This window comes from Cavia porcellus, unplaced genomic scaffold, assembly GCF_034190915.1.
Source record: "Cavia porcellus strain 051 isolate PalLab524CR breed Dunkin Hartley unplaced genomic scaffold, mCavPor4.1 scaffold_35, whole genome shotgun sequence".
Classification (NCBI taxonomy): Eukaryota; Metazoa; Chordata; class Mammalia; order Rodentia; family Caviidae; genus Cavia; species Cavia porcellus.
In genome coordinates this window covers 10,334,439-10,478,617 of record NW_026947518.1, presented here as the reverse complement: position 1 = coordinate 10,478,617, position 144,179 = coordinate 10,334,439, and positions in this window count along the sequence as shown.

Sequence of the window (144,179 nt, the reverse complement as noted above, 5' to 3'; positions counted from 1 at the left end):
TCGTGATGTTTTTCTCACTCCTACTAGTGAATGGCCTCTTAGAAACCCTAACAATGCTCACCACCCTGAGATGTTTTTCAGAAATATATCCTACATGGCCAACGGATGTTTCCTGACCTCCCCATGCTGACCACCCCGTGGTGCTTTTCTCCATCGTACATTGCCACTCACTGCCTATCGTTATTCAGGTCCTCCAATTCACACCACCCCATTCTGTTTTTCTCACTCCTACTAGTGAATGGCCTGTTAGAAACCCTTACAATGCGCACCACCCCTCGATGTTTTTCAGAACCCTATCCTACATTGTCACTGCATGTTTCCGGACCTCCCCATGCTCACCATGGCTTCTTGCTTTTCTCCATCCTACATTACCACACACTGCCTAATCTAATTGAGGCCCTCCTATTCACACCACCCCATGATGTTTTTCTAACTCCTACTAGTGAATGGCCTGTAACAAACCTTTACAGTGCTAGCCACCCCGCGATGTATTTCAGAAACGTATCCTACATTGCCACCGCATGTTTCCTGACCTCCCCATGCTGACTAACCCGTCGTGATTTTCTCCATCCTATATTACCACACACTGCCTATCCTAATTCAGGTCCTCCTTTTCACACCACCCCATTCTGTTTTTCTCACTCCCACTAGTGAATGGCCTGTTAGAAACCCTTACAATGCGCACCACCCCGCGATGTTTTCCAGAAACCTATCCTACATTGCCACTTCATGTATCCTGACCTCCCCATGCTCACTGCCACGTCTTGATTTGCTCGATCTTACATTGCCACTTACTGCCTAATCTAATTGAGGCACTGCGATTCACACAACCCCATGATGTTTTTCTCACTCCTATGAGTGAATGGCCTGTTAGAAACCCTTACAATGCGCAACACCTCTTGATGTTTATCAGAAACCTATCCTACATTGCCACCGCATGTTTCCTTACCTCTTCCTTCTGAATAACCCGTGGTGCTTTTCTCCATCCTACATTGGCACTCAATGCCTATTCTAATTCAGGCCCTCTGATTCACACAACCCGTGATGTTTTTCTCACTCCTACTAGTGAATGGCCTGTTACAAACACTTACAATGCACACCACACTGAAATGTTTTTCAGAAACCTATCCTACATTGAAACTGCATGTTTCCTGACCTCCCCATGCTAACCACCGCGTCTCGCTTTTCTCGATCATACATTGCCACTCAATGCCTATTCTAATTCAGGCACTCCGATTCACACCACCATGTGATGTTTTTCTCACTCCTACTAGTGAATCGCCCGTTAGAAACACTTACAATGCGCACCAGCCCGATATGTTTTTCAGAAACCTATGAAACATTGCGACCGCATATTTCCTAACCTCCCCATTCTGACCAACCCGTGGTGATTTTCTGTATCGTACATTGTCACGCACTGCCTATTGTAATTCAGGCCATCCGATTCACACCACCCTGTGATGTTTTTCTCACTCCTACTAGTGAATGGCCGGTTAGAAACCCTTACAATGCGCACCACCCAGAGATGTTTTTCAGAATCCTATCCTACATTGCCACTTCATGTTTCCTGACCTCCCCATGCTGACCATCCCATGGTGCTTTTCTCCATCCTACATTGCCACTCAATGCCTATTCTAATTAAGGCCCTCCGATTCACACCACCCCGTGATGTTTTTCTCCCTCCTACTAATGAATGGCCTGTAGGAAAACCTTACAATGTGCACCACCCCGCAATGTTTTTCACAAACCAATGCTACATTGCCACTGCATGTTGCCTGACCTCCCCATGCTAACCACCCCGTCTTGCTTTTCTCCATCCTACATTGCCACTCAATGCCTATTCTAATTCAGGCCCTCCGAATCACACCACCCCGTGATGTTTTTCTCACTCCTACTAGTGAATCGCCTGTTAAAAACCCTTACAATGCTCACCACCCTGAAATGTTTTTCAGAAATCTATCCTACATGTCCAACCGATGTTTCCTGACCTCCCCATGCTGAGCACCCCGTGGTGCTTTTCCCCATCCTACATTGCCACTCACTGCCTATCCAAATACAGGCCCCTAGATGCACATCACCCCGTGATATTTTTCTCACTCCTATTAGTGAATGGCCTCTTTGAAACCTTTACAATGCGCACCAGCCCGCTATGTTTTTCAGAAACCTATGCTACATTGCCACCGCATGTTTCCTAACCTCCACACGCTGACCAACTGGTGGTGATTTTCTGTATCCTACATTGTGACTCACTGCCTATCGTAATTCATGCCCTCCGATTCACGCCACCCCATGATGTTTTTCTCACTCCTACTAGTGAATGGCCTGTTAGAAGCCATTACAATGCGCAGCACCACGCGATGTTTTTCAGAAACCTATCCTACCTTGCCACTTCGTGTTTCCGGACCTCAACATGCTCACCGCCCCGTCTTGCTTTGCTAGATCCTACACTGCCATTCAATGATTAATCAAATTCAGGCCCTCTGATTCACACCACCCCATGATGTATTTCTCAGACCTACTAGTGAATGGCCTGTTAGAAAACCTTACAATGCGCACCACACCGGGATGGTTTTCAGAAACCTATCCTACATTGCCACTGTATGTTTCCTGACCTCCCCATGCTGACCATCCCGTGGTGCTTTTCTCCATCCTACATTGTCACTCACTGCCTATCCGAATTCAGGCCCTCTGATTCACACCGCCCCGTGATGTTTTTATCACTGCTACAAGAGAATGGCCTGTTATAAACCATTACAATGAGCACCAACCCGCGATGTTTTCCTGAAAGCTATCCTACATTGCCACCGCATGTTTCCTGACCTCCCCATGCTGACCATCCCGTGGTGCTTTTCTCCATTCTACATAGCCATTCACTGCCTAACCTAATTCAGGCCTTCATATTCACCTCACTCCGTGATGACTGTCTCACTGCTACTAGTGAATGGCCTGTTAGAAACCCTTACAACGCGCACCACCTCTTGATGTTTTTCAGAAACCTATCCTACATTGCCACCGCATGTTTCCTGACCTGCCCATGCTGACCATCCCGTGGTGGTTTTCTCCATCCTACATTGCCACTCAATGCCTGTTTTAATTCAGCCTTCCGATTCACCCCACCCCGTGATGTTTTTCTCACTCCTACTACAGAATGGCCTGTTAGAAACCCTTACAATGTGCACCACCCCGCTATGTTTTTCACAAACCTATGCTACATTGCCACTGCATGTTGCCTGACCTCCACATGCTAACCGCCCCGTCTTGCTTTTCTCCATCCTACAATGCCACTCAATGCCTATTATAATTCAGGCCCTCTGATTCACACCACCCCGTGATGTTTTTCTCACTCTTACTAGTGAATCGCCTGTTAAAAACTCTTACAATGCGCACCATCCCGCGATGTTTTTCAGAAACGTATCCTACTTTACCACCGCATGTTTCCTGAACTCAACATGCTGATCACCCCGTGGTGCTTTTCTCCATCCTACATTGCCACTCACTCCTATTCTATATCAGGCCCTCGGATTCACACCACCTCGTGATGTTTTTCTCACTCCTACTAGTGAATGGCCTCTTAGAAACCCTAACAATGCTCACCACCCTGAGATGTTTTTCAGAAATATATCCTACATGGCCAACGGATGTTTCCTGACCTCCCCATGCTGACCACACTGTGGTGCTTTTCTCCATCGTACATTGCCACTCACCTCCTATCGTAATTCAGGTCCTCCGATTCACACCACCCCATTCTGTTTTTCTCACTCCTACTAGTGAATGGCCTGTTTGAAACCCTTACATTGTGCACCACCCCATCATGTTTTTCAGAAACCTATTCAACATTGCCACTTCCTATTTCCTGACATCCGCATGCTCACCGCGCCGTCTTGCTTTGCTAGATCTTACATTGCCACTCACTGCCATATCTAAATCAGGCTCTCCAATTCACACCACCCCATGATGTTTTTCTCACTCCTAATAGTGAATGGCCTGTTAGAAACCCTTAAAATGGGCACCACCCCTCGATGTTTTTCAGAAACCTATCATACAATGCCACTGCCTGTTTCCTGTCCACCCCATGCTGACCACCCCGTAGTAGTTTTCTCCATCCTACATTGCCACTCACTGCCTATCCTAATACAGGCACCCAATTCACACCAACCCGATATGTTTTTCTCACTCCTACTAGTGAATAGCCTGTTAGAAACCCTTACAATGCGCACCACCCCGCAATGTTTTTCTGAAACATATTCTACATTGCCACCGCATGTTTCCTGACCTCCCCATGCTGACCATCCCGTGGTGCTTTTCTCCATCCTCCATGGCCACACACTACCTATGCTAATTCATGTCCTCCGATTCACACCACCCCGTGATGTTTTTCTCACTCCTACTAGTGAATGGCCTGTTAGAAACCTTTACAATGTGCACCAACCAGAGATGTTTTTCAGAAACCTATCCAACATTGCCACTGCATGTTTCCTGACCTCCACATGCTCACCGCCCCGTCTTGCTTTGCTAGATCCTACACTGCCACTCACTGCCTAATCAAATTTAGGCCCTCCGATTCACACCACCCCATGATGTTTTTCTCACTCCTACTAGTGAATGGCCTGTTAGATCCCCTTACAATGTGCACCACCCCGCAATGTTTTTCAGAAACCTATCCTACATTGGCACCACATGTTTCCTTACCTCGACTTGCTAACTACGGGGTAATGCCGTTCTCCGTCCTACATTGCCACTCACTGCCTATGCTAATTCAGGCCCTTTGATTCAAACCCCCCTGTGATGTTTTTCTCACTCCTACTTGTGAATGGACTGTTAGAAAACAATACAATGCGCACCACCCCGCGATGTTTTTCAGAAACCTATCCTACATTGCCATGGCATATTTCCTGACCTCCCAGTGCTGACCACCCTTGGTGCTTTACTCCATCCTACGTTGCCACTCAGTGGCTATTCTAACTTAGGCCCTCTGACTCACACCCCCCCCTGTGATGTTTTTCTCACTCCTACTTGTGAATGGCCTGTTAGAAACCCTTACGATGCACACCAGCCCTCGATGTTTTCAGAAACCTATCCTACATTGCCACTGCATGTTTCCTGAACTCCCCATGCTAACCACGCCGTCTTGCATTACTCCATTATACATTACCACTCACTGCCTTATCTAATTCAGGCCCTCCATTTCACACCACCTCATGATGTTTTTCTCACTCCTACTAGTGAATGGCCTGTTAGAAACCGTTACAATGCGCACCACCACGCGATGTTTTATAGAAACCTATTCTACATTCCAACGCATGTTTCATGACCACCCCTTGCTGAATACCCTGTGATGCTTTTCTAAATCCTACATTGCCACTCACTGCCTATCCTAATTCAGACCCTGCGATTCACACCACCCGGTGATGCTTTTCTCACTCCTACTAGTGAATGGCCTATTAGAAACCCTTACAATGCGCACCACTCCTCCATGCTTTTCAGAAACCTATCCTACATTGCCACCGCATGTTTCCTGACCTCCCCAGGCTGACCACGCCGTGGTGCTTTTCCCCATCCTGCATTGCCAATCAATGCCTATGCTAATTCAGGCCCACCTATTCACACCACCCCGTGATGTTTTTCTCACTCCTACTAGTGAATGGCCTGTTAGAAACCCTTACAATGCGCACCACCCCGAGATGTTTTTCAGAAACCTATCCTTCATCGCCACCGCATGTTTTCTGACCTTCCCATGCTGACCAACCCGAGGTGCTTTTCTCCATCCTTCATTGCCACTCACTGCCTATCCTATTTCAGGCCCTCCGAAGCAAACCACCCCGTGACGTTTTTAACACTCCTACTAGTGAAAGGCCTGTTAGAAACCCTTACAATGCGCACCACCCCGCGATGTTTTTCAGAAACCTATCCTACATTGCCACTGCATGTTTGCTGAGCTCCCCATACTGAATAGCCTGTGGTGCTTTTCTCCATCCTACATTGCCACTCACTGCCTATCCTAATTCAGACACTCCGATTCACACCACCCCATGATGTTTTTCTCACTCCTACTAGTGAATGGCCTGTTAGAAACTCTTACAATGTGCCTCACCCCGCGATGTTTTTCAGAAACCTATCCTACATTGCCACCACATGTTTAATGACCTCCCCATTCTGACCACCCCGTGGTGCTTTTCCCCATCCTACATTGCCAATCACTGCCTATGCTTTTTCAGGACCTCTGATTCACACCACCCCGTGATGTTTTCCTTACTCTTACTAGTGAATGGCCTGTTAGCAAACCTTACAATGCGCACCACCCCCTATGTTGTACAGAAACCTATCCTACATTGCCACCGCATGTTTCCTGACCTCCCAGTGCTGACCATCACTTGTTGTTTTCTCCATCCTACATTGCCACTCACTGCCTATCCGAATTCAGGCCCTCCAGTTCACACCCTCCTGTGATGCTTTTCACACTCCTACTAGTGAAGGGTCTGTTAGAAACCCTTGCATTGCGCACCACCCCGAGATATTTTTCAGAAACCTGTCCTACATTGCGACCTCATGTTTCCCGATCTCCACATGCTGACCACCCGTGGTGCTTTTCTCCATCCTACATTGCCACACACTGCCTATCCTAATTCAGGCCCTCCGATTCATACCACCCCGTGATGTTTTTCTCACTCCTACTAGTGAATTGTCTGTTCCAAACCCTCACAATTCGCACCACCCCGCGATGTTTTTCAGAAAGCTATCCTACATTTTCACTGCATGTTTCCTGACTTCCCAATGCTCACCGCCCCCTCTTGCTTTGCTAGATCTTACATTGCCACTCACTGCCTAATCTAACTCAGGCCCTCTGATTCACACCACCCAGTCATGTTTTTCTCACTCCTACTAGTGAATGACCTATAAGAAAACCTCACAATGCGCAACACTGCGCGATTTTTTACAGGAACATATCCTATATTGCCACCGCATATTTCCTGACCTACCCATGCTGACCACCCCGTGGTGCTTTTCTGTATCCTACATTGTCACTCACTGCCTATCCTAATTTAGGCCCAAGGTTACACACCACTCCGCGATGATTTTCTCACTCCTAATAGTGAATGGCCTGTTTGAAACCCTTACAATGCGCACCACCACGCAATGTTTTTCAGAAACCCATGCTACATTGCTACCGCATATTTCCTGACCTCCCCATGCGGACCACCCCGTGGTGCTTTATTCCAAACTACATTGCTACTCACTGCCTATCCTAATACAGGCCCTCCGATTGACACCACCCCGGGAACTTTTTCTCTATCCTACCAGTGAATAGCCTTTTAGCAACCCTTACAATGCGCACCACTCCACGATGTGTTTCAGAAACCTATCCTACATTGCCACCACATGTTTCCTGACCTTCCCATGCTGACCACCCCGTGGTGCTCTTCTCCACCCTCCATTGAAACTCACTGCCTATGCTAATTGAGGCCCTCTGGTTCACACCACTCCGTTTGTTTTTCTCACTCCTACTAGTGAATGGCCTGTTAGAAACACTTACAATGCGCACCATCCCGCGATGTTTTTCAGAAACCTATCCTACATTGCCACCGCATGTTTCCTGACCTCCCCATGCTGACCAACCCGGGGTGCTTTTCTCCATCCTACATTGCCACACACTGCCTATCCTATTTCAGGCCCTCCGAAGCAAACCACTCCGTGACGTTTTTATCACTCCTACTAGTGAAAGGCCTGATAGAAACCCTTACAATGCACAGGACCACGCGATGTTTTTCAGAAACCTATCCTACATTGCCACTGCATGTTTCCTGAACTCCCCATGCTCACCACGCCATCTTGCATTACTCCATTATACATTACCACTCACTGCCTAATCTAATTCAGGCCCTCCATTTCACACCACCTCATGATATTTTTCTCACTCCTACTAGTGAATGGCCTGTTAGAAAACCTTACAATGCGCACCACCCCGCGATGTTTTTCAGTAACCTATCCTACTTTGCCATTGCATGTTTCTGAACTCCCCATGCTCACCACGCCATCTTGCTTTTCTCCATTCTACATTACCACTCACTGCCTAATCTAATTCACACACTCCGTTTCACACCACCCTGTGATGTTTTTCTCACTCCTACTAGTGAATGGCCTCTTAGAAACCCTAACAATGCTCACCACCCTGAGATGTTTTTCAGAAATATATCCTACATGGCCAACGGATGTTTCCTGACCTCCCCATGCTGACCACTCTGTGGTACTTTTCTCCATCGTACATTACCACTCACTGCCTATCGTAATTCAGGTCCTCCGATTCCCACCACCCCATTCTGTTTTTCTCACTCCTACTAGTGAATGGCCTGTTAGAATCCCTTACAATGTGCACCACCCCACAATGTTTTTCAGAAACCTTTCCAACATTGCCACTTCATGTTTCCTGACCTCCGCATGCTCACCGCCCCGTCTTGCTTTGCTAGATCCTACATTGCCACTCACTGCCATATCTAATTCAGGCCCTCCAATTAACACGACCCCATGATGTTTTTCTCACTCCTAATAGTGAATGGCCTGTTATAAACCCTTACAATGCGCACAACCCCTCGATGTTTTTCAGAAACCTATCCTACAATGCCACTGCATGTTTCCTGACCTTCCTATGCTGACCACCCCTTGGTAGTTTTCTCCATCCTACCTTGCCACTCACTTTCTATCTTAATACAGGCCCCCCCGACTCACACCTCCCCATGATGTTTTTCTCACTCCTACTAGTGAATGGCCGTTAGAAAACTTTACAAGGCGCACCAACCCGCTATGATTTTCAGAAACCTATGGAACATTGCTACCGCATGTTTCCTAACATCCCCATGCTGACTACCCCGTGGTGATTTTCTCCATCCTACATTGCCACACCCTGCCTAATCAAATTCAGGCCCTCCGATTCACACCACCCCATGATCTTTTTCTCACTCCTACTAGTGAATGGCCTGTTAGAAACCCTTACAATGCGCACCACACCGCGATGATTTTCAGAAACCTATCCTACATTGCTACCGCATGTTTCCTGACCTCCCCATGCTGACCGTCCCGTGGCCTTTCTCCATCCAACATTGCCACTCACTGCCTATCGTAATTCAGACCCTCTGATTCACAACACCCCGTGATGTTTTTATCACTCCTACTAGTGAATGGCCTATTAGAAACCCTTACAATGTGCACCTCCTCTTGATGTTTTTCAGAAACCTATCCTACATTGCCACCGCATGTTTCCTGACCTGCCCTTGCTGACCATCCCGTGGTGCTTTTCTCCATACTACATAGCCATTCACTGCCAAACCTAATTCAGGCCTTCATATTCACCTCAATCCGTGATGACTGTCTCAATGCTACTAGTGAATGGCCTGTTAGAAACCTTTACAAAGCGCACCACCACTTTATGTTTTGCAGAAACCTCTCCTACATTGCCACCGCATGTTTCATGACCTGCCCATGCTGACCATCCCGTGGTGCTTTTCTACATCCTACATTGCCACTCAATGCCTATTCTAATTCAGGCCCTCTGATTCACACCACCCCGTGATGTTTTTCTCACTCCTACTAGTGAATGGCCTATTAGAAACCCTTACAATGTGCACCACCTCTTGATGTTTTTCAGAAACCTCTCCTACATTGCCACCGCATGTTTCTTGACCTCCCCATGCTGACCATCCCGTGGTGCTTTTCTCCATCCTACATTGCCACTGACTGCCTATCCTAATTCAGGCCTTCATATTCACATCTCTCCATGATGATTGTCTCACTGCTAGTAGTGAATGGCCTTTTAGAAACCCTTAAAATGCGCACCACCCCGCGATGTTTTTCAGAAACGTATCCTACTTTACCACCGCATGTTTCCAGAGCTCACCATGCTGATCACCCCGTGGTGGTTTTCTCCATCCTACATTGCCACTCACTCCTATCCTATATCCGGCCCTCCGATTGAAACCACCCCGTGATGTTTTTCTCACTCCTACTAGTGAATCGCCTGTTAGAAAACCTTACAATGCGCACTACCCTGAGATGTTTTTCAGAAACCTATCCTACATGGCCAATGGATGTTCCTGACCTCCCCATGCAGACCACCCTGTGGTGCTTTTCTCCATCCTACATTGCTACTCACTGCCTATCCTAATTCAGGTCCTCCGATTCACACCACCCCATTCTGATTTTCTCACTCCTACTAGTGAATTGCCTGTTAGAAACCTTTACAAGCACACCAACCCGAGATGTTTTTCAGAAACCTATCCTACATTGCCACTTCATGTTTCCTGACAACCCCATTCTCATCACCCGTCTTGCTTTGCTAGATCCTACATTGCCACTCACTGCCTATCCTAATATAGACCGCCCAATTCACACCACCCCGTGATGTTTTTCTCACTCGTACTAATGACTGGCCTGTTAGAAACCCTTACAATGCGCACCAACCAGAGATGTTTTTCAAAAACCTATCCTGCATGGCCAACGGATGTTTCCTGACCTCCCCATGCAGACCACCCCGTGGTGCTTTTCTCCATTCTTCATTGCCACTCACGGCCTATCCTAATTCAGGCACTCTGATTCACACCACCCCATGATGTTTTTCTCACTCCTACTAGTGAATGGCCTCTTAGAATCCGTTACAATGCGCACCACACCGCGATGGTTTTCAGAAATCTATCTTACATTGCCACCGAATGTTTCCTGACCTCCGCATGCTGACCACCCCGTGGTGGTTTTCCCCATTCTACATTGCCACTCACTGCCTATCCTAATTCAGGCCTTCTGATTCACATCACTCCGTGATGTTTGTCTCACTGCTACTAGTGAATGGCCTGTTAGAAAACCTTACAAAGAGTACCACCCCGCGACGTTTTTCATAAGTCTATCCTACATTGCCACTTCTTGTTTCCTGACCTCCCCATGCTCACCGCCCCATCTTGCTTTGCTAGATTCTACATTGCCACTCACTGTCTAATCTAATTCAGGCGCTCGAATTCACACCACCCCATGTTGTTTTTCTCACTCCTACTAGTGAATGGCCTGTTAGAAACCCTTACAATGCACACCACCCCACGATGTTTTACAGAAACCTATCCTACATTGCCACAGCATGTTTCCTGACCTCACCTTGCTAACTATGGGGTGATGCTTTTCTCCATCCTACATTGCCACTCACAGAATATGCTAATTCAGGCCCTCTGATTCACACCACCCCGTGATGTTTTTCTCACTCCTACTAATGAATGGCCTGTTAGAAAACCATACAATGCGCACCTCTCCTCGATGTTTTTCAGAAACCTCTCCTACATTGCCACCGCATGTTTCCTGACCTCCCAATGCTGACCACCCCTTGGTGTTTTCTCCATCCTATATTGCCACTCACTGGCTATTCTAACTCAGGCCCTCCGATTCACAACCCCTGTGATGTTTTTCTCACTCCTACTAGTGAATGTCCTCTTAGAAACCCTTTCAATGCGCACACCCCTCGAATTTTTTGACAAACCTATCCTACATTATCACTGCGTGTTTCCTGACATCCCCATGCTCACCACGGCTTCTTGCTTTTCTCCATCCTACATTACCACACACTGCGTAATCTAATTCAGGCCCTCCTATTCACACCACCCCATGATGTTTTTCTCACTCCTACTAGTGAATGGCCTGTTATAAACCCTTACATTGTGACCACCCAGTTATGTTTTTCACAAACGTATGCTACATTGCCTCTGCATGTTTCCTGACCTCCCCATGCTGACCACCCAGTTGTGCTTCTCCATCCTACATTGCCACTCAATGCCTATCCTAATTCAGGCCTTCTGATTCACATCACTACGTGATGTTTGTCTCACTGCTACTAGTGAATGGCCTGTTAGAAACCCTTACAATGCGCACCACCCAGAGATGTTTTTCAGAAACCTATCCTACATTTCCATTTCATGTTTCCTGAACTCCCTATTTTCACCGCCCCATCTTGCTTTTTTAGATCCTATTTTGTCACGCACTGCCTAATCTAATTCAGGCCCTCCGATTCACACCACCCCGTGATGTTTTTCTCACTCCTAGTAGTGAATGGCCTGTTAGAAACCCTTACAATGCACACCACCCCGCGATGTTTTTCAGAAACCTGTCCTACATTGACACCGAATGTTTCCTGACCTCCCAATGATGACCACGCTTGGTGCTTTTCTCCATCCTACATTGCCACTCACTGGCTATGCTAATTCAGGCCCTCTGATTCACACCACCCGGTGATGTTTCTCTCACTCCTACTAGTGAATGGCCTGTTAGAAAACCATACAATGCGCACAACACCACGATGTTTTTCAGAAACCTATCCTACAATGCCACTGCATGTTTCCTGACCTCCCCATGCTGACCACCCCGTGGTACTTTTCTCCATCCTACATTGGCACTCACTGCCTATCCTAATACAGGCCCCCCGACTCACACCACCCCGTGATTTTTTTCTCACTCGTACTAGTGAATGGCCTGTTAGAAACCTTTACAATGCGCACCAGCCCGCTATGTTTTTCAGAAACCTATGGAACATTGCCACCGCATGTTTCCTAACTTCCCCATGCTGACCAACCCGTGGTGATTTTCTGTATCCTGCATTGTCACTCACTGCCTATTGTAATTCAGGCCCTCCGATTCACACCACCCCGTGATGTTTTTCTCACTTCTACTAGTGAATGGCCTGTTAGAAACCCTTACAATCCTCACCACCCAGAGAAGTTTTTCAGAATCCTATCCCACATTGCCACGGCATGTTTCCTGACCTCCCGATTCTGACTACCCCTTGGTGATTTTCTCCATCCTATATTGCCACTCACTGGCTATTCTAACTCATTCCCTCCGATTCACAACCCCTGTGATGTTTTTCTCACTCCTACTAGTGAATGTCCTCTTAGAAACCCTTACAATGCGCACACCCCGCGAAGTTTTTAAGAAACATATCCTACACTGCCACTGCATGTTTCCTGACCTCCCCATGCTCACCACGGCTCCTTGTTTTCTCCATCCTACATTACCACACACTGCCTAATCTAATGCAGGCCCTCCTATTCACACCACCCCATGATGTTTTTCTCACTCCTACTAGTGAATGGCCTGTTATAAACCCTTACAATATGACCACCCCGTTATGTTTTTCACAAACGTATTCTACATTGCCTCCACATGTTTCCTGACCTCCCCATGCTGACCACCCAGTTGTGCTTCTGTATCCTACATTGCCACTCACTGCCTATCCTAATTCAGGCCTCCCGATTCACGTCACTCTGTGATGTTTGTTTCACTGCTAGTAGTGAATGGCCTGTTAGAAACCTTAAAATGCGCTCCACCCAGAGATGTTTTTCAGAAACCTATCCTACATTGCCACTTCATGTTTCTTGACCTGCCCATGCTCACCGCCCCTTCTTGCTTTGCTATATCCTACATTGCCACTCACTGCCTAATCTAATTCAGGCCCTCCGATTCACACTACCCCGTGATGTTTTTCTCACTCCTACTAGTGAATGGCCTGTTAGAACCCCTTACAATGTGTACCACCCCGCGATGTTTTTCAGAAACCTATCCTACATTGGCACTGCATGTTTCCTTACCTCGCCTTGCTAACTACAGGGTGATGCCTTTCTCCATCCTACATTGCAACTCACTGCCTATGCTAATTCAGGCCCTCTGATTCACACCACCCCGTGATTTTTTTCTCACTCCTACTAGTGAATGGCCTGTTGGAAAACCATACAATGTGCACCACACCGCGATGTTTTTCTAAAACCTATCCTACTTTGCCACCGCATATTTCCTGACCTCCCACTGCTGACCACCCTTGGTGCTTTTCTCCATCCTACATTGCCACTCACTGGCTATTCTAACTTAGGCCCTCTGACTCACACCCCCCTGTGATGTTTTTCTCACTCCTACTAGTGAATGGCCTGTAACAAACCTTTACAGTGCGCGCCACCCCGCGATGTATTTCAGAAACGTATCCTACATCGCCACCGCATGTGTCCTGACCTCCCCATGCTGACTACCCATCGTGATTTTCTCCATCCTACATTGCCACACACTGCCTATCCTAATTCAGGTCCTCCTTTTCACACCACCCCGTTCTGTTTTTCTCACTCCTACTAGAGAATGGCCTGTTAGAAACCCTTACAATGCGCACCACCCCGAGATGTTTTTCAGAAACCTATCCTACATTGCCACTTCATGTTTCTTGACCTGCCTATGCTCACCGCCCCTTCTTGCTTTGCTAGATCCTACATTGCCACTCACTGCCTATCCTAATTCAGGCCTTCGGATTCACATCACTCCGTGAAGTTTTTCTCACTCCTACTAGTGAATGGCCTGTTAGAAACCCTTACAATGTGACCACCACTCTATATTTTTAACAAACGTATGCTACATTGCCACCACATGTTTCCTGACCTCCCCATGCTGACCAACCCGTTGTGCTTCCCCATCCTACATTGCCACTCACTGCCTATCCTAATTCAGGCCTTCGGATTCACATCACTCCGTGAAGTTTTTCTCACTCCTACTAGTGAATGGCCTGTTAGAAACCCTTACAATGTGACCACCACACTATATTTTTAACAAACGTATGCTACATTGCCACCACATGTTTCCTGACCACCCCATGCTGACTGCCCCGTCGTGATTTTCTCCATCCTACATTGCCACACACTGCCTATCCTAATTCAGGTCCTCTGATTCACACCACCCCGTGATGTTTTTTACACTCCTACTAGTGAATGGCCTGCTAGAAACTCTTACAGTGTGCAAAACGACGCGATGTTTTGAAGAAACCTATCCTACATTGCCACTTCATGTTTCCTGACCTCCCCATGCTCACAGCCCCGTCTTGCTTTGCTGGATCCTACACTGCCATTCACTGCCTAATCAAATTCAGGCCCTCCGATTCACACCACCCCATGATGTTTTTCTCACTCCTACTTGTGAATGGCCTGTTAGAAACCCTTACAATGCGCACCACCCCGCGATGTTTTTCAGAAACCTATCCTAAATTGTCACTGCATGTTTCCTGACCTCCCCATGCTCACCACGCATTCTTGCTTTTCTCCATCCTACATTTCCACACACTGCCTTATCTAATTCAGGCCCTCCTATTCACACCACAGCATGATGTTTTTCTCACGCCTACTAGTGAATGGCCTGTTAGAAATCCTTACAATGCGCACCACCCCGCGATGTTTTTCAGAATCCTATCCTACATTGCCACCGCATGTTTCCTGACCTCCGCATGCTGACCACCACATGGTGCTTTTCTCCAATCTACATTGCCACTCACTGCCTATCCTAATTCAGGCTCTCCGCTTCACACCTCTCCGTGATGTTTTTCTGACTCCACTAGTCAATGGCCTTTTAGAAACCCTTACGATGTGACCACCCCGCTATGTTTTTCACATACGTATACTACATTGCCACCACATGTTTCCTGATATCCCCATGCTGACCACCCAATTGTGCTTCTCCATCCTACATTGCCACTCACTGCCTATCCTAATTGAGGCATTCCCATTCACACCACCCCATGATGTTTTTCTCACTCCTACTAGTGAATGGCCTGTTAAAAACCCTTACAATGCGCACCACACCGCGATGATTTTCACAAACGTATGCTACATTGCCCCCGCATGTTTCCTGACCTCCCCATGCTGACTACCCAGTTGTGCTTCTCCATCCTACATTGCCACTCACTGCCTATCCTAATTCAGGCCTTCTGATTCACATCACTCCGTGATGTTTGTCTCACTGCTAGTAGTTAATGGCCTGTTAGAAACCCTTACAATGCGCACCACCCAGAGATGTTTTTCAGGAACCGATCCTACATTGCCACTTCATGTTTCTTGACCTCCACATGCTCACTGCCCCTTCTTGCTTTGCTAGATCCTACATTGCCACTCAATGCCTAATCTAATTCAGGCCCTCCGATTCACACCACCCCGTGATGATTTTCTCACTCCTACTAGTGAATGGCCTGTTAGAAACCCTTACAATGCGCACCACCCCGCTATGTTTTTCAGAAACCTATCCTACATTTGCCCCGCATGTTTCCTGATCTCGCCTTGCTAACTACGGGGTGATGCTTTTCTCCATCCTACATTGCCACTCACTGCCTATGCTAATTCAGGCCATCTGATTCACACCACCCCATGATTTTTTTCTCACTCCTACTAGTGAATGGCCTGTTGGAAAACCATACAATGTGCACCACACCACGATGTTTTTCTAAAACCTATCCTACTTTGCCACCGCATATTTCCTGACCTCACAATGCTGACCACCCTTGGTGCTTTTCTCCATCCTACATTGCCACTCACTGACTATTCTAACTTAGGCCCTCCGACTCACACCCACTGTGATGTTTTTCTCACTCCTACATGTGAATGGCTTGTTAGAAACCCTTACAATGCACACCACCCCGCGATGTTTTTCAAAAACCGATCCTACATTGCCACTTCATGTTTCTTGACCTCCACATGCTCACCGCCCCTTCTTGCTTTGCTAGATCCTACATTGCCACTCAATGCCTAATCTAATTCAGGCCCTCCGATTCACAACACCCCGTGATGATTTTCTCACTCCTACTAGTGAATGGCTTGTTAGAAAACCTTACAATGCGCACCACCCAGCGATGATTTTCAGAAACCTATCCAACATTGCCACTTCATGTTTCCTGACATCCACATGCTCACCGCCCCTTCTTGCTTTGCTAGATCCTACATTGCCACTCACTGCCTATCCTAATTCAGGCCTTCGGATTCACATCACTCCGTGAAGTTTTTCTCACTCCTACTAGTGAATGGCCTGTTAGAAACCCTTACAATGTGACCACCACGCTATATTTTTAACAAACGTATGCTACATTGCCACCACATGTTTCCTGACCTCCCCATGCTGACCAACCCGTTGTGCTTCCCCATCCTACATTGCCACTCACTGCCTCTTCTAATTCAGGCCTTCGAATTCACATCACTCCGTGATGTTTGTCTCACTGCTACTAGTGAATGGCCTGTTTGAAAACCGTACAATGCGCACCACCCCGCGATGTTTTTCAGAAGTCTATCCTACATTGCCACTTCATGTTTCCTGACCTCAACATGCTCACCGCCCCGACTTTCTTTGCTAGATCCTACATTGCAACTCACTGCCTAATCTAATTCAGGGCCTCCGATTCACAGCACCCCATGTTGTTTTTCTCACTCCTACTAGTGAATGGCCGGTTAGAAACCCTTACAATGCGCACCACCCCACGATGTTTTTCAGAAACCTATCCTACATTGCCACCGCATGTTTCCAGACCTCCCAATGCTGACCACCCCTTGGTGCTTTTCTCCATCCTACAATGCCCCTCATTGGCTTTTCTAACTCAGGCCCTCCTATGCAAAAACCCTGTGATGTTTTTCTCACTCCTACTTGTGAATGTCCTGTTAGAAACCCTTACAATGCGCACCACCCCGCGATGTTTTTCAGAAACCTATCCTAAATTGTCACTGCATGTTTCCTGACCTCCCCATGCTCACCACGCATTCTTGCTTTTCTCCATCCTACATTCCCACACACTGCCTTATCTAATTCAGGCCCTCCTATTCACACCACAGCATGATGTTTTTCTCACGCCTACTAGTGAATGGCCTGTTAGAAACCCTTACAATGGGCACCACCCCGCGATGTTTTTCAGAATCCTATCCTACATTGCCATCGCATGTTTCCTGACCTCCGCATGCGGACCACCACATGGTGCTTTTCTCCATTCTACATTGCCACTCACTGCCTATCCTAATTCAGGCTCTCCGATTCACACCTCTCCGTGATGTTTTTCTCACTCCACTAGTGAATGGCCTTTTAGAAACCTTTACGATGTGACCACCCCGCTATGTTTTTCACATACGTATACTACATTGCCACCACATGTTTCCTGATATCCCCATGCTGACCACCCAATTGTGCTTCTCCATCCTACATTGCCACTCACTGCCTATCCTAATTGAGGCCTTCCCATTCACACCAGCCCATGATGTTTTTCTCACTCCTACTAGTGAATGGCCTGTTAGAAACCCTTACAATGCGCACCACCCCGCTATGTTTTTCAGAAACCTATCCAACATTTGCCCCGCATGTTTCCTGATCTCGCCTTGCTAACTACGGGGTGATGCTTTTCTCCATCCTACATTGCCACTCACTGCCTATGCTAATTCAGGCCATCTGATTCACACCACCCCGTGATTTTTTTATCACTCCTACTAGTGAATGGCCTGTTGGAAAACCATACAATGCGCACCACACCGCGATGTTTTTCTAAAACCTATCCTACTTTGCCACCGCATATTTCCTGACTTCACAATGCTGACCACCCTTGGTGCTTTTCTCCATCCTACATTGCCACTCACTGCCTATTCTAACTTAGGCCCTCCGACGCACACCCACTGTGATGTTTTTCTCACTCCTACATGTGAATGGCCTGTTAGAAACCCTTACAATGCACACCACCCCGCGATGATTTTCACATACGTATACTATATTGCCACCACATGTTTCCTGATATCCCCATGCTGACCACCCAATTGTGCTTCTCCATCCTACATTGCCACTCACTGCCTATCCTAATTGAGGCCTTCCCATTCACCACCCCATGATGTTTTTCTCACTCCTACTAGTGAATGGCCTGTTAGAAAACCTTACAATGCGCACCACACCGCGATGATTTTCACAAACGTATTCTACATTGCCCCCGCATGTTTCCTGACCTCCCCATGCTGACTACCCAGTTGTGCTTCTCCATCCTACATTGCCACTCACTGCCTATCCTAATTCAGGCCTTCTGATTCACATCACTCCACGATGTTTGTCTCACTGCTAGTAGTTAATGGCCTGTTAGAAACCCTTACAATGCGCACCTACCAGAGATGTTTTTCAGGAACCGATCCTACATTGCCACTTCATGTTTCTTGACCTCCCCATGCTCACCGCCCCTTCTTGCTTTGCTAGATCCTACATTGCCACTCAATGCCTAATCTAATTCAGGCCCTCCGATTCACACCACCGCGTGATGATTTTCTCACTCCTACTAGTGAATGGCCTGTTAGAAACCCTTACAATGCGCACCACCCCGCTATGTTTTTCAGAAACCTATCCTACATTTGCCCCGCATGTTTCCTGATCTCGGCTTGCTAACTACGGGGTGATGATTTTCTCCATCCTACATTGCCACTCACTGCCTATGCTAACTCAGGCCATCTGATTCACACCACCCCGTTATTTTTTTCTCACTCCTACTAGTGAATGGCCTGTTGGAAAACCTACAATGCGCACCACACCACGATGTTTTTCTAAAACCTATCCTACTTTGCCACCGCATATTTCCTGACCTCACAATGCTGACCACCCTTGGTGCTTTTCTCCATCCTACATTGCCACTCACTGCCTATTCTAACTTAGGCCCTCCGACTCACAACCACTGTGATGTTTTTCTCACTCCTACATGTGAATGGCCTGTTAGAAACCCTTACAATGCTCACCACCCCGCGATGTTTTTCAGAAACCTATCCTACATTGTCACTGCATGTTTTCTGACCTCTCCATGCTCACCACGGCTTCTTGCTTTTCTCCATCCTACATTACCACACACTGCCTAATCTAATTCAGGCCCTCCTATTCACACCACCCCAGAATGTTTTTCTCACTCCTACTAGTGTATGGCCTGTAAGAAACATTTACAGTGCGCGCCCCCTCGCGATGTTTTTCAGAAACCTATCCTACATTGCCATCGCATGTTTCCTGACCACCCCATGCTGACTGCCCCGTCGTGATTTTCTCCATCCTACATTGCCACACACTGCCTATCCTAATTCAGGTCCTCCGATTCACACCACCCCGAACTGTTTTTCTCACTCCTACTAGAGAATGGCCTGTTAGAAACCCTTACAATGCGCACCACACCGTGATGTTTTTCAGAAACCTATCCGAATTTGCCACTTCATCTTTCCTGACTTACCCATGCTCACCGCCCCATCTTGCTTTACTAGATCCTACTTTGCCACTCACTGCCTCTACTAATACAGGCCCCCCGATTCACAACACCCCGGGATGTTTTTCTCATTCCTACTAGAGAATGGCCTGTTAGAAACCCTTACAATGCGCACCACCCAGAGATGATTTTCAGAAACCTATCCAACATTGCCACTTCATGTTTCCTGACCTCCACATGCTCACCGCCCCGTCTTGCTTTGCTCGATCCTACATTGCCACTCACGGCCTAATCTAATTCAGGCCCTAAGATTCACACCACCCCATGATGTTTTTCTCACTCCTACTAGTGAATGGCCTGTTAGATACCGTTACAATGCGCAGCACCCCACGATGTTTTTCAGAAACCTATCCTACATTGCCACCGAATGTTTCCTGACCTCCCAATGCTGACCACTCCTTGTTGCTTTTCTCCATCATACATTGCCACTCACTGTCTATTCTAACACAGGCCCTCCAATTCACAACCCTTATGATGTTTTTCTCACTCCTACTTGTGAATGTCCTGTTAGAAACCCTTACAATGCACACCCCCCCGCGATGTTTTCCTGAAACCTATCCTACATTGCCACCGCATGTTTCCTGACCGCCCCATGCTGACCATCCCGTGGTGCTTTTCTCCATCCTACATTGCCACTCAATGCCTATTGTAATTCAGTCCTTCCGATTCACACCACCCCGTTATGTTATTCTCACTTCTACTAGTGAATGGCCTGTTAGAAACCCTTACAATGCGCACCACCCAGAGAAGTTTTTCAGAATCCTATCCTACATTGCCACGGCATATTTCCTGACCTCCCGATTCTGAATACCCCGTGGTGATGTTCTCCATCCTACATTTCCACACACTGCCTATCCTAAATCAGGTCCTCTGATTCACACCACCCCGTGATGTTTTTTACACTCCTAGTAGTGAATGGCCTGCTAGAAACTCTTACAGTGCGCAAAACGACGCGATGTTTTGAAGAAACCTATCCTACATTGCCACTTCATGTTTCCTGACCTCCCCATGCTCACAGCCCCGTCTTGCTTTGCTAGATCCTACACTGCCATTCTCTGCCTAATCAAATTCAGGCCCTCCGATTCACACCACCCCATGATGTTTTTCTCACTCCTACTTGTGAATGGCCTGTTAGAATCCCTTACAATGCGCACCACCCCGCGATGTTTTTCAGAAACCTATCCTAAATTGTCACTGCATGTTTCCTGACCTCCCCATGCCCCCCACGCATTCTTGCTTTTCTCCATCCTACATTTCCACACACTGCCTTATCTAATTCAGGCCCTCCTATTCACACCACAGCATGATGTTTTTCTCACGCCTACTAGTGAATGGCCTGTTAGAAATCCTTACAATGCGCACCACCCCGCGATGTTTTTCAGAATCCTATCCTACATTGCCACCGCATGTTTCCTGACCTCGGCATGCTGACCACCACATGGTGCTTTTCTCCATTCTACATTGCCACTCACTGCCTATCCTAATTCAGGCTCTCCGCTTCACACCTCTCCGTGATGTTTTTCTGACTCCACTAGTCAATGGCCTTTTAGAAACCCTTACGATGTGACCACCCCGCTATGTTTTTCACATACGTATACTACATTGCCACCACATGTTTCCTGATATCCCCATGCTGACCACCTAATTGTGCTTCTCCATCCTACATTGCCACTCACTGCCTATCCTAATTGAGGCCTTCCCATTCACACCACCCCATGATGTTTTTCTCACTCCTACTAGTGAATGGCCTGTTAGAAACCCTTACAATGCGCACCACACCGCGATGATTTTCACAAACGTATGCTACATTGCCCCCGCATGTTTCCTGACCTTCCCATGCTGACTACCCAGTTGTGCTTCTCCATCCTACATTGCCACTCACTGCCTATCGTAATTCAGGCCTTCTGATTCACATCACTCCGTGATGTTTGTCTCACTGCTAGTAGTTAATGGCCTGTTAGAAACCCTTACCATGTGCACCACCCAGAGATGTTTTTCAGGAACCGATCCTACATTGCCACTTCATGTTTCTTGACCTCTACATGCTCACCGCCCCTTCTTGCTTTGCTAGATGCTACATTGCCACTCAATGCCTAATCTAATTCAGGCCCTCCGATTCACACCACCCCGTGATGATTTTCTCACTCCTACTTGTGAATGGCCTGTTAGAAACCCTTACAATGCGCACCACCCCGCTATGGTTTTCAGAAACCTATCCTACATTTGCCCCGCATGTTTCCTGATCTCGCCTGCTAACTACGGGATGATGCTTTTCTCCATCCTACATTGCCACTCACTGCCTATGCTAATTCAGGCCCTCTGATTCACACCACCCCGTGATGTTTTTCTCACTCCTACTAGTGAATGGCCTGTTGGAAAACCATACAATGTGCACCACACCGCGATGTTTTTCTAAAACCTATCCTACTTTGCCACCGCATATTTCCTGACCTCACAATGCTGACCACCCTTGGTGCTTTTCTCCATCCTACATTGCCACTCACTGCCTATTCTAACTTAGGCCCTCCGACTCACACCCACTGTGATGTTTTTCTCACTCCTACATGTGAATGGCCTGTTAGAAACCCTTACAATGCACACCCCCCCCTCGCGATGTTTTCCTGAAACCTATCCTACATTGCCACCGCATGTTTCCTGACCTCCCCATGCTGACCATCCCGTGGTGCTTTTCTCCATCCTACATTGCCACTCAATGCCTATTGTAATTCATTCCTTCCGATTCACACTACCCCGTGATGTTATTCTCACTTCTACTAGTGAATGGCCTGTTAGAAACCCTTACAATGCGCACCACCCAGAGAAGTTTTTCAGAATCCTATCCTACATTGCCACGGCATGTTTCCTGACCTCCCGATTCTGACTACCCCGTGGTGATTTTCTCCATCCTACATTGCCACACACTGCCTATCCTAATTCAGGTCCTCTGATTCACACCACCCCGTCATGTTTTTACACTCCTACTAGTGAATGGCCTGCTAGAAACACTTACAGTGCGCAAAACCACGCGATGTTTTGAAGAAACCTATCCTACATTGCCACTTCATGTTTCCTGACCTCCCCATGCTCACAGCCCCGTCTTGCTTTGCTAGATCCTACACTGCCACTCACTGCCTAATCAAATTCAGGCCCTCCGATTCACACCACCCCATGATGTTTTTCTCACTCCTACTTGTGAATGGCCTATTAGAAACCCTTACAATGCGCACCACACCGCGATGGTTTTCAGAAACCTATCCTACATTTCCACTTCATTTTTCCTGACCTCCCCATGCTGACCATCCCGTGGTGCCTTTCTCCATCCTACATTGCCACTAACTGCCTATCATAATTCAGGCCCTCTGATTCACACCACGCCGTGATGTTTTTATCACTCCTACTAGTGAATGGCCTGTTAGAAAACCTTACAATGTGCACCACCCCGCTAGGTTTTTCACAAACCTATGCTACATTGCCAATACATGTTGCCTGACCTCCCCATGCTAACCACCCCGTCTTGCTTTTTGCCATCCTACATTGCCACTCACTGCCTATTCTAATTCACGCCCTCCGAATCACACCACCCCGTGATGTTTTTCTCACTCCTACTAGTGAATCGCCTGTTAAAAACCCTTACAATGCGCACCACTCCGCGATGTTTTTCAGAAACGTATCCTACTTTACCACCGCATGTTTCCTGAACTCACCATGCTGACCACCCCGTGGTGCTTTTCTCCATCCTACATTGCCACTCACTCCTATAATATATCAGGCCCTCCGATTCACACCACCCCGTGATGTTTTTCTCAGTCCTACTAGTGAATGGCCTCTTAGAAACCTTTACAATGTGCACCAGCCCGCTATGTTTTTCAGAAGCCTATGCTACATTACCACGGCATGTTTCCTAACCTCCCTATGCTGACCATCCCGTGGTGATTCTCTGTATCCTACATTGTGACTCACTGCCTATCGTAATTCAGGCCCTCCGATTCACGTCACCCCGTGATGTTTTTCTCACTCCTACTAGTGAAACGCCTATTAGAAACGTTTACAATGCGCACCACCATGCGATATTTTTCAGAAACCTATCCTACCTTGCCACTTCATGTTTCCTGACCTCCCCATGCTCTCCGCCACGTCTTGCTTTACTAGATCCTACCTTGCCACTCACTGCCTATTCTAATACAGGCCCCCCGATTCACAACACCCCGTGATGCTTTTCTCACTCCTACTAGAGAATGGCCTGTTAGAAACCCTTACAATGCGCACCACCCAGAGATGTTTTTCAGAAACCTATCCAACATTGCCACATCATGTTTCCTGACCTCCACATGCTCAACGGCCCCTCTTTTTTTGCTACATCCTTTACTGCCACTCACTGTCTAATCAAATTCAGGCCCTCCAATACACACCACCCCATGATGTTTTTCACACTCCTACTAGTGAATGGCCTGTTACAAAACCTTACAATGCGCACCACTCCGCGATGTTTTTCAGAAACCTATCCTACATTGCCAACACATATTTCCTTACCTCCCCATGCTGACCACCCCGTGGTGCTTCTCTCCATTCTACATTGCCACTCACTGCCTATCCTAATTCAGGCTCTCTGATTCACACAGCCCGTGAAGTTTTTCTCACTCCTTCTAGTGAATGGCCTGTTAGAAACCCTTACAATGTGACGACCACGCTATGTATTTCACAAACGTATGCTACATTGCCACCGCATGTTTCCTGACTTCCCCATGCTGACCAACCCGTTGTGCTTCCCCATCCTGCATTGCGACTCACTGCCTATCCTAATTCAGGCCTTCCGATTCACATCACTCCGTGATGTTTGTCTCACTGCTACTAGTGAATGGCCTGTTGAAAACCTTACAATGCGCACCACCCCACGATGTTTTTCAGAAACCTATCCTACATTGCCACCACATGTTTCCTGACCTCCCAATGCTGACCACTCATTGGTGCTTTTCTCTATCCTACATTGCCACTCACTGCCTATCCTAATTCAGGCACTCCGATTCACACCACCCCATGATTTTTTTCTCACTCCTACTAGAAAATTGTCTGTTAGAAACCCTTATAATGCGCACGACCAGATGATGTTTTTCAGAAACCTATCCTAGATTGCAAACGCAGGTTTCCTGACCTCCCCATGATCACCACGCCTTCTTTCTTTTCTCCATCTGACATTACCATTCACTGCCTAATCTAATTCAGGAAATCCGATTAACACCACCCCGTGATGTTTTTCTCACTCCTACTAGTGAATGGCCTGTTAGAAACCCTTACAATGCGCACCACCCCGCCATGTTTTTTAGAAACCAATCCTACATTGCCACTTCATGTATCCTGATCTCCCCATGCTCACCGCATTGTCTTGATTTGCTGGATCCTACATTGCCACTCACTGCCTAATCTTATTCAGGCCCTGCGATTCACACCAGCCCATGATGTTTTTCTCACTCCTACTAGTGAATCACCTGTTAGAAACCCTTACAATGCGCACCACCTCTTGCTATTTTTCAGAAAGCTATCCTACATTTACACCGCATGTTTCCTAACCTCCTCTTTATGAATAACCCGTGGTGTTTTCTCCATCCTTCATTGCCACTCAATGCCTATTCTAATTCAGGCCCTCCGATTCACACCACCACGTGATGTTTTTCTCACTCCTACTAGTGAATCGCCTGTTAGAAACCCTTACAATGCGCACCACCCCGTGATGTTTTTCAGAAACGTATCCTACTTTACCCCGGCATGTTTCCTGAACTCACCATGCTGACCACCCTGTGGTGCTTTTCTAAATCCTACTTTGAAACTCACTCTTATTCTATATCAGGCACTCCGATTCACACCACCCCGTGATGTTTTTCTCACTCCTACTAGTGAATGGCCTCTTAGAAACCCTTACAATGCGCACAACCTTGAGATGTTTTTCAGAAACATATCATACCTGGCCACCGGATGTTTCCTGACCTCCCCGTGCTGACCATCCCGTGGTGCTTTTCTCCATCCTACATTGCTACTCACTGCCTATCCTTATTCAGGTAAACGGATTCACACCACCCCGTGATGTTTTTCTCACTTCTACTAGTGAATGGCCTGTTAGAAACTCTTAAAATACGCACCACTGCTCGATGTTTTTTCGAAACGTATCCTACATTGCCACCACATGTTTCCTGACCTCCCCATGCTAACCACCCCGTGGTGTTTTTCCCCATTCTACATTGACACTCACTGCCTATTCTAATTCAGGCCCTCCGATTAAAACCACCCCGTGATGTTTTTCTCACGCCTACTAGTGAATGGCCTGTTAGATACCCTTACAATGCGCACTACCTTGGGATGTTTATCAGAAACCTATGCTAATTTGCCACTGCATGTTTCCATACCTCCCCATGCTGACAAACCCTTGGTGCTTTTGTCCATCCTACATTGCCACTCACTGCCTATCCTGATTCAGGCCCTCCGTTTCACACCACAGCATTACGTTTTTTTCACTCCTACTAGTGAATGGCCTGTTAGATACCCTTACAATGCACACCACCCCGTGACGTTTTTCAGAAACCTATTCTACATTGCCACTGCATGTTTCCTGACCTCCCCATCTTGACCACACCATGGTGCTTTTCTCCACACGTCATTGCCACTCACTGCCTATCTGAATTCAGGCCCTCCTATTCACACCACCCCGTGATGTTTTTCTCACTCCTACTAGTGAATGGGCTGTTAGAAACCCTTACAATGCTCACCACCCCGCGATGTTTTTCAGAAACCTATCCTACATTGCCACCGCATATTCCCTGACCTCCCCATGCTGAATAACCCGTGGTGCTTTTCTCCATCCTACATTGCGACTCACTGCCTAATCTAATGTTGGCCCTCCGATTCACACCACCCCGTGATGTTTTTCTCACTCCTACTAATGAATTGCATGTTAGAAACCCTTACAATGCGCACCAACCCACGATGTTTTTCAGAAACTTATCCTACATTGAAACTGCATGTTTCATGACCTCCCCATCTTTACAACCTGTGGTGCTTTTCTCCATCCTACAATGCCTCTCACTGCCTATGCTCATTCAGGCCCTCTGATTCAAACTACACCGTGATGTTTTTCTCACTCATACCAGTTTATGGCCTGTTAGAAAACCTTACAATGCACACCACCCCGCGATGTTTTTCAGAAACTTAACCTACATTGTCACCGCATGTTTTCTGACCTCCCAATGCTGAATAATCCCTGGTGCTTTTCTCCATCCTACATTGCCACTCTCTGACTATACTAATTCAGGCCCTCCGATTCACACCACCCCGTGATGTTTTTCTCACTCCTACTAGTGAATGGCCTGTTAGAAACCCTTACAATGCACATAACCCCGAGATGTTTTTCAGAAACCTATCCTACATTACCACTGCATGTTTCCTTACCTCCCCATGCTGACCACCCCGTCTTGCTTTTCTCCATCCTACATTGCCACTCAGTGCCTATTCTAATTCAGGCCTTCCGATACACACAACCCCGTGATGTTTTTCTCACTCCTACTAGTGAATCGCCTGTTAGAAACCCTTACAATGCGCACCACCCCGCAATGTATTTCAGAAACCTATCCTACCTTGCCACCACATGTTTCCTGACCTCCCAATGCTGACCACTCATTGGTGCTTTTCTCTATCCTACATTGCCACTCACTGCCTATCCTAATTCAGGCACTCCGATTCACACCACCCCATGATTTTTTTCTCACTCCTACTAGAAAATTGCCTGTTAGAAACCCTTACAATGTGCACCACCAGACGATGTTATTCAGAAACCTATAATACATTGCAAACGCATGTTTCCTGACCTCCCCATGCTCATGAAGCCTTCTTTCTTTTCTCCATCTGACATTACCACTCACTGCCTAATCTAATTCAGGCAATCCGATTAACACCACCCCGTGATGTTTTTCTCACTCCTACTATGGAATGGCCTGTTAGAAACCCTTACAATGCGCACCACCCCGCGATGTATTTCAGAAACCTATCCTACATTGCCACCACATGTTTCCTAACCTCCCCATGCTGAATACCCCGTAGTGCTTTTCTCCATCCTACATTGCCACTCACTGCCTAATCTAATGCCGGCCCACCGATTCACACCACCTCGTGATGTTTTTCTCACTACTACTAGTGAATGGCCTGTTAGAACCCCTTACAATGTGAACCACCCCGCGATATATTTCAGAGTCCTATCCTACATAACCACTGCATGTTTACTGACCTCCCCATGCTGACCACCCCTTCTTGCTTTTCTCCATCCTACGTTGTCACTCACTGCCTATCGTAATTCAGGCCCTCTGATTCCCACCACACCGTGATGTTTTTCTCACTCCTACTAGTGAACGGCCTGTTATAAACCCTTACAATGGACAACACCCCGCGATGTTTTTCAGAAACCTATCCTATATTGCCACTGCATGTTTCCTGATCTCACCATGCTGACCACCCCATGTTTCGTTTCTCCATCCTAAATTGCCACTCACTGCCTATTCTAATTCAGGCCCTCTGAATCACACCACCTCATGATGTTTTTCTCACTCCTACTAGGGAATCGCCTGTTGGAAACCCTTACAATGCGCATCACCCCGCGATGTTTTTCAGAAACATATCCTACTTTACCACCGCATGTTTCATGAACTCACTATGCTGACCTCCCCGTGGTGCTTTTCTCCATCCTACATTGCCACTCACTGCCTGTTCTGTATCAGGCCCTCCGATTCAGACCACCCCGTGATGTTGTTCTCACTCCTACTAGTGAATGACCTCTTTGAAACCCTTAAAATGCGCACCAACCCGAAATGTTTTTCATAAAGCTATCCTACATGGCCACCGCATGTTTGCTGACCTCCTCATGCAGACCACCCCATCGTGCTTCTCCATCCTACATTGCCACTCACTGCCTATCTTAATTCAGGCCCTCAGATTCACACCACCCCATGATGTTTTTCTCACTCCTATAAGTGAATGTTCTGTTCGAAACCCTTACAATGCGCACCACCCCGCGATGTTTTTCTGAAACCTATCCTACACTGCCACCGCATGTTTCCTGATCTCCCCATGCTGAACACCCCGTGGTGCTTTTCTCCATCCTTCATTGCCACTCACTGCCTAATCTAATTCGGGCCCTGCGATTCACAGCACCCGAGGATGTTTTTGTCACTCCTACTAGTGAATGGCCTATTAGAAACCCTTACAATGCACACCACTTCTTGATGTTTTTCAGAAACCTATCCTATATTGCCACCGCATGTTTCCAAAACTCCTCATGCTGAATAACCCGTGGTGCTTTTCTCCATCCTATATTTCCACTCAATGCCTATTCTTATTCAGGCCCTCCGATTCTCAACACCGCATGATGTTTTTCTCCCTCCTACTAGTGAATGGCCTGTGAGAATCCCTTGCAATGCGCACCACCCAGAGATATTTTTCAGAAACCTATCCTACATTGAAACTGCATGTTTCCTGACCTCCCCATTCTAACCACCCTGTTTTGCTTTTCTCCATCCTACATTGCCACTCACGGCCTATCGTAATTCAGGCCCTCCAATTCACACCACTCCGTGATGTTTTTCTCATGCCTACTAGTGAATGGCCTGTTAGAAACCCTTACAATGCGCACCACCCCGCAATGTTTTTCAGAAACCTATCCTACATTGCCACCGCATGTTTCCTGACCTCCCCATGCTGACCATCCCGTGGTGCTTTTCTCCATTCAATCTTGCCACTCACTGCCTATTCTAATTCAGGCTCTCCGATTTACATCTCCCCGTGATGTTTTTCTCACTCCTACTAGTGAATGGACTGTTAGAAACACTTAAAATGTGACCACCCTGCTATGTTTTTGACAAACGTATGCTACATTGCCACCTCATGTTTCCTGACCTCCCCAGACTGACCATCCCGTGGTGCTTTTCTCCATCCTACATTGCCCCTCACTGCCTATCGTAATTCAGGCTCTCTGACTCACACCACCCCGTGATGTTTTTCTCACCCCTACTAGTGAATGGCCTGTTAGAAACCCTTACAATGCACACCACCACGCAATGTTTTTCAGAAACCTATCCTACATTGAAACTGCATGTTTCCTGACCTTCCCATGCTAACCACCCTGTTTTGCTTTTCTCCATCCTACATTGCCACTCAATGCCTATTCTAATTCAAGCCCTCCGATTCACACCAGTCCCGTGATGTTTTTCTCACTCCTACTAGTGAAACGCCTGTTAGAAACCCATACAATGTGCACCACCCCGCGATGTTTTTCAGAAACGTATCCTACTTTACCACCGCATGTTTCCTGAACTCACCATGCTGACCACCACTTGGTGCTTTTCTCCATCCTACATTGCCACTCACTCCTATCCTATATCAGGCCCTCCGATTCACACTACCCCGTGATGTTTTTATCACCCCTACTAGTGAATGCCCTCTGAAACCCTTACATTGTGCACGACCCTGAGATGTTTTTCAGAAACCTATCCTACATGGCCACCGTATGTTTCCTGACCTCCTCATGCTGACCACCCTGTGGTGCTTTTCTCCATCCTACATTGCTACTCACTGCCTATCCTAATTCAGGTCCTTCGATTCACACCACCCCGTGATGTTTTTCTCACTCATACTAGTGAATTGCCTTTTAGAAAACATTACAATGCGCACCACCCCGCCATGTTTTTCAGAAACCTATCCTACATTGCCAATTCATGTTTCATGATCTCCCCATGCTCACCGCCCGTTTTTGCTTTGCTACACCCTACATTGCCACTAACTGCCTAATCTAATTCAGGCCCTCCAATTCACACCACCCCATGATGTTTTTCTCACTCCTACTAGTGAATGGCCTGTTAGAAACCCTTACAATGTGACCCCCCCGCTATGTTTTTCACAAACGTATGCCACATTGCCACCGCATGTTTCCTGACCTCCCCATGTTGACCACCCCGTTGTGCTTCTCCATCCTACATTGCCACTCACTGCCTATCCTAATTAAGGCCCTCCGATTCACACCACCCCATGATGTGTTTCACACTCCTGCTAGTGAATGGACTGTTGGAAAACCTTACAATGCTCAACGCACCATTATGTTATTCAGAAACCTATCCTATATTGCCACCGCATGGTTCCTGACCTCCCCATGCTGACCATCCCGTGGTGCTTTTCTCCATTCTACATTGCCACTCACTGCCTATCATAATTCAGGCCATCTGATTCACACCACTCCGTGATGTTTTTATCTCTCCTACTAGTGAATGGCCTGTTCGAAACCCTTACAATGCGCACCACCCCGCGATGTTTTTCTGAAACCTATCCTACATTGCCACCGCATGTTTCCTGACCTTGCCATGCTGACCACCACGTGGTGTTTTTCTCCATCCTACATTGCCACTCACTGCCTATCCTAATCCAGGCCTTCATATTCACATCACTCCGTGATGATTTTCTCACTGCTACTAGTGAATGGCCTGTTAGAAACCGTTACAAGGCGCACCACCCAGCCATGTTTTTCAGAAACCTATCTTAAATTGCCACTTAATGTTTCTTGATCTCCTCATGCTCACCGCCACGTCTTGCTTTGCTAGATCCTACATTGCCACTCACTGCCTAATCTAATTCAGGCCCTGCGATTCACACCACCCCATGATGTTTTTCTCACTCGTACTAGTGAATGGCATGTTAGAAACACTTACAATGCGCACCACCTCTTGATGTTTTTCAGATACCTATCCTACATTGCCACCACATGTTTCCAAACCTCCTCATGCTGAATAACCAGTGGTGCTTTTCTCCATCCTGCATTACCACTCAATGCCTATTCTAATTCAGGCCTTCCGATTCACACCACCCCGTGATGTTTTTCTCACTCCTAAAATGAATGGCCTGTCAGAAACCCTTACAATGCGCAGGACCCAGAGATGTTTTTCAGAAACCTCTCCTACATTGACACTTCATGTTTCCTGACCTCCACTTCCTCACCGCCCCGTCTTGCTTTGCTAGATCCTACACTGCCACTCACTGCCTAATCAAATTCAGGCCTTTTAATTCACACCACCCCATGATGTTTTTCTCACTCCTCCTAGTGAATGGCCTGTTAGAAACCCTTACAATGCGCACCCCCCGAGATGTTTTTCAGAATCCTATCCTACATGACCACCGGATATTTCCTGACCTCCCCATGCTGACAACCCTGTGGTGCTTTTCTCCATCCTACATTGCTACTCACTGCCTATCCTAATTCAGGTCGTCCGATTCACACCACCCCATTCTGTTTTTCTCACTCCTACTAGTGAATGGCCTGTTAGAAACCCTTACAATGCGCACCACCCCGCGATGTTTTTTGAGAAACCTATCCTACATTGAAACTGCATGGTTCCTGACCTCCCCATGCTAACCACCCTGTTTTGCTTTTCTCCATCCTACATTGCCACTCACTGCCTATCGTAATTCAGGCCCTCCAATTCACACCACTCCATGATGTTTTTCTCACGCCTACTAGTGAATGGCCTGTTAGAAACCCTTACAATGTGCACCACCCCGCGATGTTTTTCAGAAACCTATCCTACATTTCTACCGCATGTTTCCTGACCTCCCCATGCTGACCACCCCGTGGTGCTTTTCTCCATTCAATCTTGCCACTCACTGCTTTTTCTAATTCAGGCTCTCCGATTCACATCTCCCCGTGATGTTTTTCTCACTCCTACTAGTGAATGGACTGTAAGAAACCCTTACAATGTGACCACCCTGTTATGTTTTTGACAAACGTATGCTACATTGCCACCGCATGTTTCCTGACCTCCCCAGACTGACCATCCCGTGGTGCTTTTCTCCATCCTACATTGCCACTCACTGCCTATCGTAATTCAGGCTCTCTGATTCACACCACCCCATGATGTTTTTCTCACTCCTACTAGTGAATGGCCTGTTAGAAACCCTTACAATGTGACCACCCCGCTATGATATTCACAAACGTATGCCACATTGCCACCGCATGTTTCCTGACCTCCCCATGTTGACCACCCCGTTGTGCTTCTCCATCCTACATTGCCACTCACTGCCTATCCTAATTAAGGCCCTCCGATTCACACCACCCCATGATGATTTTCTCACTCCTACTAATGAATGGACTGTTGGAAAACCTTACAATGCTCAACGCACCGCGATGTTTTTCAGAAACCTATCCTACATTGCCACCGCATGGTTCCTGACCTCCCCATGCTGACCATCCCGTGGTGCTTTTCTCCATTCTACATTGCCACTCACTGCCTAATCTAATTCAGGCCCTGCGATTCACACCACCCCATGATGTTTTTCTCACTCGGACTAGTGAATGGCCTGTTAGAAACCCTTACAATGCGCACCACCTCTTGATGTTTTTCAGATACCTATCCTACATTGCCACCGCATGTTTCCAAACCTCCTCATGCTGAATAACCAGTGGTGCTTTTCTCCATCCTACTTTACCACTCAATGCCTATTCTAATTCAGGCCTTCCGATTCACACCACCCCGTGATGTTTTTCTCACTCCTAATAGTGAATGGCCTGTCAGAAACCCTTACAATGCGCAGGACCCAGAGATGTTTTTCAGAAACCTATCCTACATTGACACTTCATGTTTCCTGACCTCCACATCCTCACCGCCCCGTCTTGCTTTGCTAGATCCTACACTGCCACTCACTGCCTAATCAAATTCAGGCCTTCCGATTCACACCACCCCATGATGTTTTTCTCACTCCTCCTAGTGAATGGCCTGTTAGAAACCCTTACAATGCGCACCACCCAGAGATGTTTTTCAGAATCCTATCCTACATGGACACCGGATATTTCCTGACCTCCCCATGCTGACCACCCTGTGGTGCTTTTCTCCATCCTACATTGCTACTCACTGCCTATCCTAATTCAGGTCATCCGATTCACACCACCCCATTCTGTTTTCCTCACTCCTACTAGTGAATGGCCTGTTAGAAACCCTTACAATGCGCAACACCCCGCCTTGTTTTCCAGAAACCTGTCCTACATTGCCACTTCATGTATCCTGACCTCCCCATGCTCACTGCCCCGTCTTGATTTGCTCGATCCTACATTGCCACTCACTGCCATATCTAATACATGCACTCCAATTCACACCACCCCATGATGTTTTTCTCACTCCTAATAGTGAATGGCCTGTTAGAAACCCTTACAATGCGCAACACCTCTTGATGTTTATCAGAAACCTATCCTAAATTGCCACCACATGTTTCCTAACCTCTTCATTCTGAATAACCCGTGGTGCTTTTCTCCATCCTACATTGACACTCAATGCCTATTATAATTCAAGCACTTTGATTCACACAACCCGTGATGTTTTTCTCACTCCTACTAGTGAATGGCCTGTTACAAACACTTACAATGCCCACCACCCTGCAATGTTTTTCAGAACCCTATCCTACATTTAAACTGCATGTTTCCTGACCTCCCAATGCTAACAACCCCGTATCGCTTTTCTCCATCATACATTGCCACTCAATGCCTATTCTAATTCAGGCCCTCCGATTCACACCACCATGTGATGTTTTTCTCACTCCAACTAGTGAATCGCCTGTTAGAAACCCTTACAATGCGCACCACCCCGCGATGTTTTTCACAAACATATCCTACTTTACCAACGCATGTTTCCTGAACTCACAATGCTGACAACCCCGTGGTTCTTTTCTCCATCCTACATTGCCATTCACTCCTTTCCTATATCAGGCCCTCCGATTCACACCACCCCGTGATCATTTTCTCACTCCTATTAGTGAATGGCCTCTTAGAATCCCTTACAATGTGCACCACCCCACCATGTTTTTCAGAAACCTATCCTACATTGCCACTTCATGTTTCCTGACCTCCCCATGCTCACTGCCCCGTCTTGCTTTGCTTGATCCTACATTGCAGCTCACTGCCATATCTCATTCATGCCCTCCAATTCACACCACCCCATGATGTTTTTCTCACTCCTAATAGTGAATGGCCTGTTAGAAACCTTACAATGCGCACCACCCTGCGATGTTTTTCAGAAACCTATCCTACACTGTCACCGCATGTTTCCTGACCTCCCCATGCTGAACACCCCGTGGTGCTTTTCTCCATTCTCCATTGCGACTCACTGCCTATCCTGATTCTGGCCCTCCGATTCACACCACCCTGTGATGTTTTTCTCACTCCTACTAGTGAATGGCCTGTGAGAAACCTTTACAATGCACACCAGCCCGCTATGTTTTTCAGAAACCTATTAAACATTGCCACTGCATGTTTCCTAACCTCCCCATGCTGACAAACCCGTGGTGATTTTCTATATCCTACATTGTCACTCACTGCCTATTGTAATTCAGGCCCTCCGATTCACACCACCCCGTGATGTTTTTCTCACTCTTACTAATGAATGGCATGTTAGAAACCTTTACAATGCGCACCAGCCCGCTATGTTTCTCAGAATCCTGTGAAACATTGCCACCGCATGTTTCCTAACCTCCCCATGCTCACCAACCCATGGTGATTTTCTGTATCCTACATTGTCACTCACTGCCTGTTGTAATTCCGGCCTTCCGATTCACACCACTCCGTGATGTTTTTCTCACTCCTAGTAGTGAATGGCCTGTTAGAAACCCTTACAATGCGCACCACCCTGAGATGTTTTCCAGAATCCTATCCTACATTGCAACTTCATGTATCCTGATCTCCCCATGCTGAACACCCCGTGGTGCTTTTCTCCATCCTTCATTGCCACTCACTGCCTATCCTAATTCAGGTCCTCTGATTCACACCACACCTGATGATTTTCTAACTCCTACTAGTGAATCGCCTGTTAAAAACCCTTACAATCTGCACCACCCCGCGAGGTTTTTCAGAAACGCATCCTACTTTACCACCGCATGTTTCCTGAACTCACCATGCTGACCACCCCGTGGTGCTTTTCTCCATCCTACATTGCCACTCATTCCTATCCTATATCAGGCCCTCCGATTCACAAGACCCCGTGACGTTTTTCACACTCCTACTAGAGAATGGCCTCTTAGAAACCCTAACAATTCTCAGCACCCTGAGATGTTTTTCAGAAATATATCCTACATGGCCAACGGATGTTTCCTGACCTCCCCATGCTGACCACCCAGTGGTGCTTTTCTCCGTCGTACATTACCACGCACTGCCTATCCTAATACAGGCCCCCCGATTCACACCACCCCGTGATGTTTTTCTCACTCCTAGTAGTGAAAGGCCTGTTCGAAACATTTACAATGCACACCAGCCCGTTATGTTTATCACAAGCCTATGAAACATTGCCACCGCATGTTTCCTAACCTCCCCATAATGACCAACCCGTGGTGATTTTCTGTATCCTACATTGTCACTCACTGCCTATTGTAATTCAGGCCCTCCGATTCACACCACCCCGTGATGTTTTTCTCACTTCTACTAGTGAATGGCCTGTTAGAAACCCTTACAATGCGCACCACCCGGAGATGTTTTTCAGAATCCTATCCTACATTGCAACTTCATGTATCCTGATCTCCCCATGCTGAACACCCCGTGGTGCATTTCTCCATTCTTCATTGCCACTCACTGCCTAATCTAACTCTGGCCCTTCGATTCACACCACCCAATGATGTTTTTCTCACACCTACTAGTGAATGGCCTGTTAGAAACCCTTACAATGCGCACCACTTCTTGATGTTTTTCAGAAACCTATCCTACATTGCCATCGCATGTTTCCAAACCTCCTCATGCTGAATAACCCGTGGTGCTTTTCTCCATCTTACATTGCCACTCAATGCCTATTGTAATTCAGGCCCTCCAATTCTCAACACCGCGTGATGTTTTTCTCCCTCCTACTAGGGAATGGCCTCTGAGAATCCCTTACAATGCGCACCACCCAGAGATATTTTTCACAAACCTATCCTACATTGCCACTTCATGTTTCCTGACCTCCACATGCTCACAGCCCCGTCTTGCTTTGCTAGATCCTACACTGCCACTCACTGCTTAATCAAATTCAGGCCCTCCGACTCACACCACCCCATCATGTTTTTCTCACTCCTATTAGTGAATGGCCTGTTAGAAACCCTTACAATGCGCACCACCCTTAGATGTTTTTCAGAAACCTATCCTACATGGCCACCGGATATTTCCTGACTTCGCCATGCTGACCACCCTGTGGTGCTTTTCGCCATCCTACATTGCTACTCACTGCCTCTCCCAATTCAGGTCCTCTGATTCACATCAACCTGTTCTGTTTTTCTCACTCCTACTAGTGAATGGCCTGTTAGAAACACTTACAATGCGCACCACCCCGAAATGTTTTTCAGAAACCTATCCTACATTGCCACTTCATGTATCCTTATCTCCCCATGCTCACCGCCTTGTCTTGATTTGCTCGATCCTACATTGCCACTCACTGCCTAATCTAATTCAGGCCCTGCGATTCACACCACCCCATGATGTTTTTCTCACTCCTACTAGTGAATGGCCTGTTAGAAACCCTTACAATGCGCACCACCACTTGCTGTTTTTCAGAAACCTATCCTACATTGCCACTGTTATTCATTCTGAATAACCCCTGGTGTTTTCTCCATCCTACATTGTCCCTCAATGCCTATTCTAATTCAGGCCCTCTCATTCACACCACCCCGTGATGTTTTTCTCACTCTTTCTATTGAATGGCCTGTTAGAAACACTTACAATGCACACCACCCCGCAATGTTTTTCAGAAACCTATCCTACATTTAAACTGCATGTTTCCTGACCTCCCCATGCTAAAGACCCCGTCTTGCTTTTCTCCATCTTACATTGCCTCTCAATGCCTATTCTAATTCAGGCCCTCTGATTCACACCACCATGTGGTGTTTTTCTCACTCCTACTAGTGATTCGCCTGTTAGAAACCCTTACAATGAACCCCATCCTGAGATGTTTTTCAGAAACCTATCCTACCTGGCCACCGGATGTTTCCTGACCTCCACATGCTGACCACCCCGAGGTGCTTTTCTCCATCCTACATTGCCACTCACTTCCTATCGTATTTCAGGCCCTCTCATTCACACCAACCCGTGATGTTTTTCTCACTCCTACTAGTGAATGGCCTGTTAGAAACCCTAACAATGCGCACCACCCCGCGATGTTTTTCACAAACCTGTCTTACATTGCCACTGCATGTTTCCTGAACTCCCAATGCTTACCAGGCTGTCTTGCTTTTCTCCATCCTACATTACCACTCACTGCCTTATCTAATGCCGGCCCTCAGATTCACACGACCATGTGATGTTAATCTCACTCCTACTAGTGAATGGCCTGTTAGAATTCCTTACCAAGCGCACCACCATGCGATGTTTTACAGAAACCTATCCTACATTGCCACCGCATGTTTCCTGACATCCCTATGCTGAATAACCCGTAGTGCTTTTCTCCATCCTACTTTGCCACACAGTGCCTACCTAATTCAGGCACTCCGATTCACACCACCCCGTGATATTTGTCTCACTCCTACTAGTAAATGGCCTGTTAAAAACCCTTACAATGCGGACCACCCCGGGATGTTTTTTAGAAACCTATGCTACATTGCAACCACATGTTTCCTGACCTCACCATGCTGACACCCAATGGTGCTTTTCTTCATCCTATATTGCCACTCACTGCCCATCCTAATACAGGTCCACCGATTCACACCACCCCATGATGTTTTTCTCACTCCTACTAGTGAATGCCCTGTTAGAAACCCTTACAATGCGCACCACCCCGCGATGTTTTTTAGAAACCAATCGTACATTGCCACAGTATGTTTCCTAACCTCCCCATTCTGACCAACCCGTGGTGATTTTCTCCATCCTCCATTGGACTCACTGCCTATGCTGATTCAGGCCCTCCAATTCACACCACCCCGTGATGTTTTTCACACTCTTACTAGGGAATGGCCTGTTTGAAAACCATACAATGCGCACCACTCCACGATGTTTACCAGAAACCTATCCTACATTGCCACCGCATGTTTCCTGACCTCGCCTTGCTAACTATGGGGTGATGCTTTTCTCCATCCTGCATTGCCACTCACTGCCTATGCTAACTCAGGCCCTCTGATTCACGCCACCCCGTGATGTTAATCTCACTGCTCCTAGTGAATGGCCTGTTAGAAAACCATACAATGCGCACCACTCCGCGATGTTTTTCAGAAACCTATCCCACATTGCCACTGCATATTTCCTGACCTCCCCATGCTGAATAACCCGTGGTGCTTTTCTCCATCCTACATTGCCACTCACAGCTTATACTAATTCAGGCCTTCCGATTCACACCACCCCTTGAAGTTTTTCTCACTCTTACTAGTGAATTGCATGTTAGAAACCCTTACAATGCGCACCAACCCGCGGTGTTTTTCAGAAACTTATCCTACATTGCCACTGCATGTTTCATGACCTCCCCATGTTTACAACCTGTGGTGCTTTTCTCCATCCTACAATGCCACTCACTGCCTATGCTCATTCAGGCCCTCTGATTCAAACTACCCCTTGATGTTTTTCTCACTCCTACCAGTGAATGGCCTGCTAGAAATCCTGACAATGCACTCCACCCCGCAATGTTTTTCAGAAGCCTGTCCTACATTGTCACCGCATGTTTCCTGACTTCCCATTGCTGAATAATCCCTGGTGCTTTTCTCCATCCAACATTGCCACTCACTGACTATCCTAATTCAGGCCCTCCGATTAACACCACCCCTTGATGTTTTTCTCACTCCTACTAGAAAATTGCCTGTTAGAAACCCTTACAATGCGAACCACCCGTGACGTTTTTCAGAAACCTATCCTACATTGCCACTGCATGTTTCCTGACCTCCCCATGCTGACTACCCCGTCTTGCTTTTCTCCATTCTACATTGCGACTCACTGCCTATCCTTATTCAGGCCCTCCGATTTCCACCACACCGTGAGGTTTTTCTCACTCCTACAAGTGAATGGCCTGTTAGAAACCCTTACAATGCGAACCACCCATGACGTTTTTCAGAAACCTATCCTACATTGCCACTGCATGTTTCCTGACCTCCCCATGCTGACCATCCCGTGGTGCTTTTCTCCATCCTACATTGCTGCTCACTGCCTGTCCTAATTGAGGTCTTCCGATTCACACTACCCTGTGATATTTTGTCACCCCTACTAGAGATAGGCCTGTGAGAAACCCTTACAATGCTCACCACCCCACGATGTTTTTCAGAAACCTATCCTACATTGCCAACGCATGTTCCTGACCTCCCCATGCAGACCACCACGTGGTGCTTTTCTCCATCCTACATTGCCACTCACTTCCTAACCTATTTCGGGCCCTCCGTTTCACACCACCCCGTGATATTTTTCTAACTCCTACTAGTGAATGGCCTGTTAGAAACCCTTACAATGCGCAACAAACCGCGATGTTTTTCACATTCCTATCCTACATTGCCACTGCATGTTTCCTGAACTCCCCATGCTTACCACGCTGTCTTGTTTTCTCCATCCTACATTACCACTCACTGCCTTATCTAATGGCGGCCCTGCGATTCACACCACCTCGTGATGTTTTCTCACTCCTACTAGTGAATGGCGTGTTAGAAACACTTGCAAAGCACACCACCATCCGATGTTTTTCAGAAACCTATCATACATTGCCACCGAATGATTCCTGACATCCCTATGCTGAATAACCCGTGGTGATTTTCTCCATCCTACATTGCCACTCAGTGACTACCTAATTCAGGCCCTCCTATTCACATCACTCCATGATGTTTTTCTCACCCCTACTAGTGAATGGCCTGTTAGAAACCCTTACAATGCGCACTGCCGTGCGGTGTTTTTTAAAGAAACCTATCCTACATTGCCACCGCATGTTTCCTGACCTCCCCATGCTGACCACCCCATGGTGCTTTTCTCCATCCTACATTGCCACTCATTGTCAATCCTAATTCACGCTAACCACCCTGTCTTGATTTTCTGCATCCTACATTGCCACTCAATGCCTATTCTAATTCAGGCCCTCCGATTCACACCACCCCGTGATGTTTTTCTCACTCCTACTAGTGAATTGCCTGTTAGAAACCCTTACAATGTGCACCACACCGCGATGTTTTTCAGGAACATATCCTACATTGCCACCGCATGTTTCCTGACTTCTCCATGCTAACCACCTCGTGGTGCTTTTCTCCATCCTCCATTGCCACTCACTGCCTATGCTAATTCAGGCCCTCCGATTCACACCACCCCATGATGTATTTCTCACTCCTACTAGTGAATGGCCTGTTAGAAAACCTTACAATGCGCACCACCCGGCGATGTTTTTCAGAAACCTATCCTACATTGCCACCTCATGTTTCCTGACCTCCCCATGCTGACCACTCCGTTGTGCTTTTCTCCATCCTACATTGCCACTCACTGTCTTTCCTATTTCAGGCCCTCCAATTCACAGCACTCCATGTTGTTTTTCTCACGCCTACTAGTGAATGGCCTGTTAGAAGCGATTACAACGCGCACCACCCCGCGTTGTTTTTTCCGAAACCTATCCTACATTGACACTGCATGATTCCTGACCTCCCCAGGCTCACCACGCCGTCTTGCTTTTCTCCATCCTACATTACCACTCACTGCCTAATCTAATTCAGGCACCCCGATTCACACCACCCCATGATGTTTTTCTCACTCCTGTTAGTGAATGGCCTTTTAGAAACCCTTACAATGCTCACCGCCTCGCGATGCTTTTCAGAAACCTATCCTACATTGCCACTGCATGTTTCCTGACCTCTCCATCCTGACCACCTGTGGTGGTTTTGTCCATCCTACATTGACACTCACTCCTATCCTATAACAGGCCGTCCGATACACACTAACCCGTGATGCTTTTATCACTCGTTCTAGGGAATGGCCTGTTAGAAACCCTTACAATGCGCACCACCCCGCGATGTTTTTCACAAAAATAACCTACATTGACACAGCATGTTTCCTGAATTCCCCATGGTCACCACGCCACCTTGCTTTCTCCACCCTACATTACTACTCACTGACTAATCTAATCCTGGCCCTCCGATTTACACCACCCCGTGATATTTTTCTCACTCCTACTAGTGAATGGCCTGTTAGAAACACTTACAATGTGCACCACCCCACGTTGTTCTTCAGAAAGCTATCCTACAATGCCACCGCATGTTTCCTGACCTCCCCATGCTGACCATCCGGTGGCGCTTTTCTCCATCCTACATTGCCACTCACTGCCTATCCGAATTCAGGCCCTCTGATTCACACCACCCCGTGAGGTTTTTCTCACTCCCACTAGTGAATGACTTTTAGAAACACTTACAATGCGCACCACCCCGCGATGATTTTCAGAAACCTATCCTACTTTTCCACCACATGTTTCCTGACCTCCCCATGCTCACCACCCAGTGGTGCTTTTCTTCATCCTATATTGCCACTCACTGCCTATGCGAACTAGGCCCTCCAATTCACACCACCCCGTGATGATTTTCTCACTCCTAATAGTGAATTGCCTGTTAGAACCAATTACAATGCGCACGACCCCGCGATGTTTTTCAGAAACATATCCTAAATTGCTACCGCATGTTTCCTGACATCTCCATGCTGACCACCCCGTGGTGCTTATCTCCATCCTACATTGCCACTCACTGCCTATCCGAATTCAGGCACTCCGATTCACACCACCCCGTGATGTTTTTCTCACTCTTACTAGTGAATGGCCTGTTAGAAACCCTTACAATGCGCAACACCCCGCGATGTTTTTCAGAAACGTATCCTATATTGCCACCGCATGTTTCCTTATCTCCCCATGCTGACCACACTTGGTGGTGTTCTGCATCCTACATTGCCACTCACTCGCTATCGTAATTAAGGCCCTCCGATTCACACCACCCCGTGATGTTTTTCTCACTCCTACTTGTGAATGACCTATTAGAAACCCTTACAATGCGCACCACCCCGAGACGTTTTTAAGAAACGTATCCTACTTTACCACCGCATGTTTCCGGACCTCCCCGTGCTGACCACCCCGTGGTGCTTTTCTCCATCCCACATTGACACTCAATGCCTATCCTATTTCAGGCCCTCAGATTCACACAACCCTGTGATGTTTTTCTCACTCCTACTAGTGATTGGCCTGTTAGAAACACTTACAATGCGCACCACAACGCGATGCTTTTCAGAAACATATGCTACATTGCCACAGCATGTTTCCTGACCTCCCCATGCTGAATAAACCATTGCGATTTTCTCCATCCTACATTGCCACTCACTGCCTATCCTAATTCAGTCCCTCTGATTCACACGACCCCATGATGTTTTTCTCACTCCTACTAATGAATGGCCTGTTAGAAACCCTTACAATGCGGACCACCCCGAGATGATTTTCAGAAACATATCCTACATTGCCACAGCATGTTTCCTGACTTCCCCATGCGGAGCACCCCTTGGTGCTTTTCTCCTTTCTCCATTGCCACTCACTGCCTATGCTTATTCAGGCCCTCCGATTCACACCTCCGTGTGATGTTTTTCAAAATCCTCCTAGTGAATGGCCTGTTAGAAACCCTTACAATGCGCACCACCCCGTGATGATTTTCAGAAACCTATTACCTTGCCACTGCATGTTTCCTGACCTCCCCATGCTGACCACTCCGTGGTGCTTTTCTCCATCCTACATTGCCACTCACTGTCTATCCTAATTCAGGACCTCCGATTCACATCACCCCGTGAGTTTTGTCTCACTCCTACTAGTGAATGGCCTGTTAGAAACCCTTACAATGCGCACCAGCCTGCGATGATTTTCAGAAACCTATGCCACATTGCCACCGCATGTTTCCTGACCTCTTCATTCTGAATAACCCGTGGTGCTTTTCTCCATCCTACATTGGCACTCAATGCCTATTCTAATTCAGGCCCTCTGATTCACACAACCCGTGATGTTTTCAGAAACCTATGCTACATTACCACTACATCTATCCTGAACTCCCCATGCTGACACCCCGTGGTGCTTTTCTCCATCCAACATTGCCACAAACTTCCTAACCTAATACAGAACCCCTGATTCACACCACCCCGTGATGTTTTTCTCACTTCTACTAGTGAATGGCCTGTTAGAAATCCTTACAATGCACACCACCCCGCGATGTTTTTTATAAACTTATCCTACATTGCCACAGCATGTTTCCTGACCGCACCCACCTTACCACCTGTGGTGTTTTGTCCATCTTACATTGCCACTCACTGCTTATTCGCATTCAGGCCTTCTGATTCACACTACCCCATGATATTTTTCTCACTCCTACTAGTGAATGGCCTGTTAGAATCCCTTACAATGCGCACCACCCCGGGATGTTTTTCAGAAACCTACCCTACATTGCCAACTCATGTTTCCTGACCTCCCAATGCTGACCACTCATTGGTGCTTTTCTCCATCCTACATTGCCACTCAGTGCTTATTCGAATTAAGGCACTCCGATTTACAATCCCCTGTGATGTTTTTCTCACACCTACTAGTGAATGGCCTGTTAGAAACCCAAACAATGCGCACCCCCCAGCGAAGTTTTTCAGAAACCTATCCTACATTGCCACCGCATGTTTCCTCACCTCCCCATGCTGAATAAACCATGGCGATTTTCTCCATCCTTCATTGCCACTCACTGCCTATCCTAATTCGGTCCCTCCGATTCACACCACCCCGTGATATTTTTCTCACTCCTACTAATGAATGGCCTGTTAGAAACCCTTACAATGCGGACCACCCCAAGATGGTTTTCAGAAACCTATCCTACATTGCCACAGCATGTTTCCTGACCTCCCCATGCTGAGCACCCCTTGGTGCTTTTCCACTTTCTCCATTGCCACTCACTGCCTATGCTTATTCAGCCCCTCCGATTCACACCACCGCGTGATGTTTTTCAAAATCCTCCTAGTGAATGGCCTGTTAGAAACCCTTGCAATGCGCAACACCCCGCGATGTTTTTCAGAAACCTATGTTACTTTACCACCGCATGTTTCCTGACCTCCCCATGCAGACCACCCCATGGTGCTTTTCTCAATCCCACATTGCCACCCAACGTCTATCCTATTTCAGGCCCTCTGATTCACACCACCCCGTGAGGTTTTTTTCACTCCCACTAGTGAATGGTCTTTTAGAAACACTCTCAATGTGCACCACCCCACGATGTTTTTCAGAAACCTATCCTAATTTTCCATCACATGTTTCCTGACGTCCCCATGCTCACCACCGCATGGTGCTTTTCTTCATCCTACATTGCCACTCACTGCCTATCCGAATTAGGCCCTCCAATGCACACCACCGCGTGATGATTTTCTCACTCCTACTAGTGAATTGCCTGTTAGAAACACTTACAATGCGCACCACCCCGCGATGTTTTTCAGAAACCTATCCTACATTGCTATCGCATGTTTCCTGACCTCACCATACTGACCACCCCGTGGTGCTTTTCCCCATCCTACATTGCCACTCACTGCCTAACCGAATTCAGGCACTCTGATTCACACATCCCCGTGATGTTTTTCTCACTTCTACTAGTGAATGGCCTGTTAGAAACCCTTACAATGCGCACCACCCCGCGCTGTTTTTTTCAGAAACGTATCCTACATTGCAACCGCATATTTCCTTACCTCCCCATGCTGACCACACTTGGTGGTTTTCTGCATCCTACATTGCCACTCACTCGCTATCGTAATTAAGGCCCTCCGATTCACACCATCCGTTGATATTTTTCTCACTCCTACTTGTGAATGACCTATTAGAAACCCTTACAATGCGCACCACCATGCGATGTTTTTCAGAAACATATGCTACATTGCCACCGCATGTTTCCTGACCTTCCCATGCTGACACCCCGTGCTGATTTACTCCATCCTACATTGCCACTCACTGCCTATCCTAATACATGCCCCCTGATTCACACCAAACCGTGATGTTTTTCTCACTCCTACTAAAGAATGGCCTGTTAGAAACCCTTACAATGCGCACCAGCCTGCGATGATTTTCAGAAACCTATGCCACATTGCCACCGCATGTTTCCTGCCCTCCCCATGTTGACCACCCCATGGTGATTTCTCCATCCTACATTGCCACTCACTGCGTATCCTAATTCAGTTCCTCCGATTCACACCACCCCGTGATGTTTTTCTAACTACTACTAGTGAATGGCCTGTTAGGAACCCTTACAATGTGCACCACCCCACGATGTTTTTCAGAAACCTATTCTACATTCCCAATGCATGTTTCTTGAACTCCCCATGCTCAACACGCAGTCTTACTTTTCTCCATCCTACATTACCATTCACTGCCTAATCTAATGCTGGCCCTCCGATTCACACCACACCGTGATGTTTTTCTTATTCCTACTAGTTAATGGCCTGTTAGAAACCCTTACCATGCGCACCACCCCGCGATATTTTTCAGTAACCTATCCTCCATTGCCACCACATGTTTCCTGACCTTCCCATGCTGAATACGCTGTGGTGTTTTTCTCCATCGTACATTGCCACTCAGTGCCTATCCTAATTCAGGCCTTCCAATTCACACCACCCTGTGATGTTTTTCTCACTCATACTAGTGAATGGCCTGTTAGAAACGTTACAATCCGCACCACCCTACGATGTTTTTCAGAAACCTATCCTACATTGACACCGCATGTTTCCTGACTTCCCCATGCGAACCACCCTGTGGTGCTTTTTTCCATCCTACATTGCCACTCACTGCCTATCCTAATTCAGGCCCTCCGATTCACACCACCCCGTGATGTTTTTCTCACTCCTACTTGTGAATGGCGTGTTAGAAACCATTACAATGCGCACCACCACGCAATGTTTTACAGAAACCTATCCTACATTGCCACCGCATGAATCCTGACCTCCCAATGCTGAGCACCCCTTGGTGCTTTTTCTCCATCCTACATTGAACTCACTGGCTATTCTAACTCAGGCCCTCCGATTCACACCACCCTGTGATGTTTTTTTCTTCTACTTGTGAATGGCCTGCTAGAAACCATTGCAATGCGCACCACCCCAAGATGTTTTTCAGAAACCTATCCTACATTGCCACTTCATCTTTCCTGACCTCCCAATGCTCACAATGCCGTCTTGCTTTTCTTCATCCTACATTACCACTCACTGCCTAATCTATTTCAGGCCCTCCGATTCACATCACCCCATGATGTTTTTCTCACTCTTACTAGTGAATGTCCTGTTAGAAACCATTACAATGTGCACCACACCGCGATGTTTTTCTGAAACCTATACTACATTGCCACCGCATGGTTCCTGACCTCCCATGCTGAATACCCCGTGGTGCTTTTGTACAAACTACATGCCACTCAGAGCCTATCGAATTCAGTCTCTCCCATTCACACAACCCCGTGATGTTTTCCTGACTCTTATTAGTTAATGGCCTGTTAGAAACCCTTACAATGCGCACCACCTCGCAATGTTTTTCAGAAAGTTGTCCTACATGGCCACCGCATATTTCCTTACCTCCACATGTAACCACCCTGTGGTAATTTTCTGCATCCTACATTGCCACTCACTGCCTATTGTAATTCAGGCCCTCCGATTCACACGACCTCGTGATGTTTTCCTCACTCCTACTTGTCAATGACCTGTTAGAAACGCTGACAATGCACACAACCCTGTGATGTTTTTCAGAAACCTGTCCTACATTGCCACAGCATGTTTCCTGACCTCGCCTTGCTAAGTACGGGATGATGCTTTTCTCCAACCTACATTGCCACACACTGCCTATGATCATTCTGGCCCTCTATTTCACACCACCCCGTCATGTTTTTCTCACTCCTACTAGTGAATGGCCTGTTTGAAAACCATACAATGCGCACCACTCCACGATGTTTTTCAGAAAGCTATCCTACATTGCCACCGCATGTTTCTTGAGTTCCGAATGCTGACCACCCCTTGGTGCTTTTCTCCATCCTACATTGCCACTCAGTGCCTATCCGAATTCAAGCCCTCCAGTTCACACCCCCATGTGATGTTTTTCTCATACCTACCAGTGAATGGCCTGTTACAAACCCTTACAATGCACACCACCCCGCGATGTTGTTCAGAAACCTATCCTACATTGCCACCGCATGTTTCCTGACCTCCTCATGCTGAATAACCCGTTTTGCTTTTCTCCATCCTACATTGCCACTGACTGCCTATCCTAATTCAGGCCATCCGATTCACAGCACCCCGTGATATTTTTCTCACTCCTACTAGTGAATGGCCTGTTAGAAACCCTTACAATGCACACCACCCCGCAATGTTTTTCAGAAACCTATCCTACATTGCCACTGCATGTTTCCTTGCCTCCCTATGCTGACTACCCCGTCTTGCTTTTCTCCATCCTAAATTGTCACTCCCTGCCTATTCTAATTCAGGCTTTCCGATTCAAACCACCCTGTGATGTTTTCCTCACTCCTACTAGTGAATCGCATGTTAGAAACCCTTACAATGCGCACCACCCCACGATGTTTTTCAGAAACGTATCCTACTTTACCACCGCATGTTTCCTGACCTCACCATGCTGACCACCCCATGGTGCTTTTCTCCATCCTACATTGCCACTCACTGCCTATCCTAATTCAGGTCCTCCGATTCACACCACCCCGTGATGTTTTTCTCACTCCTACTAGTGAATGGCCTCTTAGAAACCCTTACAATGTGCACCACCATGCGATGTTTTTCAGAAACCTATCCTACATTGCCACAGCATGTTTCCTGACCTCCCCATGATCACCACCCCATCTTGATTGCTTGATGCTACATTGCCACTCACTGCCTAATCTAATTAAGTCTCTCCGATTCACACCACCCCGTGATGTTTGTCTCACTCCTTCTAGTGAATGGCCTGTTAGAAACCCTTACAATGCGGAACACACTGCGATCTTTATTAGAAACCTATGCTACAATGCCACCGCATGTTTCCTGACCTCATCATGCTGACACTCAATGGTGGTTTTCTCCATCCTACATTGCCACTCTCTGCCTATCCTAATACAGGCCCCCCGATTCCCACCACCCTATGATGTTTTTCCCACTCCTACTAGGGAATGGCCTTTTAGAAACCCCTACAAAGCGCACTACCCTGCGATGTTTTTTAGAAACCTATCCTAGATTGCCACAGCATGTTTCCTAACCTCATTTTGACCAACCCGTGGTGATTTTCTCCATCGTACATTGTCACTCACTGCCTATCGTTATTCAGGCCCTCCGATTCACACCACCCCGTGATGTTTTTCTCACTCCTACTAGTGAATGGCCTGTTAGAAACCCTTACAATGCGCACCACCCAGAGATGTTTTTCAGAAACGTATTCTACATTGCCAATGCATGTTCCCTGAACTGCCCATGCTCATCACTCCGTCTTGCTTTTCTCCAACCTACATTACCACTCACGGCCTAATCTAATGACGGCCCTCCGATTCACACCACCCCGTGATATTTTTCTCACTTCTGCTAGTGAATGTCCTGTTAGAAACCCTTACGATGCGCACCACCACGCAATGTTTTTCAGAAACCTGTCCTACATTGCCACCGCAGGTTTCCTGAGCTACCCATTCTGACCTCCTCTTGGTGCTTTTCTCAATCCTACATTGCCACTCACTGCCTATGCTAATTCAGGCCCTCCGATTCACACCACCCCGTGATGTTTTTGTTACTCCTAATAGTGAATGGCCTGTTAGAAACCGTTACAATGCGCACCAACCCGCGATGTTTTTTAGAAACCTATCCTACATTGCCACGTCATGTTTTCTGACCTCCCCATGCTGACCACCCCGTGATGCTTTATTCCATCCTATATTGCCTCTCACTGCATATCCTAATTCAGGCCTTCATATTCACATCACTCCGTGATGTTTGTCTCACTGCTACTAGTGAATGGCCTGTTAAAAACGCTTACAATGTGCACCACCCTGCGATGTTTTTCAGAAACCTATCCTACGTTGCCAATTCATGTTTCCTGACTTCCCCATGCTCACCGCCCCGGCTTGCTTTGCTAGATCCTACATTAACACTCAATGCCTAATCTATTTCAGGCCTTGCGATTCACACCACCCCATGATGTTTTTCTCACTCCTACTAGTGAATGGCCTGTTAGAAAACCATACAATGCGCACCACTCCACGATGTTTTTCAGAAAGTTATCCTACATTGCCACCGCATGTTTCCTGAGTTCCAAATGCTGACCAGCCCTTGGTGTTTTTCTCCATCCTACATTGCCACTCACTGGGTATTGTAACTCAGGCCCTCCAATTCACACCTCGGTGTGATGTTTTTCTCACTCATACCTTTGTATGGCCTGTTAGAAACCCTTATAATGCGCACCACCCTGCGATGTTTTTTAGAAACCTATCCTACATTGCCACTGCATGATTCCTGATCTCCCCATGCTCACCACGCCGTCTTGCTTTTCTCCATCCTACATTACCACTCACTGCCTAATCTAATTCAGGCCCTCTGATTCACACCACCCCGGGATATTTTTCTCACTCCTACTAGGTAATGGCCTGTTAGAAACCCTTTAAATGCACACCCCCACGTGATGTTTTTCAGAATCCTATCTTACATTGCCACCGCATGTTTCCTGACCTCCCAATGCTGATCACACCTTGGTGCTTTTCTCCATCCTACATTGCCACTCAGTGCCTATCCAAATTCAGGCCCTCCGATTCACACCCCCCTGTGATGTTTTTCTCACACTTACTAGTGAATGGCCTGTTACAAACCCTTACAATGCATACCACCCCGCGATGTATTTCAGAAACCTATCCTAAATTGCCACCGCATGTTTCCTGACCTCCTCATGCTGAATAACCAGTTTTGCTTTTCTCCATCCTACATTGCCACTGACTGCCTATCCTAATTCAGGCCCTGCCATTCACACCACCCCATGATGTTTTTCTCAATCCTACTAGTGAATGGCCTGTTAGAAACCCTTACAATGCACACCACCCCGCGATGTTTTTCAGAATCCTATCCTACATTGCCACTGCATGTTTCCTGACCTCAATATGCTGACTACCCCGTCTTGCTTTTCTATCCCAAATTGTCACTCCCTGCCTATACTAATTCAGGCCCTCCGATTCACACCACCCCATGATGTTTTCCTCACTCCTACTAGTGAATCTCCTGTTAGAAACCCTTACAATGTGCACCACCCCACGATGTTTTTCAGAAACATATCCTACTTAACCACCGCATGTCACCTCACCATGCTGACCACACCATGGTGCTTTTCTCCATCCTACATTGCCACTCACTGTCTATCCTAATTCAGGTCCTCCGATTCACACCACCCCGTGATGTTTTTCTCACTCCTACTAGTGAATGGCCTCTTAGAAACCATTACAATGCGCACCACCCAGAGATGTTTTTCAGAAACGTATTCTACATTGCCAATGCATGTTCCCTGACCTCCCCATGATCACCACCCCATCTTGCTTTTCTTGATCCTACATTGCCACTCACTGCCTAATCTAATTAAGTCTCTCTGATTCACAACACCCCGTGATGTTTGTCTCACTCCTTCTAGTGAATGGCCTGTTAGAAACCCTTACCATGCGAACCACACCGCGATCTTTATTAGAAACCTATGCTACAATGCCACCGCATGCTTCCTGACCTCATCATGCTGACACTCAATGGTGGTTTTCTCCATCCTACATTGCCACTGTCTGCCTATCCTAATACAGGCCCCCCGATTCCCACCACCCTATGATATTTTTCTCACTCCTACTAGGGAATGGCATATTAGAAACCCCTACAATGCGCACTACCCTGCGATGTTTTTTAGAAACCTATCCTAGATTGCCACAGCATGTTTCCTAACCTCATTCTGACCAACCCGTGGTGATTTTCTCCATCGTACATTGTCACTCACTGCCTATCGTTATTCAGGCCCTCCGATTCACACCACACCGTGATGTTTTTCTCACTCCTACTAGTGAATGGCCTGTTAGAAACCCTTACAATGCGCACCACCCAGAGATGTTTTTCAGAAACGTATTCTACATTGCCAATGCATGTTCCCTGAAGTGCCCATGCTCATCACTCCGTCTTGCTTTTCTCCAACCTACATTACCACTCACTGCCTAATCTAATGCCGGCCCTCCGATTCACACCATCCCGTGATATTTTTCTCACTTCTACTAGTGAATGTCCTGTTAGAAACCTTTAAAATGTGCACCACCACGCAATGTTTTTCGGAAAACTGTCCTACATTGTCACCGCAGGTTTCCTGACCTACCCATTCTGACCCCCTCTTGGTGCTTTTCTCAATCCTACATTGCTACTCACTGCCTATGCTAATTCAGGCCCTCCGATTCACACCACCCCGTGATGTTTTTGTTACTCCTACTAGTGAATGGCCTGTTAGAAACCGTTACAATGCGCACCACCCCGCGATGTTCTTTAGAAACATATCCTACATTGCCACGTCATGTTTCCTGACCTCCCCATGCTGACCACCCCGTGGTGCTTTACTCCATCCTACATTGCCACTCACTGCGTATCCAAATTCAGGCCTTCATATTCACATCACTCCGTGATGTTTGTCTCACTGCTACTAGTGAATGGCCTGTTAGAAACACTTAAAATGCGCACCACCCTGCGATGTTTTTCAGAAACCTACCCTACGTTGCCAATTCATGTTTCCTGACCTCCACATGCTCACCGCTCCGTCTTGCTTTGCTAGATCCTACATTAACACTCAATGCCTAATCTATTTCAGGCCTTGCGATTCACACCACCCCATGATGTTTTACTCACTCCTACTAGTGAATGGCCTGTTAGAATCCCTTACAATGCGCACCACCTCTTGATGTTTTTCAGAAACGTCTCCACATTGCCACCGCATGTTTCCTAACCTCCTCATGCTGAATAACCCGTGGTGCTTTTCTCCATCCTACATTGCCACTCAATGCCTATTCTAATTGAGGCCCTCCGATTGATTCACACAACCCCGTGATGTTTTTCTCACTCCTACTAGTGAATGGCCTGTTAGAAAACCTTACAATGCACACCAACCCGAAATGTTTTTCAGAAAACTATCCTACACGGAAACTGCATGTTTCCTGACCTCCCCATGCTAACCACACAATCTTGCTTTTCTCCATCCTACATTGCCACTCAATGCCTATTCTAATTCACGCCCTCCGATTCACACCACCCCGTGATGTTTTTCTCACTCCTACTAGTGAATCGCCTTTTCGAAACGCTGACAATGCGCACCACCCGGCGATGATTTTCAGAAACGTATCCTACTTTACCACCGCATGTTTCCTGAACTCACCATAATGACCACCCCGTGGTGCTTTTCTCCATCCTACATTGCGACTCACTCCTATCCTATGTCAGGCCCTTTGATTCACACCACCCCGTGATGTTTTTCTCACTCCTACTAGTGAATGGCCTGTTAGAAACCCTTACAATGCGCACCACACCGCGATGTTTTTCAGGAACATATCCTACATTGCCACCGCTTGTTTCCTGACCTCCCCATGCTGACCACATTGTGGTGCTTTTCTCTATCCTCCAATGCCACTCACTGCCTATGCTAATTCAGGCCATCCGATTCACACCTACCCGTGATGTTTTTCTCACTCCTACTAGTGAATGGCTTGTTAGAAAACCTTACAATGCGCAGCAACCCGCGATGTATTTCAGAAACCTATCCTACTTTGCCACCGCATGTTTCCTGACATCACCATGCTGACCAACCCTTGGTGTTTTCTCCATCCTACAATGCCACTCACTGCCTATCCAAATTCAGGCCCTCGGGTTCACAGCCCCCAGTGATATTTTTCTCACTCCTACTGGTGAATGGCCTGATAGAAAACCTTACAATGCGCACCACAAGCGATGTTTTTCAGATACCTATCCTACATTGCCACCGCATGTTTCCTGACCTCCCCATGCTGAATACCCCATGGTGCTTTTCTCCATCCTACATTGCCACTCACTTTCTAACCTAATTCTGGCCCTCAGATTCACACCACCCCGTGATGTTATTCGCACTCCTACTAGTGAATGGCCTGTTAGAATCCCTTACAATGCGCACCATGCAGCGATGCTTTTCTTGAAAATATCCTACATTGACATCGCATGTTTCCTTACCTCCATATGACGACCACCCCGTGGTGCTTTTCTCCATCCTCCATTGGCAATCATTGCCTATGCTAATTCAGGCCCTCTGATTCAACCCACCCCGTGATGTTTTTCTCACTCCTACTAGTGAATGGCCGTTGGAAAACCTGACAATACGCACCACCCCATGATGTTTTTCAGAAACCTATGCTACATTGCCACCGCATGTTTCCTGACTTCCCCATGCTGACAAGCCCGTGGTGCTTTTCTCCATCCTACATTGCCAATCACAGCCTATCCGAACTCAGGCCCTCCGATTCACACCACCCCGAGATGTTTTTCAACTCCTACCAGTGAATGGCCTGATAGAAACACTTACAGTGCGCACCACCACGCGATGTTTTTCAGAAATGTATCCTACATTGCCACCGCATGTTTCCTGACCTCCCCATGCTGAATACCCCGTGGTGGTTTTCTTCAACCTACATTGCCACTCACTGTCTAACCTAATTCTAGCCCTCAGATTCACACCACCCTGTGATGTTTTTCTCACTCCTACTAGTGAATGGCCTGTTAGAAACCCTTACAATGCGCACCACACCGAGATGTTTTTCAGAAAGTTATCCTACATGGCCACCGCATATTTCCTTACCTCGCTATGCTTACCACACCGTGGTGGTTTTCTGCATCCTACATTGCCACTCACTGCCTATCGTAATTCAGGCTCTCCGATTCACACCACCCCGGGATGTTTTTCTCACTCCTACTAGGGAATGGCCTGTTATAAACCTTTAAAACGCGGACCACCACATGATGTTTTTTCAGAAACCTATCATACATTGCCACCGCATGTTTCCTGACCTCCCCATGCTGAATACCCCGTGGTGCTTTTCTGCATCCTACATTGCCACAAAGTGCCTATCCTAATTCAGGCCCTCTGATTCACACCACCCCGTGATGTTTTTCTCACTTCTACTAGTGAATGGCCTGTTATAAACCCTTACAATGCGCACCACACCGCGATGTTTTTCAGGAACATGTCCTACATTGCCACGGCATGTTTCCTGACCTCCCCATGCTGACCACCTCCTGGTGCTATTCTCCATCCTCCATTGCCACTCATTGCCTATGCTAATTCATGCCCTCCGATTCACACCAGCCCGTGATGTTTTTCTCACTCCTACTAGTGAATGGCATTTTAGAAAACCTTACAATTCGCAACAACCCACGATGTTTTTCAGAAACCTGTCCTACTTTGCCACTGCATGTTTCCTGGCATTCCCATGCTGACCAACCCTTGGTATTTTCTCCATCCTACAATGCCACTCACTGCCTATCCGAATTCAGGCCCTCGGGTTCACAGCCCCCGGTGATATTTTTCTCACTCCTACTAGTGAATGGCCTGATGGAAACCCTTACAATGCGCACCACCCAGAGATGTTTTTCAGAAAAGTATTCTACATTGCCAATGCATGTTCCCTGAACTGCCCATGCTCATCACTCCGTCTTGCTTTTCTCCAACCTACATTACCACTCACTGTCTAATCTAATGCCGGCCCTCCGAATCACACGTTTCCGTGATATTTTTCTCACTTCTCCTAGTGAATGTCCTGTTAGAAACCCTTAAAATGCGCACCAACATGCAATGTTTTTCAGAAACCTGTCCTACATTGTCACCGCAGGTTTCCTGACCTACCCATTCTGACCTCCTCTTGGTGCTTTTCTCAATCCTACATTGCCACTCACTGCCTATGATAATTCAGGCCCTCCGATTCACACCACCCCGTGATGTTTTTCTCACTCCTACTAGGGTATTGCCTGTTAGAAACCCTTACAATTCGCACCAACCCATGGTGTTTTCCAGAAAACTATCCTACTTTGCCACCGCATGTTTCCTGACATTCACATGCTGACCAACCCTTGGTATTTCTCCATCCTACAATGCCACTCACTGCCTATCCGAATTCAGGCCCTCGGGTTCACAGCCCCCGGTGATATTTTTCTCACTCCTACTAGTGAATGGCCTGATAGAAACCCTTACAACGCGCACCACCACGCGATGTTTTTCAGAAATCTATCCTACATTGCCACCGCATGTTTCCTGACCTCGCCATGCTGAATACCCCGTCGTCCTTTTCTTCATCCCACATTGCCACTCACGGTCTAACCTAATTCTGGCCCTCAGATTCACACCACCCCGTGATGTTTTTCGCACTCCTACTAGTGAATGGCCTGTTAGAAACCCTTACAATGTGCACCATGTAGTGATGTTTTTCAGGAAAATATCCCACATTGCCACCACATGTTTCCTTACCTCCCCTTGCCGACCACCCCGCGGTGCTTTTCTCCATCCTGCATTGCCAATCACTGCCTATGCTAATTCAGGCCCTCTGATTCAACCCACCCCGTGATGTTTTTCTCACTCCTACTAGTGAATGGCCTGTTGGAAATCCTGACAATGCGCACCACACCGTGATGTTTTTCAGAAACCTATGCTACATTGCCACCGCATGTTTCCTGACCTCCCCATGATGACAACCCCGTGGTGCTATTCTCCATCCTATATTGCCACTCACTGCCTATCTGAATTCAGGCCCTCCGATTCACAGCACCCCGAGATGTTTTTCTCAGTCCTAGTAGTGAGTGGCCTGTTAGAAACCCTTACAATGCGCACCACACCTAGATGTTTTTCAGAAAGTTATCCTACATGGCTACCGCATATTTCCATACCTCCCCAAGCTCACCACCCCGTGGTGGTTTTCTGAATCCTACATTGCCCCTCACTGCCTATCGTAATTCAGGCCCTCCGATTCACACCACCCAGTGATGTTTTTCTCACTCCTACTTGTGAATGACCTGTTAGAAACCCTTACAATGCGCACCACCCCCGCGATGTTTTTCAGAAACCTATCCTACATTGCCACCCCATGTTTCCTGACCTCGCCTTGCTAAGTACGGGGTGATGCTTTTCTCCATTCTACATTGCCACTCACTGGGTATTCTAACTCAGGCCCTCCAATTTACACCACCATGTGATGTTTTTCTCACTCCTACCTTTGAATGGCCTGTTAGAAACCCTTACAATGCGCACCACCCCGCGATGTTTTTCAGAAACCTATCCTACATTGCCACTGCATGATTCCTGACCTCCCCATGCTCACTACGCAGTCTTGCTTTTCTCCATCCTACATTACAACTCACTGCCTAATCTAATTCAGGCCCTCCGATTCACACCACCCCGGGGTGTTTTTCTCACTCCTACTAGGGAATGGCCTGTTAGAAACCCTTAAAATGCACACCACCACGTGATGTTTTTCAGAAACCTATCCGACTTTGCCACCTCTAGTTTCCTGACTTCCCCATGCTGAATAACCCGTGGTGCTTTTCTCCATACTACATTGCCACTCAGTGCCTATTCTAATTCAGGCTCTCCGTTTCACACCACCCCGTGATGTTTTTCACACTTCTACAAGTGAATGGCCTGTTAGAAACCCTTACAATGCGCACCACCCCGTGATGTTTTTCAGAAAGCTATCCTACATTGCCACCGCATGTTTCCTGACCTCCCCATGCTGACCACCCCGTGGTGCTTTTCTCCATTCTGTATTGCCACTCACTGCCTTTCCTAATTCCGGTCCTCCGATTCACACCACCCCGTGATGTTTTTCTCACTCCTACTAGTGAATGGCCTGTTAGAAACCCTTACAATGCGCAACACCACGCGATGTTTTTCAGAAATCTATCCTACATTGCCACCCCATGTTTCCTGACCTACCCATTCTGAATACCCCGTCGTGCTTTTCTCCATCCTAAATTGCCACTCACGGTCTAACCTAATTCTGGCCCTCAGATTCACACCACCTCGTGATGTTTTACGCAATTCTACTAGTGAATGGCCTGTTAGAAACCCTTACAAAGTGCACCATGCAGCAATGTTTTTCAGGAAAATATCCCACATTGCCACCGCATGTTTCCTTACCTCCCCATGCCGACCACCCCGTGGTGCTTTTCTCCATCCTCCTTTGCCAATCAATGCCTATGCTAATTCAGACCCTCTGATTCAACCCACCCCGTGATGTTTTTCTCACTCCTACTAGTGAATGGCCTGTTGGAAAACCTGACACAGCGCACCATCCCGTGATGTTTTTCAGAAACCTATCCTACTTTGCCACCGCATTTTTCCTGAATTCCCCATGCTGAATAACCCGTGGTGCTTTTCTCCATACTACATTGCCACTCAGTGCCTATCCTAATTAAGGCTCTCCGATTCACACCACCCCGTGATGTTTTTCACACTTCTACTAGTGAATGGCCTGTTAGAAACCCTTACAATGCGCACCACCGCGCGATGTTTTTCAGAAACCTATCCTACATTGCCACCGCATGTTTCCTGACCTCCCCATGCTGACCACTCAGTGGTGCTTTTCTCCATCCTGCATTGCCACTCACTGCCTTTCCTAATTCCGGCCCTCCGATTCACACCACCCCGTGATGTTTTTCTCACTCCTACTAGTGAACGGACTGTTAGAAACCCTTACAATGCGCAACACCGCGCGATGTTTTTCAGAAACCTATACTAAGTTGTCACCGCTTGTTTCCTGAACTCCCCATGCTCACCAAGCCATCTTGCTTTTCTCCACCCTACATTGTCACTCACTATGGATCCTAATTCAGGCCCTCCGATTCACAGCACCCCGTGATGTTTTTCTCACTCCTAGTAGTGAATGGCCTGTTGGAAAAACTTACAATGCTCACCACCCCGTGATGATTTTCAGAAACCTATCCTACATTGCCACCGCATGTTTCCTGACCTCCCCATGCTGAATACCCCGTCGTGCTTTTCTTCATCATACATTGCCACTCACTGTCTAACCTAATTCTGGCCATCAGTTTCACACCACCCCGTGATGTTTTTCGCACTCCTACTAGTGAATGGCCTGTTAGAAAACCTTAAAATGTGCACCAGGCAGTGATGTTTTTCAGGAAAATATCCCACATTGCCACCGCATGTTTCTTTACCTCAACATGCCGACCACCCCGTGGTGTTTTTCTCGATCCTCCATTGCCAATCACTGCCTATGCTAATTCAGGCCCTCTGATTCAACCCACCCCGTGATGTTTTTCTCACTCCTACTAGTGAATGGCCTGTTGGAAAACCTGACAATGCGCACCACCCCGTGATGTTTTTCAGAAACCTATCCTACATTGCCATTGCATGTTTCCTGACCTCCCCATGCTGACAACCCCGTTGTGCTTTTCTCCATCCTACATTGCCACTCACTGCCTTTCCGATTTCAGGCCCTCCGATTCACCTCACCCCGAGATGTTTTTCTGACTCCTACTAGTGAATGGCCTGTTAGAAACCCTTACAATGCGCACCACACAGAGATGTTTTTCAGAAAGTTATCCTACATGGCCACTGCATATTTCCATACCTCCACATGCTTACCACCCCGTGGTGGTTTTCTGCATCCTACATTGCCCCTCACTGCCTATCGTAATTCAGGCCCTCCAATTCAAACCACCCTGAGATGTTTTTCTGAATCCTACTAGTGAATGGCCTGTTAGAAACCCTTACAATGCGCAACACCCCGCGATGTTTTTCAGAAAGCTATCCTACATTGCCACCGCATGTTTCCTGAGCTCCGAATGCTGACCACCCCTTGGTGCTTCTCTCCACCCTACATTGCCACTCACTGGGTATTCTAACTCAGGCCCTCCAATTCACACCACCGTGTGATGTTTTTCTCACTCCTACCTTTGAATGGCTTGTTAGAAAACCTTACAATGCGCACCACCCTGCGATGTTTTACACAAACCTATCCTACATTGCCACTGCATGATTGCTGACCTCCCCATGCTCACCACGCCGTCTTGCTTTTCTCTATCCTACATTACCACTCACTGCCTAATCTAATTCAGGCCCTCCGATTCACACCACCCCGGGATGTTTTTTCTCACTCCTACTAGGGAATGGCCTGTTAGAAACCCTTACAATTCGCACCACCACGTGATGTTTTTCAGAAACCTATCCTATATTGCCACTGCATGTTTCCTGACCTCCCCATGCTGAATACTCCGTGGTGCTTTTCTCCATCCTACATTGCCATAAAGTGCCTATCCTAATTCAGGCCCTCCGATTCACACCACTCCGTGATGTTTTCCTCACTTCTACTAGAGAATGGCCTATTAGAAACCCTTACAATGCGCACCACCCCGCGATGTTTTTCAGAAACCTATCCTACATTGCCACCGCATGTTTCCTGACCTCCCCATGCTGACCACCTCGTGGTGCTATTCTCCATCCTCCATTGCCACTCACTGCCTATGCTAATTCAGGCCCTCCGATTCACACCACCCCGTGATGTTTTTCTCACTCCTACTAGTGCATGTCCTTTTAGAAACCTTAAAATTTGCACCAACCCACGATGTTTTTCAGAAACCTATCCTATTTTGCCACCGCATGTTTCCTGACATTCACATGCTGACCAACCCTTGGTATTTTCTCCATCCTACAATGCCACTCACTGCCTACCCGAATTCAGGCCCTCGGGTTCACAGGCCCCTGTGATATTTTTCTCACTCCTACTAGTGAATGCCCTGATAGAAACCCTTACAATGCGCCCCACCATGCGATGTTTTTCAGAAATCTATCCTACATTTCCACCGCATGTTTCCTGACCTCCCCATGCTGAATACCCCGTGGTGCTTTTCTTCATCCTACATTGCCAATCACTGCCTATGCTATTTCAGGCCCTCTGATTCAACCCACCCCGTGATGTTTTTCTCACTCCTACTAGTGAATGGCCTGTTGGAAAACCTGACAATGCGGACCACCCCATGATTTTTTTCAGAAACCTATACTAAGTTGTCACCGCTTGTTTCCTGATCTTCCCATGCTCACCATGCCGTCTTGCTTTTCTCCACCCTACATTGTCACTCACTACCGATCCTAATTCAGGCCCTCCGATTCACACCACCCCGTGATGATTTTCTCACTCCTAGTAGTGAATGGCCTGTTGGAAAACTTTACAATGCGCACCACCCCGAGATGATTTACAGAAACCTATCCTACATTGTCACCGCATGTTTCCTGAGCTCCGAATGCTGACCACCCCTTGGTGCTTTTCTCCATCCTACATTGCCACTCACTGGGTATTCTAACTCAGGCCCTCCAATTCACACCACCGTGTGATGTTTTTCTCACTCCTACCTTTGAATGGCCTGTTAGAAACCCTTACAATGCGCACCACCCTGCGATGTTTTTCAGAAACCTATCCTACATTGCCACTGCATGATTCCTGCCCTCCTCATTCTCACCACGCCATCTTGCTTTTCTCCATCCTACATTACCACTCACTGCCTAATCTAATTCAGGCCCTCCGATTCACACAACCCCGGGATGTTTTTTCTCACTCCTACTAGGGAATGGCCTGTTAGAAACCCTTAAAATGCGCACCACCACGTGATGTTTTTCAGAATTATATCCTAGTTTGCCACCGCATGTTACCTGACCTCCCCATGCTGAATACCCCGTGGTGCTTTTCTCCATCCTACATTGCCACTCACTGCCTTTCCTAATTCCGGCCCTCAGATTTACACCACCCGGTGATGTTTATCTCACTCATGCTAGGGAATTGCCTGTTAGAAACCCTTACAATGCCCAACACACCGCGATGTTTTTCAGGAACATATCCTACATTGCGACCGCATGTTTCCTGACCTCCCCATGCTGACCACCTCGTGGTGCTATTCTCCATCCTCCATTGCCACTCACTGCCTATGCTAATTCAGGCCCTCCGATTCACACCACCCCGTGATGATTTTCTCACTCCTAGTAGTGAATGGCCTGTTGGAAAACTTTACAATGCGCACCACACCGTGATGATTTTCAGAAACCTATCCTACATTGCCACCGCATGTTTCCTGAGCTTCGAATGCTGACCACCCCTTGGTGCTTTTCTCCATACTACATTGCCACTCACTGGGTATTCTAACTCAGGCCCTCCAATTCACACCACCGTGTGATGTTTTTCTCACTCCTACCGTTGAATGGCCTGTTAGAAACCCTTACAATGCGCACCACCCTGCGATGTTTTTCAGAAACCTATCCTACATTGCCACCGCATGTTTCCTGACCTCCCCATGCTGAATACCCCGTGGTGCTTTTCTCCATCCTACATTGCCACAAAGTGCCTATCCTAATTCAGGCCCTCCGATTCACACCACTCCGTGATGTTTTCCTTACTTCTACTAGAGAATGGCCTATTAGAAACCCTTACAATGCGCACCACCACGCGATGTTTTTCAGAAACCTATCCTACATTGCCACCGCATGTTTCCTGACCTCCCCATGCTGACCACCTCGTGGTGCTATTCTCCATCCTCCATTGCCACTCACTGCCTATGCTAATTCAGGCCCTCTGATTCACACCACCCCGTGATGTTTTTCTCACTCCTACTAGTGCATGTCCTTTTAGAACACCTTACCATTTGCACCAACCCACGATGTTTTTCAGAAACCTATCCTACTTTGCCACCGCATGTTTCCTGACATTCACATGCTGACCAACCCTTGGTATTTTCTCCATCCTACAATGCCACTCACTGCCTATCCGAATTCAGGCCCTCGGGTTCACAGCCCCCTGTGATATTTTTCTCACTCCTACTAGTGAATGCCCTGATAGAAACCCTTACAATGCGCACCACCATGCGATGTTTTTCAGAAATCTTTCCTACATTGCCACCGCATGTTTTCTGACCTCCCCATGCTGAATACCCCATGGTGCTTTTCTTCATCCTACATTGCCAATCACTGCCTATGCTATTTCAGGCCCTCTGATTCAACCCACCCCGTGATGTTTTTCTCACTCCTACTAGTGAATGGCCTGTTGGAAAACCTGACAATGCGCACCACCCCGTGATGTTTTTCAGAAACCTATACTAAGTTGTCACCGCTTGTTTCCTGATCTCCCCATGCTCACCACGCCGTCTTGCTTTTCTCCACCCTACATTGTCACTCACTACCGATCCTAATTCAGGCCCTCCGATTCACACCACCCCGTGATGATTTTCTCACTCCTAGTAGTGAATGGCCTGTTGGAAAACTTTACAATGCGCACCACCCCGTGATGATTTTCAGAAACCTATCCTACATTGCCACTGCATGATTCCTGACCTCCTCATTCTCACCACGCCATCTTGCTTTTCTCCTTCCTACATTACCACTCACTGCCTAATCTAATTCAGGCCCTCCGATTCACACAACCCCGGGATGTTTTCTCTCACTCCTACTAGGGAATGTCCTTTTAGAAAAACTTACAATTCGCACCAACCCATGATGTTTTTCAGAAACCTATCCTACTTTGCCACCGCATGTTTCCTGACATTCCCATGCTGACCAACCCTTGGTATTTTCTCCATCCTACAATGCCACTCACTGCCTATCCGAATTCAGGCCCTTGGGTTCACAGCCCCCGGTGATATTTTTCTCACTCGTACTAGTGAATGGCCTGATAGAAACCCTTACAATGCGCACCACCACGCGATGTTTTTCAGAAATCTATCCTACATTGCCACAGCATGTTTCCTGACCTCCCCATGCTGAATACCCTGTGGTGCTTTTCTTCATCCTACATTGCCACTCACTGTCTAACCTAATATTGGCCCTCAGATTCACACCACCCGTGATGTTTTTCTCACTCCTACTAGTGAATGGCCTGTTAGAAACCCTTACAATGCGCACCACACCGAGATGTTTTTCAGAAAGTTATCCTACATGGCCACCGCATATTTCCATAGCTCCCCATGCTTACCACCCGGTGATCTTTTTCTGCATCCTACATTGCCCCTCACTGACTATCGTAATTCAGGCCCTCCGATTTACACCACCCTGTGATGTTTTTCTCACTCCTACTTGTGAATGACCTGTTAGAAACACTTACAATGCGCACTACCCCGCGATGTTTTTCAGAAACCTATCCTACATTGCCACAGCATGTTTCCTGACCTCGCCTTGCTAGGTACGGTGTGATGCTTTTCTCCATTGTACATTGCCACTCACTGGGTATTCTAACTCAGGCCCTCTGATTCACACAACCCCTGGTTGTTTTTCTCACTCCTACTAGGGTATGGCCTGTTAGAAACCCTTAAAATGCGCACCACCACGTGATGTTTTTCAGAAACCTATCCTACTTTGCAATCGCATGTTTCCTGACTTACCCATGCTGAATACCTCGTGGTGCTTTTCTTCATCCTATATTGCCACTCACTGTCTAACCTAATTCTGGCCCTCAGATTCACACCACCCCGTGATGTTTTTCGCACTCCTACTAGTGAATGGCCTGTTAAAAACCCTTACAATGTGCACCAGGCAGTGATGTTTTTCAGGAAAATATCCCACATTGCCACCGCATGTTTCCTTACCTCCCCATGCCGACCACCCCATGGTGCTTTTCTCCATCCTCCATTGCCAATCACTGCCTATGCTGATTCAGGCCCTCTGATTCAACCCACCCCGTGATGTTTTTCTCACTCCTACTAGTGAATGGCCTGTTGGAAAACCTGACAATGCGCACCACCCCGTGATGTTTTTCAGAAACCTATCCTACATTGCCACCGCATGTTTCCTGACTTCCCCATGCTGACAACCCCGTGGTGCTTTTCTCCATCCTACATTTCCACTCACTGCCTATCCGAATTCAGGCCCTCCGATTCACACCACCCCGTGATGTTTTTCTCACTCCTACTAGTGAATGGCCTGTTAGAAACCCTTACAATGCGCACCACACCGAGATGTTTTTCAGAAAGTTATCCTACATGGCCACCGCATATTTCCATAGCTCCCCATGCTTACCACCCGGTGATCTTTTTCTGCATCCTACATTGCCCCTCACTGACTATCGTAATTCAGGCCCTCCGATTTACACCACCCTGTGATGTTTTTCTCACTCCTACTTGTGAATGACCTGTTAGAAACACTTACAATGCGCACTACCCCGCGATGTTTTTCAGAAACCTATCCTACATTGCCACAGCATGTTTCCTGACCTCGCCTTGCTAGGTACGGTGTGATGCTTTTCTCCATTGTACATTGCCACTCACTGGGTATTCTAACTCAGGCCCTCTGATTCACACAACCCCTGGTTGTTTTTCTCACTCCTACTAGGGTATGGCCTGTTAGAAACCCTTAAAATGCGCACCACCACGTGATGTTTTTCAGAAACCTATCCTACTTTGCAATCGCATGTTTCCTGACTTACCCATGCTGAATACCTCGTGGTGCTTTTCTTCATCCTATATTGCCACTCACTGTCTAACCTAATTCTGGCCCTCAGATTCACACCACCCCGTGATGTTTTTCGCACTCCTACTAGTGAATGGCCTGTTAAAAACCCTTACAATGTGCACCAGGCAGTGATGTTTTTCAGGAAAATATCCCACATTGCCACCGCATGTTTCCTTACCTCCCCATGCCGACCACCCCATGGTGCTTTTCTCCATCCTCCATTGCCAATCACTGCCTATGCTGATTCAGGCCCTCTGATTCAACCCACCCCGTGATGTTTTTCTCACTCCTACTAGTGAATGGCCTGTTGGAAAACCTGACAATGCGCACCACCCCGTGATGTTTTTCAGAAACCTATCCTACATTGCCACCGCATGTTTCCTGACTTCCCCATGCTGACAACCCCGTGGTGCTTTTCTCCATCCTACATTTCCACTCACTGCCTATCCGAATTCAGGCCCTCCGATTCACACCACCCCGTGATGGTTTTCTCACTCCTACTTGTGAATGACCTGTTAGAAACCCTTAAAATGCGCACCACCCTGCGAAGTTTTTCAGAAAGCTATCCTACATTGCCACTGCATGTTTCCTGAGCTCCGAATGCTGACCACCCCTTAGTGCTTTTCTCCATCCTACTTTGCCACTCACTGGGTATTCTAACTCAGGCCCTCCAATTCACACCTCCGTGTGATGTTTTTCTCACTCCTACATTTGAATGGCCTGTTAGAAATCCTTACAATGCGCAACACACTGCGATGTTTTTCAGAAACCGATCCTACTTTCCCACTGCATGATTCCTGACCTCCACATGCTCACCACGCCGTCTTGCTTTTCTCCATCCTACATTACCACTCACTGCCTAATCTAATTCAGGCCCTCTCATTCACACCACCGCGTGGTATTTTTCTCACTTTTAAAGTGAATGTCCTGTTAGAAACCATTACAATGCACACCACAACGCAATGTTTTTCAGAAACCTATCCTACATTGCCACCGCATGTTTCCTGACCTACCCATACTGACCTCCTCTTGGTGCTTTTCTCCATCCTACATTGCCACTCACTGCCTATCCTAATGCAGGTCCTCCGATTCACACCACTCTGTGATGTTTTTCTCACTCCTACTAGAGAATGGCCTCTTAGAAACCCTTACTATGCGTACCACACCGCGAAGTTTTTCAGAAACCTATCCTACATTGCCACCGCATGTTTCCTGACCTCCCAATGCTGAATACCCCGTGGTGCTTTTCTCCATCCTACATTGCCACAAAGTGCCTATTCTAATTCAGTCCCTCCGATTCACACCACTCCGTGATGTTTTTCTCACTTCTACTAGAGAATGGCCTGTTAGAAACCCTTACAATGCACACCGCCGCGCGATGTTTTTCACAAACCTATCCTACATTGCCACCGCATGTTTCCTGACCTCCCCATGCTGACCATCCAGTGGTGCTTTTCTGGATCCTACATTGCCACTCACTGCCTAATATAATGGCGGCCCTCCAATTCACACCACCGCGTGATGTTTTTCTCACTCCTACTAGTGAATATCCTGTTAGAAACCCTTACAATGAGCACCACACCGCGATGTTTTTCAGAAACCTATACTACATTGCCACTGCATGTTTCCTGACCTCCCCCTCCTGACCACCTATGGTGCTTTTGTCCGTCCTACATTGCCACTCACTGCCAATGCTCATTCAGGCCCTCCGATTCACAGTACCCAGTGATGTTTTTCTCACTCCTACTAGGGAATAGCCTGTTAGAAACCCTTACAATGCTCACCAGCCCGCGATGTTTTTCAGAATCCTATCCTACATTGCCCCCGCATGTTTCCTGACCTCCCAATGCTGACCACACCTTGGTGCTTTTCTCCATCCTACATTGCCACTCAGTGCCTATGCGAATTCAGGCCCTGCGATTCACAAGGCCCTGTGATGTTTTACTCACAACTACTAGAGAATGGCCTGTTACAAACCCTTACAATGCTCACCACCCCGCGATGTTTTACAGAAACCTATCCTACATTGCCACCGCATGTTTCCTGACCTCCCCATGCTGAATACCCCGTGGTGCTTTTCTCCATCCTACATTGCCACTCAGTGCCTATACTAATTCAGGCCCTCTGATTCACACCACCCCGTGATGTTTTTCTCACTTCTACTAGTGAATGGCCTGTTAGAAACCCTTACAATGCGCACCACCGCGCGATGGTTTTCAGAAACCTATCCTACAATGCCAACGCCTGTTTCCTGACCTCACCATGCTGACCACCCAGTGGTTCTTTTCTGCATCCTGCATTGCCACTCCTGCCTTTCCTAAATCAGGCCCTCAGATTCACACCACCCCGTGATGTTTTTCTCACTCCTACTAGTGAATTTGCATGTTAGAAACCCTTACAATACGCACCACACCGCGATGTTTTTCAGGATAATATCCTACATTGCCACCGCATGTTTCCTGACCTCCCCATGCTGACCATCTCGTGGTCCTATTCTCCATCCTCCTTGGCCACTCACTGCCTATGCTAATTCAGGCCCTCCGATTCACACCACCCCGTGATGTTTTTCTCACTCCTACTAGTGAATGGCCTGTTAGAAACACTTACAATGCGCACCACCCCGCGATGTTTTTCAGAAACATCTCCAAAATTCCACTGCATGTTTCCTGACCTCCCCATGCTGAACACCCGTGGTCTTTTCTCCACACTGCATTGCCACTCACTACCTATCCTAATTCAGGCCCTCCGATTCACACCACCCCTTGATGTTTTTCTCACTCCTACTAGTGAATGGCCTGTTAGAAACCCTTACAATGCGCACCACCCCGTGATGTTTTTCAGAAACCTATAATAAGTTGTCACCGCTTGTTTCCTGAACTCCCCATGCTCACCACGCCATCTGACTTTTCTCTGCACTACATTGTCACTCACTACTGATCCTAATTCAGGCCCTCCGATTCACACCACACCGTGATGATTTTCTCATTCCTACCTTTGAATGGCCTGTTAGAAACCCTTATAATGCGCACCACCGCGCGATATTTTTCAGAAACCTATCCTACTTTGCCACCACATGTTTCCTGACTTCCCCATGCTGAATACCCCGTGTTGCTTATCTTCATCCTACATTGCCATTCACTGTCTAACCTAATTCTGGCCCTCAGATTCACACCACCCCGTCATGTTTTTCGCACTCCTACTAGTGAATGGCCTGTTAGAAACCCTTACAATGCGCACCACCCCGCGATGTTTTTCAGAAACCTATCCTACATTGCCACTGCATGTTTCCTGACGTCCTCATCCAGACCACCTGTGGTGCTTTTGTCCATCCTACATTGCCACTCACTGCCTATGCTCATTCAGGCCCTCCTATTCACACTTCTCCGTGATGTTTTTCTCACTCCTACTAGGGAATGGCCTGGTAGAAACCCTTACAATGCGCACCACCCCGCGATATTTTTCAGAATCCTATCCTACATTGCCTCCACATGTTTCCTGACCTCACAATGCTGACCACACCTTGGTGCTTTTCTCCATCCTACATTGCCACTCAGTGCGTATTCGAATTCAGTCCCTCCAATTCACACGCCCCTGTGATGTTTTTCTTACGCCTCCTAGTGAATGGCCTGTTACAAACCCTTACAATGCACACCACCCCGCGATGTTTTTCAGAAACCTATCCTACATTGCCACCGCATGTTTCCTGACCTCCTCATGCTGAATACCTCGTTTTGCTTCTCTTCTTCCTACATTGCCACTGACTGCCTATCTTAATTCAGGTCCTCCAATTCACACCACCCCGTGATGTTTTTCTCACTCCTACTAGTGAATGGCCTGTTAGAAACACTTACAATGAACACCAACCGGCGATGATTTTCAGAAACTTATCCCATATTGCCACTGCATGTTTCCTGACCTCCCTATGCTGACTACCCCGTCTTGCTTTTCTCCATCCAAAATTGTCACTCCCTGTCTATTCTAATTCAGGCCCTCCGATTCACACCACCCCGTGATGTTTTCCTCACTCCTACTAGTGAATCACATGTTAGAAACCCTTACAATGCGCACCACCCCGCGATATTTTTCAGAAACTTATCCTACTTTACCACCACATGTTTCCTGACCTCACCGTGCTGAACACCCCATGGTGCTTTTCCCCATTCTACATTGCCACTCACTGCCTATCCTAATTCAGGTCCTCCGATTCACACCACCCCGTGATGTTTTTCTCACTCCTACTAGTGAATGGCCTCTTAGAAACCCTTACTATGCGCACCACACCGCGAAGTTATTCAGAAACCTATCCTACATTGCGACGGCATGTTTCCTGACCTCCCCATGCTGACCACCTCGTGGTGCTATTCTCCATCCTCCATTGCCACTCACTGCCTATGCTAATTCAGGCCCTCCGATTCACACCACCCCGTGATGTTTTTCTCACTCCTACTAGTGAATGTCCTTTTAGAAAACCTTACCATTCGCACCAACGCACGATGTTTTTCAGAAACCTATCCTACTTTGCCACTGCATGTTTCCTGACATTTCCATGCTCACCAACCCTTGGTATTTTCTCCATCCTACAATGCCACTCACTGCCTATCCGAATTCAGGCCCTTGGGTTCACAGCCCCCGGTGATATTTTTCTCAGTCATACTACTGAATGGCCTGATAGAAACCCTTACATTGCGCACCACCATGCGATGTTTTTCAGAAATCTATCCTACATTGCCACAGCATGTTTCCTGACCTCCCCATGCTGAATACCCTGTGGAGCTTTTCTTCATCCTACATTGCCACTCACTGTCTAACCTAATACTGGCCCTCAGATTCACACCACCCTGTGATGTTTTTCTCACTCCTACTAGTAAATGGCCTTTTAGAAAACCTTACAATGAGCACCACACCGAGATGTTTTTCAGAAAGTTATCCTACATGGCCACCGCATGTTTCCATAGCTCCCCATGCTTACCACCCGGTGGTGGTTTTCTGCATCCTACATTGCCCCTCACTGCCTATCGTAATTCAGGGCCTCCGATTCACACAACCCCGTGATGTTTTTCTCACCTCTACTTGTGAATGACCTGTTAGAAACCCTTACAATGCGCACCACCCAGCGATGTTTTTCAGAAACCTATCCTACATTGCCACAGCATGTTTCCTGACCTCGCCTTGCTAGGTACGGGGTGAAGCTTTTCTCCATTGTACATTGCCACTCACTGGGTATTCTAACTCAGGCCTTCCGATTCACACCACCCCAGGATGTTTTTCTCACTCCTACTAGGGAATGGCCTGTTAGAAACCCTTAAAATGCGCACCACCACGTGATGTTTTTCAGAAACCTATCCTACTTTGCCACCGCATGTTTCCTGACTTCCCCATGCTGAATACCTCGTGGTGCTTTTCTTCCTCCTACATTGCCACTCACTGTCTAACCTAATACTGGCCCTCAGATTCACACCACCCCGTGATGTTTTTCGCTATCCTACTAGTGAATGGCCTGTTAGAAACCATTACAATGTTCACCAGGCAGTGATGTTTTTCAGGAAAATATCCCACATTGCCACCGCATGTTTCCTTACCTACCCATGCCGACCACCCCATGGTGCTTTTCTCCATCCTCTATTGCCAATCACTGCCTATGCTAATTCAGGCCCTCTGATTCAACCCACCCCGTGATGTTTTTCTCACTCCTACTTGCGAATGGCCTGTTGGAAAACCTGACAATGCGCACCACCCCGTGATGTTTTTCAGAAACCTATCCTACATTGCCATCGCATGTTTCCTGACTTCCCCATGCTGACAACCCCATGGTGCTTTTCTCCATCCTACATTGCCACTCACTGCCTATCCGAATTCAGGCCCTCCGATTCACACCACCCCGAGATGATTTTCTCACTCCTACTAGTAAATGGCCTGTTAGAAACGCTTACAATGCGCACCACACCGAGATGTTTTTCAGAAAGTTATCCTACATGGCCAACGCATATTTCCATAGCTCCCCATGCTTACCACCCTGTGGTGGTTTTCTGCATCCTACATTGCCCCTCACTGCCTATCGTAATTCAGGCCCTCCGATTCACACCACCCCGTGATGTTTTTCTCACTCCCACTTGTGAATGACCTGTTAGAAACCCTTAAAATGCGCACCACCCTGCGAAGTTTTTCAGAAAGCTATCCTACATTGCCACCGCATGTTTCCTGAACTCCGAATGCTGACCATCCCTTGGTGCTTTTCTCCATCCTACTTTGCCACTCACTGGGTATTCTAACTCAGGCCCTCCAATTCACACCACCCCGTGATGTTTTTCTCACTCCTATTAGTGAATGGCCTGTTAGAAACCCTTACAATGCGAACCACCCAGAGATGTTTTTCAGAAACCTATCCAACATTGCCACTTCATGTTTCCTGACCTCCACATGCTCAACGCCCCATCTTGCTTTGCTAGATCATACACTGCCACTCACTGCCTAATCAAATTTAGGCCCTCCTATTCACACCACCCCATGATGTTTTTCACACTCCTACTAGTGAATGGCCTGTTAGAAACCCTGACAATGCGCACCACCCAGAGATGTTTTTCAGAATCCTATCCTACATGGCCACCGGATATTTCCTGACCTCACCATGCTGACCACCCTGTGGTGCTTTTCTCCATCCTACATTGCTACACACTGCCTATCCCAATTCAGTTCTTCCGATTCACACCACCCCGTTCTGTTTTTCTCACTCCTACTAGTGAATGCCCTTTAGAAACCCTTAAAATGCGCAACACCCCGCCATGTTTTCCAGAAACCTATCCTACATTGCCACTTCATGTATCCTGACCTCCCCATGCTCACTGCCCTATCTTGATTTGCTCGATACTACATTGCCACTCACAGCCTAATCTAATTGAGACCCTGCGATTCACACCACCCCATGATGTTTTTCTCACTCCTACTAGTGAATGGCCTCTTAGAAACCCTTACAATGCACCCCACCCTGAGATGTTTTTCAGAAACCTATCCTACCTTTCCACCGGATGTTTCCTGAACTCAACATGCTGACCAGCCCATGGTGCTTTTCTCCATCGTACAATGCCACTCACTGCCTATCGTAATTCAGGTACTCCGATTCACACCACCCCATTCTGTTTTTCTCAACCCTACTAGTGAATGGCCTGTTAGAAACCCTTACAATGTGCACCACCCCACCATGTTTTTCAGAAACCTATCCTACATTGCCACTTCAAGTTTCCTGACCTCCCCATGCTCAGCGCCCCGTCTTGCTTTGCTAGATCCTACATTGCCACTCACGGCGATATCTAATTCATGCACTCCAATTCACACCACCCCATGATGTTTTTCTCACTCCTAATAGTGAATGGCCTGTTAGAAACCTTACAATGCGCACCACCCCACGATGTTTTTCAGAAACGTATCCTACACTGCCACCGCATGTTTCCTGACCTCCACATGCTGACCACCCCGAGGTGCTTTTCTCCATCCTCCATTGCCACTCGCTGCCTATCCTGATTCTGTCCCTCCGATTCACACCACCCCGTGATATTTTTCTCACACCTACTAGTGAATGGCCTGTTAGAAAACTTTACAATGCAGACCAGCCAGCTATGTTTTTCAGAAACCTATGAAACATTGCCACCGCATGTTTCCTAACCTCCCCATGCTGACCAACCCGTGGTGATTTTCTGTATCCTAAATTGTCACTCACTGCCTATTGTAATTCAGGCCCTCCGATTCACACCACCTTGTGATGTTTTTCTCACTCTTTCTGGTGAATGGCCTGTTAGAAACACTTACAATGCACACCACCCCGCAATGTTTTTCAAAACCTATCCTACATTGAAACTGCATGTTTCCTGACATCCCCATGCTAACCACACCGTCTTGCTTTTCTCCATCTTACATTGCCACTCAATGCCTATTCTAATTCAGGCCCTCCGATTCACACCACCACGTGATGTTTTTCTCACTCCTACTAGTGAATCGCCTGTTAGAAACCCTTACAATGCGCACCACCCCGCGATGTTTTTCAGAAACGTATCCTATTTTACCACCGCATGTTTCCTGAACTCACCATGCTGACCACCCCGTGATGCTTTTCTAAATCCTACTTTGCCACTCACTCCTATCCTATATCAGGCCCTCCGATTCACAAGACCCCGTGATGTTTTTCTCACTCCCACTAGTGAATGGCCTGTTAGAAACCCTTACAATGCGCACCAACCTTAGACGTTTTTCAGAAACCTATCCTACATGGCCACCGGATATTTCCTGACCTCCCCATGCTGACCACCCTGTGGTGCTTTTCTCCATCCTACATTGCTACTCACTGCCTCTCCCAATTCATGTCGTCCGATTCACATCAACCCATTCTGTTTTTCTCACTCCTACTAGTGAATGGCCTGTTAGAAACACTTACAATGCCCACCACCCCGCCATGTTTTTTAGAAACCTATCCTACATTACCACTTCATGTATCCTGATCTCTCCATGCTCACCATCTTGTCTTGATTTCCTCGATCCTACATTGCCACTCACAGTCTAAACTTCTTCATGCCCTGCGATTCACACCACCCCATGATGTTTTTCTCACTCCTACTAGTGCATCGCCTGTTAGAAACCCTCACAATGCGCACCACCTCTTGCTGTTTTTCAGAAACCTATCCTACATTTACACCGCATGTTTCCTAACCTCCTCATTCTGAATAACCTGTGGTGTTTTCTCCATCCTACATTGCCACTCAATGCCTATTCTAATTCACGCCTTGCGATTCACACCACCCCGTGATGTTTTTCTCACTCTTTCTAGGGAATGGCCTGTTAGAAACACTTACAATACACACCACCCAGCAATGTTTTTGAGAAACCCATCCTACATTTAAACTGCATGTTTCCTGACCTCCCCATGCTAACCACCCTGTCTTGCTTTTCTCCATCTTACATTGCCACTCAATGCCTATTCTATTTCAGGCCCTCCGATTCACACCACCACGTGATGTTTCTCTCACTCCCACTAGGGAATCGCCTGTTAAAAACCCTTACAATGTGCACCACCCCGTGATGTTTCTCTCACTCCTACTAGTGAATCGTCTGTTAGAAACCCATACAATGTGCACCACCCCGAGATGTTTTTCAGAAACGTATCCTACTTTACCACCGCATGTTTCCTGAACTCACCATGCTGACCACCCCTTGGTGCTTTTCTCCATCCTACATTGCCACTCACTCCTATCCTATATCAGGCCCTCCGATTCACACCAACCCATGATGTTTTTCTCACTCCTACCAGTGAATGGCCTCTTAAACCCTTACAATGTGCACGACCCTGCGATGTTTTTCAGAAACCTATCCTACTTGGCCACCACATGTTTCCTGACTTCCCCATGCTGACCACCCTGTGGTGCTTTTCTCCGTCCTACATTGCTACTCACTGCCTATCCTAATTCAGGTTCTTCGATTCACACCACCCCGTGATGTTTTTCTCACTCGTACTAGTGAATTGCCTTTTAGAAAACTTTACAATGCGCACCACCCCGCCATGTTTTTCAGAAACCTATCCTACATTGCCACTTCATGTTTCCTGACCTCCCCATGCTCACCGCCCCGTCTTGCTTTGCTAGATCCTACATTGCCACTCACTGCCTATCCTAATACAGGCCACTCGATTCACACCACCCCGTGATGTTTTTCTCACTCCTACTAGTGAATGGCCTGTTAGAAACCCTTACAATGCGCACCACCCAAAGATGTTTTTCAGAAACCTATCCAACATTGCCACTTCATGTATTCTGACGTCCACATGCTGACCGCCCCGTCTTGCTTTGCTAGATCATACACTGCCACTCACTGCCTAATCAAATTAAGGCCCTCCTATTCACACCACCCCATGATGTTTTTCACACTCCTTCTAGTGAATGGCCTGTTAGAAACCCTTACAATGCACACCACCCCACGATGTTTTTCAGAAAACTATCCTACGTTGTCACCGCATGTTTCCTGACCTACCCATGCTGAACACCCTGTGGTGGTTTTCGCCATCCTACATTGCTACTCACTGCCTATCCAAATTCAGGTCCTCCGATTCACACCACCCCATTCTCTTTTTCTCACTCCTACTAGTGAATGGCCTGTTAGAAACCCTTACAATGCGAACCACCCAGAGATGTTTTTCAGAAACCTATCCAACATTGCCACTTCATGTTTCCTGACCTCCACATGCTCAACGCCCCATCTTGCTTTGCTAGATCATACACTGCCACTCACTGCCTAATCAAATTTAGGCCCTCCTATTCACACCACCCCATGATGTTTTTCACACTCCTACTAGTGAATGGCCTGTTAGAAACCCTGACAATGCGCACCACCCAGAGATGTTTTTCAGAATCCTATCCTACATGGCCACCGGATATTTCCTGACCTCACCATGCTGACCACCCTGTGGTGCTTTTCTCCATCCTACATTGCTACACACTGCCTATCCCAATTCAGTTCTTCCGATTCACACCACCCCGTTCTGTTTTTCTCACTCCTACTAGTGAATGCCCTTTAGAAACCCTTAAAATGCGCAACACCCCGCCATGTTTTCCAGAAACCTATCCTACATTGCCACTTCATGTATCCTGACCTCCCCATGCTCACTGCCCTATCTTGATTTGCTCGATACTACATTGCCACTCACAGCCTAATCTAATTGAGACCCTGCGATTCACACCACCCCATGATGTTTTTCTCACTCCTACTAGTGAATGGCCTCTTAGAAACCCTTACAATGCACCCCACCCTGAGATGTTTTTCAGAAACCTATCCTACCTTTCCACCGGATGTTTCCTGAACTCAACATGCTGACCAGCCCATGGTGCTTTTCTCCATCGTACAATGCCACTCACTGCCTATCGTAATTCAGGTACTCCGATTCACACCACCCCATTCTGTTTTTCTCAACCCTACTAGTGAATGGCCTGTTAGAAACCCTTACAATGTGCACCACCCCACCATGTTTTTCAGAAACCTATCCTACATTGCCACTTCAAGTTTCCTGACCTCCCCATGCTCAGCGCCCCGTCTTGCTTTGCTAGATCCTACATTGCCACTCACGGCGATATCTAATTCATGCACTCCAATTCACACCACCCCATGATGTTTTTCTCACTCCTAATAGTGAATGGCCTGTTAGAAACCTTACAATGCGCACCACCCCACGATGTTTTTCAGAAACGTATCCTACACTGCCACCGCATGTTTCCTGACCTCCACATGCTGACCACCCCGAGGTGCTTTTCTCCATCCTCCATTGCCACTCGCTGCCTATCCTGATTCTGTCCCTCCGATTCACACCACCCCGTGATATTTTTCTCACACCTACTAGTGAATGGCCTGTTAGAAAACTTTACAATGCGGACCAGCCAGCTATGTTTTTCAGAAACCTATGAAACATTGCCACCGCATGTTTCCTAACCTCCCCATGCTGACCAACCCGTGGTGATTTTCTGTATCCTAAATTGTCACTCACTGCCTATTGTAATTCAGGCCCTCCGATTCACACCACCTTGTGATGTTTTTCTCACTCTTTCTGGTGAATGGCCTGTTAGAAACACTTACAATGCACACCACCCCGCAATGTTTTTCAAAACCTATCCTACATTGAAACTGCATGTTTCCTGACATCCCCATGCTAACCACACCGTCTTGCTTTTCTCCATCTTACATTGCCACTCAATGCCTATTCTAATTCAGGCCCTCCGATTCACACCACCACGTGATGTTTTTCTCACTCCTACTAGTGAATCGCCTGTTAGAAACCCTTACAATGCGCACCACCCCGCGATGTTTTTCAGAAACGTATCCTATTTTACCACCGCATGTTTCCTGAACTCACCATGCTGACCACCCCGTGATGCTTTTCTAAATCCTACTTTGCCACTCACTCCTATCCTATATCAGGCCCTCCGATTCACAAGACCCCGTGATGTTTTTCTCACTCCCACTAGTGAATGGCCTGTTAGAAACCCTTACAATGCGCACCAACCTTAGACGTTTTTCAGAAACCTATCCTACATGGCCACCGGATATTTCCTGACCTCCCCATGCTGACCACCCTGTGGTGCTTTTCTCCATCCTACATTGCTACTCACTGCCTCTCCCAATTCATGTCGTCCGATTCACATCAACCCATTCTGTTTTTCTCACTCCTACTAGTGAATGGCCTGTTAGAAACACTTACAATGCCCACCACCCCGCCATGTTTTTTAGAAACCTATCCTACATTACCACTTCATGTATCCTGATCTCTCCATGCTCACCATCTTGTCTTGATTTCCTCGATCCTACATTGCCACTCACAGTCTAAACTTCTTCATGCCCTGCGATTCACACCACCCCATGATGTTTTTCTCACTCCTACTAGTGCATCGCCTGTTAGAAACCCTCACAATGCGCACCACCTCTTGCTGTTTTTCAGAAACCTATCCTACATTTACACCGCATGTTTCCTAACCTCCTCATTCTGAATAACCTGTGGTGTTTTCTCCATCCTACATTGCCACTCAATGCCTATTCTAATTCACGCCTTGCGATTCACACCACCCCGTGATGTTTTTCTCACTCTTTCTAGGGAATGGCCTGTTAGAAACACTTACAATACACACCACCCAGCAATGTTTTTGAGAAACCCATCCTACATTTAAACTGCATGTTTCCTGACCTCCCCATGCTAACCACCCTGTCTTGCTTTTCTCCATCTTACATTGCCACTCAATGCCTATTCTATTTCAGGCCCTCCGATTCACACCACCACGTGATGTTTCTCTCACTCCCACTAGGGAATCGCCTGTTAAAAACCCTTACAATGTGCACCACCCCGTGATGTTTCTCTCACTCCTACTAGTGAATCGTCTGTTAGAAACCCATACAATGTGCACCACCCCGAGATGTTTTTCAGAAACGTATCCTACTTTACCACCGCATGTTTCCTGAACTCACCATGCTGACCACCCCTTGGTGCTTTTCTCCATCCTACATTGCCACTCACTCCTATCCTATATCAGGCCCTCCGATTCACACCAACCCATGATGTTTTTCTCACTCCTACCAGTGAATGGCCTCTTAAACCCTTACAATGTGCACGACCCTGCGATGTTTTTCAGAAACCTATCCTACTTGGCCACCACATGTTTCCTGACTTCCCCATGCTGACCACCCTGTGGTGCTTTTCTCCGTCCTACATTGCTACTCACTGCCTATCCTAATTCAGGTTCTTCGATTCACACCACCCCGTGATGTTTTTCTCACTCGTACTAGTGAATTGCCTTTTAGAAAACTTTACAATGCGCACCACCCCGCCATGTTTTTCAGAAACCTATCCTACATTGCCACTTCATGTTTCCTGACCTCCCCATGCTCACCGCCCCGTCTTGCTTTGCTAGATCCTACATTGCCACTCACTGCCTATCCTAATACAGGCCACTCGATTCACACCACCCCGTGATGTTTTTCTCACTCCTACTAGTGAATGGCCTGTTAGAAACCCTTACAATGCGCACCACCCAAAGATGTTTTTCAGAAACCTATCCAACATTGCCACTTCATGTATTCTGACGTCCACATGCTGACCGCCCCGTCTTGCTTTGCTAGATCATACACTGCCACTCACTGCCTAATCAAATTAAGGCCCTCCTATTCACACCACCCCATGATGTTTTTCACACTCCTTCTAGTGAATGGCCTGTTAGAAACCCTTACAATGCACACCACCCCATGATGTTTTTCAGAAAACTATCCTACATTGTCACCGCATGTTTCCTGACCTACCCATGCTGAACACCCTGTGGTGGTTTTCGCCATCCTACATTGCTACTCACTGCCTATCCAAATTCAGGTCCTCCGATTCACACCACCCCATTCTCTTTTTCTCACTCCTACTAGTGAATGGCCTGTTAGAAACCCTTACAATTCGCACCACTCCGCCATGTTTTTCAGAAACCTATCCTACATTGCCACTTCATGTTTCATGATCTCCCCATGCTCACCGCCCGTTTTTGCTTTGCTAGATCCTACATTGTCACTCACTGCCTAATCTAATTCAGGCCCTCCAATTCACACCAACCCATAATGTTTTTCCACTCCTACTATTGAATGGCCTGTTAGAAACCCTTACAATGTGACCACCCCGCTATGTTTTTCACAAACGTATGCCACATTGCCACCGCATGTTTCCTGACCTCCCCATGTTGACCACCCTATTGTGCTTCTCCATCCTACATTGCCACTCACTGCCTATTCTAATTAAGGTCCTCCGATTCACACCACCCCATGATGTTTTTCTCACTCCTACTTGTGAATGGCCTGTTAGAAACCCTTACAATGCACACCACCCCACGATGTTTTTCAGAACCCTATCCTACATTGTCACTGCATGTTTCCTGACCTCCCCATGCTCACCACGGCTTCTTGCTTTTATCCATCCTACATTACCACACACTGCCTAATCTAATTCAGGCCCTCCTATTCACACCACCCCATGATGTTTTTCTCAGTCCTACTATTGAATGGCCTGTAACAAACCTTTACAGTGCGCGCCACCCCGCGATGTATTTCAGAAACTTATCCTACATTGCCACCGCATGTTTCCTGACCTCGCCATGCTGACTACCCCGTCGTGATTTTCTCCATCCTACATTGCCACACACTGCTTATCCTAATTCAGGTCCTCATTTTCACACCACCCCGTTATGTTTTTCTCACTCCTACTAGTGAATGGCCTGTTAGAAACCCTTACAATGCGCACCACCCCGCGATGTTTTTCTAAAACCTATCCTACATTGCCACCGCATGTTTCCTTAGCTCGCAATGCGGACCACCCCGTGGTGCTTTTCTCCATCCTACATTGCCACTCACTGCCTATCCTAATTCAGGCCTTCATATTCACATCACTCCATGATGACTGTCTCACTGCTACTAGTGAATGGCCTGTTAGAAACCGTTACAATGCGCACCTCCACGCCATGTTTTTCAGAAACCTATCTTAAATTGCCACTTAACGTTTCTTGATCTCCTCATGCTCACCGCCCCGTCTTGCTTTGCTAGATACTACATTGCCACTCACTGCCTAATCTAATTCAGGCCCTGTGATTCACACCACCCCATGATGTTTTTCTCACTCATACTAGTGAATGGCCTGTTAGAAACCCTTACAATGCGCACCACCTCTTGATGTTTTTCAGATACCTATCCTACATTGCCACCGCATGTTTCCAAACCTCCTCATGCTGCATAAGCAGTGGTGCTTTTCTCCATCCTACATTGCCACTCACTGCCTAATCTAATTCAGGCCCTACGATTCACACCACCCTGTGACGTTTTTCTCACTCCTAAGAGTGAATGGCCTGTCAGAAACCCTTACAATGCGCACGACCCAGAGATGTTTTTCAGAAACCTATCCTACATTGACACTTCATGTTTCCTGACCTCCACATCCTCACTGGCCGGTCTTGCTTTGCTAAATCCTACACTGCAACTCACTGCCTAATCAAATTCAGGCCTTCCGATTCACACCACCCTATGATGTTTTTCTCACTACTACTAGTGAATGGCCTGTTAGAAACCCTTACAATGCGCACCACAAAGAGATGTTTTTCAGAATCCTATCCTACATGGCCAACTGATATTTCCTGACCTCCCCATGCTGACCACCCTGTGGTGCTTTTCTCCATCCTACATTGCTACTCACTGCCTATCCTAATTCAGGTCCTCTGATTCACACCACCCCGTTCTGTTTTTCTCACTCCTACTAGTGAATGGCCTGTTGGAATCCCTTACAATGCGCAACACCCCATCATGTTTTCCAGAAACCTATCCTACATTGCCACTTCATGTATCCTGACCTCCCCATGCTCACTGCCCCGTCTTGATTTGCTCGATCCTACATTGCAACTCACTGCCTAATCTAATTGAGGCCCTGCGATTCACACCACCCCATGATGTTTTTCTCACTCCTACTAGTGAATGGCCTGTTAGAAACCCTTACAATGCGCAACACCTCTTGATGTTTATCAGAAACCTATCCTAAATTGCCACCGCATGTTTCCTAACCTCTTCATTCTGAATAACCCGTGGTGCTTTTCCCCATCCTACATTGACACTCAATGCCTATTCTAATTCAAGCCCTCTGATTCACACAACCCGTGATGTTTCTCTCACTCCTACTAGTGAATGGCCTGTTACAAACACTTACAATGCCCACCACCCCGCAATGTTTTTCAGAAACCTATCATACATTGAAACTGCATGCTTCCTCAACTCCGCATGCTAACCACCCTGTCTCGCTTTTCTCCATCATACATTGCCACTCAATGCCTATTCTAATTCAGGCCCTCTGATTCACACCACCATGTGATGTTTTTCTCACTCCTACTAGTGAATCGCCTGTTAGAAACCCTTACAATGCGCACCACCCTGCGATGTTTTTCAGAAAAATATCCTACTTTACCACCGCATGTTTCCTGAACTCACCATGCTGACCACCCCGTGGTGCTTTTCTCCATCCTACATTGCCATTCACTCCTTTCCTATATCAGGCACTCCGATTCACACCACCCCGTGATCTTTTTCTCACTCCTATTAGTGAATGGCCTTTTAGAAACCCTTACAATGCTCACCACTCTGAGATGTTTTTCCGAAACCTATCCTACCTTGCCACCGGATGTTTCCTGAACTCACCATGCTGACCAGCCCGTGGTGCTTTTCTCCATCGTACAATGCCACTCACTGCGTATCGTAATTCAGGTCCTCCGATTCACACCACCCCATTCTGTTTTTCTCACTCCTACTAGTGAATGGCCTTTTAGAAACCCTTACAATGTACACCACACCACCATGTTTTTCAGAAACCTATCCTACATTGCCACTTCATGTTTCCTGACCTCCCCATGCTCACCGCCCCGTCTTGCTTTGCTAGATCCTACATAGCCACTCACTGCCCTATCTAATTCATGCCCTCCAATTCACACCACCCCATGATGTTTTTCTCACTCCTAATAGTGAATGGCCTGTTAGAAACCCTTACAATGCGCACCACACCGCGATGTTTTTCAGAAACCTATCCTACACTGCCACGGCATGTTTCCTGACCTCACCATGCTGAACACCCCGTGGTGCTTTTCTCCATCCTCCATTGTGACTCACTCCCTATCCTGATTCTGGCACTCCGATTCACACAACCCCGTGATGTTTTTCTCACTCGTACTAGTGAATGGCCTGTTAGAAACCTTTACAATGCGCACCAGCCCGCTATGTTTTTCAGAAACCTATGAAACATTGCCACCGCATGTTTGCTAACCTCCCAATGCTGACCAACCCGTGGTGATGTTCTGTATCCTACATTGTCACTCACTGCCTATTGTAATTCAGGCCCTCTGATTCACACCACCCCGTGATGTTTTTCTCACTCCTACTAGTGAATGGCCTGTTAGAAACCCTTACAATGCGCACTACCCAGAGATGTTTTTCAGAATCCTATCCTACAATGCCACGGCATGTTTACTGACCTCCCGATTCTGACTACCCCGTGGTGATTTTCTCCATCCTACATTGCCACACAGTGCCTATTCTAATTCAGGTCCTCCGATTCACACCACCCCGTGATGTTTTTCTCACACCTACTAGTGAATGGCCTGTTAGAAACTCTTACAATGCGCACCACCACGCGATGTTTTGAAGAAACCTATCCTACATTGCCACTTCATGATTCCTGACCTCCCCATGCTCACCGCCCTGTCTTGCTTTGCTACATCCTACACTGCAACTCACCGCCTAATCAAATTCAGGCCCTCCGATTCACACCACCCCGTGTTGATTTTCTCACTCCTACTAGTGCATGGCCTGTTAGAAACCCTTACAATGCGCACCACCCCGCGATGTTTTCCTGAAAACTATCCTACATTGCCACCGCATGTTTCCTGACCTCCCCATGCTGACCATCCCGTGGTGCTTTTCTCCATCCTACATAGCCATTCACTGCCTAACCTAATTCAGGCCTTCATATTCACCTCACTCCGTGATGACTGTCTCACGGCTACTAGTGAATGACCTGTTAGAAACCCATACAACGCGCACCACCTCTTGATGTTTTTCAGGAACCTATCATACATTGCCACCGCATGTTTCCTGACCTGCCCATGCTGACCATCCCATGGTGCATTTCTCCATCCTACATTGCCACTCAATGCCTATTGTAATTCAGGCCCTCCGATTCACACCACCCCTGAAGTTTTTCTCACTCCTACTAGTGAATGGCCTGTTAGAAACCCTTATAATGTGCACCACCCCACTGTGTTTTTCACAAACCTATGCTACATTGCCACTGCATGTTGCCTGACCTCCCCACGCTAACCACCCCGTCTTGAATTTCTCCATCCTACATTGCCACTCAATGCCTATTCTAATTCAGGCCTTCTGATTCACACCACCCCGTGATGTTTTTCTCACTCCTACTAGTGAATCGCCTGTTAAAAACCCTTACAAAGCACACCGCCCCGCGATGTTTTTCAGAAACGTATCCTACTTTACCACCGCATGTTTCCTGAACTCACCATGCTGACCACCCCGTGGAGCTTTTCTCCATCCTACATTGCCACTACTCCTATCCTATATCAGGCCCTCCGGTTCACACCACCCCGTGATGTTTTTCTCACTCCTACTAGAGAATGGCCTCTTAGAAACCCTAACAATGCTCACCACACTGACATGTTTTACACAAATATATCCTACATGGCCAACGGATTTTTCCTGACCTCCCCATGCCGACCACCCAGTGGTGCTTTTATCCATCGTACATTACCACGCACTGCCTATCATAATTCAGGTCCTCCGATTCACACCACCCCATTCTGTTTTTCTCACTCCTACTAGTGAATGGGTGTTAGAAACCCTTACAATGTGCACAACCCCACCATGTTTTTCAGAAACCTATCCAATATTGCCACTTCATGTTTCCTGACCACCCCATGCTCACCGCCCTGTCTTGCTTCGCTAGATCCTACATTGCCACTCACTGCCATATCTAACTCATGCCCTCCAATTCACACCACCCCATGATGTTGTTCTCACTCCTAATAGTGAATGGCCTGTTAGAAACCCTTATAATGCGCACCACCCCTCGATGTTTTTCAGAAACCTATCCTACAATGCCACTGCATGTTTCCTGACCTCCCCATGCTGACAACCCCGTGGTACTTTTCTCCATCCTACATTGCCACTCACTCCCTATCCCAATATAGGCCCCCCGATTCACACCACCCCGTGATGTTTTTCTCACTCTTACTAATGAATGGCATGTTAAAAACATTTACAATGCACACATGCCTGCTATGTTTATCAGAAACCAATGAAACAATGCCACCACATGTTTCTAACCTCCCCATAATGACCAACCCGTGGTGGTTTTCTGTATCCTACATTGTCACTCACTGCCTATTGTAATTCAGTCCCTCCGATTCACACCACCCCTTGATGTTTTTCTCACTTCTACTATTGAATGGCCTGTTAGAAACCCTTACAATGCGCACCACCCAGAGATGTTTTTCAGAATCCTACCCTACATTGCAACTTCATGTATCCAGATCTCCCCATGCTGAACACCCCGTGGTGCTTTTCTCCATTCTTCATTGCCACTCACTGCCTATCCTAATTCAGGCCCTCAGATTCTCACCACCCCATGATGTTTTTCTCACTCCTACTAGTGAATGTTCTGTTCGAGAACCTTACAATGCGCACCACCCCGCGATGTTTTTCTGAAACCTATCATACATTGCCACCACATGTTTCCTGACCTCCCCATGCTGAACACCCCGTGGTGCTTTTCTCCATCCTTCATTGCCACTCACTGCCTAATCTAATTCTGGCCCTCCGATTCACACCACCCGATGATGTTTTTCTCACTCCTACTAGTGAATGGCCTGTTAGAAACCCTTACAATGCGCACCACTTCTTGATGTTTTTCAGAAACCTATCCTACATTGCCACTGCATGTTTCCAAACATCCTCATGCTGAATAACCCGTGGCGCTTTTCTCCATCCTACATTGCCACTCAATGCCTATTCTAATTCAGGCCCTCCAATTCTCAACACCGCGTGAGGTTTTTCTCCCTCCTACTAGTGAATGGCCTGTCAGAATCCCTTACAATGCGCACCACCAAGAGATGTTTTTCAGAAACTATCCAACATTGCCACTTCATGTTTCCTGACCTCCACATGCTCACCGCCCCGTCATGCTTTGCTAGATCCTACACTGCCACTCACTGCCTAATCAAATTCAGGCCCTCCGATTCACACCACCCCATCATGTTTTTCTCACTCCTACTAGTGAATGACCTGTTAGAAACCCTTACAATGCGCACCACCCTTAGACGTTTTTCAGAAACCTATCCTACATGGCCACCGGATATTTCCTGACCTCCCCATGCTGACCACCCTGTGGTGCTTTTCTTCATCCTACATTGCTACTCACTGCCTCTCCCAATTCAGGTCTTCCGATTCACATCAACCCGTTCTGTTTTTCTCACTCCTACTAGTGAATGGCCTGTTAGAAACCCTTACAATGCACACCAGCCTGCAATGTTTTTCAGAAACCTATCCTACATTTAAACTGCATGTTTCCTGACCTCCCCATGCTAACCACCCCGTCTTGCTTTGCTCCATCTTACATTGCCACTCAATGCCTATTCTAATTCAGGCCCTCCGAATCACACCACCACGTGATGATTTTCTCACTCCTACTAGTGATTCGCCTGTTAAAAACCCTTACAATGCGCACCACCCCGCGATGTTTTTCAGAAACGTATCCTACTTTACCACCGCATGTTTCCTGAACTCGCCATGCTGACCAGCCCGTGGTGCTTTTCTAAATCCTACTTTGCCACTCACTCCTATCCTATATCAGGCCGTCCGATTCACACGACCCCGTGATATTTTTCTCACTCCTACTAGTGAATGTCCTCTTAGAAACCCTTACAATGCGCACCACCTTGAGATGTTTTTCAGAAACCTATCCTACCTGGCAACCGGATGTTTAATGAGCTCCCCGTGCTGACCATCCCGTGGTTCTTTTCTCCATCCTACATTGCTACTCACTGCCTATCCAAATTCAGGTAAATGGATTCACAGCACCCCGTGATGTTTTTCTCACTCCTACTAGTGTATGGCCTGTTAGAAACCCTTAAAATACGCATCACCGCTCGATGTTTTTTCGAAACGTATCCTACATTGCCACTGCATGTTTCCTGACCTCCCCATGCTAACCACCCCGTGGTGCTTTTCCCCATTCTACATTGCCACTCACTGCCTATCGTAATTCAGGCCCTCCGATTCACACCACGCCGTGATGTTTTTCTCACGCCTACTAGTGAATGGCCTGTTAGAAACCCTTACAATGTGATCACCCTGCTATGTTTTTGACAAACGTATGCTACATTGCCAACGCATGTTTCCTGACCTCCCCAGACTGACCATCCCGTGGTGCTTTTCTCCATCCTACATTGCCACTCACTGCCTATTGTAATTCAGGGTCTCTGATTCACACCACCCCGTGATGTTTTTCTCACTCGTACTAGTGAATTGCCTTTTAGAAAACCTTACAATGCCCACCACCCCGCCATGTTTTTCCGAAACCTATCCTACATTGCCACTTCATGTTTCCTGACCTCCCCATGCTCACCGCCCCGTCTTGCTTTGCTAGATCCTACATTGCCACTCACTGCCTATCCTAATACATGCCACTCGATTCACACCACCCCGTGATGTTTTTCTCACTCCTACTAGTGAATGGCCTGTTAGAAACCCTTACAATGCGCACCACCCAGAGATGTTTTTCAGAAACCTATCCAACATTTCCACTTCATGTTTCCTGACCTCCACATGCAGAACACCCTGTGGTGCGTTTCTCCATACTACATTGCTACTCACTGCCTATCCTAAATCAGGTCCTCCGATTCACACCAGCCCATTCTCTTTTTCCCACTCCTACTAGTGAATGGCCTGTTAGAAACTTTTACAATGCGCACCAGCCTGCTATGTTTTTCAGAAACCTATGGAACATTGCCACCGCATGTTTCCAAACCTCCCCATACTGAACAACCCGTGGTGATTTGTTGTATCCTACATTGTCACCCACTGCCTATTGTAATTCAGGCCCTCCGATTCACACCACCCCGTGATGTTTTTCTCACTCCTACTAGTGAATGGCCTGTTAGAAACCCTTACAATGGGCACCACCCAGAGATGTTTTTCAGAATCATATCCTACATTGCCACGGCATGTTTCCTGACCTCCCAATTCTGACTACCCCGTGGTGATTTTCTATATCCTACATTGCCACACACTGCCTATCCTAATTCAGGTCCTCCTATTCACACCACCCCGTGATGTTTTTCTCACTCCTACTAGTGAATGGCCTGTTAGAAACTCTTACAATGCGCACCACCACGCGTAGTTTTGAAGAAACCTATCCTACATTGCCACTTCATGTTTCCTGACATCCCCATGCTCACCGCCCCGTCTTGCTTTGCTAGATCCTACACTGCCACTCACTGCCTAATCAAATTCAGGCCCTCCGATTCACACCACCCCATGATGTTTTTCTCCTTCCACCAAGTGAATGGCCTGTTAGAAACCCTTGAAATGCGCACCACCCCGCGATGTTTTTCAGAAACGTATCTTACTTTACCACCGCATGTTTCCTGAACTCACCATGCTGACCACCCCGTGGTGCTTTTCTCCATCCTACATTGCCACTCACTCCTATCCTATATCAGGCGCTGCGATTCACACCACCCCATTCTGTTTTTCTCACTCCTACTAGTGAATGGGTGTTAGAAACCCTTACAATGTGCACAACCCCACCATGTTTTTCAGAAACTTATCCAATATTTCCACTTCATGTTTCCTGACCACCCCATGCTCACCGCCCTGTCTTGCTTTGCTAGATCCTACACTGCCACTCACTGCCTAATCAAATTCAGGCCCTCCGATTCACACCACCCCATGATGTTTTTCTCACTCCACCTAGTGAATGGCCTGTTAGAAACCCTTGAAATGCGCACCACCCCACGATGTTTTTCAGAAACGTATCTTACTTTACCACCGCATGTTTCCTGAACTCACCATGCTGACCACCCCGTGGTGCTTTTCTCCATCGTAGAATGGCACTCACTGCCTATCGTAATTCAGGTCCTCCGATTCACACCACCCCATTCTGTTTTTCTCACTCCTACTAGTGAATGGCCTTTTAGAAACCCTTACAATGTGCACCACACCACCATGTTTTTCAGAAACCTATCCAACATTGCCACTTCATGTTTCCTGACCTCCCCATGCTCACCGCCCCGTCTTGCTTTGCTAGATCCTACATAGCCACTCACTGCCCTATCTAATGAATGCCCTCCAATTCACACCACCCCATGATGTTTTTCTCACTCCTAATAGTGAATGGCCTGTTAGAAAACTTACAATGAGCACCACACCGCGATGTTTTTCAGAAACCTATCCTACACTGCCACGGCATGTTTCCTGACCTCCCCATGCTGAACACCCCGTGGTGCTTTTCTCCATCCTCCATTGTGACTCACTGCCTATCCTGATTCTGGCCCTCCGATTCACACCACCCTGTGATGTTTTTCTCACTCCTACTAGTGAATGGCCTGTTAGAAACCTTTACAATGCGCACCAGCCCGCTATGTTTTTCAGAAACCTATGAAACATTGCCACCGCGTGTTTGCTAACCTCCCAATGCTGACCAACCCGTGGTGATTTTCTGTATCCTACATTGTCACTCACTGCCTATTGTAATTCAGGCCCTCTGATTCACACCACCCCGTGATGTTTTTCTCACTCCTACTAGTGAATGGCCTGTTAGAAACCCTTACAATGCGCACTACCCAGAGATGTTTTTCAGAATCCTATCCTTCAATGCCACGGCATGTTTACTGACCTCCCGATTCTGACTACCCCGTGGTGATTTTCTCCATCCTACATTGCCACACATTGCCTATTCTAATTCAGGTCCTCCGATTCACACCACCCCGTGATGTTTTTCTCACTCCTACTAGTGAATGGCCTGTTAGAAACTCTTACAATGCGCACCACCACGCGATGTTTTGAAGAAACCTATCCTACATTGCCACTTCATGATTCCTGACCTCCCCATGCTCACCGCCCTGTCTTGCTTTGCTAGATCCTACACTGCAACTCACCGCCTAATCAAATTCAGGCCCTCCGATTCACACCACCCCGTGTTGTTTTTCTCACTCCTACTAGTGCATGGCCTGTTAGAAACCCTTACAATGCGCACCACCCCGCAATGTTTTCCTGAAACCTATCCTACATTGCCACCGCATATTTCCTGACCTCCCCATGCTGACCATCCCGTGGTGCTTTTCTCCATCCTACATAGCCATTCACTGCCTAACCTAATTCAGGCCTTCATATTCACCTCACTCCGTGATGACTGTCTCACGGCTACTAGTGAATGACCTGTTAGAAACCCATACAACGCGCACCACCTCTTGATGTTTTTCAGGAACCTATCCTACATTGCCACCGCATGTTTCCTGACCTGCCCATGCTGAACATCCCATGGTGCTTTTCTCCATCCTACATTGCCACTCAATGCCTATTGTAATTCAGGCCCTCTGATTCACACCACCCCTGAAGTTTTTCTCACTCCTACTAGTGAATGGCCTGTTAGAAACCCTTACAATGTGCACCACCCCCTATGTTTTTCACAAACCTATGCTACATTGCCACTGCATGTTGCCTGACCTCCCCACGCTAACCACCCCGTCTTGAATTTCTCCATCCTACATTGCCACTCAATGGCTATTCTAATTCAGGCCTTCTGATTCACACCACCCCGTGATGTTTTTCTCACTCCTACTAGTGAATCGCCTGTTAAAAACCCTTACAAAGCACACCGCCCCGCGATGTTTTTCAGAAACGTATCCTACTTTACCACCGCATGTTTCCTGAACTCACCATGCTGACCACCCCGTGGAGCTTTTCTCCATCCTACATTGCCACTACTCCTATCCTATATCAGGCCCTCCGGTTCACACCACCCCATGATGTTTTTCTCACTCCTACTAGAGAATGGCCTCTTAGAAACCCTAACAATGCTCACCACACTGACATGTTTTTCACAAATATATCCTACATGGCCAACGGATTTTTCCTGACCTCCCCATGCCGACCACCCAGTGGTGCTTTTATCCATCGTACATTACCACGCACTGCCTATCATAATTCAGGTCCTCCGATTCACACCACCCCATTCTGTTTTTCTCACTCCTACTAGTGAATGGGTGTTAGAAACCCTTACAATGTGCACAACCCCACCATGTTTTTCAGAAACCTATCCAATATTGCCACTTCATGTTTCCTGACCACCCCATGCTCACCGCCCTGTCTTGCTTCGCTAGATCCTACATTGCCACTCACTGCCATATCTAACTCATGCCCTCCAATTCACACCACCCCATGATGTTGTTCTCACTCCTAATAGTGAATGGCCTGTTAGAAACCCTTATAATGCGCACCACCCCTCGATGTTTTTCAGAAACCTATCCTACAATGCCACTGCATGTTTCCTGACCTCCCCATGCTGACAACCCCGTGGTACTTTTCTCCATCCTACATTGCCACTCACTCCCTATCCCAATATAGGCCCCCCGATTCACACCACCCCGTGATGTTTTTCTCACTCTTACTAATGAATGGCATGTTAAAAACATTTACAATGCACACATGCCTGCTATGTTTATCAGAAACCAATGAAACAATGCCACCACATGTTTCTAACCTCCCCATAATGACCAACCCGTGGTGGTTTTCTGTATCCTACATTGTCACTCACTGCCTATTGTAATTCAGTCCCTCCGATTCACACCACCCCTTGATGTTTTTCTCACTTCTACTATTGAATGGCCTGTTAGAAACCCTTACAATGCGCACCACCCAGAGATGTTTTTCAGAATCCTACCCTACATTGCAACTTCATGTATCCAGATCTCCCCATGCTGAACACCCCGTGGTGCTTTTCTCCATTCTTCATTGCCACTCACTGCCTATCCTAATTCAGGCCCTCAGATTCTCACCACCCCATGATGTTTTTCTCACTCCTACTAGTGAATGTTCTGTTCGAGAACCTTACAATGCGCACCACCCCGCGATGTTTTTCTGAAACCTATCATACATTGCCACCACATGTTTCCTGACCTCCCCATGCTGAACACCCCGTGGTGCTTTTCTCCATCCTTCATTGCCACTCACTGCCTAATCTAATTCTGGCCCTCCGATTCACACCACCCGATGATGTTTTTCTCACTCCTACTAGTGAATGGCCTGTTAGAAACCCTTACAATGCGCACCACTTCTTGATGTTTTTCAGAAACCTATCCTACATTGCCACTGCATGTTTCCAAACATCCTCATGCTGAATAACCCGTGGCGCTTTTCTCCATCCTACATTGCCACTCAATGCCTATTCTAATTCAGGCCCTCCAATTCTCAACACCGCGTGAGGTTTTTCTCCCTCCTACTAGTGAATGGCCTGTCAGAATCCCTTACAATGCGCACCACCAAGAGATGTTTTTCAGAAACTATCCAACATTGCCACTTCATGTTTCCTGACCTCCACATGCTCACCGCCCCGTCATGCTTTGCTAGATCCTACACTGCCACTCACTGCCTAATCAAATTCAGGCCCTCCGATTCACACCACCCCATCATGTTTTTCTCACTCCTACTAGTGAATGACCTGTTAGAAACCCTTACAATGCGCACCACCCTTAGACGTTTTTCAGAAACCTATCCTACATGGCCACCGGATATTTCCTGACCTCCCCATGCTGACCACCCTGTGGTGCTTTTCTTCATCCTACATTGCTACTCACTGCCTCTCCCAATTCAGGTCTTCCGATTCACATCAACCCGTTCTGTTTTTCTCACTCCTACTAGTGAATGGCCTGTTAGAAACCCTTACAATGCACACCAGCCTGCAATGTTTTTCAGAAACCTATCCTACATTTAAACTGCATGTTTCCTGACCTCCCCATGCTAACCACCCCGTCTTGCTTTGCTCCATCTTACATTGCCACTCAATGCCTATTCTAATTCAGGCCCTCCGAATCACACCACCACGTGATGATTTTCTCACTCCTACTAGTGATTCGCCTGTTAAAAACCCTTACAATGCGCACCACCCCGCGATGTTTTTCAGAAACGTATCCTACTTTACCACCGCATGTTTCCTGAACTCGCCATGCTGACCAGCCCGTGGTGCTTTTCTAAATCCTACTTTGCCACTCACTCCTATCCTATATCAGGCCGTCCGATTCACACGACCCCGTGATATTTTTCTCACTCCTACTAGTGAATGTCCTCTTAGAAACCCTTACAATGCGCACCACCTTGAGATGTTTTTCAGAAACCTATCCTACCTGGCAACCGGATGTTTAATGAGCTCCCCGTGCTGACCATCCCGTGGTTCTTTTCTCCATCCTACATTGCTACTCACTGCCTATCCAAATTCAGGTAAATGGATTCACAGCACCCCGTGATGTTTTTCTCACTCCTACTAGTGTATGGCCTGTTAGAAACCCTTAAAATACGCATCACCGCTCGATGTTTTTTCGAAACGTATCCTACATTGCCACTGCATGTTTCCTGACCTCCCCATGCTAACCACCCCGTGGTGCTTTTCCCCATTCTACATTGCCACTCACTGCCTATCGTAATTCAGGCCCTCCGATTCACACCACGCCGTGATGTTTTTCTCACGCCTACTAGTGAATGGCCTGTTAGAAACCCTTACAATGTGATCACCCTGCTATGTTTTTGACAAACGTATGCTACATTGCCAACGCATGTTTCCTGACCTCCCCAGACTGACCATCCCGTGGTGCTTTTCTCCATCCTACATTGCCACTCACTGCCTATCGTAATTCAGGGTCTCTGATTCACACCACCCCGTGATGTTTTTCTCACTCGTACTAGTGAATTGCCTTTTAGAAAACCTTACAATGCCCACCACCCCGCCATGTTTTTCCGAAACCTATCCTACATTGCCACTTCATGTTTCCTGACCTCCCCATGCTCACCGCCCCGTCTTGCTTTGCTAGATCCTACATTGCCACTCACTGCCTATCCTAATACATGCCACTCGATTCACACCACCCCGTGATGTTTTTCTCACTCCTACTAGTGAATGGCCTGTTAGAAACCCTTACAATGCGCACCACCCAGAGATGTTTTTCAGAAACCTATCCAACATTTCCACTTCATGTTTCCTGACCTCCACATGCAGAACACCCTGTGGTGCGTTTCTCCATACTACATTGCTACTCACTGCCTATCCTAAATCAGGTCCTCCGATTCACACCAGCCCATTCTCTTTTTCCCACTCCTACTAGTGAATGGCCTGTTAGAAACTTTTACAATGCGCACCAGCCTGCTATGTTTTTCAGAAACCTATGGAACATTGCCACCGCATGTTTCCAAACCTCCCCATACTGAACAACCCGTGGTGATTTGTTGTATCCTACATTGTCACCCACTGCCTATTGTAATTCAGGCCCTCCGATTCACACCACCCCGTGATGTTTTTCTCACTCCTACTAGTGAATGGCCTGTTAGAAACCCTTACAATGGGCACCACCCAGAGATGTTTTTCAGAATCATATCCTACATTGCCACGGCATGTTTCCTGACCTCCCAATTCTGACTACCCCGTGGTGATTTTCTATATCCTACATTGCCACACACTGCCTATCCTAATTCAGGTCCTCCTATTCACACCACCCCGTGATGTTTTTCTCACTCCTACTAGTGAATGGCCTGTTAGAAACTCTTACAATGCGCACCACCACGCGTAGTTTTGAAGAAACCTATCCTACATTGCCACTTCATGTTTCCTGACATCCCCATGCTCACCGCCCCGTCTTGCTTTGCTAGATCCTACACTGCCACTCACTGCCTAATCAAATTCAGGCCCTCCGATTCACACCACCCCATGATGTTTTTCTCCTTCCACCAAGTGAATGGCCTGTTAGAAACCCTTGAAATGCGCACCACCCCGCGATGTTTTTCAGAAACGTATCTTACTTTACCACCGCATGTTTCCTGAACTCACCATGCTGACCACCCCGTGGTGCTTTTCTCCATCCTACATTGCCACTCACTCCTATCCTATATCAGGCGCTGCGATTCACACCACCCCATTCTGTTTTTCTCACTCCTACTAGTGAATGGGTGTTAGAAACCCTTACAATGTGCACAACCCCACCATGTTTTTCAGAAACTTATCCAATATTTCCACTTCATGTTTCCTGACCACCCCATGCTCACCGCCCTGTCTTGCTTTGCTAGATCCTACACTGCCACTCACTGCCTAATCAAATTCAGGCCCTCCGATTCACACCACCCCATGATGTTTTTCTCACTCCACCTAGTGAATGGCCTGTTAGAAACCCTTGAAATGCGCACCACCCCACGATGTTTTTCAGAAACGTATCTTACTTTACCACCGCATGTTTCCTGAACTCACCATGCTGACCACCCCGTGGTGCTTTTCTCCATCGTAGAATGGCACTCACTGCCTATCGTAATTCAGGTCCTCCGATTCACACCACCCCATTCTGTTTTTCTCACTCCTACTAGTGAATGGCCTTTTAGAAACCCTTACAATGTGCACCACACCACCATGTTTTTCAGAAACCTATCCAACATTGCCACTTCATGTTTCCTGACCTCCCCATGCTCACCGCCCCGTCTTGCTTTGCTAGATCCTACATAGCCACTCACTGCCCTATCTAATGAATGCCCTCCAATTCACACCACCCCATGATGTTTTTCTCACTCCTAATAGTGAATGGCCTGTTAGAAAACTTACAATGAGCACCACACCGCGATGTTTTTCAGAAACCTATCCTACACTGCCACGGCATGTTTCCTGACCTCCCCATGCTGAACACCCCGTGGTGCTTTTCTCCATCCTCCATTGTGACTCACTGCCTATCCTGATTCTGGCCCTCCGATTCACACCACCCTGTGATGTTTTTCTCACTCCTACTAGTGAATGGCCTGTTAGAAACCTTTACAATGCGCACCAGCCCGCTATGTTTTTCAGAAACCTATGAAACATTGCCACCGCGTGTTTGCTAACCTCCCAATGCTGACCAACCCGTGGTGATTTTCTGTATCCTACATTGTCACTCACTGCCTATTGTAATTCAGGCCCTCTGATTCACACCACCCCGTGATGTTTTTCTCACTCCTACTAGTGAATGGCCTGTTAGAAACCCTTACAATGCGCACTACCCAGAGATGTTTTTCAGAATCCTATCCTTCAATGCCACGGCATGTTTACTGACCTCCCGATTCTGACTACCCCGTGGTGATTTTCTCCATCCTACATTGCCACACATTGCCTATTCTAATTCAGGTCCTCCGATTCACACCACCCCGTGATGTTTTTCTCACTCCTACTAGTGAATGGCCTGTTAGAAACTCTTACAATGCGCACCACCACGCGATGTTTTGAAGAAACCTATCCTACATTGCCACTTCATGATTCCTGACCTCCCCATGCTCACCGCCCTGTCTTGCTTTGCTAGATCCTACACTGCAACTCACCGCCTAATCAAATTCAGGCCCTCCGATTCACACCACCCCGTGTTGTTTTTCTCACTCCTACTAGTGCATGGCCTGTTAGAAACCCTTACAATGCGCACCACCCCGCAATGTTTTCCTGAAACCTATCCTACATTGCCACCGCATATTTCCTGACCTCCCCATGCTGACCATCCCGTGGTGCTTTTCTCCATCCTACATAGCCATTCACTGCCTAACCTAATTCAGGCCTTCATATTCACCTCACTCCGTGATGACTGTCTCACGGCTACTAGTGAATGACCTGTTAGAAACCCATACAACGCGCACCACCTCTTGATGTTTTTCAGGAACCTATCCTACATTGCCACCGCATGTTTCCTGACCTGCCCATGCTGACCATCCCATGGTGCTTTTCTCCATCCTACATTGCCACTCAATGCCTATTGTAATTCAGGCCCTCTGATTCACACCACCCCTGAAGTTTTTCTCACTCCTACTAGTGAATGGCCTGTTAGAAACCCTTACAATGTGCACCACCCCCTATGTTTTTCACAAACCTATGCTACATTGCCACTGCATGTTGCCTGACCTCCCCACGCTAACCACCCCGTCTTGAATTTCTCCATCCTACATTGCCACTCAATGGCTATTCTAATTCAGGCCTTCTGATTCACACCACCCCGTGATGTTTTTCTCACTCCTACTAGTGAATCGCCTGTTAAAAACCCTTACAAAGCACACCGCCCCGCGATGTTTTTCAGAAACGTATCCTACTTTACCACCGCATGTTTCCTGAACTCACCATGCTGACCACCCCGTGGAGCTTTTCTCCATCCTACATTGCCACTACTCCTATCCTATATCAGGCCCTCCGGTTCACACCACCCCATGATGTTTTTCTCACTCCTACTAGAGAATGGCCTCTTAGAAACCCTAACAATGCTCACCACACTGACATGTTTTTCACAAATATATCCTACATGGCCAACGGATTTTTCCTGACCTCCCCATGCCGACCACCCAGTGGTGCTTTTATCCATCGTACATTACCACGCACTGCCTATCATAATTCAGGTCCTCCGATTCACACCACCCCATTCTGTTTTTCTCACTCCTACTAGTGAATGGGTGTTAGAAACCCTTACAATGTGCACAACCCCACCATGTTTTTCAGAAACCTATCCAATATTGCCACTTCATGTTTCCTGACCACCCCATGCTCACCGCCCTGTCTTGCTTCGCTAGATCCTACATTGCCACTCACTGCCATATCTAACTCATGCCCTCCAATTCACACCACCCCATGATGTTGTTCTCACTCCTAATAGTGAATGGCCTGTTAGAAACCCTTATAATGCGCACCACCCCTCGATGTTTTTCAGAAACCTATTCTACAATGCCACTGCATGTTTCCTGACCTCCCCATGCTGACAACCCCGTGGTACTTTTCTCCATCCTACATTGCCACTCACTCCCTATCCCAATATAGGCCCCCCGATTCACACCACCCCGTGATGTTTTTCTCACTCTTACTAATGAATGGCATGTTAAAAACATTTACAATGCACACATGCCTGCTATGTTTATCAGAAACCTATGAAACAATGCCACCACATGTTTCCTAACCTCCCCATAATGACCAACCCGTGGTGGTTTTCTGTATCCTACATTGTCACTCACTGCCTATTGTAATTCAGTCCCTCCGATTCACACCACCCCTTGATGTTTTTCTCACTTCTACTATTGAATGGCCTGTTAGAAACCCTTACAATGCGCACCACCCAGAGATGTTTTTCAGAATCCTACCCTACATTGCAACTTCATGTATCCAGATCTCCCCATGCTGAACACCCCGTGGTGCTTTTCTCCATTCTTCATTGCCACTCACTGCCTATCCTAATTCAGGCCCTCAGATTCTCACCACCCCATGATGTTTTTCTCACTCCTACTAGTGAATGTTCTGTTCGAGAACCTTACAATGCGCACCACCCCGCGATGTTTTTCTGAAACCTATCATACATTGCCACCACATGTTTCCTGACCTCCCCATGCTGAACACCCCGTGGTGCTTTTCTCCATCCTTCATTGCCACTCACTGCCTAATCTAATTCTGGCCCTCCGATTCACACCACCCGATGATGTTTTTCTCACTCCTACTAGTGAATGGCCTGTTAGAAACCCTTACAATGCGCACCACTTCTTGATGTTTTTCAGAAACCTATCCTACATTGCCACTGCATGTTTCCAAACATCCTCATGCTGAATAACCCGTGGCGCTTTTCTCCATCCTACATTGCCACTCAATGCCTATTCTAATTCAGGCCCTCCAATTCTCAACACCGCGTGAGGTTTTTCTCCCTCCTACTAGTGAACGGCCTGTCAGAATCCCTTACAATGCGCACCACCAAGAGATGTTTTTCAGAAACTATCCAACATTGCCACTTCATGTTTCCTGACCTCCACATGCTCACCGCCCCGTCATGCTTTGCTAGATCCTACACTGCCACTCACTGCCTAATCAAATTCAGGCCCTCCAATTCACACAACCCCATCATGTTTTTCTCACTCCTACTAGTGAATGACCTGTTAGAAACCCTTACAATGCGCACCACCCTTAGACGTTTTTCAGAAACCTATCCTACATGGCCACCGGATATTTCCTGACCTCCCCATGCTGACCACCCTGTGGTGCTTTTCTTCATCCTACATTGCTACTCACTGCCTCTCCCAATTCAGGTCTTCCGATTCACATCAACCCGTTCTGTTTTTCTCACTCCTACTAGTGAATGGCCTGTTAGAAACCCTTACAATGCACACCAGCCTGCAATGTTTTTCAGAAACCTATCCTACATTTAAACTGCATGTTTCCTGACCTCCCCATGCTAACCACCCCGTCTTGCTTTGCTCCATCTTACATTGCCACTCAATGCCTATTCTAATTCAGGCCCTCCGAATCACACCACCACGTGATGATTTTCTCACTCCTACTAGTGATTCGCCTGTTAAAAACCCTTACAACGCGCACCACCCCGCGATGTTTTTCAGAAACGTATCCTACTTTACCACCGCATGTTTCCTGAACTCGCCATGCTGACCAGCCCGTGGTGCTTTTCTAAATCCTACTTTGCCACTCACTCCTATCCTATATCAGGCCCTCCGATTCACACGACCCCGTGATATTTTTCTCACTCCTACTAGTGAATGGCCTCTTAGAAACCCTTACAATGCGCACCACTTTGAGATGTTTTTCAGAAACCTATCCTACCTGGCAACCGGATGTTTAATGAGCTCCCCGTGCTGACCATCCCGTGGTTCTTTTCTCCATCCTACATTGCTACTCACTGCCTATCCAAATTCAGGTAAATGGATTCACAGCACCCCGTGATGTTTTTCTCACTCCTACTAGTGTATGGCCTGTTAGAAACCCTTAAAATACGCATCACCGCTCGATGTTTTTTCGAAACGTATCCTACATTGCCACTGCATGTTTCCTGACCTCCCCATGCTAACCACCCCGTGGTGCTTTTCCCCATTCTACATTGCCACTCACTGCCTATCGTAATTCAGGCCCTCCGATTCACACCACGCCGTGATGTTTTTCTCACGCCTACTAGTGAATGGCCTGTTAGAAACCCTTACAATGTGATCACCCTGCTATGTTTTTGACAAACGTATGCTACATTGCCAACGCATGTTTCCTGACCTCCCCAGACTGACCATCCCGTGGTGCTTTTCTCCATCCTACATTGCCACTCACTGCCTATCGTAATTCAGGGTCTCTGATTCACACCACCCCGTGATGTTTTTCTCACTCGTACTAGTGAATTGCCTTTTAGAAAACCTTACAATGCCCACCACCCCGCCATGTTTTTCCGAAACCTATCCTACATTGCCACTTCATGTTTCCTGACCTCCCCATGCTCACCGCCCCGTCTTGCTTTGCTAGATCCTACATTGCCACTCACTGCCTATCCTAATACATGCCACTCGATTCACACCACCCCGTGATGTTTTTCTCACTCCTACTAGTGAATGGCCTGTTAGAAACCCTTACAATGCGCACCACCCAGAGATGTTTTTCAGAAACCTATCCAACATTTCCACTTCATGTTTCCTGACCTCCACATGCAGAACACCCTGTGGTGCGTTTCTCCATACTACATTGCTACTCACTGCCTATCCTAAATCAGGTCCTCCGATTCACACCAGCCCATTCTCTTTTTCCCACTCCTACTAGTGAATGGCCTGTTAGAAACTTTTACAATGCGCACCAGCCTGCTATGTTTTTCAGAAACCTATGGAACATTGCCACCGCATGTTTCCAAACCTCCCCATACTGAACAACCCGTGGTGATTTGTTGTATCCTACATTGTTACCCACTGCCTATTGTAATTCAGGCCCTCCGATTCACACCACCCCGTGATGTTTTTCTCACTCCTACTAGTGAATGGCCTGTTAGAAACCCTTACAATGGGCACCACCCAGAGATGTTTTTCAGAATCATATCCTACATTGCCACGGCATGTTTCCTGACCTCCCGATTCTGACTACCCCGTGGTGATTTTCTATATCCTACATTGCCACACACTGCCTATCCTAATTCAGGTCCTCCTATTCACACCACCCCGTGATGTTTTTCTCACTCCTACTAGTGAATGGCCTGTTAGAAACTCTTACAATGCGCACCACCACGCGTAGTTTTGAAGAAACCTATCCTACATTGCCACTTCATGTTTCCTGACATCCCCATGCTCACCGCCCCGTCTTGCTTTGCTAGATCCTACACTGCCACTCACTGCCTAATCAAATTCAGGCCCTCCGATTCACACCACCCCATGATGTTTTTCTCCTTCCACCAAGTGAATGGCCTGTTAGAAACCCTTGAAATGCGCACCACTCCGCGATGTTTTTCAGAAACGTATCTTACTTTACCACCGCATGTTTCCTGAACTCACCATGCTGACCACCCCGTGGTGCTTTTCTCCATCCTACATTGCCACTCACTGCCTATTGTAATTCAGGGTCTCTGATTCACACCACCCCGTTTTGTTTTTATCACTCCTACTATTGAATGGCCTGTTAGAAAACCTTACAATGTGCACCACCCCGTGATGTTGTTCTGAAACCTTTACTACATTGCCACCGCATGTTTCCTGACCTCCCCATGCTGACCATCCCGTGGTGCTTTTCTCCATCCTACATTGCCACTCACTGCCTATCCTAAGTCAGGCCTTCATATTCACATCACTCCGTGTTGATTGTCTCAATGCTACTAGTGAATGGCCTGTTAGAAACCCTTAAAATTCGCACCACCCCTCTACGTTTTTCAGAAATCTATCCTACATGGCCACTTCATGTTTCCTCACCTCCCCATGCTCACCACCCCGTCTTGTTTGCTAGATCCTTCATTGCCACTCACTGCCTAATCTAATTCAGGCCCTGCGATTCACACCACCCCATGATGTTTTTCTCACTCCTACTAGTGAATGGCATGTTAGAAACCCTTACAATGCGCATCACCTCTTGATGCTTTTCAGAATCCTATCCTACATTGCCACCGCATGTTTCCTAACCTCCTCATGCTGAATAACCCGTGGAGCTTTTCTCCATTTTACATTGCCACTCAATGACTATTCTAATTCAGGCCCTCCGAATCACACCACCCCGTGATGTTTTTCTCACCCCTACTAGTGAATGGCCTGTTAGAAACCCTTACAATGCACACCACCCCGCAATGTTTTTCAGAAACCTATCTTACATTGAAACTGCATGTTTCCTGACCTCCCCATGCTAACCTCCCTGATTTGCTTTTCTCCATCCTACATTGCCAATCAATGCCTATTCTAATTCAAGCCCTCCGATTCACACGACCTCGTGATGTTTTTCTCACTCCTACTAGTGCAACGCCTGTTAGAAACCCATACAAGGCGCACCACCCCGCGACGTTTTTCAGAAACGTATCCTACTTTACCACCGCATGTTTCCTGAACTCACCATGCTGACCACCCCTGGGTGCTTTTCTCCATCCTACATTTCCACTCATTCCTATCTTATATCAGGCCCTCTGATTCACACCACCCCGTGATGTTTTTCTCACTCCTACTAGTGAATGGCCTCTTAAACCCTTACAATGTGCACGACCCTGAGATGTTTTTCAGAAACCTATCCTACATGGCCACCGCATGTTTCCTGACCTTCCCATGCTGACCACCCTGTGGTGCTTATCTCCGTCCTACATAGCTACTCACTGCATATCCTAATTCAGGTCCTTCGATTCACACCAACCCGTGATGTTTTTCTCACTCGTACTAGTGAATTGCCTATTAGAAATCCTTACAGTGCCCACCACCCCGCCATGTTTTTCCGAAACCTATCCTACATTGCCACTTCATGTTTCCTGACCTCCCCATGCTCACCGCCCCGTCTTGGTTTGCTAGATCCTACATTGCCACTCACTGCCTATCCTAATACATGCCACTCGATTCACACCACCCCGTGATGTTTTTCTCACTCCTACTAGTGAATGGCCTGTTAGAAACCTTTACAATGCGCACCACCCAGAGATGTTTTTCAGAAACCTATCCAACATTTCCACTTTATGTTTCCTGACCTCCACATGCAGAACACCCTGTGGTGCGTTTCTCCATCCTACATTGCTACTCACTGCCTATCCTAAATCAAGTCCTCCGATTCACACCAGCCCATTTTCTTTTTCCCACTCCTACTAGTGAATGGCCTGTTAGAAACTTTTACAGGCGCACCAGCCTGCTATGTTTTTCAGAAACCTATGGAACATTGACACTGCATGTTTCCAAACCTCCCCATACTGAACAACCCGTGCTGATTTGTTGTATCCTACATTGTCACCCACTGCCTATTGTAATTCAGGCCCTCCGATTCACACCACCACGTGATGTTTTTCTCACTCCTACTAGTGAATGGCCTGTTAGAAACCCTTACAATGGGCACCACCCAGAGATGTTTTTCAGAATCCTAACCTACATTGCCACGGCATGTTTCCTGACCTCCCGATTCTGACTACCCCGTGGTGATTTTCTATATCCTATATTGCCACACACTGCCTATCCTAATTCAGGTCCTCCTATTCACACCACCCCGTGATGTTTTTCTCACTCCTACTAGTGAATGGCCTGTTAGAAACTCTTACAATGCGCACCACCACGCGTAGTTTTGAAGAAACCTATCCTACATTGCCACTTCATGTTTCCTGACATCCCCATGCTCACCGCCCCATCTTGCTTTGCTAGATCCTACACTGCCACTCACTGCCTAATCAAATTCAGGCCCTCCGTTTCACACCACTCCATGATGTTTTTCTCACTCCACCTAGTGAATGGCCTGTTAGAAACCCTTGAAATGCGCACCACCCCGCGATGTTTTTCAGAAACGTATCTTACTTTACCACCGCATGTTTCCTGAACTCACCATGCTGACCACCCCGTGGTGCTTTTCTCCATCCTACATTGCCACTCACTCCTATCCTATATCAGGCGCTGCGATTCACACCACCCCATTCTGTTTTTCTCACTCCTACTAGTGAATGGGTGTTAGAAACCCTTACAATGTGCACAACCCCAGCATGTTTTTCAGAAACTTATCCAATATTGCCACTTCATGTTTCCTGACCACCCCATGCTCACCGCCCTGTCTTGCTTTGCTAGATCCTACATTGCCACTCACGGCCATATCTAATTCAGGCCCTCCAATTCACACCACCCCATGATGTTGTTCTCACTCCTAATAGTGAATGGCCTGTTAGAAACCCTTATAATGCGCACCACCCCTCGATGTTTTTCAGAAACCTATCCTACAATGCCACTGCATGTTTCCTGACCTCCCCATGCTGACAACCCCGTGGTACTTTTCTCCATCCTACATTGCCACTCACTCCCTATCCTAATATAGGCCCCCCGATTCACACCAACCCGTGATGTTTTTCTCACTCCTACTAATGAATGGCATGTTAAAAACGTTTACAATGCAAACATGCCTGCTATGTTTATCAGAAACCTATGAAACAATGCCACCACATGTTTCCTAACCTCCCCATAATGACCAACCCGTGGTGATTTTCTGTATCCTACATTGTCACTCACTGCCTATTGTAATTCGGTCCCTCCGATTCACACCACCCCGTGATGTTTTTCTCACTTCTACTATTGAATAGCCTGTTAGAAACCCTTACAATGCGCACCACCCAGAGATGTTTTTCAGAATCCTATCCTACATTGCAACTTCGTGTATCCAGATCTCCCCATGCTGAACACCCCGTGGTGCTTTTCTCCATCCTTCATTGCCACTCACTGCCTAATCTATTTCTGGCCCTCCGATTCACACCACCCGATGATGTTTTTATCACTCCTACTAGTGAATGGCCTGATAGAAACCCTTACAATGTGCACCACTTCTTGATGTTTTTCAGAAACCTATCCTACATTGCCACCGCATGTTTCCAAACCTCCTCATGCTGAATAACCCGTGGTGATTTTCTCCATCCTACATTGCCACTCAATGCCTATTCTAATTCAGGCCCTCCAATTCTCAACACCGCGTGATGTTTTTCTCCCTCCTACTAGTGAATGGCCTGTCAGAATCCCTTACAATGCGCACCACCCAGAGATGTTTTTCAGAAACTATCCAACATTGCCAATTCATGTTTCCTGACCTCCACATGCTCACCGCCCCGTCATGCTTTGCTAGATCCTACACTGCCACTCACTGATAATCAAATTCAGGCCCTCCGATTCACACCACCCCATCATGTTTTTCTCAATCCTACTAGTGAATGGCCTGTTAGAAACCTTTACAATGCGCACCACCCTTAGACGTTTTTCAGAAACCTATCCTACATGGCCACCGGATATTTCCTGACCTCCCATCCTGACCACCCTGTGGTGCTTTTCTCCATCCTACGTTGCTACTCACTGCCTCTCACAATTCAGGTCCTCCGATTCACATCAACCCGTTCTGTTTTTCTCACTCCTACTAGTGAATGGCCTGTTAGAAACACTTACAATGCGCACCACCCCGCCATGTTTTTCAGAAACCTATCCTATATTGCCACTTCATGTATCCTGATCTCCCCTTGCTCACCGCCTTGTCTTGACTTGCTTGATCCTACATTGCCACTCACTGCCTAATCTAATTCAGGCCCTGCGATTCACACCACCCCATGATGTTTTTCTCACTCCTACTAGTCAATGGCCAGTTAGAAACCCTTATAATGTGACCACCCCGCTATGTTTTCCACAAACGTATGCCACATTGCCACCGCATGTTTCTTGTCCTCCCCATGTTGACCACCCCGTTGTGCTTCTCCATCCTTCATTGCCACTCACTGCCTATCCTAATTAAGGCCCTCCGATTCCCACCACCCCATGATGTTTTTCTCACTCCTACTAGTGAATGGACTGTTGGAAAACCTTACAATGCTCAACACACCGCGATGTTTTTCAGAAACCTATCCTACATTGCCACCGCATGTTTCCTGACCTCCCCATGCTGACCATCCCGTGGTGCTTTTCTCCATTCTACATTGCCACTCACTGCCTATCGTAATTCAGGCCATCTGATTCACACCACCCCGTGATGTTTTTATCACTCCTACTAGTGAATGGCCTGTTTGAAACCCTTACAATGCGCACCATCCCGCGATGTTTTTCTGAAAGATATCCTACATTGCCACTGCATGTTTCCTGACCTCGCCATGCTGACCACCCCGTGGTGCTTTTCTCCATCCTACCTTGACACTCACTGTCTATCCGAATTCAGGCCTTCATATTCACATCACTCCGTGATGATTGTCTCACTGCTACCAGTGAATGGCCTGTTAGAAACCGTTACAATGCGCACCATCCCGCCAATTTTTTCAGAAACCTATCTTAAATTGCCACTTAATGTTTCTTGATCTCCTCATGCTCACCGCCCCGTCTTGCTTTGCTTGATCCTACATTGCCACTCACTGCCTAATCTAATTCAGGCCCTGCGATTCACACCACCCCATGATGTTTTTCTCACTCTTACTAGTGAATGGCCTGTTAAAAACCCTTACAATGCGCACCCCCTCTTGATGTTTTTCAGAACCCTATCCTACATTGCCACCGCATTTTTCCAAACCTCCTCATGCTGAATAACCCGTGGTGTTTTTCTCCATCCTACATTGCCACTCAATGCCTATTCTAATTCAGGCCCTCCGATTCACACCACCCCGTAATGTTTTTCTGACTCCTAATAGTGAATGGCCTGTCAGAAACCCTTACATTGCGCACGACCCAGAGATGTTTTTCAGAAACCTATCCTACATTGACACTTCATGTTTCCTGACCTCCACACCCTCACCGCCCCGTCATAATTTGCTCGATCCTACATTGCCACTCACTGCCTAATCTAATTGAGGCCCTGCGATTCAAACCACCCCATGATGTTTTTCTCACACCTACTAGTGAATGGCCTGTTAGAAAGCCTTACAATGCGCAACCCCTCTTGATGATTATCAGAAAACTATCCTATATTGCCACCGCATGTTTCCTAACCTCTTCATTCTGAATAACCCGTGGTGCTTTTCTCCATCCTACATTGACACTCAATGCCTATTCTAATTCAGGCCCTCTGATTCACACAACCCGTGATGTTTTTCTCACTCCTACTAGTGAATGGCCTGTTACAAACACTTACAATGCCCACCACCTGGCAATGTTTTTCAGAAACCTATCCCACATTGAAACTGCATGTTTCCTGACCTCCCCATGCTAACCACCCCGTCTCGCTTTTCTCCATCATACATTGCCACTCAATGCCTATTCTAATACAGGCCCTCCGATTCACACCACCATGTGATGTTTTTCTTACTCCTACTAACGAATCGCCTGTTAGAAACCCTTACAATGCGCACCACCCCGCGATGTTTTTCAGAAACATATCCTACTTTACCACCGCATGTTTCCTGAACTCCCCATGCTGACCACCCCGTGGTGCTTTTCTCCATCCTGCATTGCCATTCACACCTTTCCTATATCAGGCCCTCCGATTCACACCACCCCGTGATCTTTTTCTCACTCCTATTAGTGAATGGCCTCTTAGAAACCCATACAATGCGCCCCACCCTGAGATGTTTTTCAGAAACCTATCCTACCTTGCCACCGGATGTTTCCTGAACTCACCATGCTGACCAGCCCGTGGTGCTTTTCTCCAACGTACAATGCCACTAACTGCCTATTGTAATTCAGGTCCTCCGATTCACACCACCCCATTCTGTTTTCTCACTCCTACTAGTGAATGGCCTGTTAGAAACCCTTACAATGTGCACCACCCCACCATGTTTTTCAGAAACCTATCCTACATTGCCACTTCATGTTTCCTGACCTCGCCCTGCTCACCGCCCCGTCTTGCTTTGCTAGATCCTACATTGCCACTCACTGCCATATCTAATTCATGCCCTCCAATTGACACCACCCCATGATGTTTTTCTCACTCCTAATAGTGAATGGCCTGTTAGAAACCTTTACAATGCGCACCAGCCCGCTATGTTTTTCAGAAACCTATGAAACATTGCCACCACATGTTTCCTAAACTCCCAATGCTGACCAACCCGTGGTGATTTTCTGTATCCTAAATTGTCACACACTGCCTATTGTAATTCAGGCCCTCCGATTCTCACCAAAACCGTGATGTTTTTCTCACTCCTACTAGTGAATGGCCTGTTATAAACACTTACAATGAGCACCACCCTGAGATGTTTTTCAGAATCCTATCCTACAATGCCACGGCATGTTTCCTGACCTCCCGATTCTGACTACTCCGTGGAGGTTTTCTCCATCCTACATTGCCACACACTGCCTATCCTAATTCAGGTCCTCCGATTCAAACCATCCCGTGATGATTTTCTCACTCCTACTAGTGAATGGCCTGTTAGAAACTCTTACAATGCGCACCACCACGGGATGTTTTGAAGAAACCTATCCTACATTGCCTCTTCATGTTTCCTGACCTCCCCATGTTCACCGCCCTGTTTTGCTTTGCTAGATCCTACACTGCCACTCACTGCCTAATCAAATTCAGGCCCTCCGATTCACACCACCCCATGATGTTTTTCTCACTCCTACTAGTGAATGGCCTGTTAGAAACCCTTACAATGCGCACCACACCGTGATGGTTTTCAGAAACCTATCCTACATTACCACTTCATGTTTCCTGACCTCCCCATGCTGACCATCCCGTGGTGCCTTTCTCCATCCTACATTGCCACTCACTGCCTATCTTAATTCAGGCCCTCTGATTCACACCACCCCTTGATGTTTTTATCAGTACCACTAGTGCATGGCCTGTTAGAAACCCCTACAATGCGCACCACCCCGCGATGTTTTCCTGAAACCTATCCTACATTGCCACCGCATGTTTCCTGACCTCCCCATGCTCACCATCCCGTGGTGCTTTTCTCCATCCTACATAGCCATTCACTGACTAACCTAACTCAGGCCTTCATATTCACCTCACTCCGTGATGACTGTCTCCCTGCTACTAGTGAATGACCTGTTAGAAACACTTACAACGCGCACCACCTCTTGATGTTTTTCAGAAACCTATCCTACATTGCCACCGCATGTTTCCTGACATGCCCATGCTGACCATCCCATGGTGTTTTCTCCATCCTACATTGCCACTCAATGCCTATTGTCATTAAGGCCCTCCGATTCACACCACCCCGTGAAGTTTTTCTCACTCCTACTAGTGAATGGCCTGTTATAAACCCTTACAATATGCACCACCCCGCTATGATTTTCACAAACCTATGCTACATTGCCACTGCATGTTGCCTGACCTCCCCATGCTAACCACCCCGTCTTGATTTTCTCCATCCTACATTGCCATTCAATGCCTATTCTAATTCAGGCCCTCCGATTCACACCACCCCGTGATGCTTTTCTCACTCATACTAGTGAATTGGTGTTAGAAACACTTACAATGTGCACCACCCCACCATGTTTTTCAGAAACCTATCCAACATTGCCACTTCATGTTTCCTGACCTCCCCATGCTCACCGCCCCGTCTTGCTTAGCTAGATCCTACATTGCCACTCACTGCCATATCTAATTCATGCCCTCCAATTCACATCAACCCATTCTGTTTTTCTCACTCCTACTTGTGAATGGCCTGTTAGAAACCTTACAATGCGCACCACCCCGCGATGTTTTTCAGAAACCTATCCTACACTGCCACCGCATGTTTCATGACCTCCGCATGCTGACCACCCCGTGTTGCTTTCCTCCATCCTCCATTGCCACTCACTGCCTATCCTGATTCTGGCCCTCCGATTCACACCACCCCGTGACGTTTTTCTCACTCCTACTAGTGAATGGCCTGTTAGAAACCTTTACAATGCGCACCAGCCCGCTATGTTTTTCAGAAACCTATGAAACATTGCCACCACATGTTTCCTAACCTCCCAATGCTGACCAACCCGTGGTGATTTTCTGTATCCTAAATTGGCACTCACTGCCTATTGTAATTCAGGCCCTCCGATTCACACCAACCCGTGATGATTTTCTCACTCCTACTAGTGAATGGCCTGTTAGAAACCCTTACAGTGAGAACCACCCTGAGATGTTTTTCAGAATCCTATCCTACAATGCCACGGCATGTTTCCTGACCTCCCGATTCTGACTACTCCGTGGTGATTTTCTCCATCCTACATTGCCACACACTGCCTATCCTAATTCACGTCCTCCGATTCACACCATCCCGTGATGATTTTCTCACTCCTACTAATGAATGGCCTGTTAGAAACTCTTACAATGCGCACCACCACGCGATGTTTTGAAGAAACCTATCCTACATTGCCACTTCATGTTTCCTGACCTCCCCATGTTCACTGTCCTGTTTGGCTTTGCTAGATCCTACACTGCCACTCACTGCCTAATCAAATTCAGGCCCTCCGATTCACACAACCCCATGATGTTTTTCTCAATCCTACTAGTGAATGTCCTGTTAGAAACCCTTACAATGCGCACCACACCGCGATGGTTTTCAGAAACCTATCCTACATTACCACTTCATGTTTCCTGACCTCCCCATGCTGACCATCCCGTGGTGCCTTTCTGCATCCTACATTGCCACTCACTGCCTATCTTAATTCAGGCCCTCTGATTCACACCACCCCTTGATGTTTTTATCAGTCCTACTAGTGCATGGCCTGTTAGAAACCCCTACAATGTGCACCACCCCGCGATGTTTTCCTGAAACCTATCCTACATTGCCACCGCATGTTTCCTGACCTCCCCATGCTGACCATCCCGTGGTGCTTTTCTCCATCCTACATAGCCATTCACTGACTAACCTAATTCAGGCCTTCATATTCACCTCACTCCGTGATGACTGTCTCACTACTACTAGTGAATGGCCTGTTAGAAACACTTACAACGCGCACCACCTCTTGATGTTTTTCAGAAACCTATCCAACATTGCCACCGCATGTTTCCTGACCTGCCCATGCTGACCATCCCATGGTGCTTTTCTCCATCCTACATTGCCACTCAATGCCTATTGTCATTCAGGCCCTCCGATTCACACCACCCCGTGAAGTTTTTCTCACTCCAACTAGTGAATTGCCTGTTAGAAACCCTTACAATGTGCACCACCCCGCTATGTTTTTCACAAACCTATGCTACATTGCCACTGCATGTTTCCTGACCTCCCATGCTCACCGCCCCGTCTTGATTTGCTAGATCCTACACTGCCACTCACTGCCTAATCAAATTCAGGCCCACCGATTCACACCACCCCCTGATGTTTTTCTCACTCCTACTTGTGAATGAACTGCTAGAAACCATTACAATGCGCACCACCCCGAGGTGGTTTTTCAGAAATATATCCTACATTTCCACTTCATCTTTCCTGACCTCCCCATACTCACAACGCCATCTTGCTATTCTTCATCCTACATTACCACTCACTGCCTAATCTAATTCAGGTCCTCTGATTCACACGCCCCTGTGATGTTATTCTCACACCTACTACTGAATGGCCTGTTAGAAAGCCATACAATGCGCAGCACTTCTTGATGTGTTTCAGAAACCTATCCTACATTGCCACCGCATGTTTCCAAACCTCCTCATGCTGAATAACCAGTGGTGCTTTTCTCCATCGTACATTGCCACTTACTGCCTAATCTAATTCAGGCCCTCTGATTTACACCACCCCGTGATGTTTTTCTCACTCGTACTAGTGAATGGCCTGTTAGAAACTCTTACATTGCGCACCACCACGTGATGTTTTGAAGAAACCTATCCTACATTGACACCGCATCTTTCCTGACCTCCCGATGCTGACAACCCTGTGGTGATTTTCTCCATCCTACATTGCCACACACTGCCTATCCTAATTCAGGTCCTCTGATTCACATCCCCGGTGATGTTTCTCTCACTCCTAATAGTGAATGGCCTGTTAGAAACCCTTATATTGCGCACCACCCCTCGATGTTTTTCAGAAACCTATCCTACAATGCCACTGCATGTTTCCTGAAATCACCATGCTGACCACCCCGTTGTGCTTTTCTCCATCCTACATGGCCACTCACTCCTATCCTATATCAGACCCTCCGATTCACACCACCCCGTGGTGTTTTTCTCACTCCTACTAGTGAATGGCCCGTTAGAAACCCATACAATGCGCACCACCATGAGACGTTTCTCAGAAACCTATCCTACATGGCCCCTGGATGATTCCTGACATCCCCATGCTGACCACACCATGGTGCTTTTCTCCATCCTACATTGCTACTCACTACCTATCCTAATTCAGACCCTCCGATTCACACCACCCCATGATGTTTTTCTCACTCCTACTAGTGAATGGCCTGTTGGAAACCCTTACAATGCTCACCACACCACAATGGTTTTCAGAAACCTATTGGACATTGCCACCGTATGTTTCCTAACTTCCCCATGCTGACCATCCCGTGGTGCTTTTCTCCATCCTTCATTGCCACTCACTGCCTAATCTAATTCAGGACCTGCGATTCAAACCACCCCATGATGTTTTTCTCACTCCTACTAGTGAATGGCCTGTTGGAAACCCTTACAATGCTCACCACACCGCGATGGTTTTCACAAACCTATCCGACATTGCGACCGTATGTTTCCTGACCTCCCCATGCTGACCACCCCGTTATGCTTCTCCATCCTACATTGCCACTCACTGCCTATCCTATTTCAGGCCCTCAGATTCACACCACCCCATGATGTTTTTCTCACTCCTACTAGTGAATGTTCTGTTCGAAACACTTACAATGCGCACCACCCCGCGATGTTTTTCTGAAACCTATCCTACATTGCCACCGCATGTTTTCTGACCTCCCCATGCTGAACACCCGGTGGTGCTTTTCTCCATCCTTCATTGCCACTCACTGCCTAATCTAATTCAGGCCCTGCGATTCACACCACCCCATGATGTTTTTCTCACTCCTACTAGTGAATGGCCTGTTAGAAACCCTTACAATACGCACCACTTCTTGATGTTTTTCAGAAACCTATCCTACATTGCGACCGCGTGTTTCCAAACCTCCTCATGCTGAATAACCCGTGGTGCTTTTCTCCATCCTACATTGCCACTCAATGCCTAATCTAATTCAGGCCCTCTGATTCACACCACCCCGTGATGTTTTTCTCGCTCCTACTAGTGAATGGCCTTTTAGAAACCCTTACAATGCACACCACCATGAGATGTTTTTCAGAAACCTATCCTACATGGCCACTGGATGTTTCCTGACCTCCCCATGCTGACCACACCGTGGTGCTTTTCTCCATTCTACATTGCTACTCACTGCCTATCCTAATTCAGGTCCTCCGATTCACACCACCCCGTCCTGTTTTTCTCACTCCTCCTAGTGAATGGCCTTTTAGAAATCCTTACAATGCGCACCACCCCACAATGTTTTTCATAAACCTATCCTACATTGCCAATTCATGTTTCCTGACCTCCCTATACTCACCGCCCCATTTTGCTTTGCTAGATCTTACATTGCCATTCACTGCCTAATCTAATTCAGGGTCTCCAATTCACACCACCCCATGATGTTTTTCTCAATCCTACTAGTGAATGGCCTGTTAGAAACCCTTACAATGTGACCACCCCGCTATGTTTTTCACAAACGTATGCTACATTGAAACTGTATGTTTCCTGACCTCCCCGTGCTGACCACCCCATTGTGCTTCTCCATTCTACATTGCCACTCACTGCCTCTCCTAATTCAGGCCCTCCGAATCACACCACCCCTTGATGTTTTTCTCCCTCCTACTAGTGAATGGCCTGTCAGAATCCCTTACAATGCGCACCACCCAGAGATACTTTTCAGAAACCTATCCTATATTGCCACTTCATGTATCCTGATTTCCCCATGCTCACCGCCTTGTCTTGATTTGCTCGATCCTACATTGCCACTCACTGCCTAATCTTATTCAGGCCCTGCGATTCACACCACCCCATGATGTTTTTCTCACTCCTACTAGTTAATCGCCTGTTAGAAACCCTTACAATGCGTACCACCTCTTGCTGTTTTTCAGAAACCTATCCTACATTGATACCGCATGTTTCCTAACCTCCTCATTTTGAATAACCCGTGGTGTTTTCTCCATCCTACATTGCCACTCAATGCCTAATCTAATTCAGGCCCTCCGATTGACACCACCACGTGATGTTTTTCTCACTCCTACTAGTGAATCGCCTTTTAGAAACTCTTACAATGCGCACCACACCGCGATGTTTTTCAGAAACGTATCCTACTTTAACACCGCAAGTTTCCTGAACTCACCATGCTGACCACCCCGTGGTGCTTTTCTAAATCCTACTTTGAAACTCACTCCTATTCTATATCAGGCCCTCCAATTCACACCACCCCGCGATGTTTTTCGCACTCCTACTAGTGAATGGCCTGTTGGAAACCCTTACAATGCTCACCACACCGCGATGGTTTTCAGAAACCTATCCGACATTGCGACCATATGTTTCCTGACCTCCGGATGCTGACCACCCCGTTGTGCTTCTCCATCCTACATTGCCACTCACTGCCTATCGTAATTCAGGCCCTCAAATTCACACCACCCCATGATGTTTTTCTCACTCCTACTAGTCTATGTTCTTTTCGAAACCCTTACAATGCGCACCACCCCGCGATGTTTTCTGAAACCTATCCTACATTGCCACCGCATGTTTCCAAACCTCCTCATGCTGAATAACCCGTGGTGCTTTTCTCCATCCTATATTGCCACTCAATGCCTATTCTAACTCAGGCCCTCCGATTCTCAACACCGTGTGATGTTTTTCTCCCTCCTACTAGTGAATGGCCTGTCAGAATACCTTACAATGCGCACCACCCAGAGATATTTTTCAGAAACCTATCCTACATTGCCACTTCATGTTTCCAGACCTCCACATGCTCACGGCCCCGTCTTGCTTTGCTAGATCCTACACTGCCACTCACTGCCTAATCAAATTCAGGCCCTCCGATTCACACCACCCCATCATGTTTTTCTCACTCCTACTGGTGAATGGCCTGTTAGAAAACCTTACAATGCGCACCACCCTTAGACGTTTTTCAGAAACCTATCCTACATGGCCACCGGATATTTCCTGACCTCCCCATGCTGACCACCCTGTGGTGCTTTTCTCCATCCTACATTGCTACTCACTGCCTCTCCCAATTTAGGTCCTCCGATTCACATCAACCCGTTCTGTTTTTCTCACTCCTACTAGTGAATGGCCTGTTAGAAACAATTACAATGCGCACCACCCCACCATGTTTTTTAGAAACCTATCCTACATTGCCACTTCATGTATCCTGATCTCCCCATGCTCACCGCCTTGTCTTGATTTCCTCGATCCTACATTGCCACTCACAGCCTAATCTTCTTCAGGCCCTGCGATTCACACAACCCCATGATGTTTTTCTCACTCCTACTAGTGAATCGCCTGTTAGAAACCCTTACAATGCGCACCACCTCTTGCTGTTTTTCAAAAATCTATTTTAAATTTACACCTCATGTTTCCTAACCTCCTCATTCTGAATAACCCGTGGTGTTTTCTCCATCCTACATTGCCACTCAATGCCTATTCTAATTCAGGCCTTGCGATTCACACCACCCCGTGATGTTTTTCTCACTCTTTCTAGGGAATGGCTTGTTAGAAACACTTACAATGCACACCACCCCGCAATGTTTTTGAGAAACCTATCCTACATTTAAACTGCATGTTTCCTGACCTCCCCATGCTAACCACCCCGTCTTGCTATTCTCCATCTTACATTGCCACTCAATGCCTATTCTAATTCAGGCTCCCCGATTCAAACCACCACGTGATGTTTTTCTCACTCCTACTAGAGAATCGCCTGTTAGAAACCCTTACATGCGCACCACCCCGCAATGTTTTTCAGAAACGTATCCTACTTTACCACCACATGTTTCCTGAACTCACCTTGCTGACCACCCCATGGTGCTTTTCTAAATCCTACTTTGAAACTCTCTCCTATTCTATATCAGGCACTCCGATTCACACCACCCTGTGATGTTTTTCTCACTCCTACTAGTGAATGGCCTCTTAGAAACCCTTACAATGCGCACCACCTGGAGATGTTTTTCAGAAACCTATCTTACCTTGCCACCGGATGTTTCCTGAACTCACTATGCTGACCAGCCCGTGGTGCTTTTCTCCATCGTACAATGCCACTCACTGCCTATCGTAATTCAGGTCCTCCGATTCACACCACCCCATTCTGTTTTTCTCCCTCCTACTAGTGAATGGCCTGTTAGAAACCCTTACAATGTGCACCACCCCACCATGTTTTTCAGAAACCTATCCTACATTGCCACTTCATGTTTCCTGACCTCCCCATGCTCACCGCCCCGTCTTGCTTTGCTAGATCCTACATAGCCACTCACTGCCATATCTAATTCATGCCCTCCAATTCACACCACCCCATGGGGTTTTTCTCACTCCTAATAGTGAATGGCCTGTTAGAAACCTTACAATGCGCACCACCCCGCGATGTTTTTCAGAAACCTATCCTACACTGCAACCGCATGTTTCCTGACCTCCCCATGCTGACCACCCCGTGGTGCTTTTCTCCATCCTCTATTGTGACTCACTCCCTATCCTGATTCTGGCCCTCCGATTCACACCACCCGTGATGTTTTTCTCACTCCTACTAGTGAATGGCCTGTTAGAAACCTTTACAATGCGCACCAGCCCGCTATGTTTTTCAGAAACTAGTGAAACATTGCCACCGCATGTTTGCTAAAGTCCCCATGCTGACCAACCCTTGGTGATTTTCTGTATCCTACATTGTCACTCACTGCCTATTGTAATTCAGGCCCTCTGATTCACACCATCCCGTGATGTTTTTCTCACTCCTACTAGTGAATGGCCTGTTAGAAACCCTTACAATGCGCACCACCACGCGATGTTTTGAAGAAACCTATCCTACATTGCAACTTCATGTATCCAGATCTCCCCATGCTGAACACCCCGTGGTGCTTTTCGCCATCCTTCATTGCCACTCACTGCCTATCCTAATTCAGGCCCTCAGATTCTCACCACCCCATGATGTTTTTCTCACTCCTACTAGGGAATGTTCTGTTTGAAAACCTTACAATGTGAACCACCCCGCGATGTTTTTCTGAAACCTATCATACATTGCCACCGCATGTTTCCTGACCTCCTCATGCTGAATAACCCGTGGTGCTTTTCTCCATCCTACATTGCCACTCAATGCCTATTCTAATTCAGGCCCTCCAATTCTCAACACCGCGGGATGTTTTTCTCCCTCCTACTAGTGAATGGCCTGTCAGAATCCCTTACAATGCGCACCACCCTTAGATGTTATTCAGAAACCTATCCTACATGGCCACCGGATATTTCCTGACCTCCCCATGCTGACCACCCTGTGGTGCTTTTCTCCATCCTACATTGCTACTCACTGCCTCTCCCAATTCAGGTCCTCCGATTCACATCAACCCGTTCTGTTTTTCTCACTCCTACTAGAGAATGCCCTGTTAGAAACACTTACAATGCGCACCACCCCGCCATGTTTTTCAGAAACCTATCCTATACTGCCACTTCATGTATCCTGATCTCCCCATGCTCACCGCATTGTCTTGATTTTCTCGATCCTAAATTGCCACTCACTGCCTAATCTAATTCAGGCCCTGCGATTCACACCACCCGATGATGTTTTTCTCACTCCTACTAGTGAATGGCCTGTTAGAAACCCTTACAATGCACACCACCTCTTGCTGTTTTTCAGAAACCTATCCTACTTTGCCACCGCATGTTTCCTAACCTCTTCATTCTTAATAACCCGTTGTGTTCTCTCCACCCTACATTGCCACTCAATACCTATTCTAATTCAGGCCCTCCGATTCACACCACCCCGTGATGTTTTTCTCACTCCTACTAGTGAATTGCCTTTTAGAAAACCTTACAATGCCCACCACCCCACCATGTTTTTCCAAAAACTATCCTACATTGCCACTTCATGTTTCCTGACCTCCCCATGCTCACTGCCCCGTCTTGCTTTGCTAGATCCTACATTGCCACTCACTGCCTATTGACATTCAGGCCCTGCGATTCACACCACCCCATGATGTTTTTCTCACTCCTACTAGTGAATGGCCTGTTAGAAACCCTTACAATGCGCACCACCTCTTGATGTTTTTCAGAAACCTATCCTACATTGCCATTGGATCTTTCCTAACCTCCTCATGCTGAGTAACCCGTGGTGCTTTTCTCCATCCAACCATGCCACTCAATGACTATTCTATTTCAGGCCCTCCGATTCACACCACCCTGTGATGTTTTTCTCACTCCTACTAGTGAATGGCCTGTTAGAAACCCTTACAATGCGCACTACCCCCCGATGATTTTCAGAAACCTATCCTATTTTACCACCACGTAATCCCTGAACTCACCATGCTGAGCACCCCGTTGTGATTCTCCGTCCTACATTGACACTCACTGCCTATCCTAATTAAGTCCCTCCGATTCACACCACCCCATGATGTTTTTCTCACTCCTACTAGTGAATGGACTGTTGGAAAACCTTACAATGCTCAACACACCGCGATGGTTTTCAGAAACCTATCCTACATTGCCACCGCATGTCTCCTGACCTTCCCATGCTGACAATCCCGTGGTGTTTTTCTCCATCCTACATTGCCACTCTCTCCTATCCTATATCAGGCCCTCCGATTCACACCACCCCGTGATGTTTTTCTCACTCCTACTAGTGAATGGCCTCTTAGAAACCCTTACAATGTGCACCACCCTGAGATGTTTTTCATAAACCTATCCTACATGGCCAACGGAGTTTTCCTGACCTCCCCATGCTGACCACCCTGTGGTGCTTTTCTCCATCCTACATTGCTACTCCCTGCATATTCTAATTCAGGTCCTCCGATTCACACCACCCCATTCTGTTTTTCTAACTCCTACTAGTGAATTGCCTTTTAGACACCCTTTCAATGCGCACCACCCCACCATGTTTCTCAGAAACCTATCCTACATTGCCACTTCATGTTTCCTGACTCCACATGCTAACCGCCCTGTCTTGCTTTGCTAGATCCTACAATGCAACTCACTGCCTAATCAAATTCAGGCCCTCCGATTCACACCACCCCATGATGTTTTTCACACTCCTACTAGTGAGTGGCCTGTTAGAAACCCTTAAAATGCGCACCACCCGGCGATGTTTTTCAGAAATCTATCCTACATTGCCACTTCATGTTTCCTCAACTCCCCATGCTCACCACCCCGTCTTGTTTGCTAGATCCTTCATTGCCACTCACTGCCTAATCTAATTCAGGCCCTGCGATTCACACCACCCCATGATGTTTTTCTCACTCCTACTAGTGAATGGCATGTTAGAAACCCTTACAATGTGCATCAACTCTTGATGCTTTCAGAATCCTATCCTACATTGCCACCGCATGTTTCCTAACCTCCTCATGCTGAATAACCCGTGGAGCTTTTCTCCATCCGACATTGCCACTTAATGCGTATTTTAATTCAGGCCCTCCGAATCACACCACCCCGTTATGTTTTTCTCACCCCTTCTAGTGAATGGCCTGTTAGAAACCCTTACAATGCGCACCACCCACCGATGTTTTTCAGAAACCTATCCTACTTTACCACCACGTATTTCCTGAACTCACCATGCTGACGACCCCGTTGTGCTTCTCCGTCCTACATTGACACTCACTGCCTATCCTAATTAAGTCCCTCCGATTCACACAACCCCATGATGTTTTTCTCACTCCTACTAGTGAATGGACTGTTGGAAACCCTTACAATGCTCAACACACCGCGATGGTTTTCAGAAACCTATCCTACATTGCCACCGCATGTCTCCTGACCTCCCCATGATGAAATCCCGTGGTGTTTTTCTCCATCCTACATTGCCACTCTCTCCTATCCTATATCAGGCCCTCCGATTCACACCACCCCGTGATGTTTTTCTCACTCCTACTAGTGAATGGCCTCTTAGAAAACCTTACAATGCGCACCACCCTGAGATGTTTTTCATAAACCTATCCTACATGGCCAACGGATTTTTCCTGACCTCCCCAAGCTGACCACCCTGTGGTGCTTTTCTCCATCCTACATTGCTACTCCCTGCCTATCCTAATTCAGGTCCTCCGATTCACACAACCCCATTCTGTTTTTCTCACTCCTAGTAGTGAATTGCCTTTTAGAAACCCTTACAATGCGCTCCACCTCACCATGTTTTTCAGAAACCTATCCTACATTGCCACTTGATGTTTCCTGACTCCACATGCTCACCGCCCTGTCTTGCTTTGCTAGATCCTACAATGCAACTCACTGCCTAATCAAATTCAGGCCCTCCGATTCACACCACCCCATTCTGTTTTTCTCACTCCTTCTAGTGAATGGCCTGTTAGAAACACTTACAATGTGCACCACCCCGCCATGTTTTTAAGAAACGGATCCTACATTGCCACCACATGTTTCCTGACCTCCCCATGCTGACCACCCCGTGGTGCTTTTCCCCATCCTACATTGCTACTCACTGCCTATCCTAATTATGGCCCTCCGATTCACACCACCCCATGATGTTTTTCTCACTCCTACTAGTGAATGGACTGTTGGAAAACCTTACAATGCTCAACACACCGCGATGGTTTTCAGAAACCTATCCTACATTGCCACCGCATGTTTCCTGACCTCCCCATGCTGACCACCCCGTGGTGCTTTTCTCCATCCTACATTGCCACTCACTGCCTATCCTAATTCAGGCCTTCATATTCACATCACTCCGTGATGATTGTCTCACTGCTACTAGTGAATGGCCTGTTAGACATCGTTACAATGCGCACCACACAGCCATGTTTTTCAGAAACCTATCCTACATTGCCACTTAACGTTTCCTGATCTCCTCATGCTCACCGCCCCATCTTGCTTTGCTAGATCCTATATTGCCACTCTCTGCCATATCTAATTCAGGCCCTCCAATTCACACCACCCCATGATGTTTTTCTCACTCCTAATAGTGAATGGCTAGTTAGAAACTCTTACAATGCGCACCACCCCGCGATGCTTTTCAATAACCTATCCTACATTGCCACCGAATGTTTCCTGACGTCCCCATGCTGACTACCCTGTGGCACTTTTCTCCATCCTACATTGCCACTCACTGCCTATACTAATTCAGGCCTTCATATTCACATCTCTCCGTGATGATTGTCTCACTGCTACTAGTGAATGGCCTGTTTGAAACCCTTAAAATGCGCACCACCCCGCCATGTTTTTCAGGAATGTATCTTACTTTACCACCGCATGTTTCCTGACCTCCCCATGCTGACCACCCCGTGGTGCTTTTCTCCATCCTACATTGCCACTCACTGCCTATCCTAATTCAGGCCTTCATATTCACATCACTCCGTGATGATTGTCTCACTGCTACTAGTGAATGGCCTGTTAGACATCGTTACAATGCGCACCACACAGCCATGTTTTTCAGAAACCTATCCTACATTGCCACTTAACGTTTCCTGATCTCCTCATGCTCACCGCCCCATCTTGCTTTGCTAGATCCTATATTGCCACTCTCTGCCATATCTAATTCAGGCCCTCCAATTCACACCACCCCATGATGTTTTTCTCACTCCTAATAGTGAATGGCTAGTTAGAAACTCTTACAATGCGCACCACCCCGCGATGCTTTTCAATAACCTATCCTACATTGCCACCGAATGTTTCCTGACGTCCCCATGCTGACTACCCTATGGCACTTTTCTCCATCCTACATTGCCACTCACTGCCTATACTAATTCAGGCCTTCATATTCACATCTCTCCGTGATGATTGTCTCACTGCTACTAGTGAATGGCCTGTTTGAAACCCTTAAAATGCGCACCACCCCGCCATGTTTTTCAGGAATGTATCTTACTTTACCACCGCATGTTTCCTGACCTCCCCATGCTAACCGGCCGTCTCACTTTTCTCCATCATACATTGCCACTCAATGCCTATTCTAATTCCGGCCCTCTGATTCACACCACCATGTGATGTGATGTTTTTCTCACTCCTACTAGTGATTCGCCTGTTAGAAACCCTTACAATGCGCACCACCCCGCGATGTTTTTCAGAAACATATCCTACTTTACCACCGCATGTTTCCTGAACTCCCCATGCTGACCACCCCGTGGTGCTTTTCTCCATCCTACATTGCCATTCACTCCTTTCCTATATCAGGCCCTCCGATTCACACCACCCCGTGATCTTTTTCTCACTCCTATTAGTGAATGGCCTCTTAGAAACCCTTACTCCATTGAAAAATGCCACTCACTGCCAATCGTAATACAGGTCCTCCGATTCACACCACCCCATTCTGTTTTTCACACTCCTACTAGTGAATGGCCTGTTAGAAACCCTTACAATCTGCACAACCCCACCATGTTTTTCAGAAACCTATCCTACATTGCCACTTCATGTTTCCTGACCTCCCTATGCTCAGCGCCCCGTCTTGCTTTCCTAGATCCTACATTGCCACTCACTGCCATATCTAATTCATGCACTCCAATTCACACCACCCCATGATGTTTTTCTCACTCCTAATAGTGAATGGCCTGTTAGAAACCTTACGATGTGCACCACACCGCGATGTTTTTCAGAAAACTATCCTACACTGCCACCGCATGTTTCCTCACCTCCCCGTGGTGCTTTTCTCCATCCTCCATTGCCACTCACTGCCTATCCTGATTCTGGCCCTCCGATTCACACCACCCCGTGATGTTTTTCTCACTCCTACTAGTGAATGGCCTGTTAGAAAACTTTACAATGCGCACCAGCCTGCTTTGTTTTTCAGAAACCTATGAAACATTGCCACCGCATGTTTCCTAACCTCCCCATGCTGACCAACCCATGGTGATTTTCTGTATCTTACATTGTCACTCACTGCCTATTGTAATTCAGGCCCTCCAATTCACACAACACTGTGATGTTTTTCTCACTCCTACTAGTGAATGGCGTGTTAGAAACCCTTACAATGAGCCCCACCCAGAGATGTTTTTCAGAATCCTATCTTACAATGCCACGGCATGTTTCCTGACCTCCCGATTCTGACTACCCCGTGGTGATTTTCTCCATGCTAAATTGCCACTCAATGCCTATGGTAATTAAGGCCCTCCGATTCACACCAACCCTTGAAGTTTTTCTCACTCCTTCTAGTGAATTGCCTGTTAGAAACCCTTACAATATGCACCACCCCTCTATGTTTTTCACGAACCTATGCTACATTGCCACTGCGTGTTGCCTGACCTCCCCATGCTAACCACCCCGTCTTGATTTTCTCCATCCTACATTGCCACTCAATGCCCATTCTAATTCAGGCCCTCCGATTCACACCACCCGTGATGTTTTTCTCACTCCTACCAGTGAATGGGTGTTAGAAACTATTACAATGTGCACCACCCCACCATGTTTTTCAGAAACCTATCCAACATTGCCACTTCATGTTTCCTGACCTCCCCATGCTCACCGTCCCGTCTTGCTTTGCTAGATCCTACATTGCCACTCACTACCATATCTAATTCAGGCCCTCCAATTCACACCACCCAATGATATTGTTCTCACTCCGAATAGTGAATGGCCTGTTAGAAACCCTTATAATGCGCACCACAGCCCGATGTTTTTCAGAAACCTATCCTACAATGCCACTGCATGTTTCCTGATCTCCCCATGCTGACCACCACGTGGTACTTTTCTCCATTCTACTTTGCCACTCACTGCCTAGCCTAATACAGGCCCCCCGATTCACACCACCCGGTGATGTTTTTCTCACTCCTTCTAGTGAATGGCCTGTTAGAAAACGTTACAATGCGCACCAGCCCACTATGTTTTTCAGAAACCTATGAAACATTGCCACCGCATGTTTCCTAACCTCCCCATACTGACCAACCCATGGTGATTTTCTGTATCCTACATTGTCACTCACTGCCTATTGTAATTCAGGCCCTCTGATTCACACCACCCCGTGATGTTTTTCTCACTCCTACTAGTGAATGGCCTGTTAGAAACCCTTATAATGCACACCACACCGCAATCTTTTTCAGAAACCAATCCTACATTGAAACTGCAGGTTTCCTGACCTCCCCATGCTAACCACCCCGTCTTGCTTTTCTCCAACCTACATTGCTACTGACTGCCTATCCTAATTCAGGCCCTCCGATTCACACCACACCGTGATGTTTTTCTTACTGCTACTGGTGAATGGCCTGTTAGAAACCCTTACAATGCACACCACCCCGCGATGCTTTTCTGAAATCTATCATACATTTCCACTGCATATTTCCTGTCCTCCCAATGCTGACCACCCCGTCTTGCTTTTCTCCATCCTATATTGCAACTCCTTGCCTATTCTAATTCAGGCCCTCTGATTCACACCACCCCGTGATGTTTTTCTCACTCCTAGTAGTGAATCGCCTGTTAGAAACCCATACAATGCGCACCACCCCGCGATGTTTTTCAGAAACGTATCCTACTTTACCACCACATGTTTCCTGAAATCACAATGCTGACCACCCAGTTGTGCTTTTCTCCATCCTATATTGCAACTCCTTGCCTATTCTAATTCAGGCCCTCTGATTCACACCACCCCGTGGTGTTTTTCTCACTCCTACTAGTGAATGGCCTCTTAGAAACCCTTACAATGCGCACCACCTCCTGCTGTGTTTCAGAAACCTATCCTTCATGGCCACCGCATGGTTCCTAACCTCCTCATTCTGAATAACACGTGGCGTTTTCTCCATCCTACATTGCCCCTCAATGCCTATTCTAATTCAGGCCCTCCGATTCACACCACCCCGTGATGTTTTTCTCACTCTTTCTAGTGAATGGCCTCTTAGAAACACTTACAATGCACACCACCCCGCAATGTATTTCAGAAACCTATCCTACATTTAAACTGCATGTTTCCTGACCTCCCCATGCTAACCACTCTGTCTTGCTTTTCTCCATCTTACATTGCCACTCAATGCCTATTCTAATTCAGGCCCTCCGATTCACACCACCACGTGATGTTTTTCTCACTCCTACTAGTGAATCGCCTGTTACAAACGCTACAATGCGCACCACCCCGCGATGTTTTTCAGAAACGTATCCTACTTTACCACCGCATGTTTCCTGAACTCACCATGCTGACCACCCCGTGGTGCTTTTCTAAATCCTGCTTTGCCACTCACTCCTATCCTAAATCAGGCAGTCCGAGTCACACCACCCCGTGATGTTTTTCTCACTCCTACTAGTGAATGGCCTCTTAGAAACCCTTACAATGCGCAACACCTTGAGATGTTTTTCAGAAACCTATCCTACCTGGCAACCGGATGCTTCCTGACCTCCCCATGCTGACCATCCCGTGGTGCTTTTCTCCATCCTACATTGCTACTCACTGCCTATCCTAATTCAGGTACGGATTCACACCACCCCGTGATGTTTTTCTCACTCCTACTAGTGAATGGCCTGTTACAAACACTTACAATGCCCACCACCCCGCAATGTTTTTCAGAAACCTATCCTACATTGAAACTGCATGTTTCCTGAACTCCCCATGCTAACCGGCCGTCTCACATTTCTCCATCATACATTGCCACTCAATGCCTATTCTAATTCAGGCCCTCTGATTCACACCACCATGTGATGTGATGTTTTTCTCACGCCTACTAGTGATTCGCCTGTTAGAAACCCTTACAATGCGCACCACCTCTTGATGTTTTTCAGAAACCTATCCTACATTGCCATTGGATCTTTCCTAACTTCCTCATGCTGAGTAACCCGTGGTGCTTTTCTTCATCCAACCTTGCCACTCAATGACTATTCTAATTCAGGCCCTCCGATTCCCTCCACCGGAGATGTTTTTCTCACTCCTACTAGTGAATGGCCTGTTAGAAACCCTTACAATGCGCACCACCCCCCGATGTTTTTCAGAAACCTATCCTACTTTACCACCACATATTTCCTGAACTCACCATGCTGACCACCCCGTTGTGCTTCTCCGTCCTACATTGCCACTCACTGCCTATCCTAATTAAGTCCCTCCGATTCACACCACCCCATGATGTTTTTCTCACTCCTACTAGTGAATAGACTGTTGGAAACCCTTACAATGCTCAATACACCGCGATGGTTTTCAAAAACCTATCCTACATTGCCACCGCATGTCTCCTGACCTCCCCATGCTGACAATCCCGTGGTGTTTTTCTCCATCCTACATTGCCACTCTCTCCTATCCTATATCAGGCCTTCCGATTCACACCACCCCGTGATGTTTTTCTCACTCCTACTAGTGAATGGCCTCTTAGAAACCCTTACAATGCGCACCACCCTGAGATGTTTTTCATAAACCTATCCTACATGGCCAAAGGATTTATCCTGACCTCCCCATGCTGACCACCCTGTGGTGCTATTATCCATCCTACATTGCTACTCCCTGCATATCCTAATTCAGGTCCTCCGATTCACACCACCCCATTATGTTTTTCTAACTCCTACTAGTGAATTGCCTTTTAGACACCCTTACAATGCGCACCACCCCACCATATTTCTCAGAAACCTATCCTACATTGCCACTTCATGTTTCCTGACTCCACATGCTCACCGCCCTGTCTTGCCTTGCTAGATCCTACAATGCAACTCACTGCCTAATTAAATTTAGGCCCTCCGATTCACACCACCCCATGATGTTTTTCACACTCCTACTAGTGAATGGCCTCTTAGAAACCCTTACTCCATCGAAAAATGCCACTCACTGCCAATCGTAATACAGGTCCTCCGATTCACACCACCCCATTCTGTTTTTCACACTCCTACTAGTGAATGGCCTGTTAGAAACCCGTACAATGTGCACAACCCCACCATGTTTTTCAGAAACCTATCCTACATTGCCACTTCATGTTTCCTGACCTCCCTATGCTCAGCGCCCCCTCTTGCTTTCCTAGATCCTACATTACTTCTCACTGCCATATCTAATTCATGCACTCCAATTCACACCACCCCATGATGTTTTTCTCACTCCTAATAGTGAATGGCCTGTTAGAAACCTTACGATGTGCACCACCCCGCGATGTTTTTCAGAAAACTATCCTACACTGCCACCGCATGTTTCCTGACCTCCCCATGCTGAACACCCCGTGGTGCTTTTCTCCATCCTCCATTGCCACTCACTGCCTATCCTGATTCTGGCCCTCCGATTCACACCACCCCGTGATGTTTTTCTCACTCCTACTAGTGAATGGCCTGTTAGAAAACTTTACAATGCGCACCAGCCTGCTATGTTTTTCAGAAACCTATGAAACATTGCCACCACATGTTTCCTAACCTCCCCATGCTGACCAAGCCATGGTGATTTTCTGTATCTTACATTGTCACTCACTGCCTATTGTAATTCAGGCCCTCCAATTCACACCACACCGTGATGTTTTTCTCACTCCTACTAGTGAATGGCGTGTTAGAAACCCTTACAATGAGCCCCACCCAGAGATGTTTTTCAGAATCCTATCTTACAATGCCACGGCATGTTACCTGACCTCCCGATTCTGACTACCCCGTGGTGATTTTCTCCATCCTACATTGCCACACACTGCCTATCCTAATTCATGTCCTCCGATTCACACCATCCCGTGATGTTTTTCTCACTCCTACTAGTGAATGGCCTGTTAGAAACTCCTACAATGCGCACCACCACGCGATGTTTTGAAGAAACCTATCCTACATTGCCACTTCATGTTTCCTGACCTCCCCATGCTCACCGCCCCGTCTTGCTTTGCTAGATCCTACACTGCCACTCACTGCCTAATCAAATTCAGGCCCTCTGATTCACACCACCCCATGATGTTTTCTCACTCCTACTAGTGAATGGCCTGTTAGAAACCCTTACACTGCGCACCACACCGCGATGGTTTTCAGAAACCTATCCTACATTTCCACTTCATGTTTCCTGATCTCCCCATGCTGACCGTCCCGTGGTGCATTTCTCCATCCTACATTGCCACTCACTGCCTATGGTAATTCTGGCCCTCTGATTCACACCACCCCGTGATGATTTTATCACTCCTACTAGTGCATGGCCTGTTAGAAACCCTTACAATGCGCACCACCCCGCGATGTTTTCCTGAAACCTATCCGACATTGCCACCGTATGTTTCCTGACCTCCCCATGCTGACCATCCCGTGGTGTTATTCTCCATCCTACATAGCCATTCAATGCCTAACCTAATTCAGGCCTTCACATTCACCTCACTCCGTGATGACTGTCTCACTGCTACTAGTGAATGGCCTGTTAGAAACCCTTACAACGCGCACCAACTCTTGATGTTTTTAAGAAACCTATCCTACATTGCCACCACGTGTTTCCTGACCTGCACATGCTGACCATCCCATGGTGCTTTTCTCCATCCTACATTGCCACTCAATGCCTATGGTAATTCAGTCCCTCCGATTCACACCAACCCGTGAAATTTTTCTCACACCTACTAGTGAATGGCCTGTTAGAAACCCTTACAATATGCACCACCCCGCTATGTTTTTCACAAACCTATGCTACATTGCCACTGCATGTTGCCTGACCTCCCCATGCTAACAACCCCGTCTTGATTTTCTCCATCCTACATTGCCACTCAATGCCTATACTAATTCAGGCCCTCCGATTCACACCACCCGTGATGTTTTTCTCACTCCTACCAGTGAATGGGTGTTAGAAACTATTACAATGTGCACCACCCGACCATGTTTTTCAGAAACCTATCCAACATTGCCACTTCATGTTTCCTGACCTCCCCATGCTCACCGCCCCGTCTTGCTTTGCTAGATCCTACATTGCCACCCACTACCATATCTAATTCAGGCCCTCCTATTCACACCACCCCATGATATTGTTCTCACTCCTAATAGTGAATGGCCTGTTAGAAACCATTATAATGCGCACCACAGCCCGATGTTTTTCAGAAACCTATCCTACAATGCCACTGCATGTTTCCTGACCTCCCCATGCTGACCACCACGTGGTACTTTTCTCCATTCTACTTTGCCACTCACTGCCTAGCCTAATACAGGCCCCCCGATTCACACCACCCGGTGATGTTTTTCTCACTCCTACTAGTGAATGGCCTGTTAGAAAACTTTGCAATGCGCACCAGTCCACTATGCTTTTCAGAAACCTATGAAACATTGCCACCGCATGTTTCCTAACCTCGCCATACTGACCAACCCATGGTGATTTTCTGTATCCTACATTGTCACTCACTGCCTATTGTAATTCAGGCCCTCTGATTCACACCACCCCGTGATGTTTTTCTCACTCCTACTAGTGAATGGCCTGTTAGAAACCCTTATAATGCACACCACACCGCAATCTTTTTCAGAAACCATTCCTACATTGAAACTGCAGGTTTCCTGACCTCCCCATGCTAACCACCCCGTCTTGCTTTTCTCCAACCTACATTGCTACTGACTGCCTATCCTAATTCAGGCCCTCCGATTCACACCACACCGTGATGTTTTTCTTACTGCTACTGGTGAATGGCCTGTTAGAAACCCTTACAATGCACACCACCCCGCGATGCTTTTCTGAAATCTATCATACATTTCCACTGCATATTTCCTGTCCTCCCAATGCTGACCACCCCGTCTTGCTTTTCTCCATCCTATATTGCAACTCCTTGCCTATTCTAATTCAGGCCCTCTGATTCACACCACCCCGTGATGTTTTTCTCACTCCAACTAGTGAATCGCCTGTTAGAAATCCGTACAATGCGCACCACCCCGCGATGTTTTTCAGAAACTTATCCTACTTTACCACCACATGTTTCCTGAAATCACCATGCTGACCACCCCGTTGTGCTTTTCTCCATCCTATATTGCAACTGCTTGCCTATTCTAATTCAGGCCCTCTGATTCACACCACCCCGTGGTGTTTTTCTCACTCCTACTAGTGAATGGCCTGTTAGAAACCCTTAAAATGTGCAACAACCCACGATGTTTTTCAGAAACCTATCCTACATGGCCACCGCATGTTTCCACCTTCCCCATGCTGACCACCCCGTGGTGCTTTTCCCCATCCTACATTGCTACTCACTGACTATCCTAATTCAGGTCCTCCGCTTCACACCATCCCGTTCTGTTTTTCTCACTATTATTAGTGAATGGCCTGGTGGAAACCCTTACAATGCGCACCACTCCGCCATGGTTTTCAGAAACCTATCCTACATTGCCACTTCATGTTTCATGATCTCCCCATGCTCATGCCGGTTTTTGCTTTGCTAGATCCTACATTGCCACTCACTGCCTAATCTAATTCAGGCCCTCCAATTCACACCACCCCATGATGTTTTTCTCACTCCTACTAGTGAATGGCCTGTTAGAAACCCTTACAATGTGACCACCCCGCTATGTTTTTCGAAAACGTATGCTACATTTCCACCGCATGTTTCCTGACCTCCCGATGTTGACCACCCCATTGTGCTTCTCCATCCTACATTGCCACTCACTGCCTATCCTAATTAAGGCCCACCGATTCAAACCACCCCATGATGTTTTTCTCACTCCTACTAGTGAATGGACTGTTGGAAAATCTTACAATGCTCAACACACCGCGATGGTTTTCAGAAACCTATCCTACATTGCCAATGCATGTTTCCTGACCTCCCGATGCTGACCATCCCGTGGTGCTTTTCTCCATCCTACATTGCCACTCACTGCCTATCCTAATTCAGGCCTTCATATTCACATCACTCCGTGATGATTGTCTCACTGCTACTAGTGAATGGCCTGTTAGAAACCGTTACAATGCACGCCACCCCGCCATGTTTTTCAGAAACCTATCTTAAATTGCCACTTAACGTTTCCTGATCTCCTCATGCTCACCACCCTGTCTTGCTTTGCTAGATCCTACATTACCACTGACTGCCTAATCCAATTCAGGCACTCCAATTCACAGCACCCCATGATGTTTTTCCCACTCGTACTAGTGAATGGCCTGTTAGAAACCCTTACAAGGCGCACCACCTCTTGATGTTTTTCAGAAACCTATCCTACATTGCCACCGCATGTTTCTAAACCTCCTCATGCTGAATAACTCGTGGTGCTTTTCTCCATCCTACATTGCCACTCTAATTCAGGCCCTCCTATTCACACCACCCCGTGATGTTTTTCTCACTCCTAATAGTGAATGGCCTGTCAGAAACCCTTACAATGCGCACGACCCAGAGATGTTTTTCAGAAACCTATCCTACATTGACACTTCATGTTTCCTGACCTCCACATCCTCACCGCCCCGTCTTGCTTTGCTAGATCCTACACTGCCACTCACTGCCTAATAAAATTTAGGCCTTCCGATTCACACCACCCCATGATGTTTTTCACACACCCTTACAATGCGCACAACCCAGAGATGTTTTTCAGAATCCTATCGTACATGGCCACCGGATATTTCCTGACCTCCCCATGCTGACCACCCTGTGGTGCTTTTCTCCATCCTACATTGCTACTCACTGCCTATGCTAATTCAGGTCCTCCGATTCACACCACCCCGTTCTGTTTTTCTCACTCCTACTAGTGAATGGCCTGTTGGAAAAGCTTGCAATGCGCACCACCCCGCCATGTTTTCCAGAAACCTATCCTACATTGCCACTTCATGTATCCTGACCTCCCCATGCTCACTGCCACATCTTGATTTGCTCGATGCTACATTGCCAATCACTGCCTAATCTAATTGAGGCCTTGCGATTCACACAACCCCATGATGTTTTTCTCACTCCTACTAGTGAATGGCCTGTTAGAAACACTTACAATGCGCAACACCTCTTGATGTTTATCAGAAACCTATCCTACATTGCCACCGCATGTTTCCTGACCTCTTCATTCTGAATAACCCGTGGTGCTTTTCTCCATCCTACATTGGCACTCAATGCCTATTCTAATTCAGGACCTCTGATTCACACAACCCGTGATGTTTTTCTAACTCCTACTAGTGAATGGCCTGTTACAAACACTTACAATGCACACCACACTGAAATGTTTTTCAGAAACCAATCCTACATTGAAACTGCATTTTTCCTTACCTCCTCATGCTAACCACCCCATCTCGCTTTTCTCCATCATACATTGCCACTAAATGCCTATTCTAATTCAGGTACTCTGATTCACACCACCATGTGATGTTTTTCTCACTCCTACTAGTGAATCGCCTGTTAGAAACCCTTACAATGCTCACCAGCCCGCTATGTTTTTCAGAAACCTATGAAACATTGCCACCGCATGTTTCCTAACCTCCCCATGCTCACGAACCCGTGGTGATTTTCTGTATCCTACATTGTCACTCACTGCCTATTGTAACTCAGGCAATCCGTTTCACACCACCCCGTGATGTTTTTCTCACTCCTACTAGTGAATGGCCTGTTAGAAACCCTTACAATGAGCACCACCCAGAGATGTTTTTCAGAATCCTATCCTACATTGCCACTTCATGTTTCCTGACCTCCCCATGCTGACCATCCCATGGTGCTTTTCTCCATCCTACATTGCCACTCAATGCCTATTCTAATTCAGGCCCTCCGATTCACACCACCCCGTAATGTTTTTCTCCCTCCTACTAGTGAATGGCCTGTTGGAAAACCTTACAATGTGCACCAACCCGCTATGTTTTTCACAAACCAATGCTACATTGCCACTGCATGTTGCCTGACCTCCCCATGCTAACCACCCCGTCTTGCTTTTCTCCATCCTACATTAACACTCAATGCCTATTCTAATTCAGGCCCTCCAAATCACACCACCCCGTGATGTTTTTCACACTCCTACTAGTGAATCGCCTGTTAAAAACCCTTACAATGCTCACCACCCTGAAATGTTTTTCAGAAATCTATCCTACATGGCCAACGGATGTTTCCTGAACTCCCCATGCTGAGCACCCCGTGGTGCTTTTCCCCATCCTACATTGCCACTCACTGCCTATCCAAATACAGGCCCCCAGATTCACACCACCCCGTGATGTTTTTCTCACTCCTATTAGTAAATGGCCTCTTCGAAACCTCTACAATGCGCACTAGCCCGCTATGTTTTTCAGAAACCTATGCTACATTGCCAATACATGTTTCCTAACCTCACACGCTGACCAACCCGTGGTGATTTTCTGTATCCTACATTGTGACTCACTGCCTATCGTAATTCAGGCCCTCCGATTCATGCAACCCCATGATGTTTTTCTCACTCCTACTAGTGAATGGCCTGTTAGAAACCCTTACAATGCGCACCACCACGCAATGTTTTTCAGAAACCTATCCTAACTTGCCACTTCGTGTTTCCTGACCTCCCCATGCTCACCGCCGCGTCTTGCTTTGATAGATCCTACACTGCCACTCACTGCCTAATCAAATTCAGGCCCTCCGATTCACACCACCCCGTGATGTTTTTCTCACTCTTTCTAGTGAATGGCCTCTTAGAAACACTTACAATGCACACCACCCCGCAATGTATTTCAGAAACCTATCCTACATTTAAACTGCATGTTTCCTGACCTCCCCATGCTAACCACTCTGTCTTGCTTTTCTCCATCTTACATTGCCACTCAATGCCTATTCTAATTCAGGCCCTCCGATTCACACCACCACGTGATGTTTTTCTCACTCCTACTAGTGAATCGCCTGTTACAAACGCTACAATGCGCACCACCCCGCGATGTTTTTCAGAAACGTATCCTACTTTACCACCGCATGTTTCCTGAACTCACCATGCTGACCACCCCGTGGTGCTTTTCTAAATCCTGCTTTGCCACTCACTCCTATCCTAAATCAGGCAGTCCGAGTCACACCACCCCGTGATGTTTTTCTCACTCCTACTAGTGAATGGCCTCTTAGAAACCCTTACAATGCGCAACACCTTGAGATGTTTTTCAGAAACCTATCCTACCTGGCAACCGGATGCTTCCTGACCTCCCCATGCTGACCATCCCGTGGTGCTTTTCTCCATCCTACATTGCTACTCACTGCCTATCCTAATTCAGGTACGGATTCACACCACCCCGTGATGTTTTTCTCACTCCTACTAGTGAATGGCCTGTTGGAAAAGCTTGCAATGCGCACCACCCCGCCATGTTTTCCAGAAACCTATCCTACATTGCCACTTCATGTATCCTGACCTCCCCATGCTCACTGCCACGTCTTGATTTGCTCGATGCTACATTGCCAATCACTGCCTAATCTAATTGAGGCCTTGCGATTCACACAACCCCATGATGTTTTTCTCACTCCTACTAGTGAATGGCCTGTTAGAAACACTTACAATGCGCAACACCTCTTGATGTTTATCAGAAACCTATCCCACATTGCCACCGCATGTTTCCTGACCTCTTCATTCTGAATAACCCGTGGTGCTTTTCTCCATCCTACATTGGCACTCAATGCCTATTCTAATTCAGGACCTCTGATTCACACAACCCGTGATGTTTTTCTAACTCCTACTAGTGAATGGCCTGTTAGAAAACTTTACAATGCGCACCAGCCTGCTTTGTTTTTCAGAAACCTATGAAACATTGCCACCGCATGTTTCCTAACCTCCCCATGCTGACCAACCCATGGTGATTTTCTGTATCTTACATTGTCACTCACTGCCTATTGTAATTCAGGCCCTCCAATTCACACAACACTGTGATGTTTTTCTCACTCCTACTAGTGAATGGCGTGTTAGAAACCCTTACAATGAGCCCCACCCAGAGATGTTTTTCAGAATCCTATCTTACAATGCCACGGCATGTTTCCTGACCTCCCGATTCTGACTACCCCGTGGTGATTTTCTCCATGCTAAATTGCCACTCAATGCCTATGGTAATTCAGGCCCTCCGATTCACACCAACCCTTGAAGTTTTTCTCACTCCTTCTAGTGAATTGCCTGTTAGAAACCCTTACAATATGCACCACCCCTCTATGTTTTTCACGAACCTATGCTACATTGCCACTGCGTGTTGCCTGACCTCCCCATGCTAACCACCCCGTCTTGATTTTCTCCATCCTACATTGCCACTCAATGCCCATTCTAATTCAGGCCCTCCGATTCACACCACCCGTGATGTTTTTCTCACTCCTACCAGTGAATGGGTGTTAGAAACTATTACAATGTGCACCACCCCACCATGTTTTTCAGAAACCTATCCAACATTGCCACTTCATGTTTCCTGACCTCCCCATGCTCACCGTCCCGTCTTGCTTTGCTAGATCCTACATTGCCACTCACTACCATATCTAATTCAGGCCCTCCAATTCACACCACCCAATGATATTGTTCTCACTCCTAATAGTGAATGGCCTGTTAGAAACCCTTATAATGCGCACCACAGCCCGATGTTTTTCAGAAACCTATCCTACAATGCCACTGCATGTTTCCTGATCTCCCCATGCTGACCACCACGTGGTACTTTTCTCCATTCTACTTTGCCACTCACTGCCTAGCCTAATACAGGCCCCCCGATTCACACCACCCGGTGATGTTTTTCTCACTCCTTCTAGTGAATGGCCTGTTAGAAAACGTTACAATGCGCACCAGCCCACTATGTTTTTCAGAAACCTATGAAACATTGCCACCGCATGTTTCCTAACCTCCCCATACTGACCAACCCATGGTGATTTTCTGTATCCTACATTGTCACTCACTGCCTATTGTAATTCAGGCCCTCTGATTCACACCACCCCGTGATGTTTTTCTCACTCCTACTAGTGAATGGCCTGTTAGAAACCCTTATAATGCACACCACACCGCAATCTTTTTCAGAAACCAATCCTACATTGAAACTGCAGGTTTCCTGACCTCCCCATGCTAACCACCCCGTCTTGCTTTTCTCCAACCTACATTGCTACTGACTGCCTATCCTAATTCAGGCCCTCCGATTCACACCACACCGTGATGTTTTTCTTACTGCTACTGGTGAATGGCCTGTTAGAAACCCTTACAATGCACACCACCCCGCGATGCTTTTCTGAAATCTATCATACATTTCCACTGCATATTTCCTGTCCTCCCAATGCTGACCACCCCGTCTTGCTTTTCTCCATCCTATATTGCAACTCCTTGCCTATTCTAATTCAGGCCCTCTGATTCACACCACCCCGTGATGTTTTTCTCACTCCTAGTAGTGAATCGCCTGTTAGAAACCCATACAATGCGCACCACCCCGCGATGTTTTTCAGAAACGTATCCTACTTTACCACCACATGTTTCCTGAAATCACAATGCTGACCACCCCGTTGTGCTTTTCTCCATCCTATATTGCAACTCCTTGCCTATTCTAATTCAGGCCCTCTGATTCACAGCACCCCGTGGTGTTTTTCTCACTCCTACTAGTGAATGGCCTCTTAGAAACCCTTACAATGCGCACCACCTCCTGCTGTGTTTCAGAAACCTATCCTTCATGGCCACCGCATGGTTCCTAACCTCCTCATTCTGAATAACACGTGGCGTTTTCTCCATCCTACATTGCCCCTCAATGCCTATTCTAATTCAGGCCCTCCGATTCACACCACCCCGTGATGTTTTTCTCACTCTTTCTAGTGAATGGCCTCTTAGAAACACTTACAATGCACACCACCCCGCAATGTATTTCAGAAACCTATCCTACATTTAAACTGCATGTTTCCTGACCTCCCCATGCTAACCACTCTGTCTTGCTTTTCTCCATCTTACATTGCCACTCAATGCCTATTCTAATTCAGGCCCTCCGATTCACACCACCACGTGATGTTTTTCTCACTCCTACTAGTGAATCGCCTGTTACAAACGCTACAATGCGCACCACCCCGCGATGTTTTTCAGAAACGTATCCTACTTTACCACCGCATGTTTCCTGAACTCACCATGCTGACCACCCCGTGGTGCTTTTCTAAATCCTGCTTTGCCACTCACTCCTATCCTAAATCAGGCAGTCCGAGTCACACCACCCCGTGATGTTTTTCTCACTCCTACTAGTGAATGGCCTCTTAGAAACCCTTACAATGCGCAACACCTTGAGATGTTTTTCAGAAACCTATCCTACCTGGCAACCGGATGCTTCCTGACCTCCCCATGCTGACCATCCCGTGGTGCTTTTCTCCATCCTACATTGCTACTCACTGCCTATCCTAATTCAGGTACGGATTCACACCACCCCGTGATGTTTTTCTCACTCCTACTAGTGAATGGCCTGTTACAAACACTTACAATGCCCACCACCCCGCAATGTTTTTCAGAAACCTATCCTACATTGAAACTGCATGTTTCCTGAACTCCCCATGCTAACCGGCCGTCTCACATTTCTCCATCATACATTGCCACTCAATGCCTATTCTAATTCAGGCCCTCTGATTCACACCACCATGTGATGTGATGTTTTTCTCACGCCTACTAGTGATTCGCCTGTTAGAAACCCTTACAATGCGCACCACCTCTTGATGTTTTTCAGAAACCTATCCTACATTGCCATTGGATCTTTCCTAACTTCCTCATGCTGAGTAACCCGTGGTGCTTTTCTTCATCCAACCTTGCCACTCAATGACTATTCTAATTCAGGCCCTCCGATTCCCTCCACCGGAGATGTTTTTCTCACTCCTACTAGTGAATGGCCTGTTAGAAACCCTTACAATGCGCACCACCCCCCGATGTTTTTCAGAAACCTATCCTACTTTACCACCACATATTTCCTGAACTCACCATGCTGACCACCCCGTTGTGCTTCTCCGTCCTACATTGCCACTCACTGCCTATCCTAATTAAGTCCCTCCGATTCACACCACCCCATGATGTTTTTCTCACTCCTACTAGTGAATAGACTGTTGGAAACCCTTACAATGCTCAATACACCGCGATGGTTTTCAAAAACCTATCCTACATTGCCACCGCATGTCTCCTGACCTCCCCATGCTGACAATCCCGTGGTGTTTTTCTCCATCCTACATTGCCACTCTCTCCTATCCTATATCAGGCCTTCCGATTCACACCACCCCGTGATGTTTTTCTCACTCCTACTAGTGAATGGCCTCTTAGAAACCCTTACAATGCGCACCACCCTGAGATGTTTTTCATAAACCTATCCTACATGGCCAAAGGATTTATCCTGACCTCCCCATGCTGACCACCCTGTGGTGCTATTATCCATCCTACATTGCTACTCCCTGCATATCCTAATTCAGGTCCTCCGATTCACACCACCCCATTATGTTTTTCTAACTCCTACTAGTGAATTGCCTTTTAGACACCCTTACAATGCGCACCACCCCACCATATTTCTCAGAAACCTATCCTACATTGCCACTTCATGTTTCCTGACTCCACATGCTCACCGCCCTGTCTTGCCTTGCTAGATCCTACAATGCAACTCACTGCCTAATTAAATTTAGGCCCTCCGATTCACACCACCCCATGATGTTTTTCACACTCCTACTAGTGAATGGCCTCTTAGAAACCCTTACTCCATCGAAAAATGCCACTCACTGCCAATCGTAATACAGGTCCTCCGATTCACACCACCCCATTCTGTTTTTCACACTCCTACTAGTGAATGGCCTGTTAGAAACCCGTACAATGTGCACAACCCCACCATGTTTTTCAGAAACCTATCCTACATTGCCACTTCATGTTTCCTGACCTCCCTATGCTCAGTGCCCCCTCTTGCTTTCCTAGATCCTACATTACTTCTCACTGCCATATCTAATTCATGCACTCCAATTCACACCACCCCATGATGTTTTTCTCACTCCTAATAGTGAATGGCCTGTTAGAAACCTTACGATGTGCACCACCCCGCGATGTTTTTCAGAAAACTATCCTACACTGCCACCGCATGTTTCCTGACCTCCCCATGCTGACCACCCCGTGGTGCTTTTCTCCATCCTCCATTGCCACTCACTGCCTATCCTGATTCTGGCCCTCCGATTCACACCACCCCGTGATGTTTTTCTCACTCCTACTAGTGAATGGCCTGTTAGAAAACTTTACAATGCGCACCAGCCTGCTATGTTTTTCAGAAACCTATGAAACATTGCCACCACATGTTTCCTAACCTCCCCATGCTGACCAAGCCATGGTGATTTTCTGTATCTTACATTGTCACTCACTGCCTATTGTAATTCAGGCCCTCCAATTCACACCACACCGTGATGTTTTTCTCACTCCTACTAGTGAATGGCGTGTTAGAAACCCTTACAATGAGCCCCACCCAGAGATGTTTTTCAGAATCCTATCTTACAATGCCACGGCATGTTACCTGACCTCCCGATTCTGACTACCCCGTGGTGATTTTCTCCATCCTACATTGCCACACACTGCCTATCCTAATTCATGTCCTCCGATTCACACCATCCCGTGATGTTTTTCTCACTCCTACTAGTGAATGGCCTGTTAGAAACTCCTACAATGCGCACCACCACGCGATGTTTTGAAGAAACCTATCCTACATTGCCACTTCATGTTTCCTGACCTCCCCATGCTCACCGCCCCGTCTTGCTTTGCTAGATCCTACACTGCCACTCACTGCCTAATCAAATTCAGGCCCTCCGATTCACACCACCCCATGATGTTTTCTCACTCCTACTAGTGAATGGCCTGTTAGAAACCCTTACACTGCGCACCACACCGCGATGGTTTTCAGAAACCTATCCTACATTTCCACTTCATGTTTCCTGATCTCCCCATGCTGACCGTCCCGTGGTGCATTTCTCCATCCTACATTGCCACTCACTGCCTATGGTAATTCTGGCCCTCTGATTCACACCACCCCGTGATGATTTTATCACTCCTACTAGTGCATGGCCTGTTAGAAACCCTTACAATGCGCACCACCCCGCGATGTTTTCCTGAAACCTATCCGACATTGCCACCGTATGTTTCCTGACCTCCCCATGCTGACCATCCCGTGGTGTTATTCTCCATCCTACATAGCCATTCAATGCCTAACCTAATTCAGGCCTTCACATTCACCTCACTCCGTGATGACTGTCTCACTGCTACTAGTGAATGGCCTGTTAGAAACCCTTACAACGCGCACCAACTCTTGATGTTTTTAAGAAACCTATCCTACATTGCCACCACGTGTTTCCTGACCTGCACATGCTGACCATCCCATGGTGCTTTTCTCCATCCTACATTGCCACTCAATGCCTATGGTAATTCAGTCCCTCCGATTCACACCAACCCGTGAAGTTTTTCTCACACCTACTAGTGAATTGCCTGTTAGAAACCCTTACAATATGCACCACCCCGCTATGTTTTTCACAAACCTATGCTACATTGCCACTGCATGTTGCCTGACCTCCCCATGCTAACAACCCCGTCTTGATTTTCTCCATCCTACATTGCCACTCAATGCCTATACTAATTCAGGCCCTCCGATTCACACCACCCGTGATGTTTTTCTCACTCCTACCAGTGAATGGGTGTTAGAAACTATTACAATGTGCACCACCCGACCATGTTTTTCAGAAACCTATCCAACATTGCCACTTCATGTTTCCTGACCTCCCCATGCTCACCGCCCCGTCTTGCTTTGCTAGATCCTACATTGCCACCCACTACCATATCTAATTCAGGCCCTCCTATTCACACCACCCCATGATATTGTTCTCACTCCTAATAGTGAATGGCCTGTTAGAAACCATTATAATGCGCACCACAGCCCGATGTTTTTCAGAAACCTATCCTACAATGCCACTGCATGTTTCCTGACCTCCCCATGCTGACCACCACGTGGTACTTTTCTCCATTCTACTTTGCCACTCACTGCCTAGCCTAATACAGGCCCCCCGATTCACACCACCCGGTGATGTTTTTCTCACTCCTACTAGTGAATGGCCTGTTAGAAAACTTTGCAATGCGCACCAGTCCACTATGCTTTTCAGAAACCTATGAAACATTGCCACCGCATGTTTCCTAACCTCGCCATACTGACCAACCCATGGTGATTTTCTGTATCCTACATTGTCACTCACTGCCTATTGTAATTCAGGCCCTCTGATTCACACCACCCCGTGATGTTTTTCTCACTCCTACTAGTGAATGGCCTGTTAGAAACCCTTATAATGCACACCACACCGCAATCTTTTTCAGAAACCATTCCTACATTGAAACTGCAGGTTTCCTGACCTCCCCATGCTAACCACCCCGTCTTGCTTTTCTCCAACCTACATTGCTACTGACTGCCTATCCTAATTCAGGCCCTCCGATTCACACCACACCGTGATGTTTTTCTTACTGCTACTGGTGAATGGCCTGTTAGAAACCCTTACAATGCACACCACCCCGCGATGCTTTTCTGAAATCTATCATACATTTCCACTGCATATTTCCTGTCCTCCCAATGCTGACCACCCCGTCTTGCTTTTCTCCATCCTATATTGCAACTCCTTGCCTATTCTAATTCAGGCCCTCTGATTCACACCACCCCGTGATGTTTTTCTCACTCCAACTAGTGAATCGCCTGTTAGAAACCCGTACAATGCGCACCACCCCGCGATGTTTTTCAGAAACTTATCCTACTTTACCACCACATGTTTCCTGAAATCACCATGCTGACCACCCCGTTGTGCTTTTCTCCATCCTATATTGCAACTGCTTGCCTATTCTAATTCAGGCCCTCTGATTCACACCACCCCGTGGTGTTTTTCTCACTCCTACTAGTGAATGGCCTCTTAGAAACCCTTAAAATGTGCAACAACCCACGATGTTTTTCAGAAACCTATCCTACATGGCCACCGCATGTTTCCACCTTCCCCATGCTGACCACCCCGTGGTGCTTTTCCCCATCCTACATTGCTACTCACTGACTATCCTAATTCAGGTCCTCCGCTTCACACCATCCCGTTCTGTTTTTCTCACTATTATTAGTGAATGGCCTGGTGGAAACCCTTACAATGCGCACCACTCCGCCATGGTTTTCAGAAACCTATCCTACATTGCCACTTCATGTTTCATGATCTCCCCATGCTCATGCCGGTTTTTGCTTTGCTAGATCCTACATTGCCACTCACTGCCTAATCTAATTCAGGCCCTCCAATTCACACCACCCCATGATGTTTTTCTCACTCCTACTAGTGAATGGCCTGTTAGAAACCCTTACAATGTGACCACCCCGCTATGTTTTTCGAAAACGTATGCTACATTTCCACCGCATGTTTCCTGACCTCCCGATGTTGACCACCCCATTGTGCTTCTCCATCCTACATTGCCACTCACTGCCTATCCTAATTAAGGCCCACCGATTCAAACCACCCCATGATGGTTTTCTCACTCCTACTAGTGAATGGACTGTTGGAAAATCTTACAATGCTCAACACACCGCGATGGTTTTCAGAAACCTATCCTACATTGCCAATGCATGTTTCCTGACCTCCCGATGCTGACCATCCCGTGGTGCTTTTCTCCATCCTACATTGCCACTCACTGCCTATCCTAATTCAGGCCTTCATATTCACATCACTCCGTGATGATTGTCTCACTGCTACTAGTGAATGGCCTGTTAGAAACCGTTACAATGCACGCCACCCCGCCATGTTTTTCAGAAACCTATCTTAAATTGCCACTTAACGTTTCCTGATCTCCTCATGCTCACCACCCTGTCTTGCTTTGCTAGATCCTACATTACCACTGACTGCCTAATCCAATTCAGGCACTCCAATTCACAGCACCCCATGATGTTTTTCCCACTCGTACTAGTGAATGGCCTGTTAGAAACCCTTACAAGGCGCACCACCTCTTGATGTTTTTCAGAAACCTATCCTACATTGCCACCGCATGTTTCTAAACCTCCTCATGCTGAATAACTCGTGGTGCTTTTCTCCATCCTACATTGCCACTCTAATTCAGGCCCTCCTATTCACACCACCCCGTGATGTTTTTCTCACTCCTAATAGTGAATGGCCTGTCAGAAACCCTTACAATGCGCACGACCCAGAGATGTTTTTCAGAAACCTATCCTACATTGACACTTCATGTTTCCTGACCTCCACATCCTCACCGCCCCGTCTTGCTTTGCTAGATCCTACACTGCCACTCACTGCCTAATAAAATTTAGGCCTTCCGATTCACACCACCCCATGATGTTTTTCACACACCCTTACAATGCGCACAACCCAGAGATGTTTTTCAGAATCCTATCGTACATGGCCACCGGATATTTCCTGACCTCCCCATGCTGACCACCCTGTGGTGCTTTTCTCCATCCTACATTGCTACTCACTGCCTATGCTAATTCAGGTCCTCCGATTCACACCACCCCGTTCTGTTTTTCTCACTCCTACTAGTGAATGGCCTGTTGGAAAAGCTTGCAATGCGCACCACCCCGCCATGTTTTCCAGAAACCTATCCTACATTGCCACTTCATGTATCCTGACCTCCCCATGCTCACTGCCACGTCTTGATTTGCTCGATGCTACATTGCCAATCACTGCCTAATCTAATTGAGGCCTTGCGATTCACACAACCCCATGATGTTTTTCTCACTCCTACTAGTGAATGGCCTGTTAGAAACACTTACAATGCGCAACACCTCTTGATGTTTATCAGAAACCTATCCTACATTGCCACCGCATGTTTCCTGACCTCTTCATTCTGAATAACCCGTGGTGCTTTTCTCCATCCTACATTGGCACTCAATGCCTATTCTAATTCAGGACCTCTGATTCACACAACCCGTGATGTTTTTCTAACTCCTACTAGTGAATGGCCTGTTACAAACACTTACAATGCACACCACACTGAAATGTTTTTCAGAAACCAATCCTACATTGAAACTGCATTTTTCCTTACCTCCTCATGCTAACCACCCCATCTCGCTTTTCTCCATCATACATTGCCACTAAATGCCTATTCTAATTCAGGTACTCCGATTCACACCACCATGTGATGTTTTTCTCACTCCTACTAGTGAATCGCCTGTTAGAAACCCTTACAATGCGCACCAGCCCGCTATGTTTTTCAGAAACCTATGAAACATTGCCACCGCATGTTTCCTAACCTCCCCATGCTCACGAACCCGTGGTGATTTTCTGTATCCTACATTGTCACTCACTGCCTATTGTAACTCAGGCAATCCGTTTCACACCACCCCGTGATGTTTTTCTCACTCCTACTAGTGAATGGCCTGTTAGAAACCCTTACAATGAGCACCACCCAGAGATGTTTTTCAGAATCCTATCCTACATTGCCACTTCATGTTTCCTGACCTCCCCATGCTGACCATCCCATGGTGCTTTTCTCCATCCTACATTGCCACTCAATGCCTATTCTAATTCAGGCCCTCCGATTCACACCACCCCGTAATGTTTTTCTCCCTCCTACTAGTGAATGGCCTGTTGGAAAACCTTACAATGTGCACCAACCCGCTATGTTTTTCACAAACCAATGCTACATTGCCACTGCATGTTGCCTGACCTCCCCATGCTAACCACCCCGTCTTGCTTTTCTCCATCCTACATTAACACTCAATGCCTATTC